Genomic DNA, 143221 nt, shown 5'->3' on the forward strand with positions numbered 1-143221 from the left:
AGACTTTGATTAAGGACTGCCTAAGCAGAAGGGGCAGGTTTGTGAAGCTGGGTGGATCACAGAGGTGTGAGGGTGAGGGAGGGAGAACTGACTCACTGCAGAACATGCCCCAGGCCCAGTTCTGATCCCTCTCCCCACCTTCTTCTTCTTCCTTTTAGAGCAGGCTCGCTGAACCTTGGCTTGATTGACATTTTAGGCTGGATAATTCTTTGCTGTGGGGGGCTGCTCGGTTCTTTGCAGGATGTTCAGTCACACTCCTGGCTTCTGTCTTCTAGGCAGTAGCAACTCTCTCTCCCCAGTCCTGACGTCGAGACATATCTCATACGTTGCCAAATGACTCCTCAGGTGGAAAACCACCCTGGTTAACAACCACTGTCTTATACTGACCAGGCATTCCAGTGTGCTCTGGACTGAGGGATTTGCCAGGGGTTAAAACTGGGATAGTCTAGGGCAAAATGGGATGTTTGGTGATGATATGAGTAAAATTTCCTCTCCTGGGTGAATAACAGCTGGGCTAGGAGAGGGGTGGGTCGCTGACTCTGGGCAGTTTTCAGTGTCTCTGAGCTGTTGCTATACCAAGCACATCTGCCTAGTGTTCCTTTCTTCCCTCCACCTAGCCTGTCGAGGGTGTAGGGGACAGTCCCCTCAGGAAGCCCGGTTGAGTGGCTGTGCATGTTGTTAGAGGACTGAGAAGACCAGAGTGGAAGCTGGTGTGTGTGGGGGGGCAGCAGGCGGGTGCTGGACTACAGAGAGCCCATTGGTGCTGCTTGGGTGGACAGCACCCACGTACGTTTATACCAGGAGATTATGGTACTGGATGGAGGAAGGCTTTCAGCTCCGTTAATGTGATCTATGCCTATGTGGTACGTGCATTTTAATTTACTTGGCATTTTGCAACGTTTTAATGAGTGGTTCTGACAGCTTGTCAAGAACACTTTCTTGAGAGAAAATTAAAAAAAAAAAAATCCTCAAAAATGATTTGCTGCCAGGATTGTTTGCTGTGTTTTGGGAACACCTCTGCAACAGTGTTAAATATCTCATTTCTTTGCAAATTTGCAAGGTGCTTCTGAAGTAGCATTGTCCCTCAGCCTTCTGCTCTCTGTGTTTGTTGTTCTCCTGCCCCTTCACGGGGTGACGGCTGAGTTCTGGAGGAGCTAGGAGATATTTGAAGTCCAATGCTGGGCTTTGAGTCTGGCTCCCTGGGCTCCGTGTCTGTGACCTGTACACTCCACTGATTCATGGGAGACTGTGCTTGCTAGGCAGCACCACATCTTTGTTGCTGTAAACCTGAAGGGTGAAGTGACAAAGGTGGACGTGGAGGGGGTGAATCAGCTCCACGGCGGTCACTGGCAGTGGTGCTTGCTTGCAGCAAGACACAAGGGCAGCGCCCAAAGCCCACGGTCACCTGGCACCAAGACACAGGCCAACCACTCTCTGGAAGCATGTTCCCCTGTGCTCTTCTACACAGGTATAGAAGAGTGTGATTTGTGTGTAGGATTGTTTGCATTTTCCTGGGTTATGTAAACTAGTGGCTTTTGCCAAGAACTGTCTGTGCCCTGAAGCTGCGAGCTGGTTCTCTCCCATTGGCCAACTTGGTTTCATTTTATTGGGAGGCGTATCTCTCCAGCTGCAGAGCAGTGGTAACTGCCAGTGTCTCTTAGGAGTGAGGTACCTGGAGTTCAGGGACTCCACCTGTGACAATGACAGCAGATGAGTTGGTTTTCTTTGTGAATGGCAGAAAGGTAAGCAGGAGTTGACCTTAGGTTTGGAGTCCCTGCTCCTTGGGAGGGGACACGTGTCTCTGGAAGAGGCATGTTCTGCTTCTCTCTAGCCTGGTCCTTCTCGTTCTCCTCTCTTTAAAGGAGTTGCTGTGTTTGGGTGACATCGAGGCAAGAAGCCTTCCCAGTGCTAGGTCACAGGCCAGACACTTGAGGCACAAAGGAGTGGGTGGAGGGGAGAGGTCTGAGTGCCAGCTGCTTACTCTGCAGTAGTAGACACACTGGCAAAGCCAGGAAAGGGACAAAGTTCTGGGTGAGTCCAGAAGTGACCTACCACACCTATATTTCTAGATTATGATCCAGATATATCTTAATGATTTTGTGGCTTTCTTTACTGAGAGAAGAAATGGGAATATGTTTTTGTGCTAATATCAGAATATATAATGTTCACAGTCTTTGATTCTGATATATATATGCATATATGTATGTATGTATGTATATATATGCAACAGCTGGTTCTGATTGACAGTGTGGGGACACATACTGACACCTTGTGGCAAGTCATGATGTTTTTCGTAAAGGACACTCCTCCTTCCCGGATTTTCCCAATAAGTATTGCAAAACTCTTACCTGCTTGGATTAACTTCACTGGTGCACTGGGACCTAAGAAAGGTGGCATGGGTCAAGTCCTGGGGCACTGCAGCGGTGAGAATCTCTGCACTTTAATGCAGGTGCAGGGAGAGAGGGAGAGAAGCCGTGATGTCTCTCCAGCTTGTTTGCCCCCCTGCAGTGTTCCAGCTCCACACTGGAGAATGGAAAAGGTCACAGAAGAGTAGCCGCAGTTGTGCTTTGTAAATGGCCATGTAGTGTGAATCATGAATGTGCCCAAGGGGTCCTCGAAGAAGGGCAATTTTGTTGTTCTTGCTGTATTGACACTATTTCATTGAGTTGAGAAACTGAGCGACTTTTGAGGTAGTTCTGAAGAACGAGAATGTGCCTCCAGGATTCCCAGGGCTTACACCGTCCGGATGCATTTGGCGACTAGTGAGAGAATGGCATCAGTCGATTTAATGTCAGAGCTGCAAAGACTATTATCCAGTGGTGCCCCTGGGGGTGCTGGCGTTGTCTCTGAGATGCTTACTTTTCAGGGCTGGCACCTTGTGCCAAACCAAAAGGTAGGGCAAAGCTCCCAAGCTCTGGTAGTAAGCCTTTTGCATCCAACTTCTTAAACTTCTTTGCCTTCAGCAATTATAGCATAGAGACATAAGAAACAATTGTTCGAATTGGCTTCCTAGAGATGTTCTTACCCAAAGACATCTTCTCCAGAATTTTGTAAGTGATTTTAAAAAATATCTTCAGTGGTAGATGGACACAATACCTTTATTTTGATTATTTATTTGTGGTGCTGAGGAACGAACTCAGTGCTTCACACATACTAGGCAAGTGCTCTACCACTGAGCTACAACACCAGCCCCTTACAAGTGATTTTTACAGAGAGTGAGTAGTTGGATCCAGGGACTTCCAAAACTATGCCTTACCCTAAGGTCTTATTATTTAGTAAGCCATCAATTTATGTGTGATAGCATATGGTCCTGGTCTTCTTCAGGGATAGCTTGCTGTTATGCTCTGCATCTAGATGGGAGTATTTCAAGGTAAACCGACCTGGTAAAAAATGTTTTCCCTTGAACTTTATTTTCAGTTTAGGAAAGTAATCTTAAATTTTTAGAGGGCATCATTATATCATACCCTACTATCTCTCTGGAAGTGTCTACTACTGCCAGATTCTGTGATGAATGGTCATGTCTGTAATTTATGAAGATAGGGCCTCTTGAGAAACTACTAGAAAGATGGAGAGGCAGTGCAGAGTAATGACATAAAGGCAGTGCTGTAAAAACAAGGCCCGGTGAGGGAACCCTGGGCAAATAAAGGCAGCTACGAGTGAGCTTGTTCTGCTTCTATTCTTGGGTTGTTTCAGACCTTTTGTTATAGGATACTGTGCAAAGTAGTTACCAAAGAAAGTGTCAAAACTAGGTGACTTGTTTTTTGTTTGTTTGTTTATTTTGGTACTGGGGATTGAGCCCCAGGGCACTTAACCTCTGAGCCACATCCCCAGTCCTATTTATTTTTCATTTTGAGACAGGATCTTGCTAAGTTGCTTAGGGCCTTGCTAAGTTGATGAGGCTCACTTTGAACTTATGGTCCTCCTGCCTCAGTCTCCCTAGTTGCTGAGATTACAGGCGTGCTTGGTGACTCGTTTTTAAATGTGAGCCTCTTACACTGCTTGCTCTGTCCAGGACTCTGTCTCCCCTAGCTGGGGTCTAGAGAGGGTGCTAGATGTAAAACATCAAACACCCTCAGGACCTTCTGGGATGGGACAGGCCTGGGTGATTACAGCTCTCAGATCTTCCGGTCTAGAGTCAGAGTCAGAATCAGAGGAAAAGAGTCCCTAAGAATTTTATTATTGCAACAATAGTCCTTTTGGGCAGTTGCTGAGTAGTCACTCTGTTTAGCGGAGATGGTGGCACTTAAGTCCAGGAGGATTTGGCAGGTAGGGTGCAGTTGAAGTTATCCAGGAGGGACTCCACAGGAACCATAAGCGGGCTAGAAAGAGCTTCCCCTGGGCTCTCACTCACTGGCTCCCTCATGTGGCCAACATTTATCAAGCTCCTTCCAAGGCCTGAGCACAGGACAAGTTACTGGAAGAATACCACCTCTGAGACCAGTCACTTGCCATTTGAGAAACCACGGACGAGGGAAGTAATGTGTTCCAAATTTATTTTACAGGAAACTGGTTCCATGAAATATTATTCTTGGATACTCTCAAAGCTCTTAGCATAGTACTTGGTACGTAGTAAATGCCCAATTAATGTGGGTGGAATGAATGGATAGATATTAAAAGCCCTGAGAAATCCTGAATTAAAGAAATCTATTTTTAAATCGGATATTTTAAAATTATTTTAAATTTACAGAAAAGTTGCAAGAAGACTACAAAGAAATATTAAGTACCCTTTCCTCAAAAACTGCTAACCTTTGGCCATATTTGCTTTATCCTGCAAACATGCACATATGCAGAGATGTACAGAGATGTACAGATGTGTATAAGTATGCACATAATTTTATATAAAGTAAACATTTTTTCTGAAATATTTGAGAGTAAGGTTTGTACATCATGTCCCTTTACTTCAAATCCCTAAGAATAAGAACGTTCCTAGAAAGTGAGAGTTCATTTATATAATTCAGGAAAATTATCTTTGATATAATACTGTTATCTATGGATCTTTTGCAAAATTATAATTCTCCCAATAACATCATTCTTTCCCACTCTCTGCTCCCATTCCAGAATCCAGGGCCATGCCTTGTGGTTAGTTGTCCTGGTTCTCCAGTGTCCTTTAACTCAAAACAGCACCTGTTTTCCTTTGTCGTTCATGACATTACGTTTCTGAAGGGAACAAGTCAGTTATTTGTTCCAATGTTCCTCGGGTTGAGTTTATCTCATGCTTTCTTGTAATTAGATTCTGAGTCAGCTTTTGGGGCAGGAATTCCACCCAAGGATTGTATCTTTCTCAGTGCCTTCTCTAAGGGAGAACGTGATGTCAGGTTTTCCCATTATTATGACATGAACTTTGATCTCTTGGCGAACGTGGGGTCCACCAGATTCCTTCCCTGGAAGTAACTCTTTTTACCTTTATAATTAATCATCCACAAACAGGTACTTTGAGATTATATAGATATCTTGTTCATCAAACTTTAATCCACCAGTTTTAGCATCCACTAATGATTAACTAGATTAATTGTTGTGCTGATTACGAGATGGCTAATCATTGATTAATTAATATTCTTCTGTCAGAAATAGCTTTCTCTTCTCTTCCATTTGTATGTTTATTAATTATTCATTTGGATTCATGGACTTTAATTTTATTTAATGGGCTATAATTCATTATAACTATTATTTCTCTTGATGCTTGAGTTTTCCCAGAGCAATCTACTCAGCCCAACTTTTCATAAATCCATTTCCTCACCAAATGTTTTTTCCTGGGAATACCCATCAGCACCCTGTTGAGAGAGTGTTCCCTGGAGTACCCGGTGGGAAATCCTGCAGCCACACTGTGAGAGTAGCCTGGCCATTCTCTGTATGAATTCAGTGGAGGGTGGACCACCTGTAGCTGGGGTGATGTGGGAAGCCCTAACCAGGCAAGTGTTTGGGATCTCTTGTGAAGTCAAGACACACATGTAAGAGGACAAAAATGCTGAAATGGGAGGTGGGAGATAGAGCTTTAGTGCATGACAGGAGAAAGAAATAACATGGAGGGAAATAGCAACCCAAGAGGCTCTTACTGCTGTGTGGGGTCGCGGGGGAAGGCGATGAGACCATTATTATTTGCATTTATGATTTTTCCTCCAAGAGAATAAAAGTGGCTCCTTGTGTGAACTTTGTAGTCAGGATATTGAACCAACTGGGCTCAAGGGGTATAATCATATGAGACAATTAACTTTATCTCCCACTTTCCTTTAAGCTTTATTCAAAGGGCAGACTCTTGGCAGTTTTATAAACTTTTTGATTAGTTGAAGTCAATAAAAAGAGCCACAATATCTAAGTTGCCAAATGCAGCCTCAACTCAGGATGGCATGGGGAGGGTAACAAGAAAGTGCTCATTCATTCATTGGTACCGTTGTAGGACGGCTTCTGGCCTCCAGGGCCTGTCAGCTGTTTGGAGCTGACACTTGCCCTCCTCCTGCAATGACTTTCAGGGTTCTTCCGGGGCTACCTCAGGGAGCATTCGTTTGTATGTCTCATGCCAAGAGTGATGTGCTTTTCTCTGGCTGGCCGCTCTCCCTCAGCCTCCAGGGTAGGAGATCCACTCCACACAGATTCCCTATCAGAGGGCTCCTCACCTGCCTTCGGCAGTCTTTTTATTTTTATTTTTAATATATTTTTAGCTGTAGATGGACACAATACCTTTATTTTGTATATTCATTTTTTTAATGTGGTGCTAAGGATCGAACCCTGTGCCTCACAGATGCCAGGCAAGTGCTCTACCACGGAGCCACAACCCCAGCCCTCTGGCAGTCTTTTTTGAGAATAATTTTCAATAATCTCCAAGCCAGTTCTACCTCATGGATGGCCAGGACTCAGTTCATGGCTACCCACATCCTGGGCTCGGCCACTGTAGGAGTGTGCACTGATCTCAGTTTGAGCTTAACGAGGAGTTCAAGTGTATCCTCGCTCGTTTCTCATTTTATGTTAAGTCCGTCTAGAGCTCTTTCGATGTGCCAGACTACCATATCCCCTGTACTGCAAAGGTGGCATCGTGGCTTCACGTGTAGTGAAAGAAATGTCCTGAGTTTGAGGTGTAAGTCAGATACCTTCTTTTCTTTCACTTTAGGAAACTGCGTGACCCGGTACAGTTCTCTCTAAAGAAGCCCTTATCACAAATTTTCTCCCTCAGTCATCTCAATAACCCAGAACAATCCTGGTGACGCATGAGGAGTACTGAAGGAGGTCTTCATAGACTTCCTTTGACAACTCACGCTGGGGATGAGCCTCTCACTCTATAAAGAGACCTTTTTTCTACCTTATTGAGCATACTGATGGGTCTTTGACTTGAGATTTCTCCTCCGTTTCCAACATACGTTTATGCTACTTGCTATGAATCCCCATTACATCCACAATTCTGTGATGAGCACCAGCCACAGGTCGGCTTTCTCCAGCCACACACCGGGTGGTGTGCACTCAGACACAAAACCAGAGTCTGCATCTGGACCCTCTCAGATGTCCCTGGCATTCACAGGTGTGATCCAGAAGGAGAGAGGAGATGATGTGCTTGCCTTGGAGGAGGCTTTGCCCTGGTCAGCCCAGGACGGCAGGGGCTGAGCTGAGCACTATGATAAAATTTTAGGAATTAAGGTGTGAGCATGTACGAATTCTGGCTTGTAGTTCCTCTGTTCATTCTTACGGAATTGCCAAGAAAACTAATTGGTTTTCATTATCTATTTAGCATATCTCTGCTAATTCTACCAATTCTTGGATGAGACCTGGAAGGGAGAAATCAATTGCAGAAGGATGGTCAAGTACACTCATAATGCATTTTTCTTTCATTTTTCGTTAGGTGGTAGAGAAAAATGCAGATCCAGAAACCACCCTTTTGGTCTACTTGAGAAGAAAGCGTATCCTGACATTGAAGTGGGGGTGAGGGAACAGCGGGGAGGGGTCTCACTTTCTAGGGTTGTTTCATTTCCTCGTGATGAGTAGGGCAGCCGTGAGGCGTGGAGGAAAGAGCACTGGATCAGCAGTCTGGATACTTGTGTTTAGCTGCAGTGGTGTCACTCAGTACTGTGTGACTTTGTGCAGCCATTGAGCTCCCTGCATCTGAAGCTCTTTGTTCCTGAATAAGAGGATTGTTAGCGATCTCCTTTGAGAGCTCTTCCAGCTAAGAGTTGAGTACTTCCAATGTTTGATGCTGTGTCTGAAAAAGACCTTCTCTAGTCCTGGTGGGCTTCAAGGTTACTTCCCCATGGGTGGAGTGGGTCTTTCCTCAGCTGACATTTGCTTGATACATAAGTGAACTTCCTGTAGAACTTTTCCAGCTCTGTCTGGGTGGAGGAAGACAAGGGGAGGGGTGAGGGGGCCTGGGATGGAAACCGTGGTAGTGGCAGACCCTGGGAGGCATCAAGAGCAGGGAACTCCTCAGGGGAGACTTGAGGTGCTGCTCTGCACTCAGCGTGGGGAGGACTCCTGTAAAATCCTCCCTACTTTTTGTTCTTACAGAGTATTTAAGTATCCTGAGACCCTGGATCAAAACTACCAAAAATAATAATGGGTGCTTACATTTAGTGAGTACTTACTATGCACAGGCAGAGTTCAAGGTGGTTTGCAAGCTGATCTCACTTAATTTCCAGAGCAGTCCCGTGGAAGTGTACCACTCCCCTTCAACAGGGGAGGGAGCGAGGCCTGGGTGGTGTGATGTGACCTGCCTTACTAGTGTATTCTGGGCAAAGGTGGCAGAGGCTGTTGACCTCTCAACCATACCAAACTCTCCAGGGGTCTGTTGTCCTGACATCTGTTAAGGAATCCCTCCTCCCAAAGGGGTATCTGGTGGCTCTTTGCAGTGATATGTTTGAGGACAACAAAGACTTGTTCAAAACTCTCGGAAGTGACTCTGGAACCCCTGGCCTAGACTGTGGCTCACTGTTCTCTCATTAGACAGCATAGTGCTTGGCTTTGGTGACTGGAGACTCACAGTAGATGAACCTGGTGACTTTTGCAGCAGAGGATGCAGTGGGTCAGATCAGGGGACTGCGCAGAGCTCCATTTCCAGCCCATCTGCCTGGGAGGTCTGGGAGGAGGCCTCCCAGGTCCCAGGTGCCGAGATCAGTTTCAGTTTTCTACTAGTTTCAATTTTCATTTTGAAGGCCCATGAGCTTCAGAAATTCCTGAATAGCAGTGAACTTTTGGAAAGGTCAAAGTGCAAGTGAAATCCAAAACTGAAAATTGGCAAGTAAAGTCCTTGCCTCTGATTGTCATCGGTGCTGAAGTTCACTTTGTGCGAGTTCCCAGTAAGAGAGAAGACCCTTGATTTCTACCCTGGCTTCTAGATAGATCCACAGGTCAGAATACCTTGCTAGACTTCCAGTTTCCCCTCCCCGTCTTCATGCACTCCTGCGGGTGTCTGAACTGCAGATAACTGCGTCTATCTTGACTGTGAACAAAAATAATAATAATAATTCAGGACACAGAAAGCATTCTTCAGGTGTGCTTGGAGAGGTGGCATGGGGAAGGAGGCATACCCCAAATCTGATGACCCTTGGGGCCCTAACAAGCAAGGGAGCACTTGTACAGCCCATGTTACATCTTGGGTCTTAGTGTACTTTTATTTTGTTTGTTACTCTGTGAGAAAATCATAGTTCCTACCCCACCTGCTAGCCAAATTGTTGTGAAGATCATCTGGGTGTAAATGCTTTTCAAGTATATGATCTGCATCACTGTTAGCTGCTCATTGTATCTTAAATGAAGGAAGTGACAGGTGATAATAATCTCAGTTCCCTCCATCTTCAGTAGAGGGCTGAGGGGAGTAGGCAGTTAGAGTCCTGTAGGGAGGCCTGTGGGACTCAGAGAAAGTGCCCACCCAATTGCTGTTCTCTAGAATAGCCCACTAGTTAGGCAAAGTAGCGGACTGTCTTTCCATAGTGCATCTAAGTGCAGGGCCCGATTCTGATTTCTGGTCTCAAAAAGTCTTTAATTTCCACTTGCACATATCATGGACTGGACATTTGAAAGCCTCTGATCTAGCTCTAATCCTGGGACTTTATCAGCCCTAAAGGCATCCCCGGAGATGCTGTTGGATGGGAGCCTGCCATCTCACTCTTCTGTCCCTGGGCTGCGTCGTGTGTCCTCTGAGTGAGGAGGCCACGTCTCTGCTGCCTCCCAGGTGGAGGGCCCTGAGCCCTGTGTGGGGATGGAAGAGGTGATCCCTGAGGCTCTGCCCAGGCATTCCCAGCAACCCTGAAGTCTCCTTCCCCAAGTTCCTGTTCCTTAACTTGTGACCACACAGTGGGGCTGAGCGGGACCAAGCTCGGCTGTGGAGAAGGGGGCTGTGGGGCTTGCACAGTGATGCTCTCCAAGTATGATCGTTTCCAGAACAAGATCGTGTATCCTTTGCCTGCTGCCTGATTGTCCCCGTGAGGGCCAAGATGCAGCACCAGCTTGTGAGTGAGTATGTGAGCGTGTGCATGCATGTGCACAGGTCTGTGTTTCTGAGCAAGCTCTGACCATGGGCAGGGAGGCTGCACAATGATGTCCTAGCAAGTAACTTCCTGGCCTGTGACTGTTGACCAGGCTGTGAATTGTTGTTGAAATGACTTTTCTAAAATCAGGCTCACGTCTCATCCCATAGGTTCCTCTGGAAACGCTCCACACAGCCCCTGATGGAGTCATCTCCTCCATGGGGCGCCCCAGCTCTCCCCTCCAGTTTTCCTCCTCATCAAATGCCCCAGCTCTCCTTTCGGGCCAAGGCAATTGTGAGCTCCCCATGCCCCAGGCCTACTCCTTCTTGATCTTGGCATAAGCTTTTTCCCAAGACGTGAATGTCTTTTTTCCAGGACTTCTCCACCTGGCTCTTTAGGACTGGGCCAAAACACCACCCCCTCCAGGTAACCTTCCTTGACCTCCCAAGACAGGGTTAAGTGTCCCTTGTCTGCGTGAATTTCAAAGTGCCCCATGCACAGCCCTCCTGAAGCAATTACCTTGAGATTTTTAAATCACCCACTTCTATTTTCCTGGGTTGAATGCAAGCTTTGAAGGACGGAGATTCCATCTCATTCATCTTCATCCTGAAAGCCCTCAGCAGAGTGCTAGCACACATATGGCGCTCAGTCATGGATGTTGATCGTATATATATGAGAACAAGTAATGGCTAAAGGAAGGGAGGTGAGGAAGCTCTAGAGGAAGCTCTATCCAAGGTGCTGGGGTCTCCTGTTTCCCTCTCTTTCCCTGCAAGGAGTCCCCCAGGCCCCATACTGCTCTGATGACCTAAGTGGACAATGGAATGACCTTAATCTGGGGTTTTAGCCATTTTTCTGCCAATGCCTGCCTGGCCCCCATCTGCTCCTTGCACCATGTTGCTGTGACGACTGTGGAAGGAATAGGAAGCACCAAGACGCGGCTGCATCCCGTGCAGGTAAGCAGAGGGAAGGAGCTGTGCTCTTGGGGTCAGACATTTTTTCAGGAAGGCTTAGGTCAAACTGCAGACTGGTTTTGGGTTGTCAGGTGGAATTTCACAGCCAGAACAAAGGAGAAGTTGTGCCCCTGGTCACCTTCTCATCTTCTCTGGGTGCTGTGAGATGGAGAGCAGGCCCCCTAACCCAAAGCTCCCTCCTGAGGCTGGACTGAACCTAAGATTGCATGACCTTAAGGGAACCAATGGATCAACTGGATCTGGTGACCAGGGTGGTCCAGCTGCACCAGAATGCAAGAAGGAGGGGTGCTTCCTCACCTTGTTCCCCAGTGTGCCTAGGAAACCCTCAGGCCTCCCAGATTCCAAATTCTCTGTGCCCCTTGATTATGGCTGATCTACCCTCCATTCCTTGGAGTGGCAATTCTAGTGGCACCTTCATTTCCCGACCACAGGTAATACAAGTGTACTGTCAAGCTCCATCCTCATTAGGATGGAGGTCATCAAGTGCTAGGTGAGATAATAGAGATGCGCGAGTGCCCGACCAAGGCTTTCCATCTGCTTTCAGGTAGAATCAGACCACCTGAAAATGGATTAAAATTGGGAACACTTTCGGAGAGAGTGGTCAATAATCTGAGGAGTTTCTGGAGAGGATCAGGACACTCTTAGGTCAAGTGGAAACAAGTGGGAGCAGAGCACTATGGGAAGGAAAGGCCTTTGTTTGGTTTGGGGAAATTGAGTCAGGAACACATTGGGATTTTACAATCACTAAAGGTTCCAAAAGGTAAGCCCAGGCCTTAATCCTCCCTTGGTCAGTTGAGGGGACGTGTTGTTTAGGAGACCAGGCCTTCCGTGGTACCTTTAGTGACATCATGGAGCAAGGGCCTCCAGCTGAGCGAGCTGGCTCTGTCTGTAGGTCAGGGGAGGGTGGGGTGGTGTTGCTTCACCTCTATCATTTTATTTCTTAGGCAGGAAATGGGGAAATAGCTCAACTTGTCCAACCTGTGGAAGGTGTGAGAAGAGTAATTAGGGCTTGTCATTTCTTCAAAACAAACGAAGAAAAGAATGAATAAACACAGGAGCAGTTTAAACCCCTGCCTTTCCTGTAGTTCAGACCTTATTCCTGATGCACCAACTGAGCAAGGGAGTTGGATTTCACTTCTTATCCACTCATGTGTTTCTCTTGGTTTCAAGACACTACGTTCCTGCTTTTCCTCCCTCCTCTACGTCAGCATCTCGCGCTGGCTCCTCCTCTGCTCTGGCTCTGCTGCGGCAGGGTCTGGGCTGCGCCCTCGACCCCTTTGCTTCTCCGGGCTCACACTCTCTATCAGGGAGTTTGGCCCCTGGCACATGACACGCACGCCTACACCTTCAGCTCCGACCTCCCCTCAGGTAGACTCACTTCCAGCTGCCTACTCGTCACCACTCCATGAATGGCTGACCTCAAGCTCATCCAAACCTGGCTTCCCCCCAACTTCTCCCTTCACAGGCTTCCTCCACCCAGTCGCTCAAGATAAAAATCTAGGAGTCGCCTTTAGTTCTTTTTCTCAAACGCCACATCCAATTCATCCAGAAGTGAGGTCCCCTCTACCCTCCAGACCTCTAACGACATCTTCATCCCCTCACTTGTCACTATTGCTACTTGGGCCCAGCCACCCTCCTCTTTTGTCTGACGCCCTATTTCCAATCCTGCTCCCTGCAACCCATCCCCCACCCGGGAGCCCGAGTGAGTCTTTAAATGCATAAATTAGATCACACACTTCCTGCTGAAAATCCCTAATAGCTTCCCATCACACCCTGATAAAGATCCCAATCCCAACCCTGGCATGTGAAGAGCTGCTTCCAGCCATTCTCTGGAGTCCCAGCGGGTCCACCCACGCTGGCCTTTCGTCAAATCTAGCATGTCAGGCTTGTTCTGTGCCCACGGCCTTCTCACTGCTGCCCTCTCTCCCTGGAATATGCTCTTCTCTGATTCAAATAGTGTTATTTAATTCCGCTTAAAGGGCCCCTTTCAGAGTGGCTTTTTCTGACCACTGTGATCAGTCACCATTGCTTGGATCATGTCCTCCTGTACAAGCTCTGTGTACAAACTCTCCACCCGGGATTTTCTTCTTTGTCAGTTTTCCTTGTTAGCACGTGGGCTTTGGAGATCTCTCCTTGTCTCTCCTCTTCACTGTTCTGTTTCCAGTGCCTTTGCTGTGCCTGGTGCCTGACAGATTCATAAAATCTATTAATTTTTTCATAAAAATCAATTAATATTGATTGGAATTAATCAACACTAATGCTAATAAGTTTTGAGCACTAATCAGAGTACTAAGGTTATAATATTCTGGCAATTTTATTTAACACAAGAGAGACTCCCAAGAGACCAAAAAGAAAAAGAAGAATAGAGAAGAAAGCCATGTGAATGAGGAAAAACTCCTTAGAGTAAAAATCTTCCTGCTTTGAGTGGGAATCCTGTGGCTTTCGATGCATAGAGTATATTCATTTTGACTTATTTTCCAATTCTCCGGCTTCCCCTGGAGTTTCAGTGTTGCCTCCACTTCAGAACACAGGAATGCAGCTCTAGTTTGGAATTAGAGACACTCTTCTGGTCTCCAGGAGCGCCAGTTGAGCTGGACCGCAGGGTAGTGTAGTCAAAGGAACACAGCACGGCTCTTTCATTCACCATGTGAAAGTTCTTATATTTCCTGGGCCTGCTTCCCAGAATAGTCTCTGCTCTTCAATGGGCTTGCCTACCACTCATAACATTGACTGACTGCCTCCCTTATGCTAGGTACAGGTCAAGAGTTCTATATGAATTATCTCATTAAATCCTTAGAAGGAAAGAGTAGGATGGTCCTCATCCTGTAGACCAGGTGCCTCTCACGGGGCTGTGACCTAATGGCTTCGCTGTTTCAGGGGAGTTCTGCAGGGGGTGGGGGAGGGGTTCTGCCAACCCATGCATCTGGTTCATCTGTTCCTTTCAGGAGAGAATTGCAAAAAGCCATGGCTCCCAGTGCGGGTTCTGCACCCCTGGCATCGTCATGAGCATGTACACGTTGCTCCGAAATGAGCCAGAGCCCACCATGGAGGAGATTGAGAATGCCTTCCAAGGTACTGGCCTTCAGGCACAGCCAAGGGGGTGGAGTGGCAGATGGGACCCGGAGGGGGCCGGTCAGCACAGGGCCAGGGTGACAGCCAGGAATAGGCTAGAAGTGTCAGAACACCCTTTGAAGGAAAGGCTCAGGCCACCCCAGTGCAGCGGCCAAGATCTTCCATAAAGTTAGTTTCTCCAGTTTGGAGAATACTCGGTTGGCTTAGAGACCTTCTGGGGTCCCCTGCTTTCTGAAATGTCTTCCTGCTCCTCTCTATCATTGGGTGGCCTTGGCACTGGGCAGCTGGCATGGAAGTTCACTTGGGAAACTGCACAGAGTCTGGTGACATGGCTTCCTCCCATCAGTTTCCACCAGATCAGGATTCTTCAGGGCACAGACCACAACTGAGGAAGGTAGCCAGGACTCAGCCACAGGCAGAGGCTGGCTTCCCAGTTTGGCTCCTGTGAATGGGCCCAGGAGCCTGTCCCATGCGTCTGTTCCTCTGAAATGGATAGAGAAGTTTCCCTACCTGTTCAGCATTTCAATTATTATTTTTCCAATCCGTAATTTTGAGTCCTGTTCTACATCAGGCACTACACAAGGTGCAACAGACACAGGACGAAACATGTAGAAACTCCTCTCAAGGGATTTACACTCTGAAGGGGAAGTGGTTTTATAATGTAGTTTGATAAGCTCACAGATAAGATCTGACCAGACACCCTGGAGCACCAGCAGGGACCCCCAACTCATTCTGGACTTTCCAGGAAGGCTTCCTGGGGGGAGTCAAGATGGAAGTTTTGAGGTTAGACACATGAAGAGGAACAGGGACCTACCAAGCAAAGGAGACAGAACCTCAAAGACAAAGCTGTAAATGGAGCATCCAACTGAGCTGGAGCAGGGCCACAGCCCTCACCTACCCAAGGCTGGAACCAACACTGAAGGTTTTCTCTTGGCCCACAGGGAACCTCTGTCGCTGCACAGGCTACAGGCCCATCCTCCAGGGTTTCCGGACCTTCGCCCGGGTGAGTGGGGCCCCAGAGCAGCAGAAGTCCTGCTCTTAAAGCAGCAACCCTCAGGGATCACAGTTGGGAGGGATGCCAAGGGCTCTGGTCTATGAGAGGTCAGATATTCAGGGAGCGAAACTTCCTGCTGGGGACAAGCGCTGTGGGGAGTGGATTCTGCTGTTCTCCATAGCACAGGGCTTTCCTCCCAGTGAAGGCCTGGAGTCCTCCTTCCTAGAAGAGGTACCCTGTCCAAGTGCTGGCTTCTTCCAGTGCTTTCGGGCTTGGCAGCTTTTCCTGGAGACTGGCAGGCTCGGCCTCAGCATGGGTGCTTAACATGGCATTTAACAACAGCACAACCTGGCTCCGTGTTGTGCCCCTCCTCCCTCTCTCTCCTGGCTGCTCCTGCAGTTGGCACTCTGCTGGGCTTATGAAGCTGATAATTAGATCTCCAGACAGTTTTTGAACCCCTGCAGTGTTCATCTAACTCCAAGCGAGAAACCACAGCCGGGTGTGTGGGCATTGATTATATAACCAAAGGCATGCACCTGCCATCTGGCACCGTGGGCTGGCTTCTCTTTCCTTGGTTTAGTCCCCTCCACTTTTACCTGATTTCTCAACTAGGTCAAGTTGCTCCTGTCTCCTATCAAACCTTCTTATCTCAATTTGATCCTGGGTTCAGGAGAGCATTACAGACTCCTGTGCTTTTCACTCACCTTTAGAATTGGCACATCTTGAAAAGGAGTGTTGTGTCTGCATTATCCCAGAAAGGGTGGGTGGAGGTAGAGGTGGGTCCTCGCAAGGACAGATAACACCAGGCCCCGGAGAATGCAGTCAATGAGGAAGTTGGAGGTGTACAATTAAATGAAAGTGATCGAAAGCGCATATTCTGAGTCCGCTGACCTGGGTTCAAATCCTCCATCATGATGAATGACCCTGGGAAAGTTTCCTTGTTTCAAAAATGGGAATGATAATAGTACCAACCTGATAGTGCTTGTAAAGAATAAGTAGTTCCTTCAAAGTTGTTAGGACAGTGCCTGATATAGTCAATCAGTGGAGCTAGAAGTTGTGATGCTGACATGTCTTCTCTTTGAACCATCTCCATTAACTGCTCAGGCTCCCTGAGAGCAGTGATTGTCAATCTTGCCTGTCTATTTACACAGGGCCCTGCTCAGACACACAAGCCAATCACAGTGAAGGGCATTTGAGTGTAGCAGACAGTTGCAACTCCTGCCTGAGGTCTGAGTTTTATCACCTTCGAAGTGGTTCTTGATTCTGTTATGTAGCAGCAACCCCCTCAACCCAGCTGTCCCACAGGGCACAGCAGAGCAGGGCCCAGCGCTGGGAGCTGCCAAATGCCCGGCGTGCAGGTGAGAGGGAGCACCTTCTTCGTACTCACTGGAGGCCCCCAGGCCTTTATTCTGAGACGTTTTACCTTTATTTTACACACAGGTCTAACAAATTTGATTTCCTTAGTTTTCATGTACCCAGTACACACCAGAAAGGTGAGCACATTGTTCACAGTAAGAATGACCATGTCCATCTAGCCAGAAGGAAGGAAATGGAAAAAATCATTAAAATAGGCACAAGCAAGACTTCTGGCTTCAAATATAGTATGCAAGGAGCTTTGATATTTTCCTTCCATCCTAACAATAAGTAAGAAGCTGGACAAACTGGAATATCAATAACTCTTCTTAGATTCATCAGAGAAATGAGGTTAATGGATGACCTCTTGCTTCTCAAATCGGAGACAGACAGGTGGAGACAGAGAATCACAATATATTTGGCCATAAACACATGAGCAGAAACCTCTTTATGAGCTAGTACTGCCACAGGGAAACGAGAGCAGTAATTGATGAATTGCTGGAAGCTTAATGTGGACAAGCCTGAGAGACAGAAACTCAAGGGGACCCATTCATGGGGAGTCCTGACACTTTTATGAGTGTGAATTTTTCTTCCTCCTACGGAAGAAGAGAAGTCCCTAGGCCCCTTCAGCCACCTGGACCCACTGTAGGGAGGAACAAACAACCCGAGACACTTGTGAAATTCACAGTTCAGGTGCAAAGACACCAAAAGACTGAGACCTAAAGTTAGGACTAGAAGATTCTTCCCCATACTTACCAGTATATGACTAAAGCCCTGTCACAGCAGATCCTCAGAACAAATGACTTATTTTCAACCACTACCACAACAAATTCCAGGCATACTCAAAGGCAAACACAACTTGAAGAGATGGAACAAACCACAGAACCAGGCTTGATAGGGTGGAGATGCTGATGTTACCAATGGAATTTTTCAAGACTGATTAATATGCTACAGGTTTTTTAATGGAAAAAGTAGGCCGCAGGCAAGAACAGATGAATAATGTGAGCAAAGAGAGAGAGAAATTCTAAGAAAGAATCATTTTAAAATGCTAGAGATAAAAATACTGTAATAAAATGAAGAAAGTCTTCGGTAGGCTCATTAGTAAGTTGGACATGCCTAAGGAGAGAATTTCTGAGCTGATGATATGACAACACAAACTTCCAAACCAAAAGGCGAAGATAAAAAAGAGTGAAAAAAATATTAAATTCAAGAACTATGAACACTACAAAAGTAAAATATACATGTAATGGGAATACCACAAGGAGAAGAGAGAAGGGCACAGAAGCAATATCTGAAGCAATGAATGAAATGAGAATTTCCCAAAGTTAATATCAGACTAAAATACATAGCCAGGAAGTTCAGAGAACACCAAGCAAGATAAATGTCAAAACAAAAAACCCAAAGTCAAATTAAAGCAAAACAACAATAAACCCCAAATTAAAAAAACAACAACAAACAAACAAAAACATGAATCCAGGCATATTACATTCCAACTTCATAAAATGAAAGATAAAAACTCTTCAAAGATAAAAAAAAAACTCTTCAAAGAATCCAGAGGAAAACACTCTCATTTTTACAGGAGCAAAGGTAAGAATTATATCTGATTTCTCAGAAGGCATGCAAGCAAGAAGAGAATGGAATAAAATATTTAAAACATTGAAAATGAAAAAAACTCCCACCAAATTAGAATTCTGTGCCCTGTGAAATTGTTCTTCAGAGGTGAAGGAGAAATAAAGACTTCCTCGGATAAACAAAATTGAAGGACATCTTGTCACTAGACCTGCCTTTCAAGAAGAAATTTTCTTCAGGAGAAGAAATTCTGTAGAGTACCAGCCATGAGATTGATCACCAGCACTAGGTGTGTGAGAGAGAGAGAGAGATAGGGATAGAGATAGGGATAGAGAGAGAGAGAGAGAGAGAGAGAGAGAGAGAGAGAGAGAGATAGAGATAGAGAGAGAGAGAGAGATAGGGATAGAGATAGGGATAGAGATAGAGAGATAGAGATAGGGATAGAGATAGAGAGATAGAGATAGAGATAGAGAGAGATAGAGATAGAGATAGGGATAGAGATAGGGATAGAGAGAGAGAGAGAGAGATAGAGATAGAGATAGAGAGAGAGATAGGGATAGAGATAGGGATAGAGATAGAGATAGAGATAGGGATAGAGATAGAGAGATAGAGATAGAGATAGAGAGAGATAGAGATAGAGATAGGGATAGAGAGAGAGATAGAGATAGAGATAGAGATAGAGATAGAGATAGAGATAGGGATAGAGATAGAAAGAGATAGAGAGATAGAGATAGAGATAGAGATAGAGATAGGGATAGAGAGAGAGAGAGAGAGAGAGAGAGAGAGGGATAGAGATAGAGATAGAGATAGAGATAGGGATAGAGATAGAGATAAAGATAAAGATAGAGAAAGTTTTCAGAGAGAAGAAAAATAACAAAAGTCAGAAACTCAAATCTTCACAAAGAAATGAAGAACACCGGAGAACGAGTAAGTAAAGGTGAAATTAAAACTTTGTCAACTCTTCATTAATCTAACAGATAACAAATTGTTCAAAACAATAATTGCAACATGTATTTGACTAAGTGGATATATATGTATATCTATATATCTATATATCTATATGATGACAGCAATGGGAAAAGAGAAAGAGGGAGAAATTAGGACTATGTTGTTATTATAAGGTGTTTGCACTATTCATGAAGTGGTGTACTGTCCTTTGAGAGTGAACTGGAATTTGTTATAAATGTATTTTACAAACTCAAAAAAGTAAGAGAAATAATGGATATGCTTAGAAAGAAGAGAAAATGGAATAGTATATAATGCGCAATTAAAACCATAAGTCAGAGAATGTGTGAAAGACAAAAATAGGAACAAAGAATATGAGAAACAAACAGAAAACAGTAACAAATATGGCGGATACCACTCTAGCTGTATCAATAATCACTTTAAAGGTTAATGGTCTAAATATAACAATTAAAAGACAGATATTTTCAGAGTATATAAAAAGAAAACACAAATATATGTTGTTTACATGAAACCCACTTTAAATATAAAGAGATATAGGTCAAAAGTAAATGGATGAAGAAAATACACCATGCAAACACTAATGACAGGAAGGTGGGAGTAATTATGTTAATTTTGGACAAAGAAGAATTTAGAATAAGGAAGGGTGTCAGGGAAAAATAGGGGAATTCAATGAGAGAGTGAGAGGGAATTTTCCTCATTGCTAAAGATGTAGAACATTCTTTCATCTCTTTGTTGACCATTCGTAGTGTCTACAGCATATTTATTTATAATTGTCAAAATTTAGAAATGATCAAGATGTCCTTCTGTAGGTGAATGGATAAAGAAGCCATGGTCCATTTAGACAATGAAATATCATTCACTACCAAAAAGAAATTAGTCACCAAGCCATGAAAAGACTCGGAGGAATCTTAAATACACATTACTAACAGGAGACAATCGGAAAAAGTTACATGTTGTAACATGTTGATCTCAAGTATGTGCAAATCTAAAAAAGACAAAATTGTGAGGACAGCGAAAAGATTAGTGGTTGATAGGGTGGGAGGGAGGAGAGATGAACAGGCAGAGCACAGAGGATTTTAGGGTAGCGAAAGGCCCTTCTGTGTGATACTGTAATAGCGGGTATGCTGCATCATACCTTTGTCAAAGCCCACACATTGTCCAGGTAAACTGTGGACCTTGGTGATAATGTCCTGTCCAAGTAGCTTCATCACTGGAACAAATGCACCACTCTGGTTCAGATGCTGATAGCAGAGGAGGTTGTATGTGTGTATCCAGGGCAGGGAAGAGGGAGACAGGTATTTGGGAATTCTTTGTACTTTCTGCTCAGTTTTGTTGTGCACCTAAAATCGATCTAAAAAAAAAAACAAAACTATATATATTTTTTAAAGCACATCCTAGCAGTCTTTGTTCATAAAGTGGAAATCTCAGAGGGCAGAGGCAGGAGAAACCAGCCTTATCCAACTTTGGTGAACCTTAAGGACTGTGACACATTATTGAACATCACAATAATTTGCACCATGAACATACCAATAAATCAAGGAAAAAGATCTAAGTGCAATTGTGCTGGCACTTTAAAGACCTGGGAAACGTACTTGTGTGGAACGTCTCCTTTCTCAGGCCGATGCTTCACCGCATGCAAGTTCCTCTCACTTTCACGGGCCTGAGAATCCCCCTGCATCTCTCCTTCACCAAGAAGACGAAAAGAGCATGAAGAATCCTGTCTTCCTTCCTCCTTTCCTCTCTAAATACAGAGGGGAAGGGCAAAGTGGCAGTGGAGAGGTCCAGAATGGACAGAGCACGTCCAGTACCCAAGGGCAAAGCCATGAATGCGAAAGGCGCTGCATATCATGCCATGCGTGCAGGGGGTCGGGCCAGGGGAGGTTCCTCCCTGCTGCCATGGCCTGCCCACACCTACAAGTCCTCATGGTCCTCTGAGGGCCGTCTTAGGAAAGACAGTGAATCACGATACACCCTTCAAGAGATGCCAGCCTGGCATGGTCTCCTGTGACTCACATGCAGAAGGGCTGTTCCTGGTCTGCTCCTTCAGGAATTGACTATACCGGAAAAGTGCCTGGGAATTTCCCCACTGTAGCGTCTCCACACAACTCCACAACTCTGGACTGTCTCCAACTCCTGCCTTCTTGGGGCAGATCAGCCCGATGAACACAGCCCTTCCCCGCCCTGTGAGACCTCAGTTGTGGGAGGCAGGGATTTTGTCCTCTACTAGTGTTCTGCCATTGGCACCTTGGGAGGCCCTGAGCAAGTCCTCCCATGGGTGATGGGGGTCCCACCGGAGCCCTTCCTTCAGAACAGGCCCACAGTGAGGAGTGAAGGGTGCTTAGCTTTCTGGGAAGATGTGGCTAGTAGTACAGGGGAGGCCACTGGGCACACTAGATGGACGCATCTCTGGGATCAGCACTGGTCTTGGACGCCCTTGGCAGGGTTCCACAGAATGCCCAGCCTGCCAGACACCCAGCCAAGCCCCATAGAAGTAGAACCTCTTAGGTCCTGAGAGAACCTATGAGAAAAATACACTTTGATAAAATAGGATCTAGTTTTTTGGTACTGGGGATTGAACTCAGGGGCACTTGACCACTGAGTCACATCCCCAATCCTATTTTGTATTTTAGTTAGAGACAGGGCCTCACTGAGTGGCTTAGCACCTCACCTTTGCTGAGGCTGGCTTTGAACTTGCGGTCCTTCTGCCTCAGGCTCCAGAACCACAGGCGTGAGCCATGGCACCCAGCTGGATCTAATTTTGATGGAGACAATTTCTTGAAAATAAATTTCCCTGTTGCTCCTAAGTGTTTATCCATGAGTTACGTAATACCCATTAGCAAAGCAAAAGTAATATAGCGGAGGCCTTGACTCTGCATGCAGGCCCGTGGGATGGGTGGGGGTTTCTCTCTTCCTGTTGCTGCTGACATAGGTATCAGAGCTGGAGTTCACTAGATATTAATCACTGAGGTTCCTCAGATTCTGTGAGAGCTCTACAAATGTCCATGTGCGACTGTTACCTGTCTAGGATGGAGGATGCTGTGGAGGAAATGGAGACAACCCAAACTGCTGCATGAACCAGAAGAAAGACCACACAGTAAGCACGTCCTTCTCTGCCTGGGAGCCTGGGGGCTCCCACACCCCTGGCAGTGTGGCTGGAAGAGGGATCTATGGCCAGACTGGGTGACGGCCAGGTGACGAGAGTGGTGAAGGTGCACGTTTGCCCTGGGGTCCTCTGGCAAGACCTCCTTGTTCCTGCTTCCCAGGAGCTGCCTGCCCATCCCCCAGTCTGCCATGGCTGGGAACCAGCTCACCAGGAGCAAGGGCTGGATTCGTCCTGAAAGGAAGAGCTGCTGTCCCACCTGGGTGCTCTTCTCCCTGCAGGTCACTCTCTTGCCATCTTTATTCAAACCAGAAGATTTCATGCCCCTGGACCCCACCCAGGAGCCCATCTTCCCTCCGGAGTTGCTGGTAGGCGATGCCCCTGGGAGCCGTGTCGCCGAGTCTCTGTGCCGTGAGACACCGAGACCTGCTTTATTTTTATCTCCACTAAGAACCTTGCACCTTCCTTGTCAGTTAGGTTTCAGGTCAAATGTCCCTTCCTTTCCCTTTTCTTCCTTCGGTACTGGGGATTGAGCCCAGGGGTGCTCTCTGCTGAGCTCTATCACCAGACCGTTTTATTTTGAGACAGGGTCTTGCTAAGTTGCTGTGGCTGACCTCAAACTTGCTACCCTCCTGCCTCGGCCTCCAGAGGAGCTGGATTACAGCCATGAGCCACCACAGCCATCTCCCTTCCTTTTCCTGACACCCTGTGAGGCCACACTCCCACAGCTTCTCACACAAATCACCCTTACAGTTGCTGGTTTGATATCTATCTTCCTTGCTAGATTATAAGCCCCATGAGGGCAGGCAGCAGGTCTCTCCAGCACACTGTGTGTGCACCTGTCGCAGGTGTTCTCTAAGGACTTGTTGACCTCCTGACTTGATCTAACGTGCAAGCCTGCTCAGCCACCTATTCTCTCTATATGCAGACTATTTATTTTAAAACAAATCGAGTTATATTCACAGGGCATGATCCACAGCTTGCAGTTCTGTCTTAAGGACACCACTCTCATGCCCATTTTCTCACATTCACACTGACATTTATGGCAGGGAAAGAATCAGGCCACTCAGTCTTTCAGATAAGCATTTCTTGGGACTGGGGAGCCTCTGCAGCCTGCCTCCTGGGGTCGGCGGGCTGGAGGGAACAGCTCTGCAGCAGAACCACAGCACTTGTTCTAGATTGTGAAACCTGGAAAACACGAACAGATTTGGGGGCTTCCTTTCCCAGCCCAGTGTCACTGGCTGTGCACCGGATCCAGCCCTCCTTTGCTTTCCTTTCTCACCCTCCTCCTTCCCCACCTGTTCCTTCTCACGCTTTGCCCACTGCGCCCCCTGGAGACAGCATGGGGCACTGCAAGGAACCTGGGCTTTCTGTCAGGTCATTTAGGGTCCTCGCGTGGCATGTGATCTCCAGCAGGTCCCACAACCTCCTTGATCTTCAGCTTGCTCCTCTGCCTGTAAAGTAAGGCTCACACTGCCTCTCTCACTGAGGTCAAGACTGGGACGATGTGTTCACTAAGTGCCAGTGGAGTTCCTGCCTCAGTGCATGCTAGTCCACTTCTCCCCAGTGTCATAGATCTTTCTGGTGAACTCGGTATTAAGCAAGTCAACAGAGGCGTTGACCCTATTATGGACTTAAAGCAATTTCTTGGGGGGGGATGGAAGGAGGAGGGAGGCAGTGCAGTAAGCACGCTACAATTCCCAGAGGCTGAAGGATACTCCCCAGAAGCAGCTGCGCTTTGAAGGGGAACGTGTGACCTGGATTCAGGCCTCCACCCTGCGGGAGCTGCTGGACCTCAAAGCTCAGCACCCCGATGCCAAGCTCGTGGTGGGAAACACGGAGATCGGTAAGGGCCAGGGCCTGGGCACTGCCAGGGCTTTGGGGGTGTTTCTGGGTCCTTCCTGCTTATCCTCATGGTTCCCTGACCTCCCCCTACCCTGTACCCCACCTCTGTCCCACTGACTGCCCTGGGAAACCCCTGAAGAGCCCTGGACACTTACTTGATTTCCCCTACCGAAACCCTGGCTCCCAGGTCATACAGACCTGGTTTGACCCCTGGCTGGCTGTGGGTTCTCCGAAGAATTCCTTGTCCTCCCTTATCATCATTTCCCCTTTCTTCTCTGGGAAGAACTTCTCAGGGTGCTGCTTTGAGTATCAGATGAAACCCTTGCATACTCATTGACTCCTCTCCCTGAACATCTACAGAGTGCCGGCTACAAGCCAGGGTCTCTAGGAAGGACTTGGGACACAAGGATCAATTGGACACGGTTCCTTCCCTCAAGGCTCTTCTAGTTGAAGAGGGAGAGCTGAATGGAGGCAGAGAGTCTAGGCCAGAGTTTGATAGATTATGAGGGAGGGGGTGTCTAGAAATGCCACACTTTGCCTCCCACTACCCCTTTTCTGGGAGATGATGTGATAAGGAGGTAAAGGAGAAGGACATGAGTCAGGGTGTCTGACTCATGGCAAGGAACATGTCCAGTGTCCAGGGATCTCCTGAGGTCCTTCTAGCCACCTTAGATCATGCTACCTCTGGACCCCAGGGCTATGACTATATGAGCAAAGGACCTTAGGGTCACCACTATATGGGCAACGGGAGGAAAGTGAAAAGAGGGAGTGTCACTGTGTTTGTGTTGCCTGGGACTGTGTCCCCATCTAGGCTGTGGGACCCACAATAGTTGGAAAAGTCCAGGGGGGCTCAGGATGTGCAGTCTAACCTCCATGCTCTTCCAGACAGAGCAAGATGGCAGCGGGCCCCAGGCCCATGGCTCGCCATCTTCTCTAAGCCTGGTTTGGCTGGTGTCCACTTTGCTAGTTCTGGTACCTGGTGAGGCTCCCAGGTGAAGATCATGGCACAGTCAAGGTTTATCTTGGAGGACCTGGGGGTGGCGGTGAGGTGGCATGTCATGCTTTTAAGTAGTCAAGTGCAGAGGGTGGGGGGTCTCTTGACTCTGGTTCCTGAAGGAGTCTCCGGAATGTAGGTTCTACTTGAATCCTCAGCCACAGGAGGGACTGACTTGGTTCAGTGCTAATGGAGCAGAGTTGACCCTGCCCCCTTAAGCACAGATACAGTACAGAGTTCTCAGCTACAGTTCTGTGACATGCTGGGACAGCAGGGTGGCCAGTGAGATGTGCCTGTGATACAGTTGTGTGGCTCTGGCTTAGCAGGACTCATGGCAGTTGGTGCTCTGTTTACCACCCTGCCTTCGCAAATAGTGGTGGCCCTGGGTCCTTTGCCCATATAGTTGTGGCCCTAGGGTCCAAGGGTGGCATGATTTAAGGTGGTTAGAAGAATCCCAGGATATCCTGACCCTGGACATGTTCCTTGCCATGAGTCAGACAAACCCTGGGTTCCAAGAGAAAGGAATTCAAAGATATTATCAACTAAACAATTAGAAATAAATTTTAAGGCCACTTCCATCTCCTCCACTCTGTCTTCATACACTCCATGTATCCACCCGCAGTCAGTGCAGGATGTCGGGGGAGTGGGCAGAGAGACAGCCACATGCAGATGGGACCCGGGTCTCAACCTGCATTCTGGGTTCTGGGAGCGGAGGACACCTACACAAGCCAGACTCCTTGCAGAAATGCACAGGTGTGGAACTAGGCCACCCTTAAGTACTGGGTAGGGGGCTCAGGCATGTATTTTCAACTTTTTCCATCTGGACACCCATTGGTGGGATCGGGAGAGGTGCTTGGCCAACTGGGTCTCGGGAACCGAAGTGTGTGAGTTTCCCAGAGGCTCCTAGCTTGCTTAACTGAGAGGACAGATTGTGTGGCCCTGCAAAACCATGCACCTTGAAGAACTCAGATTCTAAGGACTAGAAGGAAGACTTCTCTTGTTTTCCTCTTTTGCTTTAATTTCAGACTTTTATGTTTTTCTTGTTATTGTACTCTAATACTGACAATAACCCAAGAAATGAAATGTGCCTCTTAGCTGTGCAATCTGGGTAAAAGCCTTGCTCTCTCTGTGCCTCGTTTCTTTAATGAGCAGGAAACTACAGTACTTATAGGGCTGCTGGGTGGAATAAGTTAGTTAAAACAGGTCAAGAACTTGGAAGAATTGCAAACATATCTAAATACCCATGTTTTCTAATGGCATTATTACACACACATGCACAAACACACGTGCATACACACATTACAGTAAATTTGAGTTTGTTTCATTGGAATATGGATGGGTTATTTTGTAAGGGAGGGAAAGACATGGTCCTAGGGCTGACCTAACCCCGTGCTTGCTCACCCAACCCTGCACGTGGCCACTGGGAATATATCATCATGCTGTGCCTGGTGGAAGGGGCTGCTGAGGTCTGTAACGGGCTTCTCGCCTCTCTCTCCAGGCATTGAGATGAAGTTTAAGAACATGCTATTTCCTATTATTGTCTGCCCCGCCTGGATCCCTGAGCTGAATACTGTGACCCATGGACCGGAGGGTAAGGGTTTCGTCCTGAGCCCACGGAGGCACAGTAATGCTGGGAATGGATCACAGGGGAGGTGGGTGCCAGGGCAGCCTACCCTCTGCCTGTGGCTGCCACCTGCTTTCCCTGGAGCCTACCTTGCACAGGGGAGAGGGGTCGCTGGAGAAGAGGGCACCCCTCGTGGCCTTTCCTCCCCCAAGTATCCATGGTGGCGTGCCAGCCAGCAAGAAGTTGTGAGGATTTCACTAATTTTCCTCGGTCCTGACCACATGTTAGAATCATTCATGGGGGGAGGGTGGGAATGGAGAAGTAGGGGGTGGATAATGCTTGGGTGCTTTTTGAAAAAACACGTTAGGACTTCACCACTGCAGATCCTGATGTTATTAAGTCAAGAACTGCTGGCTTAGAGGAAAGAAAATAGGTTATAGAGTCCAGAGGCCTGGGCTTGAGTTCTGGGTCTTTTATCAGCAGTGTGGCATTTGGTAAGCAACTTAACCTCTCTGGGCCCTACTCTCCCCATCTACATAAAGATGTAAGTCATGGTCCAGCTTTGCATGGGTTTCTGAGGAGCTGTCTGTGAAGTGTCCTCACTTTAGAGGATGTGGTTGTGATTCTGAGTGTGTGTGCCTAGGCATCTCCTTTGGAGCTGCATGCCCCCTGAGCTCTGTGGAAAAGATCCTGGTAGATGCAGTTGCCAAGCTTCCTGCCCAGAAAACAGAGGTGTTCAAAGGAGTCCTGGAGCAGCTGCGCTGGTTTGCAGGGAAGCAGGTCAAGTCTGTGGCGGTGAGTCCCCCTTGGAGGCAAGCAAGGCCACGGGTGTGTGTCTCTCTGCCGAAGGCAGATTGGTCCCTGTTACAGATTCCCACCTGCTCCAACCCAGTGGGGCCAACTTTAGCATTGCCTGGGGTGCAGACCCTTGTCTCCACACTCAGATTCTGACTCAGTGAGTCTGGGATGCAGCCCAAGCCTCCCGGAGGCTTCTGATGAAGGTGGTCTGTGGGCCGCATGGAGACAGTCTTCACGCTTGAGGTTGCAGAGGTACAGCTTCGGCCCTCCCTCTTCCTGAACTTGGCTGGGACGATCAGTAGGTGAATGAGAACTGTATTAGAGAGAAGGCAAACCTGAGCAGGGGAGTCCCTTTCAGAATGTGGGGAGAACCAGAGACGGGGTTCCCCTGAGAGGAGGGTGGGGTCCAGCCGTTGACTGTTCAGGCTTCAGTCTGACTCAGAACTTCCCAGTTTGCAAACAGTGGTGTTCATACACCCTGTGTGACTTGGGGCACACAACAGTTAAGGTATTGGGAAGCAGACATCCTTTCCATTCCATTAAAAAAATGTTTTTTTTTTTAATTAGAACAACCCACTTCTATTCCCCAAACCTGCCCAAGCACCCGCACTTCTGATTCTTGAACTCAGAAAGCTCTTCCGAGTGCCCCTGTTCTGCTCAATCTGCTTCTAGGAAGGACTGTGTTGCCATCGGACACTGCCTTTCCTCCTCTTTTCCAGTAATGAGAACACTCTATCTGATTTTTTTCTTCCTTTTTTTTTCTTTTGCCAAGTTGCCAGGAAGTTCAGATCCAAATATAGCAAACTGTTCACCCTTAAAGTGTTCCTCCTCTTTTTTCTTGATCTTTATCTTTCATTTCATTTTCCTAGCTCCTGTGGTCTCTGTGATAAACCACCTCAATCCTTTCAGGAAAAGGTTGGGTGAGGTCAAACAATTTAAAAGGGCTCGTCTCAGTTTATTGACTTTTAAATTTCCAAACTGGGACTCAGTCTCAAGTGTTCTGATTTCAAGGCAAGCATGTTTTCCTGAAGGCCCATGTTAGTGGGCTGCTCTTGTCCACCTGGGAGGCAGGTCCTCAGTGCTCCCTGCAGACGGTGTCCCCTGCCTGCCCTGTGCTCAGGAGACAGCTGGGTGGGTTCTCACTCACTCTCTCTGCTTGTCCTAGTCCATTGGAGGCAACATTATCACCGCCAGTCCCATCTCCGACCTCAATCCCGTGTTGATGGCTAGTGGCGCCAAGTTGACCCTTGTGTCCCGAGGTGAGCTGCCTGGAGCAGAGGTCCCAAGAGAGGGACATGGGGGAGGAAACTCGCACCAGCTAGGACACTTTATGGAGAAACAGAGCCCAAGGTTCAGTGCCTCAGCTGTCCTAAGGTTTGGATTCGTGGAAGCTGCACGGGATGCATCTGGGTTGGGGGCTGGGAGAGCTGTGCCTTTTCTTTCTGAAGAACTCATGGCTGGGTCAGCCACCTGCATGCCTTCTCTGGGGTGTGTTGGGGTCAGAATGCACTGGCTTACCACAGCTGGCCGTTAGATTATGAGTAATCTGCAAATCATCTGTTCAACGTGGCCATTATTAAAGATTAAATTACACAAGCATAGAATGAAATAAATTATTTTCAAATCAAAGGTACTCAAAACCCATGAATTCCTAACTATTTGACTTCATTTGACTATTATCCATGCCCTTGAGATTGTTTATATCTGTTGTATCTGTTCCACTGTGGTGCTCTCCTGAGCATCTCTTCCTTGTTGGAGGGTCCCTGAGACCACTCTGGGCCTGGTGGTTTGCTAGGAGGATCCAGCATGGAATCTTCCTCAGGTCTATAACAGCAGAAGGATGCAAAGCCCAGTCAGCAAAGGGGAAAGGTTCACGGGTAAAAGTCCAGGGACCCCAGGCACTAGCTTCTGGATACCCCCCCAGGGTCACCTAGGACATGCTTAATCCCCCCAGCAATGAGTTGTGACAACAAACGTGAAGTACCATCACCAAGGAAGCTTGCTGTAGGTTCAGCGTCCAGGGTTTTATTGGGGACTGATGACTTGTCACATAGGCATGTACCAGAGGTCTGGACTCCCAGAAAGAAAGTAGGTATTCAGCAGAGTGTATCATTTACTCCAATGGTGCAGACATAGTGAGCTATTTCTATAACAGAATGGTGCAAACCTCCCAAAATCCATGTTCCCAGATGGCCAGCCAAGGGTCATTTGTAGAAGCTCACCTCATGGGGGACAGCAGCCTGGGCTGCTGTGTTAACTATTTGCTGCCCTTGTCTCACCCTCACATTCAGTGATATAACCCGGTCATGTGGCTATGGAGCAAGTATTTACACCACAGACTGGCAAACACTGTGAATTAGAGATTCCTGAACACCCACCGTCTGCAAAGAATCCATTGTTAGACATTTACCAGCACACCACTGCTTAAGGTTTTCAGATGGAGGACTTGTCTTCAATTGTGCCAGCTGCTTCTTCTGACTGGGTGTCAGGGAGCAGGGAGAAGAATGGATCTCACCATGGGGGGGCTCTCCTCTGCTCCCTATGCAACCCCCAACCTCTTTCTCACGTTCAGTCTCTTCTTTCTGTCTCCATCAGGCACTAGGAGAACTGTTCGGATGGACCACACCTTCTTCCCTGGCTACAGAAAGACCCTGCTAAGTCCAGAGGAGATACTGCTTTCCATTGAGATCCCCTACAGCAGAGAGGTAAGAGGCAGGGGCCCAGGCTCTGCTCAAGTCACCCATGCCTCTGGGTTCCAGACCTGGAGACCAGAGCCTGCCTTGGGACCAACTTTAGCATCCCTGACTTTCACACTGATGTCTTTCTCTCTGAACTTTGCCTCTGATGAACCAATCCTATTCCTCTCTGAACAACAGGAAGTTGCAGGTCAGGGGTACACAGGGCAGGGACATAATGTCACTCAGTTGTATATATGATCCCGAGTAAGCCATCTCACTTTTCTGAGCCCCAATATTCTCACCAGTAAAGTAGGCACAATATTACGTACTGTGTATGGTCTTGGGGGGGCTGAAATAATTCATAAGGTGTCTGGAAGCTATGGAGGTTACCAGCTAGTAGCTAGCAGCATAGTTCCAAGAATAAATTTAGCAGTTGTGTGTCCCTGTCCCATGTCAGGGGTACACTTTTCTCACGGTGAAGAGTGTAGGGTTTGCATGTGGAGTGGAGAAGCTGTCTAAGTCAGACCCTCATGTGCTGACCTTGGCCGTGAGCTGTTAATTCCCTGACCTTGCCCTGGGCTGGCACTGCTGGCTTTTTGCTTTGTGCACAGCTTTTCAAGTCCACCTGGGCAGATCTGGGCACTCTGCTTGCCTTGCTCTTGGGCCTAGAGTGGCTTGATCTGGGTGGTTCTCCCTTTTCTAAGCAGCCACCCCCTCAGGACACATTCCACACTAGGCATTTTGGAAGGGTGGTCTGGAGAAGGGAAGCAGCAGGGAAGGAGAGCTAAGGGTCTACGGCAGCTCCTGCTTTAGTATGTGCATGAGGCATGTTTGCCCATGCTAATTTTGACCTCCTTAAGGAGAATGCAAATTCAATTACTGCAATTAGAACCCTGAAGTGGCCTCTTAAGGATTTCCTAGCTTGTCTTTACAGAACATTTTGAGCAGTGCTTCCTAGAGTTTTGAATTTCACACATCACTAATTTTTTTTTTTTTTTAAATTATGAGTCAAGGAAGGAGTTGGAAACAGGCTTAGCATTACTCAGTTTTTATTTTGCCAGGTATGGTCATTAATGAAAAAGACCATTTTGTAAAAGAAAGGAGATTTTAATACCCAGAATTTCTAGAAAGATTTCTCAACAAAGGATGCCATTAACTTGATGCTGAGTGCTAGTCGTGTCCCCTGGGAGTGAGTATCTGGAACCTCTGCTCCAGAACCAAGTTCAAATGCTGGGTTCGGTACCCCAGGGCTATGTCATCACCCAGGAATCTGAGCTGGCTTAGTCTCAGGAGCTCCATAGCTCCAGAGAAAAATCTGTGGCCCTTGGGGACCTCAACAGTGGGCTTCATTGTGCTTTCTGTGGATCTGTGGTGTTAATCAGAATGTGCAATATCAGTGGGGTACAAACCTCAAGAGCAACGTGACGCGGAAGAGCTGAAGTCAGATGGTTCTTCCCTGGCAAATGACTTACACTCTCCTTCTCTCCCCAAAGACAGACCCTGGCTCAGCCCCAGGGGAAGAGCAGGTTCAGAGCACAGAGGCAGCATTGTTTCACAGTGGAACACTTTCTTGCAGAAAGTAAGATTGCTTAGTTGACAATAGGTGGGAGGAACAAGGAAAAGGCCACAGGTGAGGTGGCTTCAAATTACCTATGACATCTCCCTGTCCCTGCCTGAGGAGCCAGGTGCTGACCAAGGCTTCGTGAGTCTTCAGAGCAGCTGGGTGGACCCTGATCCTGGGCCCCAGGGTGGGTCTCAGAAGCCTCCTTCTCCCAGGTGGATTACCACCCCTGACTCTCAGCGTTCCTGACCATCAGGTAGAAGTCCTGACCGTTCCAGCTTCTGGGAATGTAGTTTGGAACTTCGCCCATAGGTGTGGTACTTATGTCTTGTCTTCGATCCTGAAACGAGCTCCCCACCAATCTAGGGTGGCATTATTACTTTGTTTCATCTCAACTCACAGTCCTGGGTTTTAGGCTGGTCCCTTGCAGTCCTTGCAAGACAAGGTGGAAAACAGGCATCTACCTGTTCTTTTTTAGGGTGAATTTTTCTCAGCATTCAAGCAGGCCTCCCGGAGAGAAGATGACATTGCCAAGGTGACCAGTGGCATGAGAGTCCTATTCAAACCAGGGACCACAGAGGTGAAGGAGCTGGCCCTTTGCTATGGAGGAATGGCCAACAGAACTATCTCAGCCATCAAGACCACTCCAAAGCAGCTGTCCAAGTAAGAGCTAGCACCCAGTGAAGCAGCTGTTGGCTCTGGAGTATTGCTATTGCTGCTACTATTTTATTACTGCTGCTGTTACTATTATATAGCCACTGTTGCTACTACTATTACTAGTACTACTAGTGTTACTACTAACACAGTCATGCACAGTATAGTGATGTTTTAAGCAATGACGGGTCACATATATGACAGTGGTCCCACAAAATTATAATGGAGTCAAAAATTTCCTATCACCTAGTATTTTTATTGTACCTTTCCACATTTAGATATGTGTAGACACACAAATACTTACCACTGTGTTACAGTTGCCTACTGTATTCAGTATAGTAACATGCTGTACAGGTCTGTACAGGTTTGGGAGCAATAGGCTGTACCACATAAACTGGGTAGTAGGCTAGATCATCTAGGTTTGTGTAAGGACACAAAGAAATAGCCTCACAACACATTCCTCAGAATGCACCCCTGCTGTTAAGTGATACGAGACTCTAGTATTACTGCTGCTGCGTTACTATCATCATTGCTACTCCCGCTGCTACTGTGAATACTGTTATTACTGCTAGTGCTTCTATCATTGCAGCAACAACAGCTATTACTCTTGTTCCTGTTGCTGCTGCTTCTACTACCATGATCACTGGTACTGCTACTAGGATGAATGCTGCTGTTACTCTTACTAGTGACCTCACTGTCATCACTGCTGACTGGTATCCTTACCAATATCATTGCTATGACTAGTATTTCTATAGCGGCTGTTACTGCTATTACTATTGTTACTACTACGGCTGCCTCTTCTACTACTGCTATTATTACTGATACTCCCATTATGACTGTTGCCTGTAGTATTTACACTAATAGCATCACTACTGCTGTGTTATTACCCTGCTATTGCTACCTCCACCGTTACTACTGCTATGAGTACTACTGCTATGACTCTTGTGACCAGTAGTAGTATCACTGCTGCTCCTGTTACTATTGCTTCCTTCTAGCTTTGCTGCTACTGCTGCTATTATTACTGCTGCCACTGCTGATACTATTGTGGCTAATAGTGTAACATTGCTGTTGCTACCATAAATTCTACTATAAATAGTAGGGTTTCTGTTGCTGTTTCTGCTAATACTGTTGCTTCTCCTATACTATGATTACTACTTCTGCTTCTACTAGTAGCATTACTATTGCTACCATTACTACCACCACTATTACTGCCACTGCCATTCCTCGTATTCCTACTAGTAGCATTGATGCTGCTATTACTGCTAGTGCTGCTCTGCTATCACTGTTGCTGCTATTACTACTTCTGTTATTAATCCTGCTACCACTATTCCCAGGGCTGTCATATGGCAGCAATTGTACCAAGCACTTCATTGGCATGGACCTACATAATCCTTACAATAACCACACAGGGTAAAGCTTCACTTGAAATTTGGCTTCTTGGTTCTAACACTGACCAGAAGAGTAACATAAGTCAAGTTATATATCTTCTCCATGCCTCAGTTTTCTCAGTGGTAAAATGGGTATAGACTTTTCCCTACTATAGTTTTTAATTAAATTAAAAGTGATGATTCATATAAAGCACCTAGGACATTGCCTGGCACATTGTAAAAACTCAAAAGATATCATTATTATCTTGTGATTTTTTAGATTATATCTACTTTTAAATTATTTGTTCTAATTTGTTATACATGACAATAGAATGCATTTATACATTTTGATAGATCTACTTTTAAAGATGAGGAAACTGAGGCCAAGGAGGTTATGTAACCGGTTATGTGACTTAAAGTCACATAGCTCTAAGTATCTGAGCCAGAGTTTGAACTGAGGTTTGCATGGCCAGGAGACTTTGGGTGCTCTTCTCCACATGGCGTGACTGGGGCTGGGGTTGTGGGGGAGCACTTCCCACCCTCTGTTCTCTGGCAGGTTCTGGAATGAGGAGTTGTTGCAGGATGTGTGTGCAGGCCTGGCGGAGGAGCTGCACCTGGCCCCTGACGCCCCTGGTGGCATGGTGGAGTTCCGGCGCACCCTCAGCCTCAGCTTCTTCTTCAAGTTCTACCTGACGGTGCTTCGGAAGCTGGGCAAAGAGGACCCTGAGGTGAGTGTGGGGTGCGGGGAGGTGCAGATTCTCAGCAGCATACGTGTTTGAAGGTTGGTTTGGGTGTTAAACCTCTTTCCTCATTCTGGATGTCTGAGAGCAGAAGCAGGAACCAGAGACAGGATCAGGGCCCACAGATATGGAGCCAACCTGCTGGCTGGGTCAGGACATGGGCTCTTGTCCTGCTAGTGTCAACAGCTCACTGTGGAACTTCAATAGCCATGACTCTCTCTTCCTTCCAGTTGTGAAATCTGCAATAGGGCAGGTGGACCAGATGGCCCTTCTAGAAACAGAGCAGATACAACCATGTTGTGGTGTAGGAAGAGGACAGAGCGGGAGAAGAGAGGTAGAGCGGAGTGAGGACGTGAGGCGTGAACATGGAACACAGGGGGGTGTGACTTCAGTGGTGGGGCTGGCTGAGGTGGGGACGGATCCCAAGATTTGTTTCCCATGAGCATTTATTTGATGCCTATTACATGCCATGCTACCCTTGGGCTGAGGGGCAGTCTAGTGTGGGTCAGAACAAGTCAGCAAAGGCCAGCTGGTGTGACAACTAAGATGCGGGGGTAGGGAGGGAGCACAGAAGAGGGACGGTTGTACAGATGTGGGGACAATTGAGCCAAACCCTCTTTAAAACACTAGTCATACTTCCATTTTTTTAAATTAAAAAAGTAACAAGGACTTATTGTGAAAAGCTTAACAAACACACATTATATAAAGGAAAACTAAAATTATCCCTTATTCTTAGATCCCAAACAAAATCTGGGATCTAAGTTTTTTTTTCCTCTACACTTCTCTAACATTTTGCCTACATTTTTCTGTCCATCTCTCTGTCAGTTTGCCCCATCTCTCACTGTTTCTGTCTGTCCTCCAGTCCATCTATAAACACATCTGCCATCTTACTACCTTCTGATCTGGAGATGTCGTTGTCTAAACGGATTCGGATCACACCGCGTGAAGACTTTTATACCCCCTTGCCTTAGCTGAGTATTGTGAACATCTTCCAGGCCATTAAATAGTTCCCATGACAGGGAAGTGGGGCAAGAAACAGAGGGGGCAAGAAACTTTTCTGGAAAGGCTGGGGAGGAAGAATTCCTGACAGAGAGGGCAGCACGTGTAAATGCCGGGAAGGGGAAATTTGGAGTGTGGGAGAAAGCAAGGAGCCCTGGCTGTGCTGGGGCCATGGCTGGGGATGAAGCGGAGGCAGTTGTTAAATGCTGAGCCTCAGAACCCACATCTGGACGAGGTTGACCCAGCCAGGACTCAAAGGGTGTAACATGACAGACTCAAGGGAGCCCTTGGCAGCTTCACCACTTGGGCCCACCAAGGAAGGGATCCATGATGCTCTGCTGTCACCACCTCTGCTGTCTCGTCTCCACAGAAGTGTGGTCTGCTGGACCCCACCTTCGCCAGTGCCACTCTGCTCTTTCACAAAGACCCTCCAGCCAATGTCCAGCTCTTCCAAGTGAGTACACGTGTGTATGCTGATACCAGGGCCAGCACAGGCCACATCTGATGATCGATTGCTGACCATTGACAACTGGCCAGCTTGAATTACACACAGGAGTGAAAAGCTGCCCCCTCTCACATATACATGTCCAGTGTAAGAAGCAGGAATCATAGTTGATGAATATATTTCCCTCTTATTGGCCTCAGTTTCTTTCTTAGGATTAGTCTGCACCTGTTCCTTACAGAAAAAAAACACTTTTTTTCATTTACATTTCATTTCATTACACTTTTCTGTGTAGGACTAAGGTGCAGACTCAATCCAGAAGTCTTCCTGAGAGGGTGTGCGTACACACAAGCACTCAAATCATTCTATCAGATGCAAGTTTTTGAGAGGCACTAAGCGAGGGATTAGCAAACTTTTTCTATAAACACTTTAGAGTTTGTGGGTCACAGCCTCTATTGCAATTTTTCAATTCTGCTGTTGTAGCACAAAAGCGGCCATGGGCAATATATAAGTGAACAAGTATGTAGTGTTCTAGTCAAACTCTATTTACCGAACTGAGGGGTGGGCCAGATTTGACCCAAAGACTACCATCTGATGACCCCTACATTAGAATGTAATGGTCCAAAGCCTGAACTCCAGGCTGTACCTGTCTGGATTTGAATCCCAGGCTTACCATTCTGTAGCACTGTAAACTTGCACAAATCACTTAACCCTCTCTGTGCCTCTTGGACAAGTTCAGTATATCCACTTGTACGTGTGGCTGATCATGGTACCTGGTTCATAGGATGGCCAAGAATTCAATGTGTTAATAAAAGTAAATTGCTTAGATAGTTTCTGGCATGTATTAAACATGCAACAAATATTAGCCATTCTTATTACTTTGAAAAACAAAAAATAACTTTATTATAAAATCAGTGTATCTTAAGATATTTTAGAAAATAAAGGAAGGTATAAAGAAACAACAAAAATCACCCAAAATCTCATCTTCAAGAGAGAATCATTGTATCTTTGTTTGGTTCTGTTTTTCCTACATATATATATGAAATGCATATATGATATTTGTAGCATATATTATTTCCTTACATAATTAGAATCATTACACAGAAAGAATGTTCTATGTCTTTTCTTTTTACACTTAACATGAGCTTTTTCTCCTTTTAATAAAAATTCTCCTGAAGTGTGTTTCGATGGTGCATACTATTTCATTGTATGCTATAGCATAACCCCGTCCTCAATGGATGACGTTTTGTGGGGGTTCCTTGATATACTTACTCTATGACCACGCTTGTCAATGACTTCCTAGGTGCCTCACTGTCACTGTTTCCTTCACCCCTAAGGCCCTTCTACCTCATCCATTCCAACCCCCTGGGTTTGCTTTGCCATCTGGCCTCAAGGTTTCCCCTGTGTCCCTGGGCCTCTAGAGAAACAGTGTCCTCAGCCTGACTGGTGACCCTACTGTTCCAGGAGGTTCCCAAAGGTCAGTCTGAGGAGGACATGGTGGGCCGTCCCATGCCCCACCTTTCCGCCAACATGCAGGCCTCTGGGGAGGCTGTGTACTGCGACGACATCCCCCGCTACGAGAAGGAGCTGTCCCTCCGCCTGGTCACCAGCACCCGGGCCCACGCCAAGATCAAGTGAGTGCAGCTGCCATGGGCAGCCCGTGGCGCTCCAGGGGAAGGTCCCGGGAGAGACTTCTCCCGCCCAGCCAGGCACCGAGACACAGATGTGACTGTAGCAATGGTCCTCTGGCACTTCCCAGCCCTGAAACGAAGATGGAAGATCATCTCAAAATCACCTTTCGGAGAGCAGCAGGAGGGGTCAGGGCCCGCCTGACAAGGGTCTGCTCACAGGGTGGCATCCGAGAGCCAGATTAGGAGAGACTGGGGACACCCAACAGTGAGGTCACGCCCGGCCTGCAAAGCCGTGAGGAGCTGCCGACAGACTCAGACAGGACCAGGCTAGATCTGCATTTTAGATATTGGGCTAAATCTAAGTGCAAAATTTTTGGAACACTTCAGTTAGCACTAAAGGGAAGAACCTTCCCTTAGACTCTGACAGAGCCGGGAATGAATCCCTGCTCCAGGGCTTGGCAACTGAGACCTGTGTCTGTGCTATGAAGGCCTCAGTTTCCCCACCTGTAATACCTTAGCAGTACTGTCCACACAACACCTTGCACAGAACACACACTCAGATGCATTTATTGATGGGTAAGAGCCTGAACAACGGGAACTGCCATCTCAAAACCAAACAAAGACAGACCAACAAAAAATCCCCAAACACTCTTGTGGTGCTTAATATTTGTCAAAATTTAGTTTCAAGCATTGTACACGTGTGGGCTCATTCACTCCTTACAACAATCCTAGAGGCAGGTACTATTATCATCCCTCTGTTTCAACTGAGGAGCAAGTCCCCACGTCACACAGTTGCTAAGCGGCAGAGTCCGTGTTTGAAGCCCAGGAGTATTGTCAGCTGGGCTGTGCGGCCTCAGTGGTTCAAGAGGGAGACTGTGGGCTTCAGGACCTGGTGGGCATTGAACACACAGCCAGTGGCTAAGCAGGGGAGCTAGGAAGTCTCTCCCTCTGTCCTGCCACCCAGGGGACTAGGGTTCAGGTCTCCTTGTCTTTGATCTCTTCACCTGCTGCTCCTGGAATAGTGAGCCAGACCCAGATAAATCCAACAGAAAAATAAACTTTTCCAAGTCCACGAAAAACAGTTTCAGTTGGTATGGTTGCCAGCTGTGAGGTAAATTCTTTTGTGTTTGTCCTTGGCTTGAGCCTGTGTCAATAGTACCCTGACCCACATTGTCTATACTTCAACAACCTTCACCCAAGCAGTGTGTGAGTGGATGTAGAAGGGTTGGGGGGGACACTGACGGTAACCGTTGGGGCTTTCATGGACTGCTCCACTTGGAAGGCACTGGGGTGGGGCAAGAAGCTCCCTGGCTTTGGCGTCCTCACAGTTTAACCTCAGTTCTAATCCCAGTCATGTTTTTTTTCTGGCTGAGGGACTTTGGATAGGTTACCTTACTCCCCTGAGCTTGAGTTTCCCCACGTACAAAATGGAAATGATGATAATCACTTTCGGGTTTTCTTGTGAGGATTAAGTGGCTGGAAGGTCGTTGATACTGCAGGACAGTTTCCTGATTGTTATACCTCTGCTCTATTTGTCCCCTGAGTCTTGGGCCAGAGTGCTCAGCACATAATTTAGGCCTTTAAAATTGCTAAACTCTCCAGGAACTCTACCTTCGTTGGCCCATCTTGCCTAATTATGTCTAGAAACCCCTGCTGCGCTGGAATAGAACTATTAAAATGGGAAATTCTGCCACATACAGATATTCAGGGCCATTGGCTCAGAAGCATAGCAAAGGCCCTGATGTGTTGACTCTGCGTGGATGTTAGCTGGCAATGTGGGGGTGAGCCAGAGCTCTCCAGAGTCAATGCTGCTCACTAGGAAGTGGCTCTCTTTGCCCTTGGGGATCAGACAGAGCCTGGCATAGCATCCATTGAGTGGGGGCCTGTCTTATTCACTTTACGTCCTTGGCAGCATTTAGCACAATGACCTATACATGGTAGCCTTCCATCAGCATTTGTAGAATAGAATAGAATAGAATCCAATGCAATCGAATTAGACTCTAATAGAAAAGAAAGTAGAGAAGGGAGGAATTGGATGAGAGCCCATTAACACAAGGCCGGGTTATCCAGTCCAGCTGATGACTCTCTTGCTTTAGTTTGCCCACCTGGCCTCTCCCATGGCTTGTTCTTGCAGGTCCATAGACACTTCAGCAGCTGAGAAGGTGCCAGGGTTTGTTTGCTTCCTCTCAGCTGATGATATTCCTGGAAGTAATGAAACTGGAATTTTTAAAGATGAAACAGTCTTTGCAAAGGATAAGGTATGCATGGATTTTGTTTTTTATGAAATAAATGGAATAAGTGTTGAAGTCTTAATTTATGCTCATGACTGCAATTTTCCCTCATCTTGAAGATTATACATTTGCATGTATCCTGGCCATCTTTCCAGCTGACCAGTATTCAGTACAATCCATAATGGGCCCGAATATGTTATTATTTAAGTATGGTAATATTTCATCAATGGCTACTATTTGTGCACAGCAGGGTAACTTAGTGCCAGTGTGGCAATAAAATAAGACTGGTGATTATATTTAAACTAGCAGTTGGGTTTCTAATGTATGAAATTAAGCTCTTTTGTTAAAAGAAAAATAAGAATACATTAAATGAACTAACCAGAAAAGAAATAACAATACCATCACTTTGTGTATTGGTAGCGTATATATATGAAAGTTCATCTATTGATTTCAATTATAAATTCTACAGCAACATAGTTTCTAAACCTTTAAGACAGTTGCTACAAAAATTCTTTTACTTTACTCATAGCATAGTTCTCAAAGATCATTTCCTAGTTTTAATACAGATCAAATATTGCAAATGTGGGGTAGGTATTGCTGAAAGGTAAACTCACCTTCTTTTTGGTGTAAAGGTGAAGGAAAAAAAAAAAAAAACTACAAATACGAAACCCAGAATCTGTAAGGACTCTGTAGAAGAACATATCATTTTATAATCTCCAAGAGCCCCAGGAGCTTTTTGGTTAGTGGGAGTCAGCGATCACTGCATTAACCAAGTCCACAACTTAACTAGGTCCTAAAGAGAGAATTATCAGAGACTTTCATGCAAAGTATTGGTTCATATTGTTAGAAACCCTGTATCTCAAAGTGATGAGTTGGACAGTCTTTTTGTTGTTCATTTTGGGGCAGGGGGATGTTTGATTAAAATTATCCCTGAAGGAGATTCATTAAGTTTTTATGGAACTGAATTTAAAGAAAGAAATGGTTATTATTCTATAAATTGAAAAAAAAATCTTGTGTATGGATCATCAAGTCTAAGTCCTGTGTCCTTTGTGAGCTACTGCTTTTGGGTTTCCAGATGAAATAATAAGACATGACTGTAGCCTTTGAGGAGTTCTTGGTATAATCTGGGAAATAGCACTTAAAGAGAATGATGTGGTGGACAGATAATAAAACTGAGAGTCAAGGCCTAAGGTTTAGTCACGATCTGGTAACAACTGACCAGTCTTGGCAGTGCCTCCTGGTGGCCATCTCCTCATAGGAAGACCCAGTGTGTTGGAGTAGATTTGATTTGACAAACACACTTCTTGGGTACCTTATCTCCATTCTGCTCATGGCAGACATCCGTAATCAATCGCTGCATTCTATCCTGTGCAGCTTCTCAATAGGCTACCAGTACTGAAAACTCAGAATTGGCCCTTGAGATGAAGCCTGTTTCTGTTCTGATACCAGTGATCTCTGTGCCCTTTGCCAGTTCTACTGATTCTAAGCCCTTTAGAAGAGGCTCAGAACCTCAGTTTGTGGGATAAGGAAACTTGAAAAGACCCCAGGATATTCCTAAATTGTTCTTTGATTGTGAAGTTGAGGACTCCCTTTGCCTTTTTGATCAATCTGTAAATAGTTTGCTTCCCGGGAGCTGTCATGTTCTTTGACAGTCTGCTCTTGCTCCTAGGTAACTTGTGTTGGGCACATCATTGGTGCAGTGGTTACTGACACTCCAGAGCATGCACAGAGAGCTGCGCAAGGGGTGAAAATCACCTATGAAGACCTTCCGGCCATCATCACCATCGAGGTAACTGCCTGTGTGAAGCAGTGAGCTCCCTGTCCCTGCAGGTGCGTTTAGTAGGATCCTCCACAGGAGATTTGAGCAGTGGGTAGGGATTTGAGTATGAAAGGTCCCCGTGTTACCAGGGTGCTACTTAAATGATTTCTGATTTTTCAACTTTACAGTGGTGGAAAGCTTATCCAGCTACCATTGCTTCTCACTTTCAGTACAATATTCAATAAATTACAAGAGATAGTCAACATTGTATTTTGAAACAGGGTTTGTGTTAGGACGGCTTTGCTCAACTCTAGGCTAATGAAAGTGTTCTGAGGATGCTTAGGTAGGCCAGGCTAAGCTGTGACATTTGCTAGGTGAGATATATTAAGAGCATTTTTAGATTGTGATAGTTTGAATTTATGATAGATTTATGGGGATGTCACCCCATTGCAGGTCAAGGAGCACCTTGTAAGTGGGTTTTAAAATCCCTTCCTGTCCTCTGGTTTAGGTCCTTTCCTTTCATAATCTTAGACCCAATCCACTAACACCCAAATTGAGTTCTTCTTTCCCCAAATTTCAGCTCCAGTTGGCTCCTTCTGGATTCTTTTCTCTTCCCCAGGATCCATCTATAGCTGAGGAATAGGAGCATGTTTCCTTGGGCCACAGCAGAACTTGTTTTAAGTCCGTGTATGAAGCTCATAACGAGATTCACTTGTGAGAAGAGAGGCCACAGTTAGAGGGCTCCCTTCCCCAGGCAGAAACCATCTTCCTCCTTCAAGCCATGTCACTGAAGCTTCTTTCTGATCCTCAGGATGCTATAAAGAACAACTCCTTTTATGGATCTGAGCTGAAGATCGAGAAAGGAGACCTCAAGAAGGGGTTTTCCGAAGCAGATAATGTTGTTTCAGGTACAGCTACACTATATGCAGTAGGGACAGGGTGGCCCTGGTTTGCACATTAAGTTTAAGAGATAGACATTGAGCCCTGGAGCAGGAAGGTGATTCCCAAAATTTCCTAATGGAAGATCACCTCTGACATTTGGAGCAGAGCAGTAGACAGGACAGGGAAAGCCTCGCCCATATTAATCTCTACTCCCCTGTCCTGGGCTGGCGGTGCCTAAGCATCCTACAGAGAATAGGTGCAGTGTTTTCAGAGTTGGAAGACCATCCAGGGAGGTCAGCCTGGATATGCCCAGATTTGGATCTGTCAGTCTAACCTCCCCATCTGCCTGAAGTGCTAGCTCACTCTCCTCCCCACTGTCCCTGTCCCTCTGTCTCTGACTCCGTGCAGTTAGGTCCTCAGCTCTCAGCATACAGCAGGCTGCTGATCAGCCTCTTGGAATCGCTTTCCACTTTGGCTCCTGGGCATTGCCAAGTTACCAGCAAGCCAACCCTCCAGCAGACCTGAGAGCTTCGGTTCTACAAGATGCTCTTGTTTTCAGCTTTTCAATTACATCTCTTAATTCCCGCTTTAACTTTTCCAAAATTGTATAAACTTGTGATTTCCAATGACTGCCGTGAGAAAAGAACTTGATGCCCAGTGTATTTCAGTGTCCTTCTAGTTTCTTTGTGGGAGCAGGAAACATAACCCCCAGATGATTAAGACTCCTTTGAGACCCTTTTCCACCCAACTTGGGGAAACCAGAGGTTACCTGTGAGCAAGGGGTTCCTGCTCGGGCCACTTGACAGAATGCCTGCTTTCCTTAAGCAAGTAGCCCTTCTGCAGCACGGGCTCACAGTGGGGCTCGGGGTGGGCCTCTCATTGCTTCCCCAGGAGAGTTGTACATTGGTGGCCAGGAGCACTTCTACCTGGAGACGCACTGCACCATCGCTGTCCCCAAAGGCGAGTCAGGGGAGATGGAGCTCTTCGTGTCTACACAGAACACCATGAAGACACAGGTAGATGACCTGTCAGTCAGCTCAGGGCACTGGAATGATGACAGAAGGGCCTGTGGCAGACCCGGAGGCCAGTCTGGGAAATGGGAAGAGGGAGATCTGGCTGGTCCTCAAGGGGACTTGAGTATAGTGTTCTTGAGCCAGACTTTGTCACCAGTAAGCTGGTATCTCTGAGCTTGTCCAGTAAACTTTCTCTGCTTCAGTTTCCTCATCTGTAAAATGGAGCCTGGTAGAGTTGTTATATCAGTTAAATGAGCTTTAATAGTTGTGCTCGTAATTCTTAGTTCTTATCATTCTGTTGCTAAATGGCTTTGGTCAAGTCATGTCCTGCTTTAGTTTCCTCATCTTTAAATGAAGGAGCTGGGCCAAACATATTCACAGGGGCCACTAACTTAGCTGCTACAGCTCAAATATTATCTATCACCTGTGATGCAACAGGGTTGCCAACATTTTTGGTAGCAGGTCCTACCCAGACTTACCAACCTCTGGCTGAATGAAGTGAATTTTGGCTCTGAAAATATGCTGTGATCTCATCTCTCTGGTTGAAAACAAGTGACCGGATTGCTGAGCTCAGTCTGCAAGGACCCATGAGTCAGGACCCTGCACCACTAATGGAGGGCTCCCCTGGGGGTGGGGGGGTCACTCCAGGAATTCCAGAACTCATAGCAGCAATCAGGTCTGCGCTTATCAGACTGGTTCAGGGTCAGGCCTGAATAAGTCCAGATGAGGCATCAGTAAAAGAATTTCTTTTTCCTCCATAGAGTTTTGTTGCGAAAATGTTGGGGGTTCCAGAAAATCGGATTTTAGTTCGAGTGAAGAGAATGGGAGGAGGCTTTGGAGGGAAGGAGACCCGGAGCACTGTGGTGTCCACAGCAGTGGCCTTGGCTGCATACAAGTGAGTTCCAAAGCCTACTTCCTCCAGCAGCTCTGGGAAGAGGATAAAGTCACCTCTGCCAGGAAGGCTCTCTGGATTTCCCTTCATTGAAAGTAATTTCCCCCTGCTTTGAATTCTCACAGCTCTTTTTCTTTAGAACTCTTGGGCATAAGGATGAGGGTAATATAGCCTATTTCTTTGTGTTCTGGCCAGTGGGGTTCCAATGTTATCTCCTCTACCTGGCTGTGAGCTCCCTGAGGGTAAGGATGTGCCTCATGTCCTGGTATTATTCCCTGTTCTGTCCAGCAAGTTGCCTGCACAGCAGAGCAGCCCTGTACAGGTCTGCTTCATGAGCCTGGTGGGAAAGGAAGGCCTCCTTGCTGTTTGCATCTCTGAGACTCTCAGGACTGGGCTACCATCCAAGGCTCCCAGGTTTCTAACCTTCTTGGGTCCCTCCAGGACAGGCCGCCCTGTACGCTGCATGCTGGACCGTGATGAGGACATGCTGATAACTGGTGGCAGACATCCCTTCCTGGCCAGATACAAGGTTCTGGATGGGGGTGTGTCGGGGTGGGTAGTGTCATCTTGTAAGCCTAGGGCAAAGGTCCAGGGACCCTGGACTTGCTCTTACTTTTTGCATGACTATCTCTAGAAGTTCAAGAAGGAATAGCACCCAGAGAAACTGAAATCAGCCATCAGCAACCTAGAAAGGTGTGTTGGAGGAGGCCACAGGCCACTCCCCAAGAGGTATCACAGATGGCATCCATGACTTCTGTGAATCTCTCAGTGACACAGAGCATCTAATGTCATCATGCTCACCACCTGATGTAGAAATCAGAATAAAACTTCCAGAGTCCTAGACAGGCACAGATTGTTAGAGTAGACACCTGGTCTGCCATAGCATGATTGGGAAGGACCCCAACTTCTCTCTGGGATGGTCCCTTTTCTGGTCTTCGATGGATGACTGGTTCTGTCTGAACCAATGTGTCCTTTCCCTGTGCACAGCAGTTAACTGGACAGGGCTCAGCCCAGCTCTGTAATCCAGTAGTCTTCTCTCTTCACTAACTGCCCTTGAATAACTTCCCTTTGACCTGCTCTGACTTGGTTTCATGATTTATCTTCTGGAAAGCAATTGCATTTCTTCTTCCTAAATTCTCGTGAACATGAAGAAAGCAATTTGATCTTTTGGGGTCTCAGTTTCCACTCTTGTAAAATGGTCTATGAAGATTTTCTCTTTTATGATTAAATAAGGTCAAGTATGTGCAAGCACATTCAGGCTCTTGCAGGGTGTAACTTTTAATATCTGCTATCCAAAAGCTGAGAGGGGACTCTCCAGTGTGTTTTCCAGTTTCTCTTCCCTATTATGACCAGCTCTCTCTTTTCTACCTCCTTACTTCCTTCCTTAGGAGCTGGGGGCAGGAAGGAGTCCTGGAGTGTGGGTCAGAGTGTCTGGAGAGGTTGAGTTCCTCTCCACCTGCTACAATCTGGTGATCTCTCAAGGTCACCTTCTATTTCTTGTCCTTTTTCCTCCAGGTAGCATAAGTAGAAGGGGGTTAATCAGAAACAGACAGAAGAAGGGCCCTGATGAGAATCATTTTCCTTTCATCAGGTTGGCTTCATGAAGACTGGAAAGATTGTGGCTCTGGAGGTGGATCACTTCAGCAATGCTGGGAACACCCAGGATCTCTCTCAGAGTGTAAGTAGGATATGCCCCTGCTCCCAGCGGTGACTGGGAGGTCAAGAGCATGCCCCATTGCCTAATGGCACATGCAGGCCCAGCCTCTCGGATTTTTATCTATTATTATTGCAACAACCTCCTAACTGGTCCCCACTTCCAGGTTCTCATCCTTGATTAATCTCTGGTTAGAACCCCATTCATCCAAGCTAGCAAAGTATGTTATGAAGATTTATGTGGTGTGGCCATTGTGTGTGTGTGTGTGTGTGTGTGTGTGTGTGCGCGCGCGTGTGTATGTGTGCGCACACGTGTGTGCGTGTGTGTGCATGTGCACATGCATATATTAATTTGTATATATACACACACATAATTAAAATAAGAACTTTAGACAAATTAAACTTGCAGAGTTTAATTAAGCAAAAAACGGATTGTGTATCAGGTAGCCCTCAGAATTAGAGGATGCTCAGAGAGCTCTGCTTCACAGTGTGGGCAGGTGGCATCTATGAACAGAAAACAGGAGTGAGGTCTAGAAACAACCTGATTGGTTACAGCTTGGAATTTGCCTCATCTGAACATGATCTGATCTGTTGGCTGCCTGTAGTGACTGAAACTTGGCTACTGTGATTGACCGAGACACAGCTATTTGTTACAAAAGTATATTCCTATGTTAGATTTGCAGTTAGTTTATGCACTAAGTTAGATTGCAGTTCTTTACATAATACAGAGGCATCTTCAAGAAAAATTTAGTTTAATCAACAATGTATATAGTGGACATTTAGTTTTTCACAGTTCTGAAGGCCAGAAGTCTGAAATCAAGGTGTTGGCAGGACCTCACTCCTTGTTGGATGCCAGGGAGGAATCCTTTCCTTGGCTCCTTGACTCAAGTTGGTGTCACTCTAACCATGGTCTCTGTCCTCACAGCTCCTTCTCCGTGTGCCTGTTCTCATCCTCCTCTGCGCTCTTTATAGCAACGTGTGGGACTGCATGTAGGGTCACCCCACTTCTCTCTGCATCCTTAACTTGATCCCATCTTTCACCACATTAGGTAGTACTCACAATTAGGAAGTGAATATGTCTTTGGAGAATTTTCTTCTTCCTATAATATGTAGAGGGTTCTATAAATGTCCATTAGATCCTATTGGTCGATGATGGTATTGAGTTCTTTTATATCTTTTCTGATTTTCTAGTTTTTCTATCACATTTGAGAGGGGCATTGAAATATCCAGTTGTAAGTGTGGATTTTTAAATTTCTTCTCTTCGGTTCTATGGATTTTTACTTGACTTCTATTTTTTAACTCTGTTATTAATACTGTTTTTGTTGGTAGATGATGAAATAATGATGATGAGTTCTAAGATTTTAGACATTATTTAAACTTCTATTTTATTTGGCCTTTTCAAATAAAGGAGGAGGAGCAGATAGGCCCCACCTACCTACTGCTAGGTAGAGGCAGACGTCTTCATTTCCCACTGGCCTTTTGTGATACCTGGGGCTGGGGCAACTCCTTCTTCCTGCTGGCAGGGGGGACGGTCTCAATTTCTCATGTTCTCCAGGGTATCATGGTGTTCTCTTTATCACTGTACTATGGTTAAAGCATTGACTCTTCAGTAGGCCTCCTCTGACACCACCCAGCAGGGAATGAAGGAAGAGCGGCTGTAGGCGTGGAAATCCAAGCTTCTTCTGTGTTCTCCAGTGGCTCCAGGGCTGTGGGTAGGGCCTTATCACTGGCCATCAAGGACAAAAATCTCAGCTTCCTACCAGACCTCTCACACGTCCCTGGCAAGAGTGCTGGGGCACCCAGTGCAGCCGAATGGATGTGGAAGTCTAGGCTTGGATTTTATAGGTGTGAGTAGCAATGGTACCACTGATTTTTTTTTCCTGTGGTATTTAGCTGGAGCGGAGCAGCTATTGTCGAAAAGTTTTCAGTTTTGTTGGGTTCCTCCTTCCCTGGTCTTCCGGCTGGAGAGAACAGGATTTAGAGGATGGGGGGCCTCTTTGGACTCTGTGATCATTGGTATTTTTAGATTACCTGTTCTTATTCCAAGTTTAAGGTACACGAGGCAAAAGGAACCCACCTGGAATTCATCATCATGTCCTTCCTCATGTCCTGAGTTCCCTTGTGGTTTGGCCTTTTTTGTTCTTCTTCTTTGAGAATATTCTTGTGTTGCTGCTCTTTTGGTGGGGGGGGGGAGATATACACACACACACACACACACACACACACACACTCACACATACATACAGATACATATATATGTCACAGTTTTAGTGGCACTTGGTGGGAGTAAAGTTCCCCTTTACTATACATTCATGCTAGGTTTCTCCCAGAATAGAAAATACTGAGTAATGTCAAATGCAGTTATTAAGTGCTTTCATACTTCGTCTTAGTTGAGGCTCCTTTGATCACAGTATATACAACAAGGGAAAGTCAGAAGTGGAAATTTACACACCTCATCGTCATAATCACAGCTTTGGCAGATGAACTTGGAATGTTGAGTTGTTTAGAAGATAAAATAAAGATAAAATAATTTGTGAGAAAATTAACAAATTTACTTGATGGTACTTTTTAAAGTACTTATCAATTCTTAGTTTTTTTTATTGTAAACAAATGGGATACATGTTGTTTCTCTGTTTGTACATGGAGCAAAGGCATACCATTTGTGTAATCATAAATTTACATAGGGTAATTTGCTTGATTCATTCTGTTATTTTTTCCCTCCCCCCCACCCCTCCCACCCTGCTTTTCCCTCTATACAGTCCTTCCTTCCTCCATTCTTGCCCCCCTCCCACCCCCCATTATGTGTCATCATCCGCTTAACGATATGAGTTACATATATATAAATTATTTAAAAATGTAACACATTTCAGGAAAGGCAGAATTTTCTTATTATACCCTTGAGATCCCACCCCTCTCTGCTAGAGGCTGTCTAATTGGCTCAGTTAAGGGGAATTTATACTTCAGATCTAGAGTTAAAATTGTTCAAACAAGGAAATATTTACAGTGTTCTCACCATGTATAACACATGCTTTTTGGTGTTGTGGGAAAACAACACAGGACTTGTCCTCAAAGATCTTACAAGATTTTTAATTCACTCTGGTGAATATTTCTTGAGTGTCCAGGGTGGCAACCTAAAGAAACACATGACAAGGTTTCTGCCCTTAAGAAGTTCACAAGCAGCAGGGATAACAGATTTTAAAAAGCAATAGAAAGTGCAGGTGGACAGTGTCTAAGGGAAAGCAGAAATGCACTTAATTGAAATGTAGAAAAAATCTTCTAGGATGACTAAGACTGAAATGACTGGAGACACATAAAGCAACTCGTGAGAAAGAGAGACTACACCTGGGGAAGTAAACTGGAGCCGAAATGAAACCAACAAAAACAATAAAAGCCATCATCTGTCTTCTCAGAGAGGTTAGGCATTACACCCGAAAGAAAGAACAGAATGCTGTAAAAATGGAACAAAGAATAAAAATGTGCTCTTGTGAGTTAAAACTATAAAAGGAATTGAAAGAGACTTGATGACTCTCCCCCAACACAGAAAAATAGGGGAGAAAATACAGGAAAATTCAAGGACCAGTCCAGGAGGTCCTAATAATATAAATAAAGAATAAAAGAAGAAAGAAAAAAAAAAAGAGAGAGAGAGAAGATGAAGCTATCAAGAAATAATTCAAGAAACACCTTCCAAAACCAATGAACATACATTTTGAAATTCAGAGGCCATCAAACAACCAGTACAATAAAGAAAAACAAGCTTATGCTAAGTTAGATCATTGTGCAAATTAGAAACCTGGAGACAAAGGAATGCTATAATTTTCAGGAAGGTAAAACCAGAACACTTTCCAAGAATTAGAAAGTCATTGATTGGACTTCTCAATACTAGGGAGCTAGAAAACACTAGTAGTAAGCCTTCAAAATGCAGAAAGAAACTGGAAAACCCATGTCCAACCTAGAATTGTATACACAGCCAAATCATCAATTAAGGGTGAGCATTTAGTAAGACATTTCAGATATACAAGGTGTTGAAAATGTCCCTCTTTGTGCACCCTTCCTTGAGAAGATATTGAAGAATACACTCCAAAAAAACAAAGGTATAAAACCAAAAAGAAGGGAAAGGCATGGAATCTACAAACAGAAGATTCAAAATACAGGAGAAAGGAATCCCTGAAGGTCACAGCTGAGTGGGTAGCCAATTTCAATTGGAGGCCATCCAGTTTTAGGAATGATTTCTTTAAAAAGATGCAACTGATAGAAATTTTAATGTGAACATATTGAGAGCATATTTTTAGAACTGGGGAAAACTTTAAGTTGGCTGACTAGTAAGTGAATGGAAAAGGAAGCCAATGAAAGAATAATGTCAACTATTAACTTCAGGGTGAAAAGTGATATCAAGAAAGGCAGAGGTAACCATAGTGTAAGTACATGTTTCAGCTTTAATATTTACAGAGTTCTGATGTCAAACTGACTACTGACCCGAGCAAAATACAACTCTATTGGGGACAGGAAACTGGTATCTTTGTAGGGAAAAGGGATCAGGCAGGAATTAAACCTTCCTTTTCTATAGGGGGAAAATAATATAAAAGTCTAAAACTGGAAAAGTCAAGATGTAGCAATAGAAAAACATTTTTTTAGAGATGTGGGAGTTAATCTAAATAGCTACTAAAGAACAGGAGAGGAGAATTGGAAGCCCTTGCTGCTAGAGAGTGGAAGGAAGGAGTGGAGGGGGCTGCTCTTTGTCATAATGTGACCCATAGAAGCATATGACTCTTAAGCTGTTTGCAGTGCAGCTTGATTGGAATTAAAAACTAATTTTCAATGAATTTAATGAAAATCAGCTTTTTGAAATACATAGGAAGGTGATGGATGGGTTCCATCTAGAGGTCTGAGATGGATTTCCCCATGGAGGAGCTGAATGAGGGTCTGAACAGGTGGATATGGTGTGGCAGGGAGGCCGTTCAATGCCCTGGGCCAGACAGGCGATGGCGGGGCTGGGAGAGGCAGGCATGGGTGCAGCCCTCACAGTTGCCGATGGAGGAGCCCATGAAATCCGTGCTCTCTTCTCTCCTGTTTTGGTTTCCTTGGCTTCAGATAATGGAACGAGCTCTATTCCACATGGACAACTGCTATAAAATCCCCAACATCCGGGGCACTGGGCGGATATGCAAGACCAATCTGCCCTCCAACACGGCCTTCCGGGGCTTTGGGGGTCCCCAGGGGATGTTCATTGCTGAGCACTGGATGAGTGAAGTCGCAGTGACCTGTGGGCTGCCAGCGGAGGAAGTAAGCTGGGAACTTGGTGGCACGTCAGAATGGATTAGTCCATTTTGGGGGAAGAGTGACTTTGTGTCTTGGGCATCTACCCTGGGGACAGAGGATGAGCAGGTGCTGCTGAGCGGGCTGGAAGCTTAACTTTAGGCTGTCCCCCTAGCCCCACAACCTTTCCATGGCCCAGAACCCACCATGGCCCCCATTGCTGAGAGTTACCTGAATCCCGTTTCCTTCATTACATGGCATTGAATGGCTTCCAATAAGCTCTCACGAATTGCAAGGTTGGCTTTTTACCAACAAGGCCTCAGTGTTTCTCTCCTTGGGAAGGTGCGGAGGAAAAACCTGTACCAAGAAGGGGACCTGACACACTTCAACCAGAAGCTTGAGGGGTTCACCTTGCCCAGGTGTTGGGATGAGTGCCTCGCAAGCGCCCAGTATCAGGCTCGGAAGAGAGAGGTCGACAAGTTCAACAAGTAAGCACCAGGAGCAGGGAGTCCCATCTCCCTTGGGTTTCCTGCCAAACCCCAGATATGAAGCTGATAATTTACTGTGGAAGTTGCCCACTCACTGGTAACTACCCCTTTAAGATCGTGTAAAGATCTTCAGCCTCCGGGTGGAGGGTTCAAGCCTGCACGCAGCGTCATAGTCCACCCATTTTGGCCCATCCTCTGAGCAAGGACATGTACCTCCAGGAGCACTGTGTTATCGACAGCCCTGGCCTTGAACTAAGGACACTGCAGCTACATGCCTGTCTTTGACACTAAACTGTACATGTGACCCTGGAAGCCATTCTGTCTCCCTGGAGTGGCCCTCAGTCCCATCATCTATAAAGTGGGGCTAATCAGACAGAGAAGACCTTGTTATCTTCCTCCCTAGGACAAGGACAGTCCAAGTTCACTAGGGCACTCTGAGCCAGTGCAGGTTCCACCCAGGGAGACAGAGTGACCGTGAGCTCCCCTGCAGCCACACTGGAGGACTGGACCCAAATCTCTCCCTCTCTCATTTTTGTCTACACTATTGAGGCACAACTCAGTTATGACAATGACAATACAGGTGGCTCTAAGATTTGATACAAAGATATTGACTGAAAATATGTCCAAATTGATATATAAATATGTAGCAAAAGTTCTTGAAGAATGTTCCTTTATCTCCAGGGAGAACTGTTGGAAAAAGAGAGGACTGTGCATAATCCCAACCAAGTTTGGAATAAGCTTCACTGTGCCTTTTCTGAACCAGGTATTTGCTTTATATATAGATCTAGTTTTTCCATTTCCATAGGACCAATGCCCCGCTTCCCTCGCCTGTTGCAGGGGAAATCCCACTGTTACTGGTAATCAGAGCTGGCCAGGGATGTTCTTTGCTGTTGAAATGGAAGTTAAACTTGCATATCACTATCTGTCCAATATGTCACAGGACAGTGAGACTCAGAGATCTGGGGTCAGCCTCGAGTCCTTAACCTTCCCAACGGCAGGACTTGGTCAGCTACTGTGCCTTCAGATACAGAGTGAGGACAGAGATCAAAGACAAATGGCCTGCTTCTCTCTGAGGATGAGACAGAGAGATACAAAACCACTTTGCAAGCTTCTGAAGGCTACCTCATTAAATCATGAGACTTGCACAGTATAAATTTTGTCTGGGGTTTACATCCGCGATGCTGCTGCTTGCTTCTCTTTCCTGGGCTCCATTCCTTAGGTCCTAAGCCTTAAGCTGAGTTGGGATTTGATGAATTTGTGTCCAGCATCCTTCTCTTTCCTCAGGCAGGGGCCCTGATTCATGTCTACACGGATGGCTCGGTGCTGCTGACCCATGGGGGCACTGAGATGGGCCAAGGCCTACACACCAAGATGGTCCAGGTGAGCACCTGTTGGCTGTGGACATTCCCTCTGGCACTGTGGCAGCCATTGTGAGGGAAGATGCTGTGAGAAACCCAGCAGTGGGATGTGCCAGAGCAACCGGGGCCTGGAATCTCACGTACACGTGGCCTTGGGCCAGCCTTCTCCCCTCTTGGCCTCAGTTTCTTCATCTGCAAAGGAAGGGATGGGTTGATGCTCTCTGAGGACACTTCCATTACCAATGCGCTAGGGCCCTGGGACTCTGTGTAAGGTGGGGACATTGTATGTATTTTTTTGTTGTTGTTGGTGGTGGTGCTGGGGATTGAACCCAGGGCCTTGTGCTTGTGAGGCAAGCACTCTGTGAACTGATCCCCAATCCCCAGCACCACTCAAACAAAAACAAAAACAAAAACAAAAAAACCTAAACTAAATTTAGGGACTGGGGATATAGCTCAGTTGGTAAAATGTTTGCCTCACATGCACAGGGCCCTGGCTTCAATCCCCAGCACCACAAAACAAACAAGCAAACAAAAAAACATTGTATGTATAAAGGCAGCTAGTTTCCCACACTCCTGAAGAGCTCTCACAGGGCAGCCAGGATAAGGGGGCTGCATGAGAGTTCGCACAGCTGCTGGACCCCTGAAGACTGGCCAAATTGTTTTTTTTTAAAGACTGGTGCTAGCTTAAAAAGGTACTTTTAGTCATTGATGGTTTTATGAATGTTTTATCCAACCGAACCATTTTATGAAGTGCTCCAAGTTCAGCCAGGTGTGAGAACATCCCAGAATCAATAGGATTAGAGTTGACAAAATTGTTTTCTTGCCTCTACTAGTGGACCTGAACTCTTCTAGGGAGAAGGCAACCATGCTCCATGACAGCCTCTTCCCTACAGGGTGATCTTCTCTTTTTGCAGGTGGCCAGCAGAGCTCTGAAAATCCCCACCTCCAAGATTTACATCAGTGAGACGAGCACTAACACTGTGCCCAACGCCTCTCCCACGGCTGCCTCCGTCAGCGCTGACATCAATGGTCAGGCTGTTTATGTAAGGAGCCTGCAGGAGCCAGCACATCAGAGGGCCAGCTCAGGGCTGGGGGCCTGGAGAGGCTCCTCAGTGGGAGCAGTTCTCTGGCTGTGGTCATACCGTTGGCTCTGTTACCCAGGAGGATGTTGCCTCCAAACACCAATTAACAAGAGAAGTCCAAGAATCCAAATCCAACTTCCATCAAAGCCAAGAGCGATAGGTGCAGAAGGGGAGGGAAGATGGAGGGAAAGCAGAATTTTCTAGAAAGGTTCACTCTGCTGTTGGGACTGGCCACAAGATAACTGACTCAAGTGGAGATTTGATTATGGGTTGGGTAAGGCCAGACTCACTTACTTCTCTCCCATGTTGGGGTGTTTGATGGAAGAAGGTACCTATTTGGGAGGATTGCAAAAGTTCTCTGTCAGCTCAGGAACTAGGTCAGGAAAGCCTCTGCAGACAAGAACCTGTGGTGGCCCCTTGGGGCAGGGCCCTGTGACTTTCATCCTGGGCCTCAGTCACTCTGGAGGGTGGTAAGGCTGTTTGAATGGAACCCTGGGCATAGCGTTGCTTGGAGGTGGCCTTACCCAGGTCCTTGGGTTTCATCTGGGCTGGAGAGGGCAGAGGATTGACTTGTCTGGTGTGTGGTGGGGGTTTCTTCAGGAAGCTTGTCAGACCATCCTGAAAAGGCTGGAACCCTTCAAGAAAAAGAATCCCACTGGCTCCTGGGATGACTGGGTAAGTCTGAGCCAATCTAAGCCGCTCTTGCAAATGGAGGGAAACTAACAGCATCAGGGCCTCTGTCCCTACCTGGAACATGGGTAGGAGATAATGATCTACTCACACAAGCAGCGCAAGCTCAGGTGGTCTGCAAGGTTTCACAGGACAAGTAAAAGCTCAACCTTACTTGGCCTCTTTCTCAGAGGAAAGTAACTCGAAGAAAAGATTTGATCCAGGATCCAATTCCCTTGTGGGAATTGGGGTTAGGGCTGCCTGAGACTGAGAGGATGGGGTGACTGCCAAATGCACCTCCCTATGATGTCTTGAGCCTGGTCCCACATCACGTGTGCCCAGCAGCCTCTGTGAGTCGTGCTTCTTCAAGCCTCTATCTATCCAAGGGCTGCCCTGGCAGCCTCTCCCTACACCCAGCTCTTGAGTCTGGGTCCACTGAGTTGCCATTTATGAGAGAGCTTCCATTACTCCTGTGGTGTGACAAGTGGCACAACGAATACTCCCGTAAGAATGAGCCCAGTTCTCTGAATTCTAAACCAGATGCCTGCATACAGGAAGCCCTTAGAGGGAAGTTGCCAAGAGTCTCTCTCTGGCTGGAGACTGCAGCTCCTGCAACAGCAGAAATATCCCAGTACTGGAACAGGAGACCAGGCATAATAGTAACACATTGAATGGAACGGCATAAGAACCAAGCTCCTTCAACACAGCCTAACCTCGTCTTCCCAGGTCTCACATAACCTTGACTTCCTTCCCATGTTTACAGATACCGAATGCATAAATAGCGCTTGGATGTGGTTTGTTCTGGTAGTTTGCACTTTAGTGTGGATTGGCAGGCAATTGAAATGTTTCCTGTCATTTGACTGGTTGATCTGAGCTCTGTGCTCCACTACCAGCCATGTAGTCCCATGTCCCTTAGAAGCAGATAACCATGCTTCCTAAGCCACAATCACCAGTATGTACATGCACACACACACGCGCACACACACACACACACACACAAATTATATTACATACTTTTTGCAGATCCTACCCCAAGATATTTTCTTGAAGCCTTAGTTTTTCCATCTGTAAAATGAGGATAATAGTACAGATCTTATACAGTTGTAGTGAATATTAAGATAAGATATGCAAAATGCTAATTAGCATCTGGTACCTAGTAAAGAGCTTGGTAATTGACAATAATGATGATCCAAATTATATCAAGCACAGCTTAAATCTTGATATGCCAGTGCATGGGAGTACCCCAAAATCTATTCATTAGACAATTAAAGTATGGATGAATAGCTTTATTGGTAGGAAGTTATAAGTAAAACATAAGGTTAACATGTTAAGTATCAGGAGCACTCTAGACAGTTACTTTTAAAATGGTCTGAGTAGGAAAAAAAAATCACCAAAGGGAGGTGAATAAAGGGCCAAGTTTGTGCTAGTCTTGGAAGAAAAGATTCTGGATAGAAATAGTGGAGGAGCCACATAAATGTGGGGATGTGGAGGGGTTGGGAAAGGGCTCACACTGAGTTTGGCTGGGGTGAATTTGGTGGGCTAATAAAGGCCAGAGTGAAGGCTGTGGTCCTTAACGTCAGGCATGTGCTCCACAGGCAATAGGGAGTCATCCAGAGATCTAGAGTAGGGGAGCAGCCTCGGCAGTGTGGTGTGTTAAGATGGCCACTCTGACTGGGCTGGGGAGGTGACCTGAGGCAGGGAGTCCAGTTAAGGGGCTACTGTTGCACTCCAGGCTCCAGATGATGAGTGCCTGGTAGAGGTGGTAGGAGTAGATCAGCTTACAAATAAAGAGGGTGAGCTCATGAAAGGTGAAGGCAAGTCAGGCTCTTGGGAAGCCATGCTTGCCACTTCCTGATGGCCATTTCCTCCCTTCAGGTCACAGCTGCCTACTTGGATGCAGTGAGCTTGTCTGCTACTGGGTTTTATAAGTAAGTGTGATCCTGCCCTGCCTGTCCCACCACGTGTGGTCATCCTAGGTCCCCTCCAAATGCTGTCATCCATGCTCAGGAGAGAGTGGTTCTACTGAAACTCTGATCTCCCTCGTGGACTTCTGCTAATTTGAATCTAAAGATGCCCTAGCTTTGTGGGATTACCAAACCACGGACCAAGGAGGCAAAAGCAGGAGCTGCCATATAGGAGACCAAGTTCTTGTTCGGGTCATAGAGTATAATCCTTCGATCAGGGATATCAGTGGTTCCTTTGGATCCTGTTTCCTTTCTTTCCAGACTGGGCCAATCAACTACTGACCTTGCCCCAGCATTCTGCAAGTTCTGGGGTGTCTGCTGCTTGGGTTGGGTAACCTCTGTGTGCTTCTTTGTACCAGGCATCAGACTTCTACAGAGTAGCTTTCCCTCAGAATGGAGGAGGACATGCAGGGGACGGGGGAACTTTACTAATGCAGTGAGATTTAGAAGGGAGCACATACCTTCTGCAATTTTAAAATTCAGTAGCAGTGTGAATAACTGGGGGCCCTGCCCATCTGACTAGGAGCTGTCAAAAGAGTTCATCATATTTATTTTCAGTCATAATGTTTTAGCTATCTCTGGGACATTTAACTAGGACCTTTTCTTTCACAGGTCAAGAGATTAAAAATAGTTTGCTTTAAAATCTTGCATGAATGTATGAATATTATTAATATATATGATAAATACACATGAATATTATTAATATGTATGATAAATATACATGTATATTAATATACATTAATAATATGTATTTATCATATTATTAATATGTATGATAAATATACATACATAAATATACATACATAAACACATATATACATATACCCATATACATATACACATACATATATACATATACACATAGTATGTGTGTATATAATATATGTGTGTGTGTGTATATATGAAATGTTTGGTTTATATTCTCCAGGTTATGTAATGTTTGACTTATACAAACACAAACTAATGCAGATTTTCTCTTTAAGTTTCTATTATATTTTTGAAGTTCATTAAACTAGGGTTTTATAAAGGAGAGCTAGATGAACATAGTGAGGTCAGAGGTCAAGGTGGTGGTTTCCCCTGGGAGAAGAAGCCTTTTCCCTCAGTCCTGTATTATTTTTGTGGTTTGGGGTCTTATCTGTTCACATTATTTCTGTGTAATACATAAAATAACACAGGTCCAGTGCAGTATAAACTCTGTGAGAATACACACAAAAGACACACATGCATATGACTCCTTCAAAATTGGACTTTTGTGTGTGTGTGTGCAGTGCTAAGGATTGAACCCAGGGCCTTGCTCATGCCAGGCAAGCGTTCCACCACTGAGTGACATCCCCACCCCACAAAATCAGAATTGTATAAGGTTTTCAGGATCAAAAAAGAAAAAAAAATCATATCAAGAAACATTTGTTTCTATTCATAACAGTTTCCTCAAATCCCTTGTTGAAATTGTGGAAGTGTCAGGAAGTGGAGAGTGGCACTTAAAGATGCCCCCGGAGTTGGCACAAGCCCCTGGTCTTGTTCACTTTCACCTGGGGACAGGTGAGCAGCTGAGCTCATGTGACCAGCCCACACGCCATCACGGGCAGAGCTGTAGTTCTGAAGACTTTGGATTCTAGTTCATTCCATCTTTCAGTGTGACTTTCATGTCCCTTCATGAGCCCAGGCAAATCTGTCACCTCTGTTTCTATTATGCAGAGCCCAGCAGGCTGATACTAAATGTCACTAGGCTCTGCAGAAAGATTATAACACAGGTCGTAAAAAATAGAGCAGAAAATGCTTGGTGATATCTGAGTCTCATTAAAGTTTCAGAATATTCAAAACAAATGGGTTCTTTTTTTAACAACTGAATGAAAAAAAAAAAGGGTTTAAAGATTGTGTGGAATAAGCTGTGGAATATGGGGAGGGGTGGGCTTATCCTAATCTGTGCAGCATCTTCCTTTTCTCTCCCAGGACACCCAACCTTGGCTACAACTTTGAGACAAACTCCGGGAATCCCTTCCACTACTTCTCCTATGGGGTGGCTTGCTCTGAAGTAGAAATTGACTGCTTGACAGGGGATCATAAGGTAAGAAGTTTATAAAGCCTTAGTCCTGAGGAAAAAAAGAGAAGACAAACAACTGACTTGTAATCCTAAGAGCTGGTAGAGACAGGCTTTCTGGTTGGGAAAATAATGCCTTACATCAGGAATAGGCAAATATTGCATAGAGGGTCAGAAAGATCGTATTTTAGGCTCTATGGGCCAGGTAGTCTCTGCTTCATCCACTCAACTGTACCATGGCAGTGTGACAGTTGATCTGATGTAAGCAAAGAACATGACTGTGTTCTAATAAAATGTTATTTATGGACACAAATTAGAATTTTAGATCTTTTTTTTTCTTGTCAAAAGATATACATCTTTTTATTTTTTTCACCCATCTAAGAATGTAACTCTTAGCCCATAGGCCCTATTAAACCAGAGAAGAGGCAGGATTCAGCCCCGAGGACATAGTTTGTTGACCCCTTTCTTATAATGTTTACCCAGACTCAGGCTGAAGGCCACAGGTCCCTGAGAGCCTGTCCTTGCTACTCATGCATGAACGTGTGCACAGTTAGTTCCGATCGCTGAGAGGTCATTGCAGCTCCCTGTCTCCTACCAAGCTGCTAAGATCAAACTTCAGCAGTGACGATGGCAGTGGAGACATGGTGGAAACTTAACACCTGTGTCTGTGTGTGGGGCGGAGTTGGGCGAGACCCACCCATTGTCATTCTAAACAGTCCTTTCTTCTCAAACTGCTTCTGTTTGCCATCCACTCTAGAACCTCCGCACTGATATTGTCATGGATGTTGGCTCAAGTTTGAATCCTGCCATTGATATTGGACAGGTAAGGCCCATGGGAGCCCAGAGTGGTGAACTAATGGGCCATTGATGTACTTCATCCCCCACTAGGGTCACCAGCCATAGGGCAGGTTGTTCAATTTAAAAAAAAAAAAATTTCCTTTGTAGTTGTAGATAGACAGCGAGCGTGCCTTTATTTTATTTTCTTATTTCTGTATGAGGTACTAAGGATCGAACCCAGTGCCTCACACGTGCTAGGTAAGCGCTCTGCCACTGAGCCCCAGCCCTAGCCCCTCAATCTTACTTTTAAGCAGGCCAGAAAATGGCTGCAGGGAGCTCCCCTAGAGTGGGACTTAGATTGATGATAACCCTTCCAGTTCTCAAGGCAGGAAATAAATGAATATGGATTAACCTGGAAAGGGTACTCCCACCCCAGGGAACAAGATGATGAATAACTAAACACAGGACACATATGTGCATGTGTGCACACACATAGAGATTGAGTTTGGGATTGATGTCCAGGGAGTAGGGTCTGAGGTTAGAAGAATCCTCCCTCCTCCTCACTTTTGCCCAAGACAGCATTTATCTTCCAGGAAGACAGAAAGGATGTAAGCAATGAGCGTGGGATGGGGGAGGGTCTCAGGGGTCAAAGACACGGGCACAACCAGGAGTTCAGGAATGACCCGAGGAATATCACTTTGGTAAAATAGAAGATTATTGTGCAAAAGAGTTTAGTAAAGCAACAGAAGAGAGAGGAAAGAACAGAGAGTTGAGATGTAGTGAGCATATGGTAGAAAATAAACATTGCATATCTCAAAAAGGGACACTTACTGAGGATACAGACATGTAGTCATTAGTCAATCTGTCACTCATTCATTGAGCAGTCGCCTGGGGAGCCCCTCCCAAGGGCAGGTACTGCATCAGGAACTGCAGAGCCAGAGATGGTTACCAGCTGGATCAGTCATGGTGGTACTGCAGGTCACCCTTCTGAACTGGGAGAGCAGACATGGCACCAGCGTAGTGTGTCAGGTGCCTTAGAAGGATCTGTAAGCCACAGCGGGGCATCTGCTCCCAGAGGACAGGTTCAACAAGACTGGAGGCGAATCTCAAAGAAACTACCATCTAAGAAATTCTTCCTGTGAGCTTATGTCTCAGTTTTGGGCCCCAATTTCCCCAGTGATGACATGGAAGGAACATCTCCATCTGCACAGTGGCAGGATTTAGCGGGAAATTCTGCCTACCCCATGTGACCCTTCTGGAATTGCTGACAAATTCTGACATTGACCTTCACATCTTTGCTCTGCTTAATCCAAAGGTCAGCTAGGTTATTGCAGGGTTGGGATAGGAACCAGGTAAATAATAGGAGAGTATTTTAGTTTCCATACAGTCTATAACACCGTGGGTCTTTGCATTCATTGCAGCTAGTGGTTCTGTCCTTGGGGAGGGAGAGGCAGGTAATGGTGGTCTTTGTCCATCTTGCAGGTGGAAGGGGCATTTGTTCAGGGTCTTGGCCTCTTCACCCTGGAGGAGTTGCACTACTCCCCTGAGGGCAGCCTACACACCCGTGGGCCTAGCACCTATAAGATCCCTGCGTTTGGAAGCATCCCCATTGAATTCAGAGTGTCCCTGCTCCGCGACTGCCCCAACAAGAAGGCCATCTATGCATCCAAGGTACTGTTGCTCTGGGTCTGTGCTGCCTTCCAGGTTGCACTCTGAAAGGCCACAGGTGATAATGAGGGGTTTTAGCTACCCACCTGGTGGGTCTGCAAGGGATTCTTCTTGCAGAAGGAAGAGGGCCTGACACTGGCTCTCGTGGGGACAGTAGAAGGCTGGGCAGTGCTGCCTGAGAAGCCGTAAAACAAGGTTGAAGTCACCACCTTATTACAGTCTGAGGCCAGCTCTATGGTAGACACAGAGGGATTCCTTAATCATATCCCGAAGAGCAAATCCCAGCCCACACCTGTATCCCAGGTGAGCATCCAGGGTGCTCATCCTCAGAGGTTTTATGGATGCAGCATCCCTGTGGTCCCATGGGAAGCAGCATATTGCCTGAGGCTGGGAGCAGTGTCTTTGAACTCACCCTTCCGTCTCCTTCAGTGACCCAGACCCAATCTTATGACTTGGTTAGCATGTATGGAGGAGTGTGAATAACTCTCCTCTACTTCTTCCTTGTCCCCAGTAAGTATGAAACAAGGTTTGAAAATTAATTTAGCAGGTCAGTGTAGTCCTAAATCTACAAAGGATGGCAATAATCACAATGAAGGAAAGTGACCAGTGAAATACCCATTTGCTCAGCTTACCCTTTACAGTGGGGCACAGTGGGGTTCTGGGGCACATCATGACTTTTCCCACTGGCTCCCACATTTTCCCATGCATCAGAGTCACCAGGGTTCATAATTAAAATGCACCTCTATGGAGCCCACCCCAAGAAGTTTTGATTTGGTAGGTCTGAGGAGTAGGTCTTGGAACACACTTTAAGTATCCCTAGTGATGCTGATAGAGATGTTCTCTGATCTATGTTCTGGGGGAAAATTAACCAACCTCTGTGAGAAAGTATTTTATTTCCTGCTTGCCATGCCCTACAATTTCCAGAAGATGCTGCAGGTTTAATTATGGTACCTGTAAGCTGATTCTCCTAGGCTAGCAACTTTGAAGAAAGGGTTAAAACTCATGTCAGCTTTTTGACTCAGTAAAATAAAATTATTTAATGTAACTTATGATGGCACATTATATTTACACGATGTCATCAGAGAAAATGACATAGTAAGAACCTACAGAGGAGTGCCCGTGAGGTCCAGACATTTACGAGCTTGTTCTCAGTCCCAGGTTAACTCTGACCACCCCTTCCTGTTGGATTTAGAGCTGCCCTGCTAGTGCTGGGTGGGGATTTGCTGGCGTTATCAGCTCCTGGTGTGGGCTTGCTGCTTGGTCTCCTGGGTCTGTGTGCAGGGGCAGCTGCTGATATCCTGCCCTGTGCTCTGGCCCTTCAGGCTGTTGGGGAGCCACCCCTCTTCCTGGCTGCTTCCATCTTCTTCGCCATCAAGGATGCTATACGCGCAGCTCGAGCTCAGCGCAGAGATTATAGTATGAAGCAACTCTTCCAGCTCGACAGCCCTGCGACCCCGGAGAAGATCCGCAATGCCTGCGTGGACCAGTTCACCACCCTGGTAGGATCCCTCTCAAATACTCGCTCCCTCCGGGGGAGGCTGGGGATAGACTGTTTCCACTCCAGGGGAAGGTTCTACAGAATGGAGAAACGCCCGGGTCTCTTGACTGGGCAGCCTTGGGTCAATGACTGCCTTTGCTGTGAACGGTGGGGTAGGCACTTGAATTTGCAAAGGAATAAGGACAAATCACTGTGAAGCTGCAGCTTATAGCTGGGCCTGCCTAGAGGTGGGAGGAATGTGTGGTATATTGCCATTCCTCACAGATTTCACCGTTTTCCATCTGGTTTCAGGTGAGAGATCCAAAAATACCAAATTTCTAGTATCAGTCACTCGTATTTGGGGACCCCTCTGATAAAGACACTGTGTGAGGCACTATGGAGATGAGGTGGAGGGGGAGAAGAAATAATAACTAGATTGGCTACATTTGTCTCCTGATTACTGTCTGCCATGCTGATACTGGGAACACGTAGGTGCCCTTGAGGACTTTGTAGCCTTTTGGGAAACCAGGTGATTGCTTTATGTGGTGATGTCCACCGTGGAGGGATATGTAGTAGAGGAATCCCATGGCCATCAGAACACTTTGAGAAGCCCCTCTGTGACACTTTTAGTGGACAATGTCTGGCAAAGGAAGAGCAGGCTAGACTACATCTTCCACGCTGGGCTCTCAGAAGCAGCCCACTGAGTTGCGCTGACGGCCGTTGTGCACACTGAGCTCCCAGCCGCCTTTGCAACCACGACCGCCACTGGGTTAGCAGAACCGGGTTCTGTCTGATACTCAAGCTGGGTTTCCTCCTTTTGAAATTTGATAGGCCTTTTGGGTTTAGCAATGAAGTGGTTACTCAGGGACCAGAAGTCTTCCGTGCCTGGGGAGAGGATAGGAGAGCCCTCAGAGTGGGCAAATCTGCCACCCCACACCTCTGCACTGAGGGTGAAGGAGACCTATGGGTCCCTGGTCAGGTTCCCTCAGGTCTGCATATAGCGTTAGCCATGAGATTAAAAACTGCACAGACCATGCGTGAGTCCCTAGGCAGTGAAGTCCCCACAACCTTTCCACAGCCCAGAACCCACCATGGCCCCCATTGCTGAGTTACCTGAATCCCATTTCCTTCATTACATGGCACTGAAAGGCTTCCAATAAGCTCTCACAAATTGCCAGGTTGGCTCTTTACAAACAATACGATGTGGAACTCAATCATTTCAAGAGGCCCTCTGAGGCCTCCAACCTAAAACCAAGATTCTTTTCTATGTCACAACACATCGGTGATTTAAAACCCTTGCATTGGATTTGTAGGAGCAGCTGATTCTGAGTCAGTTGTGCTGTTTAAGGATTGAGTGCCATGTGAGGAAGGACCACTTCTAAACTGGCCATTCCCGTATCCCCAGAGCCAAAGGGAACAGCTGCCACCTGGAAAGTGCTCAGTAAAAATAAATAAATGGCTAGGAACTCAAAGGGTCCTGCCCTGAGACTGTAAATGATGTCTGGTCTTAGAATGGGGACTGACCGGGTGGGAGGGGCGCCATCAGAAGACCCTGGCAATGAGAGCTCTTCATTCCTCCCTAGTGTGTCACTGGTGCACAGGAGAACTGTAAGCCCTGGTCCCTGAGGGTCTGAAGAGAAGCTCCCAGCCGAGTGTTCTAGTGCTACCGTGGAGCTTCTGGGAGCAGGAAGCACATACTACAAAACCCAGATCTATACAAGCTGGAAGACAAAGTCATGATTCAGCAGGATTCTCCATCTGGAAGAACAGGAATGCATTGGAAGATTTTGAAGAAATATGATTTGCAAACAATAATGATCAGATTTAGAACTATTGCGCCTACGAGGCAGATAGGCAGTCAAGGTCATTTCAAGTCTGTTGTAATCATGGATTTGGGATAGGTTTAGGAAATGTTTGTGCTATGTCCCCCCTCACTGGACAGCCTGTGTAACCTCAGGTGCTAATGGTGTCTGTCCCTCCAAGAGGATTCCCACAAACCTCCAGAAACTTAAACCAAAGTTGTTCTAAATCTGAGTGCCTTCCTCAGAAAGCCTCTCCTTCCAATCAGTGATCAATTTATAACCCCAGAACCGTACGCTTATTTTACAATGAAACAGTGAGGTGAGATTAAAACCTCTAACCACCTTTGGGTCACTGGAGAAAATAATAAAGAATGAAGCAAATTCAGGGTTAATTGTATCTAATTTTGTTAAGCTGCATAAAGTAAAATTACCCTACAATACTAAAATCCAACTGGCTCATTGATTGAGCACCCGCAATGTGCTAGATTCCTTCCCTTTGTGTATTTCAAAAAAGATCAAATTTAAGATCAGATTTTCATTTGAAGCCAGAGTAATTTTCACCTAGAAATGATGCTAATGAAGTCAATACTGGCCAGAGGAAAAGTTAGGAGGCCTGGGTTCTCATCCCGGCTCTGTCCCTGCCTGTGTGACCTTGGACTACCATTTCCCTCTTTCTATGCTTCATTTTACTGCAAAATGAAAGGATTGGATGGGAATAATCTCTGAGATCTTCTCCTGCTCTAAGTCTATAAATACATGACCTGAAAACTCCAGTTATATAAGGAACCTGCAGCTATCAAAGACTTGGCTCCTTTACTATGAAGCAATGTCTGGGCTGAATGAACTCTGCTTAGAATCCCTTAAGCTCTTGTGGTTGGTAAAGAACAGAAGAAAGACAAACATCCCCTTTTATTTCTCCAACAGGTGACTTCATTACAACAAAGTACTGGGTGGCCAATGAGACATTGTCATGTGCCTTCACTGTCTAAAATATCCAGGCTGCCAGACAAATCTGTGGTTCTGGCCATAGAAGGAGCATGATGGAAATTGTGCAGTTGAACCGGTGCTTGATGTCACTAATAAATGAAACTGTCAGCTGGTAGGCATGGGAGGAATGCTCATTAGCCATCATAATCACATCAGATGCTAGTATCTTCCACTTCTGAGCCAGCTTTCATTTCTAAAAAGCATAGTACTCACATGCACACACACACAATTTTTCTTTTCTTTTTTTTTTTTTTTCACAAAAGTCCCTTCTTCAAAGTATTCTAGATGTGCAATCTTTTACAGAGTGGTTAGGGCTGAAGAGTTCTAAACAGCAAGGTGGCACTTACAGTGAGATTCACAGGTCTGTCTGCTTCAGATGATTTTATAGAATGTTCTGGGGCAGGACCTGAGACATCACTGGTGAAGTTCTCAGAACTGAGCTGTGACTCAGAATTCCCATCTGTGCTTTGGTACCAAGGCAAAAGTAGAGCAGTCATGGAGTTCCAATGAACAAGCTTTGTGAGCTATGAATCTCTGACAATGTTGGAGGCATCGTCTTCCTCCGACACCTTGCCTTGCTCTGGGGTAAAGTGTCCAAAGCCTAGGGAGGGAGGTGCCTTGGTCTTTTTGGAGTTGCACACCTCATGCAGACAGCACTGCCTGCAGTACTACATTGTAACCTGCAGAGGGCGGTAGAAGATTGAGCATGAGCTGTAGTCTCCAGATGGCCCCGCAGCACCACGTCTGTAGTTAATTACTCAGGTAGTGTTTTAGGATCTCAGAGTAGATCAAATGTCCTCTAGGGTCGCTCAAAGAGCCAGATTTGAACCTGACTGGCTGGCAAAATCTCCTCAAAGGAGCTCTTTAAGAACATGGGTCATCCATGGGGGGCTGAGTTCCAGATGGAAGGTTAGCAGGGGGGAAGCAATTCTTATTTTCTGAGCATCTGCAACGTGCCAGGTGCCAAATTTAATGCTTCACCTTCAGGGTCTTATTTAATCCTCCCAGTGGCTCTAGGGGTAGGTAATCAAATCTGTGTAATCACATGAAGGAGAAGCCCTGCCCTTACCTGTACCCTTAAGTATAGGACTTCTCCTTCATGTGATTACATGGATTTGATTACCTACCCTAACTAACTAACTCAGGAACATTTACTCCTAGAAACCCACCACAAGCAGGGAGACCTGGGATACACTGGAAGTCGATGTGCCTATCAGAGGGACCCATGCCAGGCAGGATCATGGAGGCTGATGGAGGCACCAGAACAACTACCTGTTCCCTCACAGACAGAGTTAGGGTAGGCCACACTGGCAGGGAGATACTGTGACATTGCTGAACGATTGCCTGAGCAGCTGATGAACCTCATCCTCCTCCAGGACTGAGGTGGCTGGGAGGCCAGGATGGGGAGGCCGGGATGGAGGTCATAGGAGGAACCCTGGGCAAGGGATAAGCACAGAAATAGTCCTAGCTGGTTGATTTATGACTGGGAACATCCCTGAGCTGAAGATATTTTTATTTTTAGCTGAGAGGGAGCTTGGAAACAGTCTGCATGCTGCCTGTTTGGGATGTGGGGAAGGGCTATTCATAACCCAGCTTCCTTAAACTGGTGGGCCCAAGAGCACCCTGTGCCCCCTGGGCCTGCCCTTTTGTTTTATTTCTATCCTAAAGTGGGGGAGGACATGTCCCTAAGGCAGGAGACAGATCCTGTGACCATCTTGTCACCTGAAATAAAGCAGCCCATTCATTGAAGTGGAAATGCCAGGCACTGCCCAAAGGGAATCTGGCGTCATCTCTGTCCTTCAACTGCCCTGATCCCTGCAGCCCTGTACACGTCCCCAAACCAACCCAATATCCCAGAGCTGGAAGGACCTTGGGGACATCAAGCTCAATCCACTTGTTTTAGAGATAAGAAACATAAGCCCATAGAGGGTAACTGACTCATCTAGGGTCCCATGGTCCTTTAGTGGCAGAGCCAGGTTTACAAGGCCACCAAACTCTGGGTCTAGGTTTTTAAAGTGAAATCATGTATCCCCCAGAGGCTCTTTCTCTTATGCAACCTTTGGGTCGGGATGAGGCCAGTGGGGAGTGACAGAAATCTAGCTATGCTGGTAGAGATGGGGTATGGAGAGCTCAAGAGGAGCTCTGTGCGAAGAGGGACTTTTTGCCTTCTATGTCTCTATGCCTATGTTCCTGTGACAAGATGCTATGATGGGATTCTTCCCGAAGCCCACAGGCGGGGAACAAAATAGTAAGTGCAAAAACATCCCCTCATTCCAAAGTGAGGTGCTAAATCATCTATGCAAGGCTCGCAGAGTGGGTGACTGGGACCGATTTTGCCACCTTTAGCTCACCCACCCACCCCAGAGGAATGAAGTAGTAGAGTGTAAATTTGAGAGATTGGAAAGAGGTTTTCTTCCGAGTTAAAAAGCTGTAGATCTTCCCTGCCAACGAGGAGAGTGTGCGCATGCCTGTGTGTGTGTGTGTGTGCATGTGTGTGTGTGTGTGGTGGGGGGGACTGTTCCCCCTATTGAGTGGGGAAGGAGGAGCTTCGCATGGACCTCTCGGAGACCCAGCATGAGACAACTGCTTGGGAAGCTGTGGTTGGCTCAGACTGAGGCTTCAGGGCACCAGGAGGAGGGGACAAGAGCAAACTGCACTTCCAGCAGTGGTGGGGCAAGATGACCAGTGCAGCCATGCTGGATGGCGCCGCCCAGAGGAAGGGACCATCTGGTGCTCTTGGACCAAAATAGTGGAAGGTCAGCAGGTTCTGGCTCTGCCCTGAGGAGGACCCACACCCCTTCCCCTGCCACCTACGTCCCAGTCTCCCGTCTTCTCCTCGTCCTACACATCAGCACAGCAGAGCTCTCCACTGTGCCTTTGTGACCAGGAATGAGACCAAAGATCCCCTTCCTGATGGAGCCATAAATATTGGGAGGAGGGGCATGAAAGTGGGGTACCCAAGCTGCTCCCATTGTGCTGACATGCTCCTGCATCAGCCCTGGGAACTCAGAGCACATTTGAGAGTCTGAGTGACATGTGGCTTGCTCCCCTCTCCTCCCGCCTCTGTCTCCACCCCATCGTGGTAGGTACCTCCCCATGTTCAGGCAATCATCCTGATCCAAAGCTGTCAACGAGGGTTGAACTGGTCCAGGCACGAGCTGTGTTCATTTTCCCAGTAGGCAGGGTATTTTTGGGGTCCTCCTGATGCAGACTTCCGTAGGAGGCACTACCTTTTCTTGCTTCCCATCTAGGCCTAACTAAGCACCTGTCCCATGGCATCCCTTAGCCCACTCTTGGGTGTTAGGAACTGAGTATACCCGTATGAACTGCCTGAACTTCTCTTTTTCCCTCTTCTCTCTTGGGCAAGTTTGCTAGCTCCTTTGAAGCTCATTCTTCTCATCTGTAAAATGGACATGGATGATCAACAGCCTTTCTGGGCAATTGTGAAGATTGAAAAAGTAAAGGAGGATAAAAGGCCCTTTATAGAGAGCAGAGCTATGGCTTTCAGGCCTTTGACCATGTCTTCCAGGGGGAAGACACCAGGAAATCACCAGTAGGCTTTCCAAAACTCAGGTGGAAGGGAAGATGCAGGAAGAGTCAAACCTGCAATGGTAGTGAGGTTTGGGGGGATGGAGAACAGGCAGTGCACAGATGACTGTGGTCCAAAGCAAGGTAAGACCAGTTCACATCATTATGTTTTGGCACAAATAACACAAATGATTGATTGTGTGTCTCAGCTTTCCACCCTGATGTGATTTTCCCAGCATGGTGACCTGAACAGGAGGGCTGACTCTCAGCTCCCTGCAGCCCTGTGGCACAGATGTGATTGGGGAAATGCCCACCAGCCTCACCCAGCTGTATTCACAAGCTTTTATCCCCAGCTTGCAATTCTATTTATCGTGTATATTAACTTACATCTTAGGCTCAGCTGCCCGAGAACTGTCAACCTTGAATCATCAAAAACATTGAGATATCCTACTTCTGCATTATGTTTGTTGATGTTGTCAGTATTCATCATCAATTAGCCATTCCTTTCTACATTTGAAAATATTCCTAGGGTTCATATTTCAGTTCCTAATTGTCACAGCAATTCGTTTTATCAAGCAATAATTATCCACACAGGTAGTGAGCCTCTCTTCCAACAAATACTTAGCACTGACTATACATGACATGCTGTGTTATGCTCTGAAAGGAAAATAAAGATGAACCAGTCTTATATATTGCCCTGAATAGCATACAGTCTAATAAGAGAAGTGTCTTGTGTACAGAACTAGCCCAAAGGCCATGTGGGCCATGGCAATGACTCCAGAGACTCAGGGATAGAGGACTTGGTAAATTCAGAGGAAGGCTCACCCTTGATGGAGGAATCTAAAGAAGTTTCTTGGAAATGGCATTTGTACAAATGCTGAAGGATGGCATATATCTTTGTCAGCATTGTGTTAGTACAATGAAATACCTGAGGCAATTAATTGTATAAAGATAAATGGTTTATTTAGCTCAGAGTTTTGGAAGGTCAAGTCAAAGACTGTGCCTAGTCTTGGTATGGGCCTCTGTTGGAGGCAGCACATCATGGGTGGAACACATGTCAGAGCAAGTGCTCCCATCTCCAGACAGGAAGCAGAGAGAGAAGACCAGCAGGGTCCCCCAATATCCTTAAGGGTATGACCACAGTGACCAAAGGGCCTCCCACCAGGCCTTGCTTCCTAAATGTCTACTACCTCAAAAAACTGCCACTCTAGAGACCAAACTTTTATATAGGGACTTTTGGAGGACATTCACCAAAATCACAACAGTGTATGAGTTTTCTTTTGCTGCTGTAACAAGTTACCACACACTTAACATATTAAAACAACGTCTATTTATTTTCCTACAGTTCTGTAGGTCAGAAGCATGGGTAGAGAGTTGTTCTCCTAGGAGTTTCACAAAGTCAAGATCAAGGTGTTGGTGGCTGTGATGCTTTCTGGAGGGTCTGGGGATGAATCTGCTCCTAAGCCCACTCAAGTGCTGCCCAGATTCAGTTCCTCACTTCCTTACTGACTGTCAGCTGCGGGCTGCCCACTGTCCTCATGCTTCCTGCGTATGCCTCTCCAGTAATGGGGCAAGTCCCTGTCATGCTCCAAATCTCTCTGAGTGTTTCTGCCACATCTCTTCCGAGTGCAGCTGGAGAAAGCTCTGTACTTTACAGACTCATGTCATTAAATTGGGTTCACCTAGATGATTCAGGCTCCTCTCCCTATTTTAAGGTCTGTAACCTTAATTACGTTTGCACAATCCTCTTTGCTTTGCAATGTAACATATTTATAAAATCCAGGGATTAGGGCATGGACATCTCTGAATAGTCACTTTCATGCCTACTACAGAATTTACATTTGCTGAGCCAGGCTGGCGGGCAGAGGGAGGAGAAAGAAATCATGGAGGCCAGAAACCACAGGTTAGGAGCAGTGAGATCAGCTGTCTTTCCTTGGAGTGCAAGCCAGCTCTTGCAAACAGTGAGTCCAAGGCAGGGCGAGCCTAAGGTGGCCACAAACTCCTGACCCAAGTCGTGTGGGGCGTTCAATTACACTTTTGCCAGTTCGGCAAAACCGAGATTGTTATTGTAGTATTTCTACACTTCTGTGCGTCCTCAAGATGGGGTGTGGAGCTGGGATCCTTTAATAAATAACTTTTTGTTAATATTATATATCCCTTGCACAGAGTACTAGCGAATCAGAAGAATGTAACAATGACCCAAAATCCCAACACTCAAAACCACTTTTAACACTTTGGTGTTTTGTGAGAGGCCCTTCAAACTTGACAGTGTTCCCCCGGCTCTGGTCTGTTAATATTCTTCCTCGATGTTATCTTTAATGGCTACATAACTTTCTGTTGCGTGGGTGGCATCACAGTTTATCTAACCAAGGCTCCCCATGTTGACATTTTTGGCCTGTTCCCAAGTTGTCTTACTATCATGAACATAACAAGGGTTGTTTTCATGGACATGTTAAACAGGATGTCATCGGATCTGCAGCAATGCAGAGAAGAGCCGGTGTAGACACAGCTGGTAAGGTGACTGGCCCCTTTCCCAGTTTCCTCATGGGGGGGCCTTGGCAGAACCACCTGGTATTGTTTTGTCCTTAACTTGATCCAGCTGCACTGAGGACTCCAGGTGGGGCCCTTTGGTGTACAAAGAAAAGGTGCAGGTGCTGAGGCTGCAACACGGGGAGGCTCCTGGGAGGAGGAGGCGGCAGGGAGCACCTGCAGTAAAGTACCCTGGAGGGCAGGAGTGGGAGGCCCCAGGTGCGTGGGGCTAGCAGTCTCCTGAGCCTTGTTGACAGGAGTCACCAGGGAGACAGGCTGGAGCTTGCTGGGACCCCCTCTGGGAAGTTTCTTTTGGAAGAAAAGAAAGCAGCAAGTGGCCTGTTGCTTGAAAGAACGAAGCCTGCTTCCTGCTCCAGCAAGGGCGGTGGCGAGATGAGTGCTGCTCGGTCACCAGATCCTCCTGCTGCCAGTCACCTGAACAAACTGCAGTGCCTAACTCTAAACTTCTCCCTCAGCGGTTTCCCCTGGGGGACGGGGCTGTTTGGAAAGGGCATAAGGCATCTTCCTGGGCAATGAAAGCATTCTGTATGTTGACTGGGTTATGCATCCATCAAAACTCCTCGAGACGGTGCGGTTAAGAGCGGTGCATTTATTTCATTACATGTAGATGATCCTCAATTTAAAACTACGTGTTCTAGACCTGCAAACCAAGAGCTTGATGTGTTAACATTAACAGAAATGAAGGAAGACAGAGTGAGAACGGAAGAAAGGTCTAAGAGGGGCTGTCCAAGGGCGGGGCTGCCGCGTGGGCTCATGCAGGGAGGGGTCCCGGAAGTGAGCGGTGGCCACTGCATCTTCAGACCCTCAACCTTCTCATCCATTGAGAAGCCCCAGTCGCAGGTCTGGACAGTGTGGAGGGTTAAGGTCTCTGTGTAGGGGTCCAGCATGGCGCCTGACGAGCCGCAGAGAGTTGGTGTGCGGTAGCCACTCTGGATCCCACAGAAACTTTCCTGGGGAGATCGGCAGCCAGTGTTGTGCTGCTTATATGCTCTGTGGTTTCCCCTGTGGGGAGGTGGTAAGTCAAGGGGCCTCTGGGAAGAGGAAAGAAGATATGGACTGGGGATGCTGCCAACTGCTTACTGGGGAGGGCCGGAGAAACCTCTTGGTGCCACCCAGCTGTGCCTGTCCAGGGGGCGCCTGAGGGCAGCTAAGTGGAGAACTCAGTGGGGGCCAAGGAAGGGACCCCTGAGGAATTGGCATTTCTGACCCAAGGGCATGAGCCTAGAGTACAAGCGAAGATGTCTTTTTCTTCCCAAGACAATTAAAGGGAGGAGTCACAACAGCTCTATACTTGGAACTGACCCAGGCTGCTGGAACCTCTCTGCAGGTCTCCTCCATCCCCCGCTCTACCTCACAGCTTCACACAGAGAATGCACCTGATTAACACCATACAGTATCAATCTTAAGCAAATTTTGGAGAAATTATATAAGCATGCATCTGCTTTAGCTCTGGGGTTATTTATATTTGCCCAGCAAGCTGCATGTCTTAAATCTAGTTATTGGGAATGTGTAGGCTATAATTTGTGTTGATGTCAATCTGCATCCTTACACTCTACAGGACTCACTATATCACCCAGAGCAAAGCAAATCCATAGTAACGAACAGACCATATGTTACCATTCAATTTCAAGAAAACCAGTAGTCATGTGAAATTATTATAAATAACAGTGATGGACCTCTGATTAGAGTGAGCCCTTTTTGCAAAAGGGGACTTGCAGTGACTTTTGGGGTCGTGTGCTTCATAGATGTCTGCAGGACAGCCTGGTACTGCATGGCTGCCTTCTCTTCCCGTAGGTAGGTTGGGGTTCACTGTAAACCTGACTAAATTTCCATGATACATGTTAGGCAACTTTCTATCACTGGGACAGAATACTGACATAGTCAACTTGAAGGAAAAGTTTAATTTTGGCTCATGGTTTTAATCCAGAGAAGCTTGGCCCTGTCACTTTGGGCCACTGGTAGCACAGTACATCATGGTAGGACTGTGTGGCTGAGGAGGTCTGTTCATACAGGGCAGCCAGGAAGCAAAAGAAAGAGAAGGAGGGGCCAGGGTCCCAATATCTTCTCTAAGGGCACACCCCCAGTGACCTCCCAATAGTCCCCATCTCTTAAACCACTACCTACCTACAGTGCTGCTGACCGGGGACCAAGCCTCTAAGGCAATGGCCTTTGGAAGACATTTTCAGATGCAAACTATAACTTGTGACTTGATGAGTTCCAAATAATAACTTTGATACTCACTGGATAGGATTTGGTAAATGACCTTTTAATATAAAAATAAAGAAGGACCAGTGAATGTCTTATCAGAAGAATCTTCCAGGTATTCCATGGGGATAAATATTATACCCTGAGAAGCACTGATGAGAGCAACAGAATCACCTGAGCTGGTTATTAAAAATGAAATGTCCAGGATAGCCTTGCAGAGAATCTGTATTTTCAACAAACCCTGGAGGCAGTGCTGGTGCAGAGAGTCCACAGATTCAAACTGATGGAAACTGCCCAACGAGAAAGGGGCGCACGCTACGGCAGGTGCTGTGTGCACCTGCTATTCTGAGTATTTCCAGAACTGGAGTTGCTCGTATGAGCTCTGGGTGGGGAGGCAGTTCAGGATGACTTAAGTAGCCAGAGAAAGGGAAGATGGCCAAGAAGGGCCCAGACAGGATGGGGAAATTTTGGGTTTGACTTTTCAGCCATGGCAACTTAAAAAGGACTAAAGACGTCTTAGAGGGTGATGTGCCTGGGAATGAGGGACTTAGCAGTCAGGGCCAGAGAAGCAGTGGACAAGGAAGGGGACCATGGAGAAAGATACAAGGACACAGGAGAGGTGAGGAAGAGAAAGAAATGCACATACATGTGGCACCAAGGACGTGACGCATGTCATCCCACACACTCCTCTCAGCTGCACACTGAGAGAGGCAAGAGCATTTCCTCTTTACACCAGAGGAAGTAGTGGCTCCAGAGGTCAAATATCAAAGGCTAAAGATAAGTGTGGAGGTGAGCATTTCATCCCAGGGCCCAGGGCTCCTGAGCTCACTTCTCACTGTGCATTTCTTAAGGCAAGTAAACAACGTTCAACTGTCCATCTGTCTCTGTGTTCATTCGCTGTGTCGTCCATTCACCCCAAGGATGAGCTTCTACTAGGTGCCACACAAGGAGACGGGGTTGGGGATTGATGGGTGAACAAAAGATGCCATGCTAGACCTTATTATTAAACACATACATTAAACAATTACACCCAAAACTATCTCTTTACAAACAGTTGTAAGTACTGAACAGGGAAATAGCAGACTCTGTGAGAAAGCAAGCAGGGAATCTTAATTTAGCCTGGAGGGTCAGGAAAGGCCTCTGTGGGAATGTGATATTTAAACTGAGACTTGAAGAATGGGTAGGAAGGAGGGGAAGAATGTTCTGGAACTGTGTTGACCAAAAGAACTTTCTGTGGTGATGGAAATATTCTGTATTTTCCTGTCGAACATGATAATCACTGGCACATATGACTATTGAGTGCTTGAAATGTGTCTAATGTGACTGAAGAGTTGAATTTTTAAGTAATTTTAGTTAATTTAAATGTACATGTTTAAAAAGTCACATACAGCTAGTGACCACTGTATTGGACAGCACAGCTCCAGAACAAATGGAAAAGAGATTGGCAGCTTCCAGAAGGCTAAACTGCAGGGGGACAAGGTGGAGAATGAGGAAGGTTGAGGGCTGGAGGGAGCAGGCCCAGTGTGCAAGAGCAGGCTGAGTGTGCAAGAGCAGGCTGAGTGTGCAGGAGCAGGCTGAGTGTGCAGGAGCAGGCTGAGTGTGCAGGAGCAGGCCCAGTGTGCAAGAGCAGGCTGAGTGTGCAGGGAGCAGCCCCAGTGTGCAAGAGCAGGCTGAGTGTGCAAGAGCAGGCTGAGTGTGCAGGAGCAGGCTGAGTGTGCAGGAGCAGGCCCAGTGTGCAAGAGCAGGCTGAGTGTGCGGGGAGCAGGCTGAGTGTGCAGGGAGCAGGCTGAGTGTGCAGGGAGCAGGCCTGATTTTGCAGGGATCAGGCCTGAGTGTGCAGGGAGCAGGCCCAGTGTGCAAGAGCAGGCTGAGTATGCAGGAGAAGCCTGAGTGTTCAGGAGCAGGCTGAGTGTGCAGGGAGCCAGGCTGAGTGTGTAGGAGCAGGTTGAGTGTGCAGGAGCAGACTGAGTGTGCAGAGATCAGGCTGAGAGTGCAGGGAGCAGGCTGAGTGTGCAGGCACTTGTAAGCCGCCTAAGGGATTTTCAATTTTACTGCAATGGGGAAGTTGTTGAAGTTTTTTTTTTTTTTTTTTTTTGACTCATGAGAGTAATTTTTATTATGATAAGTCAATAAAAATTTAGGTATAACTTCACAAATACCCAGGAGTTAAAAAATACATGGTTAATTAAACCATGGAGTTACAGATGAAGCCATTGAGACTTTGTTGGAAGAAAGTAGTCTTTGTTAAAAATTACAGTCTATAATTTTCATATGTCCTGGAATTTCTGCTCATTTGTCTTAATGCCACTGAATCAAGTAAGGAAATAATTAGCACTATAATAAACATACATGCTGAAGCTTCTTTGAATAACAGCTAATTATTTTACATATTATAAGTTTATTTTTGAATTATATATTATTAGGAAAAATATTTAACCCAGAGATTGATTTTTTTCAAGTAAAAATGACTTTCAGTATACTTGAAAAACCACAATGGAAATAAACATAAAATAAGATATAAAAACACACATTTTAATGCTTACCCAGCCAAAATATATAAACTGAATTAAATTAGTTAGTTACTCAAATTTAACTTTCACGACACAAAACCTTAGTACTTTGCAAAATGCCAGACTTTCACCAATTGCTCTCTCTTCTTTTTATTGGTACCCAATAATTATACATGATCGTTTCATTTATTATGCCTGTGGAAGAGTTTTGAGAGGAGAAATTTCATCATTTTTGCTTTAAAATCACTCTGCACTGTGGCAAAAGGATCTTAGGGCTGAGCATGGTGGTGCATACCTATAATCCCAGTGATTAAGGAGCCTGAGGCAGGAGGATAACAAGTTCAAGGCCAGCCTTGGCAATTTATTGAGACCCTGCCTCAAAATAAAATACGAAGGGCTGGGAGTGTGGCTCAGTGGTAGAGTGCTTGCTTAGCACGTGTGAGGCTCTGTGTTCCATCTCTAGTACTATAAGCAAAAGGATCCTAGTGGGCTAAAGTTGGAGGAGAGAAACCAAGGAGGAAACATTGTCACTTCCTAGGCAAGAGATAATGGTGGCTTAGACCAGGGTGGAAACTGGGGAAATGCAGAGACATGGATGGATATGCATTAATTATAACTTTCAGATAGAGTTTACAGAGCAGTTTTAAAGAGGCCGAACCCAGAAGCTTGGGCCCGTGTTGTCTAATATGGTAGCCTTCAGCCCCTGTGGATACTTGAATTTAAATTAGTTAAACTGGATGATATTTCAAAATGTTGCTAGGTTGCACTGGTCACATTTCTTGTGCTCAAAAGCCACTTGAAGCTGCTGGCTGCCATTATTGGACAGAGTAGCTTTTAGTGAACATTCCCCTCAAGGCAGAAACTTCTATAGGATAGTGCTGAAGTCATTGGGAAATGTATTTAAAGATGGATCAAGAAGAGATCAAAGCGGCCATCGAGTCCAACACCTCACTTAGAAGCAATGTGCCAGAGGACATAGTGAAGGCTGCTAGAGGTGACAACCTCTTCCACCTGCAAACTTTTGAAGCATCTTGGAGGCAACAATAGTTTTCCGGAGGACTTTTCTTATGGAGAGAAAGGTTCCCTCCACACCCCCAAGCTATCATCCAAGTGAGGAGGGTGTGAGCAGAGGTGAAGGTCACAAAGATGGGGTAATGACTATTTGTTAGCTCAACCGAGGAGCTGCTAGCAGTGACTAAGTAAGGAAAGGCTCCTGGAAGTCTCAGGCCTGGTTCTGACTCAGGCCATTTAATAATGCATGGCAGCCTGAAGAAGGAAGGGTGAGACCTAAACAACAAAAACACAGCCACCATTATCCTGTCCAGCTTCTGCGGCCTGCCTCTGGAGACTCAGAGAAGCTGCTCTCAGTTCCTCCTACAGAAAAGAAATGCGCTGCACAGGGAGCCTTGCTCAGTCTCTCCAAAGAAATACTGGCAATGAGATCCAAAGTAATACTGCAGGCTCACCCTTGACTCTCCGGCTACACCCCAGGTGGCCCTGTTGTCTCCAGGGAAGCACAAAGAAGAAGAAAAAGAAAAACCAAAAAGCCTCCTGGTGACCTGGTAATTCTGGAAACAATGAAAAGCGTTCACAGATGTTAGTGAAGAGAGGAAAAAAGCCGTGCTTTTGCCTCTGAGCTTCTGGTCATGGGCAAGGCTGAGCTCCCGATGTGTGGGTGGTGGCCGGGAAGGGAGGCAGGCTGTGGAGCAGGCCTGGGAAGGGAGGAAGGCACAGTGGGAGGAGGGCCTGTGTCCAGGGATACATGACTCCCGAGGGCCCTGGTTTGCTGAACCTGGGACAAACTTCGCTAAGTGACATTGGGTTTATCTCTGTGTGCCCTCCCCTGGCTCAGGCAGGACTGTAGGACTCAGGGTCAGAGGCCTACAGGAGATCACCTGATTCCACCTCAAGGGTAGCATTGTTACCTTGACCATATTCCAGCATTTCTGGTTTTCCTGGACTTTCCTGGAGTGTGGACACATGACCCATGACTGTTAAATCCCAGGTGCCATATCCCTGGTTTAGTACGAGTTTCCATCTTTCATGTGCATTGTCACCACTCTTGAGTAGGATAACCAGGATGGCCGCGTTGGTTGAGTAGCACAGTGTGCTCGGCTCAGCGCCAAGTGCTTTATGCCAGGCACAGTGACACACACCTGTGATCTCAGTGACGCAGGAGGCTGAGGCAGGAAGATCACAGGCTCCAGGCCAGCCTGGACAACCTAGCGAGAGATAACTGTCTCAAAAAGAAAAGAAACAGGGCTGTCAGCAAAGGGTGACAGGTGAAGCACAAGGATCCTGAGGGTGGTGAACTGTTCTGGGTGATGTTACAGTGGCAGGCATGTGTCCGGATGCCTTGTCGAAACCCATGGAGTAACAGCTCCAACAGTGGGCCCAGGGCAGACCAGGGACATTGGCTGATGATGAAGTGTCAACATGGGTTCATGGATTACATCAGTGGTACCGTATCAACCAATCTAATAAATCCCTTTTATAATCATACTTCTGGTTGGTTCTATTCCTCTAGAGAACTCTGACTAAGACAGAAATTGGTACTGACAGTGGGGTCCAGAACAGGAGAAGGCTCTGTGACAGGTCCAGGCTGCTGGTGCAGGCTGCTCTACCACTTGGGCCATATGACCTGGCAGACCCAATGGTACTTGAAGTATCAGTGACAGGTAGAGATGCTGTCTGGAGCCTTTGGCAGGCCCCCACAGAGGAGGCCATTGGGATTTTGGAGCAAGGCCCTGCCAACCTCTTCAGACAACTACTTTCCCTTTGAAAAACAGTTCTTGGCCTGCTACTGGGCCTTCGTGGGAACAGAACACTTGACCGTGGGCCACCAGGTTACTATGTGACATGAGCTGCCCATCATGAACTGGGTGTTATCTGCCCACCAAGCCATAGAGTTGGACTTGCACAACAGCACTCCATCATCAAGTGGAAGTGGTAAATCCATGATTGGGCATGGGCAAGACCTGGAGGTACAAGTAAATTGCTTGAAGAACTGGCCCAAATGCCCATGGATTCTACTCCAGCTGCAGTACCTTCTGTCCCTCAGCATGAGCCTATGGCTTCATGGGGTGTACCTTATGACCAATTAACAGAGGGAGAGAAGACTAGGGTCTGGTTCACGAATGGTTCTGCATGATACACAGGTTCCTCCTGGAAGTGGACAGCTGCAGCATGGCTGCCCCTTCCTGGAACAACCTAAAGGACAGTGGTGAAGGTAAATCTTCACAATGGGCAGAACTTTGGACAGTACATTTGGTTTGCATTTTGCCTGGAAGGAAAAATGGCCAGATGTGCAACTGTACACTGACTCATGGGCAGTCTAGCCAATAGTTTGGCTAGATGGTCAGGGAACTGGAAAGAGCATCATTGGAAAATTGGTGACAAAGGACATTTGGGGAGGAGGTATGTGGATAGACCTCTCTGAATGACCACGGATGTAAAGATATTTGTGTCTCATGTAAATGCCCACCAAAAGGTGACCTTGGCAGAGGAGGATTTTAATAATCAGGTAGATAGGATGACCTGATCTGTGGATAGCAGTCTGCCTCTTTCCCCATCCACCGCTGTCATTGCCCAGTGAGCTCATGAACAAAGTGGTCATGGAGGCAGGGATGGCGGTTATGCATGGGCTCAGCAGCTCGAACATCCATTCACCAAGACTGATTTGGCTACAGCCACTGCTGAGTGCCCAATTTGCTAACAGCAGAGACTGATGCTAAGTTCCCAATATGGCATCATTCCTGGGGAGATCAACCAGCAACCTGGTGGCAGTGGCAGGTTGATTATATTGGACCACTACCATCATGGAAAGGGTAGTGGTTTGTCCTTACTGAAATAGACACTTATTCTGGGTGTGGATTTGCCTTCCATGCACATAGTGCTTCAGCAAAACGACCATCCGTGGACTTACAGAACGCCTTATTCATCATCATAGTATTCTGCACAGCATTGCTTTGGACCAAGGAACTCACTTCATAGCTAAAGAAGTGAGGCAGTGGGCTCATGATCATGGGATTCACTGGTCTTACCATGTTTCCCACCATCCCGAAGCAGCTGGTTTGATAGAACGATGGAATGGACTCTTGACGATTCAGTTACAGTGCCAGCTAGGTGGCAATACCTTGCAGGGCTGGGGCAAGGTTCTTCAGAAGGCTGTCTGTACTCTGAATCAGCATCCACTATATGGTACTGTCTCTTCTATTGCTAGGATTCATGGATCCAGGAATCAAGGGGTGGAAACATGAATGGTACCACTCACCATTACCCTAGTAATCCACTGGGAAGGTTTTTGCTTCCTGTCCCGCAACCTTATACTCTATAGGCCTAGAAGTCTTAGTACCAAAAGGAGGAATGCTTCGGCCAAGAAATACAACAATGATTTCATTAAACTGGAAGTTTAATGACACTGGCCACCTTGGGCTCCTCATGCCTCTGAGTCAACAGGCTATGGAGGGAGTTATGGTGCTGATAGGGGTGACTGACCCAGATTACCAAGGGGACATTGGACTGTCACTCCACAATGGAGTTAAGGAAACATGCTCCTGAAGTGCAGGAGATCTGTTGGGGCGTCTCTTGGTATTACTCTGTCCTGTTGTTAAGGTCAATGGGAAACTACAATGACCCAATCCAGGCAAGAGGACAAATGTCTCAGACCCTTCAGGAATGAAGGTGTGGGTCACACCTCCAGGTAGAGTCAAGACCTACTGAGGTGCTTGCTGAAGGTAGAGGGAATACAGAATGGGTAGTAGAAGAAGGTAGTCATAAATACCAACTACAGCCACGTGACCAGTTACAGAAACGAGGATTGTATTGCCATGGGTATTTCTTCCCTATTCCATTAAGAATGTGTTTCTGCATACTTACACATGCATTAAGAGGAAATGTTTGTTCCTTTCCTGTTATTCATCAAGTAATGTAGTATTGATTGACTTAACATCAGTAATGATTCTGTTTTTTTTCTTCTATTCTGGGGAGAGACCTAGTATATTTTCAGTTGTATGAAGGGCAGTTATGTTAGGTGGAATTATGAACTGTTAATGTGTTGATTTGGAGATGAAGTATGATGTAAAGCATCAGTTTGGATATCAAGTTGACAAGGGGTGGACTTGTAATGGTAATATGAATTGTTGACTTGATTGGGTTAAGAGATGCCGATGATTAAGAGGTCTCTGGGTGTATCAATGAGGACGTGTCTAGGAATGATTGCAAATGTGGGATAGGAACTGAAGTGGAGACCCTCCTAAGCCTGGGCAGCACTGCCCAATAGGATGGAATAAAAGCTGGAAGAACAAGGAAGCAGATGCAGATGCAGGCTCAGCTCTTCTTGAACAAATTGATCACTGCTTCTACCGTCTGAGGAAATTGGACTCTCGCTTCTTCACTCTTCCAAACAGGACTCTGCCAGTGATTCTCCAGGTAGTTTCCAGAAGCCCTGGTCTTGGACTAGGGTAGCACTGTCGATCCTTCTTATTCTGGGGCTTCTGCCTCTTGGACTGCACAGCTGCTGTTTCTTCCAGCTCTTCATCTGCAGACGGCCATTGTGGACTATCCAGCTTCTGGTCATGTAAGCCAATCTAACAAATCCCCTTTTACAATTTTACCTCCTGTTGATTCTGTTCCTCTGAAGAATCCTGACTAATACAGTCCTCTGGGGAAACAAACAAACAAAAAATAAAAAACAAAAAACTGTCCCAAGTAGGACTCAGGTCATTTTGTATTCAGGAAAGGTGCAGGTGTCCTCCCTGCCCAGGGGACATTTACCTATAAACTTCTGCATGGCATACACCTTTTCAGCCTGATTTCGAGGCTGCCTACTGGGGCGTTTCCCTCCCCTGCCTGCTCCCCAGTTTCTGTTCGTTTCTCTCTCTCAACCGCAGCCTGCTCCACAGGGTCAAAACTTTCCTCTGTGCCCAGCCCCTTTCCAGGGGCTGCTGTACTCTGAGTAAGCCCAGGCCATTCCTTGGAGTCTTGGAAAGGCCAGTGTTTCAGTCAGCTTTTTTGCTCTTGTGACTAAATGGTCTGACCAGCACATTATAGAGGAGGAAAGGTTTATTTGAGGGCTCACAGTTTCAGAGGTCTTAGTCCATAAAAGGCTGGCTCCATTCCCCCAGGCTCAAGGTGAGGCAGAATATCATGGTGGAAGAGTGTGGCAGAGGGAAACAGTTCGCCTCATCAGGAGAGAGAGAGAGAGAGAGAGAGAGAGAGAGAGAGAGAGAGAGAGAGAGGAGAGAGAGAGAGAGAGAGAGAGAGAGGGGGAGAGAAAGAGAGGAGAGAGAGAGACTCCACTCTCCAAATACACAATATATACCCCAAGGCCATGCCCTGATTCCTACCTCCTTCGGCCACACCCTACCACTTCTCTTACCACTCAGTTAATCCCTGTCGGGAAATTAACTCAGTGATTGGGTTAAGACTTTCACAGCCCTTCATTTCTCTTGCAAACCTTGCATTGTCTCACATGTGAGTTTTGGGGGAAACCACATCTAAACCATAACAGCCAGGAAGGACCCGGCAGTTACATTTCTGAGGGAACCATTGGAGAATAAAATGCAATCAGTTCCCCACTTGGTGACAACTGGCTCTTTCCTACTTTTTAATTTTATTCAGTGTCTCAGCTACAAGGAAAAGAATGACTTCTAAAGTTCTCTTCCAAGTAAGGACTCACAGGCCTTCTATATAATTATAACCTCGGGTCTTCCAGGTTCCAGAGACACCTGGCTTCCAGCTTTCCCTACCAAAGCCCCTGGTGCAGAGGCGTCCCAGGTCCCATCTGGAGCCCACCAGTCTCAGCTTTCTCTGACCTGGGAGGGCTCTGGTGAGTGGGAGCCTCTCAAGGGCTCCCGGTATTTTTAATCCTGGTGTTTATGAGAGCTGAAGCAGAGTGGGGCCCAGCAGGAGCTCTGTGGCTATTTTTTTCTTTTCCTGGACAATCAGCTGAGCAGGAATTCCAGGCTGGATGTATTTACAGAAAGCTGCAGGGGGTCCTGAGAGAGGAAATTCACACACTGCCCTCCATTCTGACAAGCCTTCTCTCTGCTCCTCCCAATCTGATGCTTCAAACCAGGACGCCATGCAGGACAGATCTCTGGGCCCTGCAGGGGAGAGGGGAGCTGGGCAAAGAGCTTCTCCTCTGATTACAGCTCCTAATCGGGGCTGTCATCTCACTGCCGAAGTCTTTCCAGAATGTCTCCTATAGGTGTGGGTCTTAGAAGCTGGTCTGCACATTGGCCCCCACTGGCCCCAGGTCCTCTGCATATTTTTGTAGGGTGCTTACCAGTCTAGGCACAGACAATATCTCCTCTTACCCAGAAACCCTGCTGTTGGTAGACAGGTGTGAAAGAGCTGCTTGCAGACATCATGGTCTGCTGACTTAATTACTGCTCTTCAGAGCAGCTGGTTTGCGTTTGGAACGCTCAGTAATGGCAGGTCTATCAGTGGAACAAGAGCAGACATTGTGAACTTGGAATAGGCAAGGCTGACATGCCAGTCAGTCAGGCCGGAACATTTGAGCTCTGGATCCCTTTTCTTTCTTGCCTCCAGGGTGGGGAGTGGTACTCAGATGAGCTCTGCTGCTGGCCAGGAGGAGCCTAAAGACAGGATGGGACAGGACAAGGCAGGGACACCCCCTCAGAGGAAGCTGAGCCATACCTGGCAATGTCCAAAAGACCTGTGTCTTTTTTCATTTATTCACTCAGCAAACACGTATTAAGGACCAATTGCCAAACGTGATTCTTCCCTGAAGACACCATGGTGAGCCAGTCAAACATCCTGACTTTGTGGAACCTTGTTCTCCATTGCCCTTCAGCTGGCACTTGTGCCTGGCCCTGAGTTTATGGAGTTTATAAAGGTTTGGTGGCACAGCGACGCCTCGAATGTCATGTGAACTTTGGTCCCAGTCCTGAGGTGGTGCCAGGGATGGTCCTGGAAGACCCCAGTGAAGAAGTATGGTCTGGCCAACAGCCCCTCCAACACATCTTGGCTGCCCCAGGTGACCTCGAGGGCCATTTGAATGACTGGCTGCTCATGTCTCCCCAGATGCCTTTTCTGATATGATGGGTTTAGCAGGGAAAGAATGGACTGCTTATCCATGAGGACTGTCCATCATTTCAGATAGTCTCCGGAGTATGGGAGGAAACTCACAGGCAACACAGTCATCTTCCAGGAATTTTAGGTTGAGAATAAACCAACAAGACCTGTCCACTTGTATCTGAGCCACTTAGAGACTGTGGATCAAGTCCAAGATCTTTGTTGAGACTGGCTCAGCTGGCCATCCATTGGCCCATGTGGTGCTTCCACCCTCTCTGCTATAGCTAGAATACAGTTTGTCCCCTCCAGAACTCATATTACAATATGATCACCTCCCCGCGTGTATGGGGAGGTGGGAGGAGGATTAATGCCTTTCTTTTGGGAGTTCTTGTTCTCTCAGAACTGGATTAGTTACCCAGAGAGCAAACTGCTATAAAGTAAGGCAGCCCCTGTGTCTTCTCTGTGCACACCGCTTGCCCTTCGCTTGCCCATCATGAGTTGAAGTTGCACAAGGTTTTTACCAGAAGTCAAACAAATGCTGGTGCCCTGTTCTTGAACTTCCTAGACTCTAGAACTATAAGCCCAGATAAACCTCTTTTATTTACAAAATTTTCAGTCTGAGGTATTCTCTTATAGTCACAGAAAACAGACTAAGACACCCTCCTTCCACTCTCAGCCAGCGTGAAGAAGCCATGCCTTCTCCCATGGCCTGCCCAGGACATGCCCGACTTCCTTCACTTCCGAGAGTGAGATTTCTGCCCCCTCTTAGCCCATCTCCTAAAACCATCAGTCAAGTGTGGCACAGCAGCAATGAACTGGGAAACCAGGGTGTTATTGGCAGTGAGAGGATTCAGACTGAGCACGGGAACACTGAAGGATCAGGCTGCTGATTCCTTGCCTCTTTGGTTATCTTAACTTACCCTGTTTTCTTCCACAGCATGGTTTTAATGAAAGTTAATATGGAGGGCTCACTCTGTGTCAGGCACTGTGTTTGTCTTATAAAGAAGCATCATGAAACCTTATTTTGCAGCGGAGAGAACTGGAGCTTAGCAAGGAAGTACCTTTGGCCCAGCTTCCCCAGCTGGTCACAGGATTTGACCCTCATCCTCAGCTCAGAGCTCTTAACAGGCGCACTATGCAGACGCTCAAGGACAGGCAAGTCCTTGTCATGCTTATCTCACTCTCACTCAAGACCAAGGCTGGTCCTTGAACTTGTCACTCACTTAATTCAAGGAAGATGGTTGGTTATACCTTGTCTCTTGTTTATGAGGCTAAGGGCTCAGCTTCTCCATGTCCAAGGGTAAAATCTGTCCAGCCCTGTAACTCAGAGGACTCATGGGGGTCCCATGGGGGTCACTTGCCACTTCTCAGTTCACCATTGTGGATGTCCTCAGAAGAGACCACGAAGATGGCAGAGGGCTGACACTGATAAAACTGAGTCCTACTCCAGCGCTCACTCTCTGTGTGACCTTGGACAATTACTAATCCACTTAAACCTGTTTCCTCATCTGTGAAATGGAGATAAAAGGAGAACACACCTCATTGTTTGTTGGGAATTATTTGAAGTAACTTACAGTAGGTGTTTAGCAGAGCATCTGGCATACAATAAGCACTCAATAATTATTGTCTATTATAAGCCTACCATCCATTACCTACAATTTGGATGTCAAAAAAAGGTCTGAAAACGGATGGTTGGTATCAAATTCATTTGGAAGCAAGAACCTGTCCTGAAGTGGCATACAGCTGTATTTCGTTTTATTTATCCCAGTTAATATGAATGTGTGCATGTTTTACTGCAGAAATCCTAATGTTAGGGTTGTTACATGGTACATTGTACACACACCTAAGTCTGAACAATTTGAAGTTCCCAAAACACCTGGGTCCAAAAGTTTAGAATAAGAGATTATGAACCTATATTACTTTTAAGAACATAGTTCTGTTCTGATTTTGTTATAATGGCAGAGCCTTTCCTCTCTGGAACTGTAAGAGCCAAGAGACTGGAAAGAGTGTAATTAACTCTTCTCTCTTACAAGAAATTATGAATTGCTGTTTAAAGGCAGAAGGGACTAGAGGTGGTAAAGTGGGTCAAAGCACTATCTCTCTTTGTTCGTTTGCTCATGTGATCACTGGGGGATTAATATAGGGGATCTGGTACTGGGTGAAAAAAAATCCTTAAGGATCATTTTGCAGTCCAGGTCCCAGTAATGTGGGGTGGCCCTGTCGCTTCCTGGTTGTCAGTGTTTTGTTACACTAGGCTGGGGCAGGCGGAGCAGAGCAGTTGTCCCTCCTTAAGGAATCCATGCTTTCACTGAGGACTCAAGAGCACATACTTGAAACAAGGAGTAATATGCTAGAATATCAGATGGGATTCGCGTCCCATTAGAAGATCATGAAATTGGCATTCAGGTTTGTAGCAGAACTGCCATGCGCCATAGGAATTCAGAAAAGGGACCTTAATTGTTGGGGAGCTAGTCTAAGGCCATCTAATCCTTAGAAGAGCCCCTAGGGATGGGGGAAAAAGGAAAGGATAAGGGGAGGATGGAGCGGAGGGAGAAGTATGGATTTGGGCATCCAGACCAAATCCCACATGTGACTTGGGCAATTCACCTATTCCTTCTGAGCTTCTAGGTCTTCATTTGCATCATGGAGATAGTTGAATCTCTAGCTACGACTATAAGAAATACTAAATAAAACAGTATATGTAAAGTGTTACTAGAATGTTCTTTTGTTGTTTGTTTGGTTTGCTTTGGTAGACTTAGTCCTGGTAATGTGGCTGTCAGAATCTCAGCTCTCATTAACTCCTGTCGACCTTGTCAAGGTAGAGCCCGAGGTGTACGCTCAGCTACAACATACGAATGGGGAAGAAGGCAAACAACAGCCATTCAATCCACCAGAATCCCAAACAATTAATCCCTTCATCCACAGTGACATTTGATGACTTTCCCAGTCAGCACCTCCCATTACCTGATTAAGCTACATTCTCCACCCAGTAGGAGCGAGGGGAGGCCAGGCTGTCCACGACCTTCACCCTCAAGCCAGAGATGTTTGTTACAGGGAGATCTCATTTTGTCTCTCCTTAGACCATCTTGACTTTTATAATCAATGATTATAATCATCATGATCATCCTGTTATCTTGGTTTGAATGGCACAGTCCAGCCTCAACAGGTCACTCCGACACCAAACCCCACAATCCTACAGATCAACTAGGGAAGAAGCGAAGGGGAAGAGGGAGTGGAGTGTATCATGGTGGATGTGCACCTGATCTAATGCAGGAGGAAAGGGAGAGAAATAGCCAGGTTGACACCAGACCCCTCCCCACAATACGGAGCTCAGGAAGAAACATCCACACGCCAGTGTAACATACCTAGTTGTTACATAGGGACAGATGTTTGTTGTTGTTGTTGTTTACATATGGAAGCTATTGGCACTAAGAGCAGAAGATGGATAACATCGTCATCGCCGTCCACCTTTGCAGAGGATACTGGTCTATTAGGGTCTTCTTTCCTCAGTTGCTGGGTCAGGAAGAGCTCTCCCACTCCAGCTACAAAGTAGCCTGGCCGAAGCAGAGACCATGCTTGGCAGTTTAGACATAGAGACAGGAAGATTCAGTCACCAAACTGAGCCCTCATCTGTAGTCACTGGGGTGTCCCTGAGTGTTTTTGAGAAAGTAAAACAGGGTGATGTGATCATAAATGATGGGAATAGACCCCTATGTGACAGGCGATTGTGATATGTAAATGGGGACACGAAAAGAGTCAGGAATAAAAATGAACGAATGGATCTTTGTTTAGTTTTAAGTTTGTTTTATTATTATTTATTGACCTAAGTCTCATGTAATTCGAGGTGAAATTCACATATCATAAAATCAGCCATTTTAAAGTGAACAGCTCAGCAGCTTGTAATGGGTTCGTTCTGCTGTGTAACCATCACCCTTTATTTGGTTCAAAAACATTTTCATCATTCAATAGAACTTCTAACATTAAAATTTCTCCCCAGTCATACTTCCCTCCTTACTCTGGTAGCCACTTGTCTTCTCCCTCTAAGTACTTATTCTGGATGCCGTACATAAATGGAATTACATAGTATGTGACCTTTTGCATCTGGCTTCTGTCGTGTTGCATGATGTTTTTGAGGTTCATTCACATTGTATCCTTGTTCAGTACTTTATCCCATTTTTGTGGCTGAATACTGCTCCATTTACCACTGCATTTTATTTATCCATTCATCTGTTGCTGGGTAGGTGAGGTGTTTCCAGCTTTTGGCTATTGCAAATGGTTTTTATGAATACATATGTACAGTCCTGGTGACATCTTAAAGATGAACTTAAATGTCTTTGTGTGTCCTCTGCTTGGATGCTGTGGCAAACCAGACTTTCTGAAATATATTTAAGAACCCGAGGTTCCATTTTCCATTCCTGGTGAGCCATGGGCATCCATAGGCAGCAGAGGTTAATAATTGGATAACACTTGATCTAGGGAAATAACTCCAGTCAGCTCTGGTGACTCACGAAAGACAGTGTGGTCTGGTGGTGAGCCTCCTAGGTTGCAGTCAGAAGACAGACCCAGGCTGAAGTGATGGCTGTCAGTCTTGGGCTGTGTAATGGCTGAGCATGTCTTCGAACTTCTGCTTCCTCATTTCTCCTTCTTTTTTTTGGGGGGGGGGGTGCTGGGGATTGAACCCAGGGCCTTTTGCATGCAAGGCAAGCACTCTACTAACTGAGTTATCTCCCCAGCCCCCTCATTTCTCTAAACGCACTGTGATCACTGTGTGCCTTCCTCGCAGAGCTGTGAGAAGGATGGAGAAGCTGTCACATGTAGGAGTGCTTCTCAAACAGTCAATAGATCACACATTAGTGCTGTGACTGTTCCTGTTAGAAGACACACGAGGTGGCACATCTGACTCACTGGCTGGTGTTAGTCACTTCTGTGCTAGTTGCATTATTTGCATGTGTTAGAAAATGGAGATCTATCAGAAGACTACCAGGCAACCCACAGAATTGTGGGTGGTGAGAATAATTGGGTCCAAAGGGCAGGGACCAGTCAAAGTCTAGGGGCAGGGGCAGGGGCAGGGGCTGGCTGCTGGGTGAATGAGCCATGGTCCTTTTTTCGTCTTTGCCTCACTCTGCTCCAAGGTTCCCAGTCTCTGGGAGAGGGTCTGATTGATGGGCTGGCTTGATTAGGGAAGGACTAGAATCCTTGATTAACACTTCTGCCAGCATGTGCTGGGGGGAGCAAACTGAAATCAAGGAGCTGCTAAAGAAGGACGGGGAGTGGATACTGGGAGCCCCCCAATACCTCAAACTGTCCACTAGAGATGCGCTCTTCGAACCCCTTCTGAAGAAGCAAGCACAAGCTGGTTCTGCACAGCAGGAGGTAGAGCGGGTGGGGATTTGGGGCAAAGTTTGCCCTGCAGTGCTGCCCTTCTGTGCCAGGCATGATTCTTTACGTCCAATAGTTCAAGCCTGAGAAGTCTGAACCAAAGTGCATCTAACAACTAAAAATATCCAAGCTCCAGGGAACCAGCAGAGAGAGCTTTTCCAAAGCCAGCCAAGGTCTTCAATGCATGTAGGAAATTATTCATCACACCCTGTGTATGAGCTGTCTTGACACTTTAAAAATAAATAAATGTGAACCAAGGCCCACCGCGCCCCTTCTTTCTTTAACTCTTCATCTCGGAAATAGTTGGTAACCCCCACTGTCCATGCCCCCCAATAGAGGTTGCCCTGCTCCCTGGAAAAACAGGAATTTCTTATCAGATCAACAGGAAATTCTATTTTTACTTTATGTTCAAATTAAAAATATCACAGGGAGACAGAGGCTCTCCCATATTCAAGCTCTGCACTAAATTTATCCCCAGCAGAGGAGCTCTGCTCCCAAACTGTTGCTTCCAGGGTTCTCTCCCTCTGAGGCTGGTCCCAGATGTCAGGGGAGACCAAGAGTGTTGACATGCCACCTTGGTTTCTTTCTAATCCCAGGCAGCAGTGTTGCTGTGAGGATCACTGAAGGAACTGTAGGAGGCTGGTGCTCTGTACGAGTCATGACTGGGCTTAGGAAGTTGCTCTATAGGCATATGAAGAGGCTGAGCCAACTCATGTGAGCAGCATCTCAATGCTTGGTAAAGGCCCTGGCCAACAGTGGCCTTTTTTTTCCTAATGCAATCAAGAGAAGCAAAGTCAAAGTGTATTGAGGTCTGATTGTGTGCCTAATACTTCCTGGCACAGGTCAGGCCATTATGTCTTTCTAACCCACACCAGTGTAAAGTATCATCAATTCCATCCCCAATTTACAGGAAGAATTCAAGAAAAATACAGAGGTGGAGAGAGCTTGGAATCCAGGTAAATCTTTGATTCTAGAGTCCACACTCTTTTCTCTCAATCACCTGTATTTTGTTTGACATCTTGCTGCAGGTAAGAAGCAAAGCTATTGGGCTCAGTGGCTCCAAGTATGGACACTACCAGTTGGATGATTGGCAGCCTTGCATGAATCCTTCTAAAAAGAACATCTGCGTGTTTAAGAGGCAGCTGCTTTTGCTGAACCTTAGCCTTAATACAAATCATTACCTTCCTGAGAGAAGAATAAGAAATTCCCCCTATGCCCAGCTTGCTTGCACTTGCAAGTCACATTACACCTTCTCGTAACCCTGCTAATATACTCTTAGCCTTTTGTCTGAGATTTGTGTGAACCAACACCTTATTTTCTCTGTGTTTTTTTTTTTTTTTTTTTTTTTTTTTTGTTGTTGTTGTTTCTAGGAGTGCAACTAAAAGACTATTGCAGGACACCTGAGCTTCCACCTAACCTCTGAATCCAAAATCTTTGAGAAATTTACTTACCTCAGGGCTTTGGTTTCCTCATCTGTAGTACTGGAAGGCTAGGTTTTCACATGGTCAGCAAAAGGGCTAATGAGTCCTCCAGAACCTCTTAAGATTTCTAGAGTGCTAATCCCATTCACAGGGACTCCACCCTAATGACTGAATTACCTCCCAAAGGCCCACCTTCTAACACCCATTGCGTGGGGGATTAAGATTTTAACGTATGAATTTCATGAGGATTAAACATTCATTGCATAGGAATCCCCATATTTCAGACCTCTGTTCTCCCAGTTTCCCATATAAGGAAGGGGTCATCCACTCTCAGATCCTTCTTGCTGTGAGATTGACCACCCTCTAAAGGAAGCTGGGCATATAAAGGCTGAGGGTCAGTCTTAACTTTTGGCACTATGTCCAGTACTGAGAGATGGTCCACCACATTTTAAAACCTTGATAAATTTCCTAACTTCCAAAGAATTGGTTATTCATGCAGAAGTAGTCTGGGGAAAGAAGATCAAAAGATAGAGAAAAAAGGAATTAGAATGTGTCCCAGATAAAATCCCAGTAACTCAAGTTAAAAGGCTGACAGCCCTTAGAAGATTCAAGAATTGGAGCATGGTACCAAAAAAAAAAAAAGCCTCACACCTCTCATTGCGAGGGTACACTTCATTGCCAAAGACAAGGTACTTGTGGAATCAGTTAAGGACTTTGAGTGTCAATTGAGGGGGAAACAGTTAAAGCCAGGGCCTGAATGGGAGAGAGGAAAACATAAACTCAGATGCAAAAAAAGGCTGAACTTAGAGGTGTGAGCTGGTTCAAGAGGGGCCAGTGTTTTCATCTGAACTCTGTCTCTGGAGAGGCAGCACTGGTTATTCCCATGAAGAGATGAGATGCCTATGAGATGGCTAGGAGACCCTCACCTCTGTGCAAGGCGCCATGATGAATCCTGCCCAGAGGATAGTGAGGGACATAGTAAGACTAACCTAGAAGGGATTTTTGTCCCAATCTCATTTTAGAAGTAGGAAGCTGAGGCCTGGGAGCAGGGGTGACTTTTCCAGGATCATATAGCTACGTAGTAGAGGACAGGGTGTCAAAATACCAGGCTTTTGGTGTTAGGCCCTTGTCTCCAGGATCCTAGAGGACTGGGTCATGGAAGAAGTATTAGACTGGATGTTAGGAGAACTTGGTTCTACACTTGGGTCAGTTACTAACAATGCAACCTCAGGCAAGTCCTTTTACCTCTTCTAAGACTCCATTTCCCTATCTGTGAAATAAGGAATGGAACTAGAGGGTCTCTTAGTTTGCATCTTACAACAGTTAGGATGAGCTACATTTTGCAGCAATAACAAACGACCTCCAAATCTCAGTGGTTTAAGAAATAATGGCTTTTTTCTCACCCATGCAATGTCATCATAACAGGTTATCAGGGACTCAGGCTGATGGAGACTCTACCTTGACACATATTTCATGAGGAAGAAAGTATGGCAAAGTTACATTGGCTTTTAAAGCTTCTGGCCAAAAATGAAATATGTCACTTCTGTTTATATTTTGTTGGCTAAAGCTAGTCCTAAGGTCATCCATCACGTACCCAGAATGAGAGAAGATTGGAAATATTGAACAACCGGAAATATTAGACAATACCCACAGGGTGCCTGCAGTGTTACGGAAATTATAGGGAGCTGTGTGGGTCAGTGGGGAGGGAACACTGCCCTAGGGGACTCATGAGATGACTTCTTGAGAAGCTGCTCTGAGTGGCAGAGATTAGAAAGCACTGAATCTAGAAGGGGTGGCAGGAGCATTAAGCAGTCTGTGGCAAAGGCTGAGACATGCTAACTTAATGGGGAACTTCTAAGAGGAGGGCTAATAAGAGTGGAACCTGAGACCAGATCATGCAGGACCTTACAGGTGATCAATACTAGGGCCCTGAAGGAGTGTGCAGATTATTTTTGAGGCCCTGAAATTTCCAAGCAGGAAAGCAGTGTGTGAATTGTTCTAGCAGCTCTGGAAAATGGGTAATAAGAATACAAAGGTGTTAGGATGCCCCTGCTATCCTTTAGGATAGAGAGAACAAGGCCCTGAGTTTTATGGTAGGGTGGGAACAGCATGGGGAAATAGGCCAAATGCAAGAGAGATTCATGTGAAGGAACCTAGCTTAGGTCTTGGCATCTTAGACAAGTGACTTGGATTTGGTGACAGGTGATGGTATTTAAGGAGCAAGAGGGAGGAGTGAAGATAAGCAGAAAGAGTTGAGTTCCAGTGACTGGAAGAAAGGGGGTGCCATCCACAGAGGGGGTCAGGATGGGGAGCTGAGAGGGTTTAGAGAGAGGAAGGTAGAGAGGAGCTCTGTTCAGCGGTGAGGAGCAAGCCTCGTTGTTCCTTGCTCTGGGTGTGGGAGCGTGGAGAAGGGGAGAACAGGTGGCTGGGTCTGCAGCTAGACTGAAGCAGCCCTTCTGGATGTGAAATTTTAAGCCAATGTTACCAAAACCCTCTGGGAGACTATGAGATGACCCTTGAGTTGTCTGTCCTGTGTTCTTTGAGTATACGCAGTCATATCCATTGTCTTTAGTGTCTCAAAGGGACAGGGTAATTGACTGGAGCTGCTCTGACAGATGTGTGATTCTCAGGGACCTTCTTGGGAAGGAAAAGGGATAGTTTTGCCCCTCTCATAGCCTGAGAGTCTATGGGAACTCCCCCTCAACTCTATGGTGAAAACCAGGCAGGACATTGTCTTGGAGTCACGGTCAAAGGCACAAGCTAAGTTCAGTGCCAAACCAAGGTGGACCTGAAGCATCAGTTATCCATCTCTCTAAGGGTTATTTGTGGGCATCCTGCTCTCTGATTGCTCTTCATGGAGGAAGGGAAGTGGCTAAGGGAGTTGACAAACTTATCTTCTGAGTCCCCACTATGGGTGACTAAAGGAACATATGCCTCCCTTAGGGAAAGATGAAAATACCTGACCCCAGCTACCCAGAGCTTGTAGAATGGCTGCACTGGAATCTGAACATCCCTCTGGCTGGGTCTTGATTCTCATTTGGTCATTTTGAACATTTCTAAAGCAACTGCAATCATTCAGAATTAATCTGGAAAAGATGTTGACATACCCTCTCAGCCTCTGCTGATTATGATTCTCCTTCAAGACTCTGAATAGGATTATTTAAAGCAATAATGAAAAGCAAAACAGGAAATTCTTATCCTTTTCAGCAGGAAATTCTTCAGCTGTGTGGAAGGTGCTGCCCTGGGGGTTTGTGCCCTCCAGGAACTGTTTGGAAGTGATTTATGATCCAAAATGGCGCCAGTCCTTCCTTAACCCACTGGCTTAGAAGAGGGAAGGATAAGCCGGATCCTGGGAAGCAGGATCTGCATTATCTTGGAATGTACATTTCTGTTGATAACATATTCTTTGTTTCCAATAATAAATTATAGTACTGTTTTTGTCTTGCCCTGAAATGGGAAGTACCAAATTCAGGCAAAATAAAGATGTTCCATGTCAGATTTGGAAAGTTTCATTCTTTAGTGTGTATCACCTTATGTTAAATCCCAGGTGGTAGGACTTAGGAGGGAAGGTTTACATTTGTTAAGGGTGTGTAAATTCCATACATCTTTTAATCCTTCATTGTATATTATTTTTTCCATCTCACAGATGTGGAAGTTGAGGCCCCCTGAGGTTAAGTAAACTGGTCAAAGTCACATGAGTAGTAAAAGATGGAACTAGAAGAAATATGTTTCCATGAGATCTGAGGGTCCTGGCCAAATGGGCTTTCCTCACTGCTCTACCCACAGGGCCTGGCAGAGGGCCTGAACTAGAGTAAGCACTGATAAATACTTTTAGACCAAAATATTTAAAGGGAAGGCTGATTATTGGCAGTGTGGTACAGCATCCTGTGCTTAGGCTTTCTCCTTGCTCTTGTTCCCATAAGGACACTCACTTATTTCTAGTAGGCATAAAGCCAAGGATGACACATCTCATGAAAACATTGAAGGATGGTTGGGTGTCACCCAGAGCTAGTCTCTCTCTGGCTGTCTCTCTCCCTCTCTCTCATTACCTATTGGGCATTGTCAACTTACATTTGATCCTTGGCTAATAATTCACATACCTTACTGTAAGATTCTTTGTCTCAGAGTCTGTGTTAGGACAAGGACAGCACTTGGAGTGATCAGAGGCCCATGCCAAGCTGAGGATCTGCCCCCGTCCACACACCTTCTTCTCTTTCCAGTGGTCTTGATGATGTAGTGCTTAGGAGTCAGGAGATCTAGAAAAAGTAACAGGCTTCTTGTTAGCTGGCAGGCACTTCTACTCTCTGAGCCAGTTTCTCCATCTGTATTTTGTTTTTCTGGCAAAAGACTTTGTTTTTAACTAGTTTTTAAATGCCTTTATCTAAAAGGGCATGCTATCTCCAGTTCACTACTAGTCCAACCCTCCTGGTTGGCTTACACCTGTCTGCTTGACTCATTTACTTTTGAGTTTGAATCTTTGGACAAGACGGCACATGTGGTTTCTTCTGGCACCAACTGCCCCTGGGTACCTGATTCTATGACTGCTTATTGTGTTCACTCACCCTGAACTTGGTAGTGGTGGCTCCCTCCCTTAAGGCTTTCTCTGTGGCATTCTGTACCTGACACCTTGCCTTGTCTTTCGGTGTACCCAACCACTTCAAACTTCTACCTCCAGGGGCTCCCAAGCTTATGCCTGCTGGCCTTGGTTTTGTACCTAGGTTTGTCAACATTGACTAGTTTTTAGGCTCTCCACAGGTCTGACTAACCTGAGCAGGTCCATATTCGTTCATCCATTTTTTCATTCACCCAACAAACATGTTGATTTTTCATTATCTCTTTTTAACTTGTTATCTGTGGTGCTGTTGGATTACTTACAGCACGCCTGAGAATTTGCAGACTTTTTATTTATCCCTTCTATTTCAATCCTTACCCTTGGAGGTAGGCATTTATGCTTGTCTTAGTGTGTGTGGATGGCTACAACAAACACTATAGACCAGGTGACTTTAAACAGCAGAAATTTATTTCTCACGTTTCTTTTTTTTTTTGCAGTGCTGGGGATTGAACCGAGGGCCTTGTGCTTGTGAGGCAAGCACTCTACCGACTGAGCTATATCCCCAGCCCTATTTCTCATTTTTCTAGAGCCTGGGAAGTCCAAGATTCAGGCACCGGCCTGTTCAGTGCCTGGGGAGAACCCATTTTCTTGCTCATAGGCCTCCTGTGATAGAAGATGGGAAGGAGATTCTCTAGAGAACCTTTTATAAGGGCACTAATTCTATTCATGAAGGTTCTGCTCTCACATCTTGTTTTAGTCAGTTTTTTCATTACTTTGTACAAACAACCAGATGTAGAGGAAGAAAGTTTATTTGGCTCACAGTTTCAGAGGTCTCAGTCCATAGATGGCTGACTAAATATCTCTGGTCCTGAGGCAAGGCAAACATCATGGCGGAAGGGTGTGGTGGGGGAGAGCAGATCAGGACATAGTTATCAAGAAGCAAACAGAGAGAGAGAGAGAGAGAGAGAGAGGTCAGCTCATCAGGGACAAAATATACACCCTAAAGGTCCGCCCTCAGTGACCCATCTTCTCCAGTCCCACCCTACCTGCCTGCAGTTACCACCCAGCTAATCCATTCAGGTGGATCAATGCACTGATTAGGCTAAGGTTCTCAAACCCAATCATTTCACCTCTAAACTTTCTTGTACGGTATCACACATGAGTTTTGGGGGGACACCTCATGTCTAAAGCATAACACAACCCAGTTTCCTCCCAAAGGCTGCCCCTGGGGATTAGGTTTTAACATCTGCCTTTTGAGAGGACATGGATATTCAGGCCATGGCAATACCCATTTTACAGATGAGGGAATAAAGTCTTAGAGGGCTTCAGTGACCTTTCCAGAATCACATGGCAAAGAGCAGCAGAGCCAGCAGTTATTCTCTGGTCCCTGGTTTCATCTTTTCTAGATGTCCTGTTTACTTCTAACTCCTGGCAGACAAAAAAGAAGAGGTTTGGCAGTTTTGGGAAATTTCTAAGTTCTGGGCAAAGGAGCACTCAAAGGAATCCCCGTGCCTCACCCTGTGACAATTCTGTGCCTTTTGCTTTCCAAATGAGAAATCATTTGGAGGAAGTGGGCCCAGGATGGAGGAGTCGGGTGAGTGGATGCATCAGAGAGATTCAAAAACACAGTCTTTGCATGGATATGGCTGGGTGGGAGGAGAAGGGGAAGGATGGGGGACACTAGCAACCAGAGCCTGCAGGTCTGAGTGGTCTCTCCCTGAGGGCTTGTGGACCACTCATGAGGACTTGAGATTTTCAGAAAAGAACCATGTGAAGATATATTTGAACTAGTAGCCATGGATGTACAAATGTCATTACCTGCTGGGAAGGGTGAGAAACAGAAGATACTTGGGAGGTCCTTGGAGGAGAAGCAAGTTCTGAAATTTTCTAGGGTAGGGTTTAAGGGACTTACAGCATATGGGAGAATGTTCTGATCCAAAGTGGAGAATTGGGTAGTGGCCTGGGCTTTAGGAGTTGTTTTGATCAGGGCTGAGGACCAACAGGGTGATAACTTGACCTTGAATGGAGGATAGAGAGTGGCAGTTGAGTGGCCAGAAGGCTCTGGACAGCAAGGGTGAGCTGACATAAGGAGTAGCAGAGAAAGGCCAAGACTTTAGGCCTGAGCCAAGCTAACAGAGCAACAGAGAGTCTGTTTCCATAATTTATAAACCCTCTGTCCTTTGTGTGCCAAGATACTTCTCAATGTTATAAAAGTTGGTGTATAAAAAGCTCCTATCTTCCTCTCCCAGTTGAACCTTCCTACCTCCTCCAGGATCCTGTCTTATCTTGCTCCATCCCCTCCCTGTCCCCTTTGTATTTTGTAAGATGACCCACTCCTTCCGGTTTGCCTGGGACTTGACTGATTTTAGCACTGAAAGTCCCACGTCCCAGGAAACCCCTAAGTTATGAGCACACAGGGACAGCAGGTCACCCTGAAGTCACCCAATGTTCTTTTCCTCCTTAACCTTTGAACATGCCCACCTCTCCCCCTTGCTTCCCTTGAGCTCTGATTCTACTCTTTCAAATCTATGGATTGCTTGACTTCTGGATGTAGACTGGTCTCTTACAGTGTCCCCTCCCCTTCCAGATGACTCCTGGCCCTGACTCCACTTCCCAGCCCTCACTCTTGGTAGCTGATCCATCACATTCAGTACCACTGGATTGTGGGATCACGTTTTCTCTTCCCATCTCTGAAGCTGCTCCTGCCCTGTCTCAGGTCTGGGTAGGGAACCTTCTCTTTGCTTGTGTTATCCATTTGCATCACCCCTCCAAGGCCAGGTCTTGGCTCTGTGCCCCTACTGGCTTCCATGTAAGCCTGCAAGAGCCAGGCTGGCAATGCAATCTGTCAGGTAGCAAGTGTGTGCATAGCGTCAAGAGGTTTTCGTGGGACTGGGGTTGTGGTTCAATGGTAGAGCACGTGCCTAGCATGTGTGAGGCACTGGGTTTGATCCTCAGCACCACATATAAATCAATAAAATAAAGGTCTAAAAAGTATATATAAAAATATTTTAAAAAAGAGGTTTTCATGTTGGCAGTCATTCAGAGGAGTTGGCCAACCTTGGTTGGAATACACAACTTTTAGAGTTCGACTTCAAAATTAAGAAAATTTTCAGGAGGCCACATGATCCTTCCTGGAAAAGGTGTATTTCCATCTAAAGTCACAGTGGTGAATCTGACTACACCTTAAACAAGAATTCACATCTCTAAGCTTTAGGAAATGTCTTACCTTTGACTTGGGAGAAAAGTTATTGCCTCAAATTTGGTTGAGAAGGTTCTTCTCCTCTGCACCATCCCCACTCTCAATAAGGTGCTCAACAAGTTCCTAATCACACAGGTTACCCCAGAGCAGTCATGACCTTGATGGGAACAGGTGAGGAGCCTAGTCATGACCTGGGAGCATTGCTAACGTGGGAGAAAAATCCTCCCGGCTGATAAAAGTCATTTCACTCATCACTGATTCATTTATCTTTCTGTTGATATCAAAGGGCAGAGTGTGACAATATAGTGAGCCTGTGATGATAAGCAACTAATGAACAGATAGATAACGAGTAATTTCAGACATGAACAAGGTTGACAGCTTGAATATCTAAGCTATTTTTGGTATTCAGAATCACAAGCCTGGAAAGGACTTGGAAGAATAATTTGTTTATTATTCTCATATTTTTCTCAAATAGCTCATATTTTCTATATTCCAGTTTTTATTTTTTCCCAAAAGTGTGCCCTGTGCTCCTTTTTTTGAACAACAAAAATTCCTTTGTTTCTTTCTTAAGGATTGCATGTGTGCTTGTGTGTGTGTGTGTCTGTGTGTCTGTGTATTTTAAAAGCTATGTAGAAAAGGCAGAAATGGGTATCTCTCTATTGTTAAAAAGTCTTCATTAGAGATGGGAAGATAAGATACCCACAAGAGCAGTGCTTGAAAAGACTTCCTGTTGCTAACCCTAGATCTGCCACTTCATGAATGGCAACCTTAGAAAGTAGTTTTATTTCTCATGTCTCATCTAAGCCTTTCCCTTTAAGTTTCTCATCTATAAAACAGAGGTTGCAGTAACAGTGCTCACCTCAAAAGGTTGTTTTGGGGCTCAAATGAAAAGTATATAGGGAACTTAGCCTATACTTAATAAATGTTACAGATTATTAATAATCTTAATATTTACAAAAGTTCTGGTCATGTGACCTTTATTTTATAATCACCCAAGACTACTATGTGGCAGATTTGACCTTCCAACCTTGACCCACTGACTCCATTGAAAATGCTTCTAGCATTTTCTGCTGGATGACTCTGTCTCCTTGTCACAGTAGGTGGTCCCAGAAATACCAAGAACTTCTGGAAAGCCAGATAGAAGGCTTCGGTCCTCAGGGAGGCAGGTTTCTCAATGGTCTGGAAGTAAGTGATGGTTACAGACATTGGGGTTACCTGAGGCCTCTGGGTGTCTCTGGGCATAGGGGAGTCCCCAGTGGAGCAGCCTGATGTCAGTCTGTCCTTGTCTCCATTTGTCTGCCTCAACTTCAGAGGACAGGAGGGACAGAAGCTTTGGGGACAGGAAGGTTGGAGAACCCTCCACTCATTGCCCAAGTCTCAGACTCACAAGCAGCAGTGTGGGACCCACAGCTGTGCAAAAGACTGGAGGCTTCTCTGACCACGTCCCTTAAGGGACGCCACTCACAGGGCATGTGCTGACTTGTCTAGTACCAAATACCTGCAGGTCACCTATGATTAGTCCAGGCAATTGGGAGGAAACGAGAGCCTGCCCTCTGGTCGCTTAAGCCTCATTGGCAGACAAAGTAAAGACACTGGAAACCCTTAATAAGAGATTTAGTCGTATGTCGTTAGGTGATGAATTTGTGAGTACTGTCAAGTTCAGGAAAGGGAGAGGTCACTGTGCACTTTTGATCAGCCACGAAAGAGGGTAAAATGGCAACAACCAGAGAGGGTTCATTCTCTACTTGCCTTCTGCAGAAGGTTCTTGGTGGGCAGCACCAGGAGGAAGAGGACTAGACATGTCTTCACCCAAGCACCACAAGGAGATGAGAGAAAAGAGGACAACTGTTACTAATTGGGCAGCTCCACTGTTCTAGGCCCATGACAGGTATTGTTTTATTTTTTTCTCATGAGAATCTATAATGGTGGGTATTACAAAGAAGGGTTCAAAACCTTCCCAGGTGATAGGCTGCAGAGGCAATGGGCTTGGCAACCTTGAGAAAGGACTGTTCAATCCATGCAGTGTCCTGAATCTTCCAATTGCTCATCTGGAGGCACTTTTCAAAAGCTGGACTTGCTTAATAGAAACGGGATGGGAAGGTTCTGGGAAGGTACTTTCAAAGTTGTTCTCAGGAACTCCTCATAACCGTTGCACCGCTAAAAAAAAGTGGGTCAAAACAGTTATGGACACACATACATGAGACTGCACACAGATATAAAACATACAAACACACACACCAGCATCCACACCAATGTACAGAGATATAAAACACAACACATATACACATGCAAACACACACAGATGCACATACATTAAATAAATACATAAATATACAAGGCTTCTCTCCATGTGTGACACATACACACACACACACACACACAACACACACACACACCACACACAGGCATGCATGCACACATGGTTGCTGAAGCCCTGTAGACACTGAAGTGCCTCCAACACGTTGATGAAAAAAAAGTTGGATTAAGTCCAGAAACTACAATAACTGAAATAACTATGAAACCATGCAGGCCGCAGGAAGTCAGAGGAAGGGCACTGGAAGGATTATTTCACTTTTTATCCTTGTTTAATTAATGCTCACAAGAAGGGGGTTAGACTGAAACAGATCATTTTCCCTCCATTATAGATCTGCCTCCTTTTTTTTTAATCTAAAAAATGACTGTGGTTTGGGACACATGAATGATACATTTGGTTTCCAAAGGAAATTTCATTTTTGCATTGGAAGAAAATTAAAGAGTTCATTTTTTAAAAACTTATCTAGAGAGTTGCATTTCCTGAGCAGGAAAGAAAAAATTATCTTTCCCTTCTCATGACTTATCTCCTTTTTCTTCAACAATTTCTTATCTTGGGTTTTTTTATTTTTTTTCCCCCATGCATGGATCAAACTAGATCAACAAGGAAAGAGGATGATAGGACATAATGATCTCAAGGCTTGGCCATGAGGGAAGGGGGCCTCATGACCAGAGAACTGAAGTGGGGTGCAGAGAAGGGGGTCAAGGGAACAAGGAAACCAAGTGCTCCCCAGATAAACTACAGTTGTAAAGATGAACAAATTACAGGTAATTAATGAAATGATCAGGTTCCAAGCCCCAACTCTCAGCACAAACAACCCCTCATAATACCCAGCAGTGATTATTTTTATCTTGTCTAAGTGACAAGAGAAAGAAGGCATCAGATGTACCAACTCCACTGAACCCAGAGTTCATACTGGATTTCCTTTCCTGCCATGTACAGATATTGACACCCATCTATTCAGAGAAAAAGATTTTAAATTAGGAAAACCTTATTTTTTAGAGAAGTTTTAATTTCCGTTTTAGTCAGCTATTTCACTGCTTTTATAAATGATCTGACCAGCACAATTGGAGAGGAGGAAAGGTTTATTTGAAGGCTCATGGTTTCAGAGATCTCAATCCATACACAACTGGCTCCATTCCTCAGGGCTCGAGGTGAAGCTGAACATCATGGCAGGCAAGAGTGGCAGAAGAAGCAGCTCACACCCTGGTGATCAGGAAGCAGAGAGTCTCCACTCTCCAGATACAAATATATACCCCATAGCCTCGCCTCAATTCCCAACTCCTCCAGCCACACCCTACCACTTCAATTAATCAGGGATTAATTCACTGATTGGGTTAAGACTTACAACCCAGTCATTTCTCCTCTGAACCTTCCTGCATTGTCTCACATGTGAGCTTTTGGGAGACACCTCACATCCAAACCATAACAGGTTCATAGCAAAGTATGGAGTTTCATTTAAGCCCTGTCCCTGCATACCTCTAACTTCTCCTGCTATCCACACCCTGCACTCGATGTACATTTGGTACACCTGATGAACTCACACTAACACATCTTTATCACCCGAGTCCCACAGCTTGCACCAGGGGTCACTCTGTTGTACAGTCCATACATTTGACAAATGTATAATGACCCTAGTTCCTTTTCAGAGCCAGTTCTATGTGCATGTTTCAAAGGCAAAATATTGTAATGACCAGATTGTCACTTCTGGAAGACATCATATCCAGAAGTAATTGATCTGGACATGTGGGTGGCCAGGGACAGTCATAAAGAGATAGAACACTACATTGGTGAGTATCTGAAATGAAATGGACACAATGATTTCCAAGATCCTGAGGTTCTGAAATCTAGGCAACACTATCAGGAGCAGACCTGAGGCACATTCTAGAAGGGTTGCCCACTTTACCACTAGGCTCCTTGTCACAGAATCAGCTGGGATTCACCACAGCCAGGTTGCTGTTTCAAAAGCATTTGAAGAGGATTCTTTTCTCTCAAGACTTTTCAAAGATGGTAAAATGATTGAGAATGTTGGATAAAATCTGCATGGTTTATAAATTATTAATTATGTGGTGCCTATAATTACTTACATAATAAACTACATATAACATATAATATGGCTTTGATATTAAGGGTGATTCCTCTTCACTGAGGAACTGGTAAGACTTCAGGATGAATGCCCCACAGTACCCAGGTTCTGGACCAGGAAAGACCTGGGTGACCATAGAAGCCACACTGGGTCTTAAGAGTTCCACCGCAGCAGCGTTCAAGCTGGTTGCTACCAATCTCTGGTCCCTTGGATTTGAAACCCTTTGAGGGTATCCTGATCCCCATCAGACCTTCTTTTCTTGCTCCGGCCTTTGTTATCCACTGATCTTTTATAACCTACGCATCAATAATTTTAAAATATCCTTATCGCTGGGACTTTTCTGTCAAATGTTCAAAAGCCTCAGTCTCTACATGTGCTGGTTGTTGTAGGCTGCTGCTTAAGGGCACTATTGTCATCAGTTTCGCTCCTAAGGGAGTGTCCTCCTCTCCCATGCCTGCTTTTCGAAAGGCTGGGGCTGGAGCTGCACCGGAGGAAGGGATATTCTCTCCCTCACCTATTGACCTCTGTCTTTCTCTGCTCTGTGCATATCCCAGAACAGGAGGGACTTGCCATTCTACAAAAAGAAGAAATTATAGGTTGAGAAATCTTGGAAACAGTCTTATTCTGCACAGAATATTGTGCACGGGTGGGAATCCTCAGGAGGTCCCAGGGTACAGGTTCTTGGCATTCAGAACAAAGAATTGAATGCAAAAGCAAAGGCCCATTGAAAGCAAAAGTACATACTCTGGTATAGCAGATGGACCGAGCTGTGAAGTAGCTCAGGGTCCCGTCTACACAGTGGAGCTCACTGTTGTTGGGCTGTGTTAATTCTCCCCCTTCTCCCCAGGCGGATTTAGGATTGATTGGCGCCTTGATTGACGGCTGAATTTGACATAATTTCTTCTCTACACTGCCCTTGGGAAAAGGGTGTGGCGTGGGCCAGGGAGGCTGATCTCTGCAGCTGAGCAGACAGTTTGAAGAGGAGGGTAGGCAGCTGGCACCCCTGACAGGGGATCCGGTGGATAGCAAGGTATCCACTGCTCTGGGTGAAGCACATTCTGTGTTCACAGGAGCTTATAATCTGGATGGGTGCAAATCAGGTGACCTCTAGTAGGTGGAGCTCCCAAAGCTCTAGGGTTGTGCAGATGGGAGTATGTTGAGGGTGGGGTGTTACATCTGGGGGGATTATTTACCTTGGGTCTAGTCTGAAAATTTTTGTCATCCAAAGTAACCAGATTGAAATCCTTGGTAGGTCAAGTGGGGCTTATTTTAAACATGCCAACAGACCAGGGCCACTGATTCGGCGGTCAGTCAGTCCCCAGGGCTGAGGAGTGCCATCTGGCCAAGTGCTGTGGCTCAGAGTCAGTTTGCTTGCTTTCTCTCATCTCAAGAAGTTCCAGAAGACGTCACTGAAGAGGTCAGGGCTATCATTATTTCCGGCCTGGGTTCCCGTGGCTCTGGACACCCGGGGTATCAAGAGGACAAGCTGCAGCTGCTCTGGGGCTGGAACAGTCACGGTGCTCAGGGCAAGAAGCACCCGCTGACTTCCCCTCACTGAGGCGAATCTTTTCATTCCATTGCATGTTCCTGAAGACCAGGATTTTCTGGAATGAGGGGAATTGCCTCCTACGGCCAAGAAAGCTGTGGAGGCATTTAGCAAGCAGATGAAACCTGGAGGGGAATTCTACACGTACGTGGGTGCTCACATGGTGGCATGTCCAAATGCCTGCCTGACCCTGAGCCTCTTGAGACTTCTGTGCCAGAATGACAGGAACCTCTTCCCTGGACTCCAAAGCTCCCATTAGACTCGGACCTGTGATCGGAGTTAGTGTCGTGGCGTCTGACCCTGTAGCAGCACATGAAATCTCTTAATTTTTCAGACTAGGCAGTGGTTTCACAGCAAGATTCCAGTCTGGATAATGGAGCAGACGTGGAGGATGGGAATGGAGTGGTGTGCGTGCGTGTGTGTGTGTGTGTGTGTGCGCGTGTGTATCACTGGTTAGTGAGGACAGAAAGGCCAGTCAGCGGAGGGGCGATGCATCCTGGGACGGGGGGGTAGGAGAGCACAAGAGGGCAGGGAGAGGAGCGACCCGTGTGGAAGGACACCTGGACTGGAGTCAGATTTCACCAGCGTCATCATGAGTGTCTCTCAAAGGTGAACCGAATCTCCATCCCTTGGGAGGCTATGATGGTCACCTTTCCACACGGATCTGGGATTTGCCTCTGCCTTAGCCTCTTGTCTTAAAAAGGTTTAAGACACTGCGAAACATCAGCTGGCAGAAAAGGAGATACAACCTTACACAGCAGTGTGACCAGACGCTAACCGTGGGGTCATGCCTTCAACACTCGGGAGGGTCTGCTGTCGCCTCTGCAGTTCTCTGGTGCTCTGCATTGGAGCCAGGCTGTCATGTTGCCCCCAACCCAAGTACGGCATCAGATGCCCCTCTCAGCATGAGGTCGTGGGGCTGGGAGGCCAGGCAGGGCCTCAGCTCTGTGTATTTACCAGGTGGCAGAGGGCCCCAAAGGTCTAGGAACACAAGTACCCCCAGGTAACATCCAGGCCCCAAGCACTTCTCAGGTATCAAGACTGTGAGTACGGCTCTGCCCAGACCCTCCGTCCCTCCTCTTCATTGCCATCTCCCTCTGCCTTTCCAGGGCTTGGCTGCTTTCCTTCCTAGCCTGAAGGCAGGATTCTTATCTCTTCCCTGGACCGTGTCTCTTCCAGCATATGCCAACAGAGCTCTCCTGGATAGTGTCAATGTCAATGGTGAGCTTTCCCACCCTCTGTCTCTTGGTATCCTCATAAGAGCTCCGAAAGACTGAAATGACCTTGACTTGGGGAAGGGTAAATGGAAGCACAGAGGCCACATGGCTTCTCTTGATGCTGGAATTCAGGTCACATGATATCCCCATGCCTGTTCCTCCAGTCTCCTTTCTGTGTTGTATGTTTACAGACTGATCTGTCCTCAGGCCATGGCTACCACCATTGTTTCTGTGATGCTTCCTGGGTAGGGTGGGGGGCCCTGCCCTTCCTTCAACTCAAAGGGAACAGGCAGGACTGCTACTGCTCTGCTAACATGTCCTCTTATAATATCAAGGGTCCTAAGTGTGCTCATCTATCCAGGTAGATTCTTAGAAAGTGATAACTGTTTGAAAATTCCTCAGAGTCACTTTTTTCTGGAAAGTGCTTCCCTACTCTCTCCTCTTCATTTATCCAGAAAGAACCACTCCAGTGCCTCCTCCCAATCACACACACACACACACACACACACACACACACACACACACACAATCCAGGAAGCTTCCCCTGCTGCAACTGGACCTGCTCCATACATCTCAGCAGTACTTAGGCACCAGGATTAGGTGGGCCAACGCAAGGTGGCAGGTGGTCATGGTGCTGTCTACTGTTGTCAGTCATTGTTTCGTTGGCCTCACAAAAAAAGGCCTCCAGCTAACTTGAGCATAGATAGGAAGTTGCAAGGCCAGGAAGCTGTTTTCATGACTGCCAAGTTCGCCTCCAGCATGATCCACTTCTGCAGGCTCACAGAAGTACAGCTGATTGGCAGCACCTAAAGTCATATCCTGAACCTGGCTGTGAAGGAGATTAGAAATTGTAGTTTTTCTCTTTCCAACCTAACCCTAAGCTTCACCACCATAACATGTCCAGGCCAGCCCTAGGAAAACAAATGCCCAATTCCCAGGACCTACGTTACCGCAGAAAGAAAGCACACCTTACTAACGTTTGACCCCGTAGGTACGAAATTCTCTAGTGAAAAGGCAACATTGAAAGACCTGGTGCTGGGACATGGCAGAATGTGACTTTGAAGAATTTGCTTTTATGCAAATCATCCATCCTTTCCCATTCAGGTGATCTCCATTCTTAAGGCAGGAGGTTGGTCTCCTAAGAATTTTTTGTCATTCTAAGGAAGGTCTTATGTGGTTTCTGGGCACCATAGTAAAGATTATGCCAGGAAATAAATAGGCCATGACCATCGGTGGCTTAAAATTGAAATGATTGGTGTTTATGTCTTGTTCATGCCACTGTCCCACGGGGGTGGGGAGGGATTAGACTCAGGATTCTGACTGACCAAGGCTCCATCGTCCAGCTTGCTCCTATGTGTTCCTGATGAGGCAACCAGCACACTTGCTTCTGGAAGGCGGGAACAATTCCCTACCTCCCTGCTCTAACCAAAGCAAGTCACACAGCTCGCCTAACTTCAAAGAGGGGGGATGCTCAATCCCCTGGGAGGCCAAAACTAGCAGTCCCCAGAGGCAAATTCTCATCATGCTTTTCCTTAAACATGTCAGAGGGTCTTGGTCTGTCATAATTTGGTGGGCTGGGAAAGCTGTTTGGTTTTGTATAAAAATTCTGTCTGTTTTCCTTGGATTTGGAAGCAAAGTAGATAGACCCAAGAGGCTGGCCCCAGAAAGTTCCTCTGGTTTAACTTAGGTACCTATTCTCAGCCGAGGCTAACTCTGACCACCTTCCCTCCAGTTTGAAGCCATTTCTGACTCTCAGGGGTCCCCAAGTGAATGCACCCATCCCCACCACACTTCTTCCTTGTATAACCAATACTTCTATAAATACCGCATTTCCCCACTAGAACATGAATTCTCTGGTCTTCTAGGATGACGTTGATTTGATTCATCTGGAATTGTTCCTACTACTCAGATGAAATTAAGTAGTTTTGAATGGCTCCAGGAATAGATCTTTATATTTTCCTTCAGGATCTTTTTTATGGAGGTGCTCATTGTCTTTTGAATGAAAGATGTATATATGCATGTGTGTGTGTATGTATGGGTGGGTGGGCAGATGGATGGACAGACACATTGAAGAATAAATGATGAATATGTATAAAGTCAATTTATATCTCATAAGGAGAATGAACAAGTCCATTCTTCTTAAGTTTTGATCATTCTGATGAGCCATCTCTGAGATTGGCTCTTCATAAAGAGGGAGTGGGGATGACTGAGGACACTCACTAACCACTCTGCAAACAGATCTTTGGTCATTATTTAGTTCTTTGGGACCAGAAACCAGTAGTGTGGGGTGATCCTGCTTCTTTGGAAATGTGTGTGGTATAGGCTGATAGTGTGGGAGGAAGGAGCAACAGGACAGGAGCACCAGAGGTTCCTATCTACAAGATATCCTTGACAAGTCTCCACTTTCCAGGTGAAATGTTCCCAGGTTGAGACATGAGATCTCAGGCTCCCAGAGTCTGGAGGGACCAGGCAACCAGAGTCAGAGGGTACCACCCAGAGTGACCAGCATCTATTTCCTCCACCTTTAAGAGAAGCCTCAAGCATCTCATCTCCTCTTTCCAGAGAGAGGGGAACAGAATACACATGGACTCCCCATGCCTCACAGATCCCTCCTGGGTGGAGTTTTTTGAAGATGAAGTGGGGGAGGCAGGGAGACATAGAAGGGCAGGAATGTGGTGTGTGTGTCCAAGTGAAGGTGGGGACAGATACAGACATCCCCCTTTCATAAAAAAAAAAAAAAAAAAAGGCAAGAGGCGGCTCCTTCCTCTGCTATTTCTTTCCCATTTTGCTGTCAGTTCAAAGCAAGGTGCCAAGGAATGGTTCCTCACCTGGGCTTGGCACCGTGGAGTTGTGTCCAGAGGCGAGATCTCTCTGACCTGGCCTTCCTTTGCTGTTCATTTCATATGGATCATCTTCACTCCAGAGGGGCAGGGAGTGGTGACCCCACCAGCTCAGCTTGGGCTGGTCACCAGACCAGAGGAGAGCGGCACCAGGCCCATGGGATGCTGTTGTGATGCTGGCTTTTAAGTAGTTCCAGTGAGCAATTCTCTCCCCAAGATGCTGCCAGGCAGCCCGAGTAAGAACCCAGCCCCGCAGAATGATGCTCTGTGGTCAAGCAGGTACCAAAGGATAAATGTGCTGTATTAACATGAACACTAATGACAAATGCACTGCAGTAGTAAGCACATCATAGATACATAGAATCTTCTCTAATATAGTCTGAACATAGATATAAAATAAGTTATACTTGTTTCATTTTCCATCACAGTAGGAGCATAGGCGACAAAGTGACTGGATCAGTGGCCATGGAGCAAGCCAGGGAAGAGACCACAAGGAGGGTGCAGAACACTGGGTATGGTGGGGACTTGCCAAGGACACTGTAGAGTTCCTGGGGACCTTACAGGGAACAAGACCCCAATCCTCTCAAATCAGTCTTCTGAGAGTCAACACAAGGTCCTGCCTGATAAGAGCTGGTGGCTGCATTTAAGCTGGGATGATTCAGGGTGGTGGGTGGGAGGCCAAGCAAGAATCAGCACTGCCAGCACCCACAGGCCAGCCCACTCCCCTGCTGGCGCTGTTGGACTTCTCTGATGTTGGGAACATGGGGCACATAGCCAGAAGGCACAGTTTGCTTCTATGAGGTGACAGATGGCCAGACTGATGGTTCACAAAAAGCTGGCTAGCCCTTCTGCCTTGCCAGCCCGCTCTGGGGTGCTGCGAGGGGGCTGTGTGCCTGGCTTGCTCTCTGTGGTTTGCCATTGGGCAGCAATGCTGGGATTTACACACATCATTGCACAGGGACAGGTCTGCGGGTCTGAGACCCTGGCTTTGAGTCCTCCCTCCATCATGTGTAACCTCTGTGAGTTTGGGAAGGTCGCCTAATCTCTTCTGAGTTTTAGGTTTTCATCTTTTCAAAATGCATACCTAGCTGGGACATTACTGAGGGCCACAGAGAATATATAAAGTGCCCAACACAGCTCCCGGCACACATAGGCAGGACTGGATAAACTGAGGCAAACAGAACACCCAAACATCCAAGGCCAGGCGGAGAAAACACGAATCTGGCAAAATCCACAGACTTGCATCACCCTGACTGCTTCTGAGTAGAAGACGACAGGATAGTTTCCTTGTTTGCTCCTACCAGGTTTTTCTCTTCTCTCTCCCACTCTGAGATTCTTTGAGATGACGTGCATGCAGAGTTCAAAGCCAGGTTTGCTGAGGAAGACAAACCTCGGGTTTGGAAGGAAGAGTGAAGAGGCCAACACCTCTTACAGTCTGGGGATGCTAGGAACTCACCTCTCCTCCCTATAGCTGTCCCTTCCCTCGCCCCTGGGTAGATTTCTTATTAGGAAGCCAAAGAGGGAAAAATAAAAGCATAGAAAATAAAGCAAATTGCCTATTAAATGTAAAGCCTTTTCCATCTGCTCAGAACCCGGGCAGCACAGAGGCACTGGGGGATCCGGGTGGGTGGCCCATCTGTGGGCCAGTGAATTGCCTCAGGTCTCTGGGGAAGGGAAGAAGGATGGGAAAGAGATGTAGAGACCCAGGCTTGCACCCTGGGACATGGAGGCGCTGCTGTCTGTCCTACCAATCCTGAGAACTTGGAGATGTGCCCAAAAGAGGATCAGCCTGGAAACATAGGGATCACCGTCCCTTCCCATGTACAGTGCAATTGTCAATGTGTGTGTGTGTGTGTGTGTGTGTGTGTGTGTGTGTGTGGTTACTGCTCCCATCCGCCTCCGTGAGGTCCCTCCCCCACATCACTCAGCAACTTTCCTCTTGGATGGGGGCAGGAGGTGGGCGGGCAGCTCATTGGGTAGCTCGTGCCCCTCCAGCTTGACCTTGATGAGGTGATTGGCCAGTGCGAACTCCTCGTCATCCAGCATGCCATCCTTGTCAATGTCGGCTAGCTTCCAGATCTTGCCGAGCACGCTGTTGGGCAGCTTGGAGCGGACCATCTCCTTCTTGGCATTAGCGCCTGTGATCTTGCCGTCCACCGGCGACAAGGTGTAGAAGATCTCATCGTACATGGGCTTGTCCCGGGCCACCACCCACTCAGCATCATCAATACCTTCCCCGGCACCCTCCCCGTAGCCGTGCCCAAAGGGGCCATGCAGGGTGCCCTCGAACGCTCCGCCCTTCACCATCTGGACGGGCCGCTGGGTCTCCTCCTGGCGCACCAGCACCATGAGCTGGGCAATGTCGTTTGCCAGCATGTCATCCACCACCTCCAGCAGCTTGCTCTTTAGTGGCTGGAATTTGCTAAAGTCCTGGGCCTGTAGCTGGTCCTGGGAAGAGAGAGAAAGAAAGATAGAGTTAGAATGCTGGATCACAGCCCTCGTGTGAGCTACATCACAAGCATCACCTATGTGGGAGGAGGAAGAGAAACCTGCCCATTGGGGCTGAGAATGAAGTTTTTCAGGAGGCAGTTTTTCAGGAATTTTAACAAATATTGGTCTGTCTGTTTATTTAGACTCCTTCTAATGTCATTCCAGAGAGTGAATCATCACGTTTCTCTTGAAGTCAGTTTTGGCTATTGTGTGGCAATGACTCTGACACTGAGCAATGTGGACCTCTAACTTGGGTTGTACTTGAATGACAGGGACAGTGTTCTCAGGACCTAGCCTCCTCCCTTACCCTCCACCCTCCCCTGGCCACCCCCCCAACCCCCACTGAGACAGGGAATCATATCCACCCACTTTTACTGAAGGAAAATTAAGGCAACTGAAAACATCATAATAAAAGCCAAAGGTTAATCCCAAATCCACGGTTCTTAATCAGGGTGCTCACTGGAATTGCCTGGAGAGGTTTTTAAAGACTACCTCGGAGGAGGATTTTGACATAGTAGGCACAGGCAGGCAAGCAGATTTTGTAAAGATGCCCCCTTTGCCTTCTCATCCCACCCCCCCATCATCAAAGAAAGATGCTCCACTTTGCACATTTTTGCAATTTTGACAGGAGCTGAGTCTAGAACACCTGCCTCTCCTTAGCCTCTAGAGGGGGGACAGGAAGCACTGTCCTCCTGCCCTGGTCTGATCACAGCTGTCTCAGCATGCTAGGAAAAGGCCAGAGCACAGGGACAAGCACATCGAGTTCACTGTACAAAAATTCAGAAAACACCGATAGCTACATTTTAAGAGGAAGTGTGAGATGAACACTTCTCACCTCCCTTCGAGGCTGAGCTGGGGAGGTGATGAGGAGCGGGGTGCGGACGGCAGAGCAGACGCTGGTGGCCATTCTCTTGCCTTAGAGCACAGCCTCCCAGGCCCCTCCCCCGCCCCAGATCCTCCTGTCTCCCAGCCTGTTCACCCCTTGGTGGGTCTGGTAGGCTCCCCGGGAGGGGTCCCAGTGTCTTCCAGTAGGAAATGGCCAGCATACCTATAGAACCAAACATCAGACTGGCAAATAAATGAGAAAGTAAAAATCATTTGTTACAAAAGTGGGGTTTCTGCATGTTAAAAAAGAGGTCACGTGGTCTGGTTCAAGAGTCATCTTTCTAAATGTTAGAGGAGAAACAGAAGGCAGAAGGGTCCTAAGACGACTGAGTGAGAAACCCAGATTCCACTAAAGTAATTCTGAACTGAGTGCCTGGCTCATGGTGGCTATTTGAATGAATGGATCCATGGACATGGACAGACTTGGAATGTATATCTACTTTTCTTTTTATTAGATAGGAAACTAAAAATGCCTATTTGGGATTAGTGGTATTTTGAAAACCCTAGCCATAACCTGAGATGCTGGTTCTCAGCCCGAAGAGCAAAACAAGAAGGAACATCTATTATTGATATTTCCATGGCTGCTATTTTTTGTTTTAATTGTGAAATAATTATAGACTCATAAGAAGTTGCAGGAATCATGGAGGAGAGAGACAGAGGCTCAGAGGATCCAGTTCATATGATATGGTGGCTTCTTGCTTTGACTGTGGGGGCAGCTCCTGCTTTATGTGAACTCTAAACTTGAAAAACACTGAGACCTCAGCTTCCTTTTCTGTAGAAGGCAGACAAAAATGCCTCCCTCTGGGGACTGCTTTGGTGAAAACCCTGAGAAATCATGAGCAATGGCCCCTGGTCCAAGATAGGTGCCTGCAGTGCCCCAAAGATGGCAGGCTCCCTGCCTCTCCCTGGTGTGAGTCCCGAATTGCTCCCAATGGGGAGCAACTAAAGGCCTGGAGAACTTTAGTCAGGCGACTTGTCCCATTACAAAGGAGATGGTGGCGATGTCAAGCCTGTGGTGGACACAGCTGGGGAAGGAAGGTCTTAAACTTGAGATGACAGCCCCTACACATCCCTCACACACCTGTGCCCCCGTGTGGGGGTTGGGCTCTGTTTCTCCCCAGGTTCCAACGTGTCACCTGCTGCGTGGTGATAGTGCAGTAGGGAGGACAGGTCTGGGTCTCCTCCCTGTCTTCTGGTTCTGACTCAGTTCCCTCTGGAGCTCTGAGGGTATCTCCTCCTACTCCACTACCAGCTCACGTGATATTGTCCCTTGTCCTAGAGTCCCTGACCCTCGTTACCTGCATCCTTTTCAGGTTGGGGAAATCCCCGGGTGAGATCTGGTGCTCCCGCTCAATGCGGCCATAAATCTCAGCCAGGTTGTTCACCAGCTCCTTCTTCTTGTTGTCCTTCCCAAACACCGAGGGCATCTCCTTCTTCAGAGAGCTGATGATGTAGGCGTGAACCTGACAAACAGGGCCAGAGGGCATCAAGACCCGGGAATACTGCCTCTTGGGGTTTCTGTCCCTCCACCTCTTCCCATGAGCGCCTCCCTCCTCCTCCTCTCCTCTGAAATCATTTCTCCCCTGACCCTCTTGCAGTGCTAGGCTGGGCAAGGTGGATGTGGGGAAGCAAAGGTCAAGGCAGTGATGGGGTGGGACTGCTGAGGACTCCTGCAGAGCACTTAGGGCACCGCCTTTACGTTCTTTGTTCCACTCTCTTTTCCAGTGACCTTCATTGAATAGAAGTGGAAAGAGGAGGAGAGACTAAAGGCCTGGACAAGGCTGACGACCACACAGGTGGTAAACATAGAGTTGACCTCCAGCCTGGCCTTTGACCCGGAGCCTGCAGCCACAACTGCCCCATTTTCCTGCCTCCAGGGTAGAGTTGTACAGCTGAAACTCCTGGAGCGGTGGCCTTGGACACTCTCAGGCAGGAAGTAGCCCAGGTGTTGCAGGCCACAAGCCTCAGCTCTTGCAGCTGACCCTCCCCAAACTCATGGCCCCACCCATGCTGACAACTCCCCGGGGGGGCCTCACCTTGGCCAGCCTGGCTCTCTTGATGAGGTCATTGAGTTTGCGCAGGGCGGCATTTCTCGGCAAACTCTGGATATCCCTGAACAGGTCCTGCTCCTCGGCCTCAAAGAGCTTCCGATTGTCAGGGATGAGGAGCGGGTGGGACCAGAAGGAGCCAATGTAGACCCGGATCACCTCTGGGGTGTTCACGATCTTCCCCAGGGACCACATGAGGGCCCCGTACACCCGCATCAGCTGCTGCGTCTCGATCTGGTCGGCCTTGTTCAGCACCACCCGCATCTTGTCCTCATGGTTCTTGAGCGCCTTGATGACTTCTGAGAACTCATCGGAGATGTCCAGCTTGTGGGCATCAAACAGCAAGATGATGCGGTCCACCCGCTCGGCGAACCACTCAAGGACCGCCGCAAAGTCATACCCTGCGAGCAGACAGTCAGGTGAGGGGCACTGGGGCTTGGTGGTGGGGAGGGGCATCAGGGGCGGTAGGAAAAGCATGGTCTTGGGAGTCAGATCTGAGTCCAGATCCTGACTCCTCCGCATTGTAACTGTTTGGCCTTGAGTAAGCTGCTCAGTGTGCCGACTGTCTTTTCATCTAAAAAATGGGCAGAATATGTGTTAGGGTTTGGGTCTGGAATGTCCCTTGAAAGCTCATGGGTTGAAAGCATCCTCCCCAGTGCAGCAGGTTCATGGGTGGGCTTTGAGGCAGTGATTGGATCCTGAGAGCTGTACCCTCATCAGTGGATTAATCCACTTGATGGATTAATAATGCGAATGGAATACTGATTGATAACTGTGGGTGGGTGGGTGGGCATGGGGGAGGCAGTAGGTTACTGGGGTTGTCGTACCCTTGGGGACTAAATTTTGTTCCTGGCTCCTCTCTCTTTCTCTCTGCTTCGTGGCTGCCACGAGCTGAGCAGCTTTCCCTTGCCATGCCCTTCCGCCATATTTCTGCCTTGGAGTCAGTGGACCATGGACTAAGGTCTCTAGAACAGTAAGCCAAAATCTTTACTTCTCCAAGTCGTTCCTGTCAGGTATTTTGGTTACAGCAACAAAAAGCTGACTAACAGAATGTAGTACCTAATTAATAGAATGACGAGGATTAAATACACTAAGCCCAGCCCAAAGCAGATTCTTAGTAAATGGTAGATATTATTGTAAACACCGCCAATTCCATAAAGAATACCGACGATCCAGCTCTTCTATTCTTGCTTATTGCATTTGGCAGCCAGAGTTCCTGCTGGAAAAAGAACTCTACATATCTAATTTGAATAAAGACTCAGAAGTTCTTTACATAGTTCCCCTAAAATAAAGCAGAAAGTGTAAGTTACTGATGATGGTTCAGACCACACCCGTTACTGGCCTGGAAGACATCTGAGTTCTAACAGCGTATGCCTTGTTCTCAGCTCAGGCTCCTGAGGTTACCTAGCACTCAGTTGCTTCATGTCCCACCGATCCCAGAGCCCCAGAGCTCTTGCTCTGCTCAACTCCAAGTCATCGTGGATCTGGGATAGGTCCGAGGGACAGGCTGTCCCAAGTTCATATATTCCTTGTACACTTAGAGCTGGAAGAGGCCTTAGCTCCCTGTGCCTTACAACCCTCCTCCATGAAACGGGGTGACAGATGAAGAAGGGAGGGTAAGGGGTCAGGACTTATTCAGAGGTCCGCAGCTCTCGATGAGGATGGGAGTGCTGGGCTTTGCTGTCTGAGTCTGAGCAGGGTTCCAGGGCCTCCTTCTGCCACTTCCCTATGGCAGCCTCTGGCACCAGGGCGGGGGCCTTTCCTGGGGTTCTGCTGTGACTAACAGTCCTGGCTCCTATCTGCACAGGGTTACTAGGGGATACACCCTGGGGACCAAAAATTCTTTGCCACTATTGTGCAGGAAATCAAGCCATTAAGGGAAATGCCATTAGTCCCTGCCTTGCCTCACAGAGGGAGGCCAAAGACCAGGCAAGGTCATTAGGAAAATGCCTTGTGATTGAATCAGAGGTAAGAACCTCTGATGGTCTGTTTATAACAGGGATCCTCAACTGGAACCCAATCAGAATCCCCTGCAGGACTTGTTAAAATCCAGGTGGCCTGATCCCACCCCACCAGTGATCTGGGGTGGGCATTTCTTCTTCTTCTTCTTTCTTTTCCTTTCTCTTCTTTTCCTTTCTTTCTTTTCCCTTCCTCCTTTCCTCCCTCTCTCCCTTTCTCTCTCTCTCTCTTTTTTCCTTCAGTACCAGGAATTGAACTCAGGGGCACTCACTGAGCCACATTCCCAGCCCTTTCTTGTGTTTTATTTAGAGACAGGGTCTCACTGAGTTGCTTAGGGCCTTGCTAAGTTGCTGAGGCTGGCCTCGAACTTGCGATCCTTCTTCCTCAGCCTCTGGAACAGCTGGGATTGCAGGCGTGGGCCACCACGCCTGGCCTGGGGTGGGCATTTCAACTAGTTCCCAGGAGGTGCTCCTGCCTCTGGTCAAGGAATGCACTCTGAGGACCACTGGTCTTGACAATGACAATAGCTCCTGCTGATACAGTGCTCGCTAGGCGCCCAGCACTGCTCTAAGTATTTTACAATCATTAACTCCTTAAACCTCAAAATGAGGTCATTAGTAATGAATAACTAATATCAGACCCATTTTTTAAATGAGTACCCAGAGCCACAAGAAGGTAAAGTAACCTGTCCAAAGTCACCTGGCTAGCAGGTGGTGGGGCTGGGACACAAATCCTGGGATGTGGCTCCAGACAGTGCTGTCAGCTGCCACCCTGACCTGGCTTTTGGAGGCTGCTATGTCGGCAGCCATAGACTTGGATGGCAGGGGCGGGGATGAGGATGCACGGGGCAGGCCTGGGTGGGTGCGGGGTGTGTCAGAGGCATTTTCTACCTGCGACACCTTCTGAATGCCCTGAGACATACTTAGGGCATGCTGAAGCATCACCTTGGGGTAGGGTTGGACTTAGTGTGCACAGGACTGCCTGCTGCCCCGACAGCCCCAAAAGATTCCCAGTGCTGCAGGGAAACCGACCAACAAAGGAGCGTAAGGACCCTCTTGGACGCCCCGCTCTGCCTTCAGCTCTCCAGTCTTTGGTGGATGACTGCTTCCAGGCACCATCCCCGGTTGACTTTCTCCAAGCTCTGTCACCGCTCAGTTAACTCAGGGTTCCTCTCTCCCTGCTCGGGTAGGGTAAATCCACAAGGCCCGGAGGCGCTTAGAGAACAATGGTCCAACTCCCCGATTTAAAAATAGGGGAACGAGGCTCAGGGAGGGGAAGAGCAAGCCCAGCATCTTCTAAGTACCACCCCAGGAAGGCCCCTGCCCAGTGCAGGCCCTTGTAAACCAGACTCAGCCTTCTCCTCCAGGAGAGGTGTCCCCTTGCTGAGGGGCAAGGCCCCGGAAAATGCCTCAGAGTCGCTGCACCTGGTGATCAGATGGGGGCTTTATCAGTCCCACCTCAGAAATGGCTGGCACCAGCTCTGCAAGGCTCAGTGACGCCCAGGGACGGGGACCCCAGCTCTCCAAGTTCAATGCTAGCTCTAGTTGGCAAGTTCCTGCCATGACCTCACTTCACCCTCCCCACACTCTCTGAGGAAGACAAGAGAGGAGCCGCATCCTCATTTCCAGAGCGGAGAGCTGAGACTTGGAGGAGAGGGAGTCAAACAGCTGGAGAGAGGTGGCTGGGCTGGAGCCGGGCTCAGGGCACGCAGCACCTGAGGCAGCCTTTCCACACCTGCCACGCTCTCCCCTGAACGAAGACCCAGGCACGGCTCTGCAGAGCCCATGGGGCCAAGCCCTCCTGTTCCAGGCGCGCTGCAGCCTGCTCCCCTCGCTCCTCCAAGAGCAGCAGGGCGGCCCCTCCCAAGGCAGTCCCCTCAGAGCCAGTGGAAAGAGGGGCAGAGGGTTCAGAAAAGCAGGGCCACCTGATCCCCCTGCCCCAACCTCCACCCTGCTGAAAGCAGGTCCCAGGCTTGTGGCCTCGGTGCCTAGAGCCAGTCAGCTCTGCCCTGTGTTGCAGGTGGGAAGGGCAGTGGGCTCGGAGCCTCTGCATTCTGCTGGCACCTGTTCCCCAACCCTGACATGGATTTTAGTGGTGGCAGTGGCAGGGCAGGACACAGGGAGGGGCCGTGGGAAGAGCCTGCTGCTGTTCCCTCCCACCTGTCCAGCAGATCTCGCCCTCAGCACCGGGCTAAGGCAGCCAGACTGGGCCCTTACCTGACGAGGAAACGGAGGCTCACAGAGGGCGAGGCCCCTGGCCACACGGCAGTGGGGGTCAGAGCCAGGACCTCAGGTGTCCAACCTCAAGCCCAGCACTGTAACCACCCTTCATGGGACTGGGGATGGCAAAGGCACAGAGTCTGCAGAGATGGAGAGGAGAGGCTGGGCTCCTCCAAGCTGGCCCTGATGACAGGCATACGCCAGGAGGCTGTGTCTGTGGGGAAGGGGATCCCTGCCACCTGGCTGCCCCTGCTCTGTGACGGGAGGGAGGAGCACCTGAACCGGCTGGGTCAGGGCCCCTTGGGGTCTCTTGGCACTCTCGTGCCTGCCTGTCCTCTGCTCACTCCTGGGCATGGCAGGGGAAGCCCCCTCCTCTTGGTTGCCCTCTGCCCAGCGCAGAGCCTGGCACAGGCCAGGTGCTCCATCGGTGTTTGCTGAACAGAACTGAGACAGGAGCCCCGTCCTGCATCTACGCCTGGGAGACAGTGAACGCGTTACCTCCGGGCTTTGTTTATCTGGTTTTAAATTAGAATACACCAGTCCCTTGGTCATAGGGTTGTTGTGAGGATCTAATCAAAGAAGAGGATGCTGGAGGGACTGCTTAGCTGTGACAAGGGTCACAGCTGCCTCCTTTATTAAGAACTCCTCTATAGCAGTTCCCATGAGATGGGAGTCATCAGAAGAGCACTGGCCTGGGTGAGCCCACCCCTAGTTTCTGCTTGGTCATTAACTCACTGTGTGTCCCTGGGCAAGCAGCTTCCCCTCTCTGATCCCTGATCTCTTTGCTTGTCAAACGGGGGGCTGGGCTGGATGATTGCTGACTTCCTTTCTTGGTTTATAATTCTCTGCTTCTAAGACTACAGGAGGGAGGATGGGGAGCACAGTGGGAGGGACAGAGATCAGACACAAGGATGCCTTTGCTGGCACAGTGAGGAAAGGCTGGCGGCTGCTGCCTTAGCGCCATCGGCATCCTCTGAAGGCTGCTTCTATGTGAGGCAGGTGGTGGCTTCAGGAGCCCTTTCTATGATTTTGTAAGGTCTCCTATTCATCCTCCCACTTTTGCAAATTGTGCAAGCTCTGGAAAGCTCTTATGGAATGGCCAACAGTGAGGCCAAGAACTTTCTCCCCAGGGAGGCTGTGAAGACCAGGAGAATGAAGCCGTGGCTCTTGGGGTCCCGCTGAGGTACGCTGACTGCTCCCGGCTGATCCGAGCCTGTGGGGCCTCTGGATAGATATTTAGTTGCTTTCATGACCTGGATTTATGTGCATAACTGGACATGGAGGCATCTCAAAGGCACGGACTGGACCCCGTGAGGAAAGGGGTACAGGATTAGCTCTCCTGTTGACTCTCTGTGTGATCTTGGGTAAGCCTGAACCTCAATTTTCTTAGCTAAAAAATGAGGATAACAACAATTGGCTGAATAAGGAGTCCGTGGCGGAGCCATGGAAACAAGATCTGACGGTGGAGGCAGGAGTGGACGTCTTCTGGAGATGGCCCTAGAGTCCAGGGTGGACGACGTGCCCGGTGGCAGGCCCCCTCCCCCTCCTCAGTCCCAGGAATGGCTCTGAGACTGGTAATAGCTGCTCTGGAGCACCTGCGGCAGCCCCGGTTCATGTGACGTGGATCATGGGGCAAGGACACTGAGGACACAAGCTGCCCTGCCTGGAATTCCTCCTAGTGAGCCTGCTGGCTCCAGGAGCTGAGGGCAGGCTCCACGCTGGAGACTGGGCAGCCCACAGGGATCCCTGGCTCACCATCCGGGCTCTGGAGGACTGGAAGGCATTTCTAAGTAATGCCAGGCAGGAGGAAATCAATGAAACAGACCCAACAAGCAAGGCAACTCCTTGATCACCCGGTGGCTTCCTTTATGGTCTGAGATGCAGGGCGGGGCACAGACGAGGCAGCTCCTTCTCTGCACTTTCAGCCACTCAACCGACCTCATGTGGTCCCCAAACTCTCTGTATGCCAGGAGGTGAACAGATCACCCCAGCTCTTACAGGGGAGGGAGCAGGGACAGGGAATCGAGGGGCTTGCCGAAACTCACGAAGCTGGGCAGCAAGTCCAGCCTGGAACCCAGATCCACATTCTGTTAGCTCACGGCTAGTGTGAGCCTAGAGCTCAGAGGACCGAGCTCTCCAACCAGACACTCGTGGTGGGGACATAACCATCCCATCCTCCCCGCTGCCAAATCTGTCAAGATTTGGGGTATTTTAGCAAAAGTGAAAACAAGTCAGCTATCTCCAAAATGTGGGAAGAAGACAACAGGGAATGAATGCCACACAGGATTCCTCCTGGAGGTGACCACAAGGAGGGGTCTGAGCAGATGTGTCATAGGCCTCCAGACAACCACAGAGCCTTTCGCCAGGCCTCTGGAAGGGGGTTGGGGCTCTGCTGCTCTGCCCGGGCATGTGAATGGCATGCGGGCATGGATTTGCCAGCACATAGTCAGGGGAGCCCCAGGGGGTGCTAAGGGCCGATCCAGCTCCAGTGAGGCACCGGGGACCAGCCTGCATCTGAGGCTGAGGATCCACACAAGATCCCCCACGGTCTAATCCTGAAGCCCTCCAGAGGAAACTCACAGAGAAGTTTGCTCTCATTCGTCCCCCTGTGAAGGTAAGGGGCTGAGGAGGAGACCAGGGTTCCCCCTCCAGGCATGTGACCCTGGCACAGCTGTTACCTGCTCTGGGCTTGCTGAGCTTACCTGCACAAGAAGTCACCTGCTGGGAGGAGCATCCAGCTGTGCAGTCTGGGATATGAGCTCAAAGCTCCAGGGTGGCTTTTCTAGGGGGGGCTGGTGGGAATTTCTAGCCCAGAAGCAGCCAGGAAATGTGGTTCCCAAGTGTGAGGACTGACAGCCTTCTGGAGCCCTCCCACTTCGGCTGCGTCCTTGCTTCTTCCTGGTAATGTGCCCAGGCAGGGCACATCCGGTCACTTCCAGGAACTGCTGCCCTGCCTGCCTCTCCCGCCCACCCCAGTGCATCTTCCTCCAGAGACAGGTGCTGGGCCGGAACCTCCCAGACTGGCTTCTGGGATGTCCCTGGCTTCCCTGCACAAGACTGGTGCCCTCCCCCAGCCCCAGACAAAGGGGTCACACCCCGAGCAGGGACCACACTTTTCCTGGGGTCCCAGTGTCCCTAGACCTTGGGATCCCTTGGGAGCTGCTCACTTTCCAGAACTGTGTTACTGGGCTGTCTTGACACTGATGTTCCTTGCTGGTGAGACCAGCCCTGTGCCAGCCTGAGGCTTGGGGAGTGCCATATGGGCTGAATTTCGGGTTCTATGCAACCCTCTCTCAGGGCCTGGATTGCAGGACAATCCACAGGGCTCTGGCCCGCCCTGTGCTGGTCAGAGGAAGGGACAAAGCGCCAAATCTGCTCTGAGGTCAAACCCAGAGATCCAGGAGGTCCAGGCAAGAAACCCTGACAAAGCAAGATCGGTCCTGAGAACACACTGTGCATTCGTGGGGAGGAGGGGGCCTGAGTCGGGGGAGGATGGGGATGCGAGTGTGGGTGGGTGTGCAGGGAGGCAGGGGGAGGGTCTGGGTGTGCACGTTTGCACCGGAACTCAGTTCTGTGGCTGATAGTGAGGAAGGATGGGTGGGGCTCTGCACGCTGGAAATCTCCCTCTCTGGGCTGCCCCTGATAACCGAGGGTGTCCGAGGCCTGCCCTTGACTCCAGCCGCAGGGTGCTGAGGTCAGCGCCACCCCAGGCTGGCAATGTGGTGCTGCGGCCACCGCCAGCTCCTGTTTCCACCACAGCCTGCTTGTGCCAGCAGAGGCATTTACAGCTGGGCTCAGGAGGGCAGAGGGCACACTGGCCTGCACAGCCACGCCTGGGGCCATTGCTTCTCCCAGAGGAGAGCTGCCTGCCTGGTGCTTAATCAGCCGAGGAGGGGAGCTGATAAGAAGCACAGGCAAGAACATCAATACCCAATTTATGTAGACGGCCACTGGGGTCCAAAGACAAAGGCAGGAGAGAAGGGAGAAGAACAGGAGAAAAATAGAATGGGATAGGAACTGAAGAACGCAGGACTCCCCCAGAGCAGGGCTGCTGCATCCAGCTGCACAGTCTGTGCACTGTACAAGGGCAAGGGAGATGGTTCACACTGGGTTTGTAGAATGGGAGGCCCCAGATGGTGGGCAAGGAGGGAAGAAGGGAGCTCACGATGATCCAGAGCTCTGAGGTCCATTATGGTCTGTGGACCTCACAAGAAAGCTATGTGATGCATGTTATCACCCCTGCCACTCACGAGGACCCTGGGGCTCAGGGAGAAAATGTGACCTATTGAGATCCACAGTGTTCTAAAGCACAGAATTCTGAACCCGTAGTTCAGAGTCCTTGGGGTCCTCTCTGGCCCTACCTGTGAGGCTGCAGTGGCCACACCCTGACTGGAGAGGTGCTGGTTCTCACGGGCTTCTGTGAAGGGACATGGCTGCCCTGTGAAATGGTAAATCCCCTTTAGACCTAAACTCAACCCAGATGAGCCACTTGGGGGCAGGGACGGGGCTGGCTAGGAGGGAGGGACAGAGAACCACCCAAGCTGCCCCTCCGAAGGGCACTGGACAGGGAACCCAGTGCATATGGGCAGGAGGGTGGGGAGGGAGGGGCCCCCTCTCCAGGGCAGAGTTCCATAGCTTCACACCAGCTCCCCCACCTCCACCACACAGCCCGGAATAGGGGACCAGGGAACCCAGGCTCCCCAGACCCTTCCACAGGTGACACCATGAAGTCCCAGCGTTCAAAGGCAAGCACTTACAGGAACTTACAGGGAACAAGTCCCCTCCTGACTCAGCTCCTTCCTTCCCCTCTGTGTGTGCTGTGGCAGGGGCTTTCCTGTCAGGACTCTCCGCACCCTCCCCCTGCTCACTGCAGGATGAACTGCCCCTCAAGGGCCCACAGGGTTGGCTGGCCGAGCTCCTCCAGCAGGCTGTCACCTGGAGGCCTCTCCAGCTCCTTCCTCTCTACTCCAGCCGAGTCGGCTTTGCCCTTTCACACAGCCATGGCGTACCCCAAAAAGCTGAGCCTGCCCTGCACCTGCCTTCATCTGAAGAGAGCTGCTTTCTCCAGAGAAGAAGCCCAGGCGGCTCACAGGAGTGCTAGACAGAAGCCCAGTTCTGGGCCAAGGGCCTGCACCTCCGTACACAGTCGCTGAAGCACTTGCCTGTCACCTGACTTTCCTCTCAGGACCCTGGGGTGAGCACATCCTGGCCCAGGCAGGCTGTGAAGGAGTTTATGGGTCCCCACCATGGTGGCACAGATATAGACAGGGTAGAGCTGTATCTGCTCTAGGTAGAGCCAGGGAGCACACAGGGCTAAGGCACATGCCACTGGGAGGCAGATGTCACCGAGGAGAATCCTGGCCACTTCCCAAAGAAAGCAGCCAGTCCAAAGCTGTCCATTCCGGGGCTGATTTCCAGGTGCTGATTTGGTTTCCATCCCAGCTCGCAGCTCATGTACGGGGGTGGGTGTGGTGCAGAGGCTTGCCTTGCCAGAGAAACGACATGTGACACAGAAAGGGTAGGGGCCACCCAGGGCACACAGCAAACGTGACAGGAGAGACAGGTGGGAAGCCCAGGGCAGGTTTTTTTTTTTTTTTTCTACATCAATTTCTAGTATTTTTGAGTTAGAAAAGTCGAGTTGGTGCTGACAGGGGTGACGGTGACGACCACAAGGTGTAGAACCTCGTGTTTCCTGGACACCGGCTAGGTGCCAGGCAAAGTCATTTTCACCTGCATTATTATTATTATTTTTTAAATCCTCCAACGACCCTAGAAGACAAATTTCAACTGAAGTAAAGAAACCAGGCCACTCTGCCAAGACAGGACAGAGGCAGGTTTAGGACCTGCCAGTGGGTCCTGACGTTCTGTCTCCTTCCTACCCTGCTGGTGACTTTCCTTCAGGAGCAATTACCCCGTATCTCCCTGACCTGAACAGTTCTCCACGCCTTTCACACATTGGTTCCCTCCTCCAACAACCCTCGCATGCTGTCCCCCTCTGCTACAGCATTATTCCTGGTCAGCTGGGCTGAATTTCACCTCCGTGCAGTGGCTTCGTTTCCGGCCCCTGCAGAGTTGCAGGTGCTGGAGAAGCTGGGCTAGGTGCCGGGTGGAGATTTCATAATCTCCCTGAGTAAGGTGGATACCGACTTTCTATTTTACAGATGAGAAGACTGAGGTCGACTGTCTCCTCAGTTCCATGGGACCTGAATTCATCCGCTGGCCCCTGCCTAGGGCTGCCCCATGTAAAATGGCCAGGCCCAGCATATCAGGACTGGGCCGCCGAGGGACTGCAAGGCCCTGGGTGCTCTTCTTCTGATAGGGAAGAGCAAACACTGCAGAACATATCAGAAGGTGCCACACCGCCTGGATCTGGCCTCCCGCTTACCTCTGCTGATCCTCTGCTTCTCCCCAGAGAGGATCCCAGGTGTGTCGATGACACTGATGCTCTCCAGCACAGCATTGGGCAGCTGGGCACACACGAACCTGCATGGGTGAGGGGAAGGCCTCAGAGAGCCACTCAGGCACCTCCCAGGACTCGGATGCAGGAGTCCGTCAGATCGCCTGTCTCTCCCACAGACGCAGCGGCTGTGTGCTGAAGGGTTTCTGTTCCCCCACATGGGCCTGCTCAGCTGACCTAGAGGCTGAGCTCCAATTCTCTTGTCTCTGTTCGTCTCCTGTTTCAGTCAAATGCTACCTGGCCAATAGGGCTACTCCATGGTGACAGCCCATCCCCATGTGTGACCTGATTCTAGTGGCACCAACTTTAGCTGGGCCTTGGTCAGCCACCTCTTTCCTGGAGTAGCTTCACTTAGCTTGGCCCACTCTCAGACCCACAGCTTCTTTAAATGGCCAATCAGAAGACCAGACCACTGCCTCCTCTTTGTAAGGGGCCCCTAGGGATGGGGCAGGTGGGACTACCGAGTCTGCAGTCATTGAGTGGGATCCCCCTCCTAACCCACCCCAGGGGCGGTCCCTGTGCCTCCTGAATATGTCCTCATTCATGAACTCTACCCTGTGCAAGACAGTCCATGGGTATCACTAGGCAGAAGACAGGACTGAGAGCGCTAGCCGTGCACCTAGGGATCCGTACTTTAAGTCCCTGGGAGATCCCCAGGCAGTTCATGCTTGGGAACCCCTGCTGTTGGGACACCAAAATGCCCAGATTTCAATCCCTGACCTCAAGGAGCAGAGCCTGATGGAGGAGAGAAAGCTTATCCCCAGCAACCACAATCCAGGGTGCACCCAGAAGTCTGCATCTTGGAAGATCCAAGGCAGACAGGTAGCTTCCAGAGAGGCTTCCCTAGAGGAGGTGGCACTGGGACAAGCCTTGAAGGATAGGTGGCACCACCCAGGAACATTTATCTGGGCAGCTAAAATGCTACCCAACTGCCACACATTGCTCTTGGGCATCAGCTGGGCCTTACTCAGGAGGGGCAGGGGAGCAGGAGCTGCCTGGGGGCATGGACGGCTCGGCAGCTTGGAGAAGTGGAACTGAAGTCTCTGGCACAGCATCTGGTGCAGGATGCAGTGAAGCTGGCAGCGCAAGAGGGCTCCCCTGGTCCCTGCTATCCTTTCAGAGGATGAAGCTGGCAGACCCTTGTTAGCCTGATCAGCCACCAGCTCTGTGGTGAGCGCTCCTGGAGAAAGTTCCAGAGCCCACAAAGCCATCGGCCTGCAGTTGTGGGCCCTGCATGGAGCCACGTTCTTACATGCCTTCCTGCTTGGGGTTTCTGCTCTCTCTAGTTTCCTCTGCCTGGAATGTCCCTTCTTTTCCCCTTTCAGTGTCACTTCACCTGTCATTTTAATGCTCATGCCAAATGCCAACTTTCCCGCAAAGGCCTCTCAGCTGGATTATCCCCTGGCCCTCTGAATGCCTGATCCACTGGGTCTGCCTGCCCCGTCCCACAGTCCCGGCAGAGCTGACTCACGGCTCCTGCAGGGCCCTGGTGTCTTTTGGAATAAACCATGAATTCCATCCTTAGAAAGCACCCAGGAGGGAGACAGGGACCAGCCCTCGGTATGGCCACTTGCTCATGTTCCTGCTTGCAGTGTGCCTGTCCAGGCAGGCAGTGCCCAGGCCTCTCTGGCCACGCAGGATCTGCCTGACTCTGTTCCTGAGGCTGAACAGTCTAATCATGGAAACCCAGATTTCAAGAGAGATTCCACAGCTCTTAACAGTGTTCACCTAGATGAACATGTTTCTCTTTTCATAAACCTTCATATATTTTCTCTCTAAATTCCTCTGAAGAATACTTTGAATTATACTTTTATGGTTAAAAAAAAAAAAAAAGTTCAGCAAGGCCCATAATAAATATAACGGTATCCCTCTTCTCCATCCTCCTCCCGGGACAGTTCCACTACCTACATGTAAACAATCACAGGAACTACTAGAAAGGGTTTTTATTTTTCTCTTGGATTTTCTTGACACAAAATTTGCAAGACGAGATAGAAGCACAGGGAATTTACAATTTGCATTCTATCCTTTTATCCATGCGGACAGTAAGACTGCAAGAAGTGAAGAGTCTTCACTCCCACCCCCCCCACCCTGCCTCCTGGTTTCCATATGTCTAACCACAAGTGCTAGGGTTAGGATGTGAGGTGTCCCCCAAAAGCTCACGTGTGAGACAATGTGAGAGGGTTCAGAGAGGAAAGGATTGGGTTGTGAGAGCCTTAACCCAATCAGTGAATCAATCACCTGATGGGATTAATTGAGTGGTAGCTGAAGGAAGGCAGGGTATGGGTAAAAAAGGTGGGGCATTGGGGGCAGGGCTTTGGGGTGCATATTTGTATCTGGTGGGTGGAGTCTCTCTCTCTCTCTCTCTCTCTCTGCTTCCTGATCATCATGTGAGCTGCTTTTCTCTACTATGCTCTTTCATCATGATGTTCTGCTTCACCTCTAGCCCCAAGTAATGGAGCCTCCTGTCCATGGAATGAGACCTCTGAAACCATGAGCCCCCCAAAAAACTTTTCCTCCTCTGAAATTGTGTTGGTCATAGCAGTGAAAAAGCTGAGTAAAACAACAGGGTTGGTAACGCCAGCTGGTTTGATTAATGACAGAAAGGGCCTTTTGCTCTCAGAGGGCACTTAGCATTTGACATACATAATAGACTATATGGTATATCATATAACACCATATGCTATTGTCATTATAAGCACACTTACCCAGGATGGGGTTACCCACTAACCCTGTACTTATCCTTCCCATGATCCCAGTTGCCTCTTGCATGTCCAGGATTTTCTCCCCTCTGGCCTGGGGTCTAGCCCCTCGTCTCTGCCTTCAGATGGATGTGCTCCTGAGCTCACTCAGAGTCACTCACTTCAAACTCGAATTCATCACGCTCTTTCCAGATGTCCTACCTCGGTTCACCACTGCTGCCTCATTCCTCTTTGTCAGGCTTGTCCTGCCTCTGTCCATTCCTGTGTTTCAGCATCCTGGGGGTACACCTTCCCTCCACCCTGGACAAGGACCTCCTCACTCAGACCACAGTAAAAGGCAGGATTGAACCCACATCTATCTGAAGTCAAAGCCTTTACTCTACACCCTCCAATTAGGGGCTTAAAAGTATAACTAGTGTGATGGGGGGTTGACCTGCACTCTAGTTAAGCAGAATGATGGGAAGGCCCAGATTAGCTTGCCAAGCACTCCCTAGAACTTTCTCCCCTTGAATCCTCTTGATAATCTTGGTATCTGCCAGCTGAACTTGTCCCAGGGGAAGGGAGATGACCTGCCCTAGGTCACTAGGTAGTTAGTAGGAGAGTGAGTGCTCAAATCCAAGCCTTCCCCCTAAGTCCAGGGTTCTTCCCTTCAAGTAAAAGCAATCTCCAGGAACAGGAAAGACCCTTTCAGTTGGGTGCAAATCCCAGCCATGGTATAGGCAAATGCCAAGCAGTACACAGTACCCCCCTCTTTTATTGGAGGCAGAGGACCTCCACCAGCTCCTGGACCAGGAGGTACCAGCCCAGCATTGGCAGCTCCTATATCCACTATGGCTACTATCTCAGTTACATTTCTAGTAAGGATGGGATGATGGCCATGAGACTCTGATATGGAAAAAGCAGTGAACCTCCCAAGACAATCCACCTGTCCTTTCACCTCCCATATTCCAAGAAGCAGCAAGGAGAAAACCCCAAGGTGTGTATCCCCCTCCACACTCACCTGTTCAAGAAGGCATTGCCGAAGGCATTGAGCTTCCTGAAGGGTTTCTTAGGATCCACCACCAGGGCGTTCCCGGGGATGATCCCCTCCACATCCCCTTGCATCACCGCAATGAAGGAGTCAGTGGTTGGTTCAGGTCCAATCCTCATGCCTGGAAAATCCTGTTCCAGCAGGTACCTGGCAGAAAAGAGCAGTCATGACAGGGATTCTGCTCACAGATCACCTCTGCGTATCTACCACAAGGCTGACAATATGCAAGTCACAGTAGGGCAGGATCCAGAGCAACGAGATTTCACGAATCCCAAGGACTTTGCAGAGGAGGTGGAATTATAGCTGAACTTCAGATATCCTCTGTTCTTCTTGGTCCTTTTACCCTTCCTGAATTAGTAGGGGGGAAGGTGAGGGAAAGCCAGGCTTGAGCTCAGAAATACTGCATTGAAACTGATTCCTACCCAGAGTACTGTAGACTTCCACACTGAGAGGTAGGTAACCTGCTGACATTTCTGCACAAAGGCACAGGAAGAATCAGAGGCGTCATAGACAACACTGGCTTTTCATGGTTATTATTTCTATGCCTGGATAGTTATTTAATATAAAAGCAGATTGTATATAATATAAAATAAAAACAGCATGAAGGATAAACTATGAAAAGTGAATCTCCATCCCCATCCTAGACTTCTGGTCCCATCCTCTAGAATCTGTACTTTGCATTCTCTATCCTTCTAGAAATGTCTCATGTGCACATGTGTTATGCATAGAGACAGAGATACAGAGAGAACTGAATTTTTTAAGCACAGAAGCAGACTGCACACCTTTCTTTGTCTTTCCTGTCACATGCATTTAATTCAAACTTTTGAGGATGAAACTATATTCAAAATGCCATATACAGTACCTGACACAGGCAGATTCTCTTCCTTTTGCCCTTTGGCATCAAGAAATTGGTTTCCAATATTACAGACTACAGTGGAATTCCCTGATGAAGATTTTAATTTTTGTTTGTTTGTTTGTTTGTTTGGTACCAGGGATTGAACCCAGGGGTGTTTGACCACTGAGTCACACATCCCCAGTCCTTTTTAAATCTACCTTTATTTTGTTTGTATGTGCTGAGGATTGAACAGTGCTTCACAGGTTAGGCAAGCACTTTATCACTGAGTTACAACCCCAGCCCCTGTGCTTTGTTTTCAAATGCTTTTATTTTTTATCTGCTTGACTGAGAGAGGTGTCAAAACTTATCTTTTATCTACCAGAGCTTTTCTATTGTACCTGGCATCCCCCCATAAGCCCTGCCCCCAACAAGTGCAGTTTGTAACCACAAAGGATGTGCGCACGGGCAGGAACTCAGGGGCCTGTGATGATTCTGCAGATATCAGTGCATGTTTCTTTTTATGCTTAATGTGTTTGGAAGAAAGTCGCCAAGATATACTTTATTCCTCTTGATGACAATGTAGAATCCCATTGTAGAGATTATCACAAGCTGTTTTTAGTGAAAATTTTACTACCTTTTAACACTTTCCATTGCTGTCTAGATGGAAGAAAAATGGTGGTAGAGGAGTTTACACATCATCTCAACCGGAGAGGTAAAGGAGAGCATTTGTTAAGGGATGGTTTTTAACACCTGAGTGTGAACTAGGATGTGGTGGGAAGTATAAAAGCTTGTGCAACTCACTCACCATGTGGCCTCAGGCTGGCTCCCTTCCCTCTCTGGACATTTCTACCTGTCCATTAGGAGACTTCAGTGAGCTCCAGGGTTTCTTCTGTTCAAAAAGTCTGTGCTCCCCAATCCCCTTTGGAAAGGGAAGAGGGGTCGGTGAGCGGCTGCCCCTGAGCTTCCACTGTGCCCTGAGTCAGCAGGTGCCTCCCTGCTCTTATCCAGGCCTGGGCACTGAGAACTTGAGGTCCCCTGTCCCTCTCCACAGCCTCCACTAGAGACCAAAAGCAGTGGCACACTGTGAGCCAGGAAACAAAGAAAACTGTGTATAAGGAAAAGGGAGCCCTTTGGGAGCCCAGAATAGCTTTGAGCACAGACAGCTGCTGGAGGCTGGACTGAAGGAAGAAGCTTGGAACTGCCTTGGGGTGGGACTGGCTGGAGGAGCGTCCCAAGAGCATCTTCCAAGTCCTGACGGACGGGAGCTAAAGGCCAACACCCAAGAAACACAGAGCCATGGGGTGAGCCCTGAGAACCTCCCCCTTCTTTATAACCTCTAGAGCTGGGGTTGGCATTCATGCTCAGAAGTCCTCAGAAGAGTGGTCATATTGGAGACTATCTGGTTGAGAAGAAAACTTGGGAGATCTCCTGCTCTGTGGTCCTTGGTCCTGGCTGCACATTCAGGACTTCTATGAAGCATTAGCTGATGGTGCTGGGCCCCGCCGAGGTTCTAATCTATTCAGTCAAGGCAGGAGCCTGGCAATTGCTACCTTTCAGAAGTTCCCCAGCCGACTCCGCCATGCAGCCAGGGTTTCTAATCGACTTCACACCCACCCTTTCACTTTCCTGAGACAACCCACTGACATCCAATAGCATTTCAGCACGCTAGACCTTATTCTGAACAAGTTCACAACAGGATTTCCCTGTCTTCAGAGAAGTCCTGTAGGTAGGTACTGAGGAAACTGAGAAGGGTTACGTGGTTTTGCAAAGTTTAACGGCCAGTCAGAGTTGGAACCCAAACCTCTATCAGTCTGACACCAAACCCTTCATTCCTTAACTGTCTTCTACACTGGGGAAATCACTGCTGAGAGAGCTGACCAAGGACCTCAGGAGGACATGGCAGAGCCAAGGACAGAGGTCAAGTCTCCTGGGCCCGAGCTGGAGCTCCCTGCCATCCTGTGCCTCCCCAAGGTGGGGTGGAGCCAGGGAGGCTTGCTGGGTCTCCTCCGGGTTCTCAATATGCCACCTGGGCCTTGGAAAAGCAAAAGCATTTGGAGCTACACTTTACCCCACGGTTCCATGGCAGTTGACACTGGGTTGCTATGCATGGCCTCCCCAAGGGGAAGAGCCACTGAAGCTGCACGGAAGTTGTTGATCTGTTTAGAGCCTGTAGCCCTGCTGCCTGGGAGGCTGCACCCTGGGCACTGGGTGGGAAGCCCCTCGTCCCTCCAGGATTCCAGCCCAACAATCAGGGTGTGAAGGCAGGATTTCCTCGGGTCAGAGGGTCAGGTTGGAGCTGGCACCAGGCTGGGATGAGAATAAGCACACAGTTACACACGTGGACACCACTTCCTGCTTTCTTGTGTGCCTTCTCCAGGTCTCAAGGGAAGGCAGGGAACCTCAGTGGCTTGGGGCCAGCCATTGGGATTTGGTACCATCCAGAAGGTACTTAACCCTGTGAACCACAGTACCTCCCTCTGCAATAGGGAGATAATGGTTCAGACTTTACCCCTGCGAGCTGCAAGGTATTGTTCTAGACATTCTGTGGATTATTTCCCTTCATCTTGACTGTGATGTGAGCACTCTGATCCTAATCATTAAATGGGCCTAATAAGAAAACCCACTTCGTCGGGTATTCTGAGAATTAGCTACAGAAGTTAAGCACTTAACCAGTACCTGGCCCCTGGATTATCCTCTCATTTTAAGGAGGAAGAGACAAGAGTGAAACACTTTGCCCCAGGTTATGCATCAGTTATGGCAGGGCTACTATTTGAACCTGGCACTTGGGTTTGAGAATTCATGCTCATAGCCACTATAACTACTGTTTCTTTTCCTGCCCTAGGCATCCCTCTAGACAGGAAATGCAGTCACTTCTAGGGACAGGCTAAAGGATGGAGTCCCACCTGGAACTAGATCAAGCAATGGGATATAAAAGCCTCACAAAAAAATATGGTGTGGAGAGAGGTGGGCCAGGGCGAGGGCTTGAGGGGAAAGAGGGGCTTGGGGCCACAACCCTGTATGTGCTCATATCCATAAACCTCAGCCCTTGGGTGTGCAGCTCAGCCCTGAAGACATGCAAAAGCAGTTTCTATCAGGTGACCAAAGCAGGACACAGGCCCATGGGCTCTAACAGGACACTTAGAAACGGTCAGGCCAAATTCCCCAAGAGATCCTCTCTGTGAAGGGAGAGTGAGCGCCTGGGTGAGCAGCTCTACGCTGCAAGTATGGGTTGTGGGTGTGTGTGTGTGTGGGGGGGAAACAGGCTCCAGGCACAGTGAAATAGAGAGGGGTGGGAAGAACCATCCAAAGCAGCTCCCAATGAATAGGGGCCAATCAACAGCGAAGAAGGATCTTCCTTACACAGGCTTCTCAAATTCCTTCCCCGAGAGACAGGGTGCACTCGGCAGATGAACAAAAGGCTATGCTGCCCAGTTTAATGGGATGGCTTCCTGGGCAGTCATGGAGTGCCGACTGAGGTGGTCAAACAAGGCCTTGGGTAGGGCCTGCCATCCTGCTGAGCTCACATGACCCAAAACTTGCTGACCACTCATGGGTCTGGGGAAAACACAGAGTCTAAGGAGGCCATCAGCAAGTCCAGGGGGCACAGTCAGGCCACACAGAGAGCCTGGGGCTGGGTAAATTCTCAGGGACATTTGGGTATGGCTTGCGGCACCGGGTGTCCCTCTAACAAAGCCACCACTGTGTCCAGAAAGGAAAATCTATTGAGGAATCTCATGCACTGCCTCTTTATGGGAGGCGAGACAGATCGCCTCTGTTCCCGGGTGAAAACATTCCCACAGCAGTGTAAAAAAAGAAAAGTTAATTCAAGCCTGGGTGGGATCAGCTGAGGTGGGGACAACACAGAATCAGGAGGACCAGGATGGGCTGAACTTCCCTTGTGTCGTCAGCACTCTTCTGGAAGCTTTACCTGTATCACTCCACTCAATCAGCCCTGTTGCCTGTGGCAAGGCAGCGTTATTTCAGTTTTGCCATTGAGTATATTGAGGTAGAGAGTACCCAAGTTCAGAGCCAAGTTAACATGTTTAGAGATCTTAAGAGCTAAAAAGATAAGGGTGGATCCTCTTCCCTTGCCATCTAATGCAAAATAAATAAATGCTAAATCATAAAATAGGTGTGGGGAAGGCCAACACAATTTTGATTTTTCTCATGAGGATTACTTTTCTCCACGTTTCTCAAGTAAATTATTTCATAACAATTGCCTCATTTTTTTTTGCACTGTTCAGATGGCAATCTAAGTATGTGGCCTGCTTTCTGTGACCTAAGTATCCAGGGTAAGGTATGGAACCCAAGAATCTAACCCCAGCCTGTTTCTAACCACTCATCTCTGTAACTGGGGAGCCCAGACTTTGGGTTGTGGCTGGAACCAACCCCAAGGGAGAGAAACAGAGGCTGGGGATCTGTAAACACTGCTCCCAGAGGCTTTGGGCTGAGACAGGTGACCCAGCTCAGTTGAAGAGTAACCCTCTAGGGAGGATACTCCCATCACCAACATGACCGTGGACAAGCCGCCCCAAAGCCAACAACCCTGGTCTCCCTGGTTTATAAAATGGAGAAAATACTTGGTTTCTAACTAACTCAGTCAGAAAGTAAAAGTTTTTGAGGTAATATATAAGGGTTTGGGAAAAGCTAACACTTCTGACATTTGCTCACAATGGCACAGGCAATAATTAGAGAAAATGATGATCTCCGTGTTGCATGTGGGTGCTCAGCACAGTCCTACCCGGTCTCCAAACCCAGTTCAAATGCACCCCTAATATAGCTTTAACTGATTGTGTACCACCTCACACCTAAACTGGATGTGTTCATTCTTCCCTGAGAGTCTCACAGTTCTTACTTTGCATATCTTTTAGGTACACTCTAAAAGCACATGCCATTTTCTGACTATATTACAGGCATTCATGTTCGAGATCAGTAACTCTGGGTCCCTAACACATGGGTACTTCAGCTTTAATATGGGGTCAGGATAACAATACTTGCCTCGTCAACCTCACGGGGCTTTAGGAAGACTGTAATGCACCCTACAGACACAAAGTGAGGTGGTAGATGGGAGACTCTTGATAGACAAGTTGGGATGAGGTGGCTCAGTTTTCCCTACGGCACTGGCCATCATCTCTGGGACACAGCCCACTCACCCATGGGAAGAAGCCATTCCAGCATGAAGGAGAAGTTAGTGGCCAACTATCCAGCTTCCCTTGCCTGGCCTCACCCTGCAACAGACCAGCCTGCCCAGGGCACTACTGTCTCTGTCCATGGAGCCTAGCACCATGCTCCTCCTTCAGACCTCAGAGGCGTGAAAAGACAGGGTCTCCCTCCGTTCTGACTGTCGTGGTGCCAGAAAGGGGCTACCTCCACCTCCTGAGGGTCAGCTCTCAATCTCCTGGTAGCAAATCAAGCAGAAAGAGGGAAGGGAATGATCAAGCCCCAAATATGGTGCCTGAAACCAAATGTACCAACTTGGTTTGGTCCCCTCACAATCTGATAGTGACCCTGTGAGGTGGTTATTACTACACACATTGTACAGATAAGGAAATTGAGGGCTGGGTTGGGAAGGCTGGATGACCTGGCCTTTGTTAGTCTTCCTAATTTGGTCTCTTGGCTAGGAAGTGGTGGAGCCTGTTCTGCAGACCTAGCCCAGGTTCAGTGGAAATGGGATGCAGACCTTTCTTCAGAGACGTCTTTCTTTCAGCACATGCTTTTTGCGATACTTTCCAAACACCTGACTTTCGAGGCAGATCCTAAGCTGGACCTGAGGCAGGCAGACACAGTTTCTCTGACCTAGGGTCTTCTGCTTCTTCGATTAACAGTCAGACCTTGGAAGAAGCTGGTGAATTTTCATGTGGTCCTGCTTTGAGACTAGCAGACAGGAACCCAGACAATAAAAGGGCATCCACTGACCTCAGAGGTGGGAGGGGCTGAAGTGGTACAGGGACGATGGCTGGTAGGACAGGCTCTGCAGAAGTCAGTGGGTCTCCTTGGGATGGTGGCCTCCTTTCTCTAACCCTCTGGCTTCCCAGAGAATCATCTTCCCAGGTGGTAACACTGTAAATCCCAGAGTGAGGCCTGGGGTGGGGGCAGGGGGCATGATGAGAGATGGAACTGCCTTGGGCAAAAGGAGTCGGTCACCTTTGGGGAAGGATGCAGAGTCCCTGAAGTGCAGGAGGTGGAACTGGCCAGCTGACTAGGCCTTGTCCCAACTGCCCTACCATGTGCTCAGGCCTTAGAGGCCAAGTCTCACTAAAGAAGGGCCATGCCAGCCTGGAGACCAGCCCGGACCTCCCTGCAGGAACTCAGACAGCTTGGCTTTGCCACTCCAGGTTCCTCCCCAGTCCCCAGGGTCCTCTACTTCAGCCCAATCATAGTCCAGGGGGCCTCCCTTACAACCCACAGGAACACAGGCCTTCCTCTGTTCACCTTCACTACCCACAGACAGAGGAGCCACATAGAGTGGGCAGCAAGAGGGGTGGCCAGGGGGCCAACTGGCCCAAAGGAAGAGGAGTTTGAGGCTGCAAAGAGAGAAAAATAGCAGAGGCAGGAGAAAAAGCTGCCAGGGCTGGGGGGACACAGAGCTACTGTACTCCAAAGAGGCAGTCTGTGTTGGAGAGAGAGGCCACCAGCTCGATTTATTGTTTATTTTATTACTCTGGGTTGCTGGGCCTCAGGCCAGGGAAGTTATTTCAGGCAAAGATCATAGCGCATTAATTAGTTATTAGAAGAATGTCCTTTCTGTGTGTTCTTCCTGAGACAAGAAATGGGCCCCGTGGCAAGCACATAGAACTGAAAGTAGATGGACAGTCCGGAGGCCAAGAACCAAGCACTGTGGGGATGAAGAGGCGTGCCTTTGTTTTGGAGGGAAAGGTCCCTTGCATGTTCAGGCCTGGGCCAGAGAGGGGAATGGAGGCCAGAAGTGCAGAGAGCCAGGCAAGGGTGTACTTGCCCACCCCAGGGACCTCTGCTCACTGTGGGGAAGGGACACTGCGCCCACTTGCCCTTTTGGAAAACAACTGTGGAATATGACTCAATACAAAAAAAATAAAAATATTAAAAACTGCAAAATGCTGTGCAACCTTGTCCCAATAGTTGTATTCTGGGATTCTGTGGGAAAAGAGCCCAATATGTGGGAAAATCTTGTAAGCAGGGACATTCAGGGTGATCCCATAATGACAAACACATTAGAAGAAACGTGAAACATTCCAAAAAGGTAGCTGGTTAGGTAAATAATTGCATTCACATGTGGTAAAATAGTAAATAGCTGTTAAGAGTAATTATTTCATGGGAATGCTTATAAATTAAAAAAATTCTAGCATACAATATTATGCATATACAGCATGATCTCACCTGTGGTATAAAATAGCTAAAATATTATAAATATAAATAAGCATGTTATTTAAAATGTTTTCCCCTGAGTTATGGAACTATGGATGATTTTGTTTCTTCACATTTATTCATGTCTGCATTTTACATTAAAAATAAACTGTTGGATTTAATAAGAAGGAAGAAAAATAAGTAATTTGGTTCAAGAGGGCTCCTTGTGCTACAAATGGCTCTACTCTGTTGGCTGACTCTCCCTTGAGGGGAAACAGCTTTTGATGAATGGGCTAAATTCAGTTACTGGCATGAGTGGGGAGGGGAACTCTTGGACTTTGGAGGATAAGAAAGAAAAGGGATCTGCCTCTCCCTGTCTTCTGTCTCCCTCAGATAAAGAATAATCTGGAGCAACTCACTCTGTCACTTTCTTAGACCCATAACAGCCAGTGATGACTCAGGCAAAGTCAGGAGGGCATTTCAGATGAAAGTACTTAAACCTGTCTGCTACTCAGGGACCCTGATCCTAGGGACTCTCACTCTTCCTCATCTTCCCTCCCATTCTGCAAAACATATACTGGACATCTACCGTAGCTGAGACCTGGCAGATGCTAAGGCATCCCTTGTAAGAACTCGTGCCTTGGGAAGGAGAAGTTCCAATAACAGGACAACTAAGAGTTATAACGAAGGTATGTTCAGAGAGCCAGGGAAGACTGTGTCAGGGTAGAAGCAGCCTGCAAATGGTCTGTGTTTCCTGTGAGGTGAATCCAGGATAGGAGGACAGAGATCACAAAGGAAACCTTGTATACAACCCAGTTTTCTCTGAAGTGCCTCAGCAGCAATGGGTGTTTAATAAGATGAGTAGCTGGGAACAGATCAGGGGTTTTACCTTAAGATCCGAGGATGGCTCTTAGACCCCAACATTATATGTAAATTTGGGATACATGTGCCTTTTTATAAAGAGTAGGCCACAGCTTTCACTGGATTTTCAAAGGAAGTACTCACTTTCAAAAAGTTAAGAAGCAATGGATTGGATTAATCTTTTAGGGACCCTGTAGTTCTAACAATATAACATATACAAGAGTCAACAAACTATCAGCCCTCGACCCCAAACTTCAGAGATCATTTGAACTCTCAAAACTCCTGAGGTCAAGGCTGTCCACCGCACAAAAACAAACTTGACCTGGTGTTCTGTTCAGACATGACGTGCTGCTAGCTTGGTGCACGACTCGCTCCCAGGAGCCGTGTCATAAGCTTAGCATAAGCTTAGCATTAGAGAAAATTGGTACCTAGAAAATTAGTAACTAGACTGTTAACTTTTCTGCTTTCATCACCAAACAAACAAAGCACAAGGCTTTACATGCTGCAGATGCTCAAATTGCCAGTGAATGGAAATGAGAGGACCCTTGCTTTCAAACCCTCTGCAGGAGATGAGCACCCTCGACTTGGGAGGGGTACCAACCAAACCCCATCCCCACACTGACTCTCAACAGAGGGTCACAAGCACCTCAACAGTTTGGCATGCCTGCAAATGAGGCCAGGAAAAGCAGCCTGGCCTTGCAGGCTGTGTGTGCATTCAGGACTGAAGCAAAGCTTGTTCTCTGAAGACAGGAAGGATGCTCATTACTCTGGTGGACAATATACAGACCTCTCTGAATGCAGACTGGTCAAAGTTCCAGCCCAAGGATTCTGTCATTCAAGGGAATGGATGACTCACCCTCAGAGTTACAGGCATTTAGCCAACCATCTCCTCAGGACTTGTATCCTAGGTTTGCAGCCACCCATTACATGGCTTTGGACAATTCATTTAACATCTCCATTGCCTCAGTGATCTTACTTGCAAAGTCAAGGGACAGGATGAGACACTGCCGGTGTCCCTACCACCTCCCAAAATCTTTAATATCATTGAGTCATTAAGTTCAAGGAAGAAAAAAGAGATTCAAAGCATTCTGTTTCTGGACTCTACATCTGTTTTGTCTCCAAGAGATAAACCACAGAGAAAGAAAATAATAGGATAAGTAGCACTACCCAGCACTTCCTTCATTTCCAGGCCTGCAGGGAACAGAACTCCTCAGCTATAGCCATAAGGCCTCCAAGCGAGTGCCCAGCCATTTCAAAGGCAAGGAAAGTGATCCTGGCCCTGAAGGACAAGTCCCTAAAAAGTGAGATCAGTCACTCTCCCATTTTTGCTTCCTGGGCCTTGGGGCCTTGGGGCCTTGGTTTCATGGCTGAGAAAATGGGGAGAACTGTGATGGTTCTAAACTTTGAACACTTCAAATCAACCACCTGAGCCAAGGGCTAAGTACAGCCGAGAAGCACCGTGTAGAAAGGGTAGGGGGTACCGGCAGTGAAATTGTGGGGTCAGCTTTTGAAGCCACACACAAGGATTTCGTCAGAGGCCTTAAGTGAAGACTTCCAGTTTATCCCCAGGCAGAAGAACCGAGGACTCGAGGCGGAGGGGCGGGGTGGGCTGCCAGGCCCTGGGCCTGCTCACCTGATGAAGGTGGTCTTCCCCGTGGAGTACTGGCCCACCAGCAGGACCATGGGCTTGTTGTCGAAATCCGCATCCTCCAGGGCCGGCGAGTGGAACTCGTGGAAGCGGTAATGCTCTTCCAGGGGCAGCAGCTTGCTCTTGTAGAGTTTCTTAAGCCCCTCGCTGACCGTCTGGAAGACCTCGGGGTCCTTCCTCCGGCGGTCATCGGTACCCAGCCAGCTGAACATCGCGGCCGCCCAGAAGGTTCCGCCGGGAAGGGCTCCTGGGGAAGGCGCCCCGCAGGGCTGGAGCTGCGCCGCCGCCTCACCAGAGCGTGGGGCTCAGCCGCACCATGGCCCGGGCGCACGCGCTGCCCCTGCGGCTGGGACCCAGCCCAGCCCCCGCTTCATCCGGCAGCCCCGGAAAATGATCTGGGCTGCGGGAGGAGGGTTGCAACCTTGGAAATTCAAGTCCGACTTGCGACGAAACTGCCAGCTGCTGGGGCTGCGCGGGGGTCGCCCAGCTCCCGCAGCCCTCGCCGGCTCTGCCCGGCCCACGGCTTAAGGATGCTGGGGCTCCGCTCCCGCCCGGCCAGACAGCTCAGGGGAGGTGGCGGCGCTGCATAGCCCGCGGACAGCTCGGCGTCCTCAGTAGCATCCCTCAGCCCCAGGCGCGCGTTTAAATGCCAGCGGTGCAGGAAGCCGGTGCGTGGAGGAAGTCCCTGGGTACTGGCAGGGCCTGCCCGGTCCCACGGTCCCTGCGACGCGAAGCCGAGCAGGGCGCCGCCATGTCTGTGGGCAGGCGCTCCGCGGCCCGGCGGCCGCTGCCTGGGAAGGGATGCTGGCCGAGTCCTGTGGGAAAGCGCTGGCATTTCAGTCCCCGCCTCTGGGGGTTTGATTTGGGAACAGCGCCCTCTCAGGGACTGCTGCGAAGACGGCGGTGACCTGCTCTTGCTCTCCCTTCTTTGAAAACCCCGTTCCTTTAGTTTTGAGGTCAATTCCGAGGAACGCAGGCACTCTAATATTAGGGAATATTTTTCTTGGGGCATGGAAAGAAGGGTCCAGTATCAGGTTACCTACACTGCCACTAAAATTATACTAGGCTTGGGGTGAAGTTAAAACTGTTTCCATTCATTTTTTCCAATAAAACAAAACAAGTGAGCAAGCAAAACCCTTTGTGTATTGAGCCCATATTCTAAGCCAGCCACAATTTGGGCAACTGTGGATACAAAGGTGAGCGGTACATGGATTTTTCCCCTCCAGGAATTGCACTCAAGGCAGACTTTACAGAGGAGACACGAGCAGAGGGCCATGGAAGCAAGGGGAGGAGTTCTAACTTGTCTGTGGATAATTTGAGGAGGCATGATTAAGAAATGGATTTTCAATAGTGAACCAACAGAGAAGAAAGGAAGCCATTCCAAGCCAAGCAAAGAGCATTTGCAAAGGCCTGGGTTTTGGAAGAACTTGGTGTGTGCAAGGCAGTGTCAACAGTTTGGTATAACTAGAAGGTAGAATTAAGGAAGATGGAAGAGGTAAGTGAGGCCAGGCGAGAGAGGCTGTGCATCCCAAGGCAGAAACCAAGCAAGGAATGGGGAACCCATAACAATATTATTACTAATAATCATTAAATTGACAAGATGCTCACCATATGCAGGCACCTTGGCTAAGCTCTCCAGTGAGCATTGCTTCTTCTAACTTTCACAGTATCTGACCAAGGACAGTGGGTGGGGGCAATGGCCAGGTGTAGGCACAAAGGGGTGCATTGCTTGTAGAGAATTTAAATGCAATAATAAACCAAAGTCTCATCTGCTTTGTATTACCACCATTCTGAATGATGTGATATTAAACCACTACTCCCTAACAAGACAGGGGGTTCCTACTACCCTCCCTTCAGCAGAAGAAGAGATAAAGAGCTCATGGACCAGATGGGACTGATGACATTGGAAGCAGCGTAGGAACTAGAGGAACAAGAAGCTGGAGGCCAAGAGACAGGTTAGGAAAATACTCAGAACACTAGGGGACAGCAGCAGTAGGAATGGGGAAGAGGTCACAGTCAAGAGATTTTTATGGCATAGAATGGGCAGATCTTGGTGAGCAGTAAGAGAGGAAATGAGAATGAGACAAAGTCTAAGTTGATTCCTAATTTTCTACTGCAGGGGACAAGCTCTTCCACTACTCGGGAAAGTCGGGAAGAGAGCAGATTTAGCAGACAGATGATAGGTTCTGGCTGAGCGTGTTGCACTTGAAATGCCTGCGGAAGTGGCAGGTAGAGGAGTGTGCTGAAACTCTGGGAATTTTTGTAGGGATTTTGAAAGGCAAGTGATAAATGGAATCTTCTTATGACAGCTTAGGTCTCCTGACTCCCTCTTTGAATCCCAAAGCTGATCATATCTTTCTGAGTTCTCTGTACCCCTGAGAAGACATTCAGATTCATATTGTACCCAAGGTATTAGCCTAAGAGGTAATATTACAGATATTTAACAACTCACATGGCATGAGAGTTGAACAGTCAAAAGGGACGGGCCTTCCCAGGCGAGAAAGGCCTGAAGCCCTATGTTGTGCCAGATGTGGCCAGGGTGGCAGTAGGGGGAGTTGGGGACTCCAGTAAGGGAATGTTTCGATATTGTTGTAATCGGGACAGCCCTGCTATTGTGTACCACTGAATGCCAGCTCTGAATATCTAATTTACCCAGTGCCTGTTGACACAATAGCTCTGAATAGTTAGAAATGTATCTTCTTTATAAAGGAACTAAGTAATAATGCAGCATTCCTAAACACTAGCAAAAAGGAGTTATAAAAGAGAATGTTAAAAAGGATACTGTTTTCAAAAGAAATAAAGGGATAAAGCTAACAAAAGATGTGTTAGACATAAAATGTGAATGATGATAAAACTTTATGGAAAGAAATTATAGAAGTCTGAAATAAGTAGGAGAGACAGGCCACGTTCAATCATGGAAAGATCCTGAGACAATGATGTGACTTCTTTATCATTGATAAGTTTAATAATTAATAGGTATAATTTGAATCAATATCTAAACAGTGTTTTCTATGGAAATTAACAAGGTGATTCTAAAATGTATGTATATTCTAGAAGAAGAAAGATGAGAAGGAGAGGGAGGGAGAGAAGAAGAAGAAAACAATGACAGCAATGGAACCACTCAGTGAAGGGAACTTGCCCTGGTGGATGTCATTACAAAGCTGCAGTGGTTAAGATGGAGTGGTTTTAGAACAGAGATGGACAAACAGAACAGTGTCACAGTAAAAAAGCCAGCAAGCATGGAATCCTGATTGATCCAGAAATTGCAATGGAGAACACACATATATGTTCCAGCAAAGCTGGAAAGAATTCTTTAAATAAGACGCCCAAAGTACAAAGTGCAAAGGAAAAGCATTCATAAGTGTGGCAATAGTAAAATTAGGGACTTTTTGCTCAACAATAGATACAAAAGAGAGTGAAAGAATATTCACAAGACAGACACCTAATTAAAGCATATCTAAAATACTTATTAAATACCTATACTTTGATAATATGGACATTCCAATAGAAATTAGATTGATAAAAGACACAAAAATTCCTTTCACAAAATTAGACACACGGATGTCCTATGAAGGTAAGAAAAGATGGCGGATGCCATTAGCGATTAGAAAAATGCCAAACCACAAAAATACTTCATGTCCATCAAAATGGAA

General features: G+C 47.5%; 2 protein-coding genes across 2 annotated transcripts; one reads left to right on the plus strand and one right to left on the minus strand.

Annotated features, from left to right (window-relative positions):
• Positions 1-1648: 1648 nt before the first annotated feature.
• Positions 1649-65798, plus strand: Xdh (xanthine dehydrogenase). Its single transcript, XM_047522902.1, has 36 exons — positions 1649-1742; positions 7826-7883; positions 10268-10364; positions 11284-11392; positions 14356-14482; positions 15424-15485; positions 22390-22458; positions 22746-22832; positions 24169-24310; positions 26802-26894; positions 27511-27662; positions 28831-28924; positions 30261-30370; positions 32383-32567; positions 34482-34653; positions 36035-36118; positions 37571-37740; positions 39872-39995; positions 41638-41757; positions 42539-42635; positions 43501-43625; positions 44384-44517; positions 44956-45043; positions 46106-46192; positions 51256-51447; positions 51763-51908; positions 52590-52671; positions 53193-53288; positions 54181-54309; positions 54949-55023; positions 56893-56945; positions 58932-59046; positions 59777-59842; positions 61279-61467; positions 62787-62963; positions 64525-65798. The coding sequence occupies exons 1-36, from the start codon at positions 1701-1703 to the stop codon at positions 64573-64575; spliced, it is 3999 nt and encodes a 1332-aa protein (XP_047378858.1). The 5' UTR covers positions 1649-1700; the 3' UTR covers positions 64576-65798.
• Positions 65799-109394: 43596 nt separating this feature from the next.
• Ehd3 (EH domain containing 3) lies at positions 109395-140376 on the minus strand. Its single transcript, XM_047523004.1, has 6 exons — positions 139554-140376; positions 128872-129048; positions 125101-125198; positions 114526-114938; positions 113788-113952; positions 109395-111562 (listed from the first exon to the last, which is right to left on the minus strand). Exons 1-6 carry the CDS (start codon positions 139778-139780, stop codon positions 111035-111037), a joined length of 1608 nt encoding a protein of 535 aa, XP_047378960.1. The 5' UTR covers positions 139781-140376; the 3' UTR covers positions 109395-111034.
• Positions 140377-143221: the final 2845 nt, after the last annotated feature.

This window comes from Sciurus carolinensis, chromosome 13, assembly GCF_902686445.1.
Source record: "Sciurus carolinensis chromosome 13, mSciCar1.2, whole genome shotgun sequence".
In the NCBI taxonomy this organism is placed as follows: Eukaryota; Metazoa; Chordata; class Mammalia; order Rodentia; family Sciuridae; genus Sciurus; species Sciurus carolinensis.

Bases quoted from the DNA above. Each gene is read 5' to 3' on its own strand.
- Xdh (XM_047522902.1), top strand. From the start codon at position 1,701: ATGACAGCAGATGAGTTGGTTTTCTTTGTGAATGGCAGAAAG. The intron at 10,365-11,283 runs GTATCCTTTGCC...CTGGGGTTTTAG, and splicing joins CGTTTCCAGAACAAGATCGT to CCATTTTTCTGCCAATGCCT. The intron at 59,047-59,776 runs GTAAGAAGTTTA...CATCCACTCTAG, and splicing joins GCTTGACAGGGGATCATAAG to AACCTCCGCACTGATATTGT.
- Ehd3 (XM_047523004.1), bottom strand. From the start codon at position 139,780: ATGTTCAGCTGGCTGGGTACCGATGACCGCCGGAGGAAGGACCCCGAG. The intron at 125,199-128,871 runs GTGAGTGTGGAG...TCACCCATGCAG, and splicing joins GGCAATGCCTTCTTGAACAG to GTTCGTGTGTGCCCAGCTGC. The intron at 111,563-113,787 runs GTAACGAGGGTC...CTCTCTTCCCAG, and splicing joins CCAACCTGAAAAGGATGCAG to GACCAGCTACAGGCCCAGGA.